The following is a 144,179-nucleotide window of genomic DNA, read 5'->3' as shown; positions in this document are numbered from 1 at the left end:
TTTGAAAATTTCGTTCTAGGACATTTGGTTTGAGCGCAATCATTAAACTTAATTAAAAAAGTCATTTAAGCCTTTTCACAGTGAGATCTATGCGATATGGCCGAGAAATGTAATTTTGATGTTAACTCCCAAACTGCTGCGCAGAAGTCAACCAAACTTCACCCAATAGTGTATTGTATCACAATCTAGTAGTTACATTTGAAAATTTTGTTCTAGGAGATTTTGTTTGAACGCAATCATCAAACTTAATTAAAAAAGTCATTTAAGCGATTTCACAGTGAGATCTATGCGATATGGCCGAGAAATGTAATTTTGATGTTAACTCCCAAACCGCTGCGCAGAAGTCAACCAAACTTCACCCAATAGTGTATTGTATCACAATCTAGTAGTTACATTTGAAAATTTTGTTCTAGGACATTTTGTTTGAACGCAATCATCAAACTTAATTAAAAAAGTCATTTAAGCCTTTTCACAGTGAGATCTATGCGATATGGCCGAGAAATGTAATTTTGATGTTAACTCCCAAACCGCTGCGCAGAAGTCAACCAAACTTCACCCATTAGTGTATTGTATCACAATCTAGTAGTTCCATGGGGAAATTTGGTTCTAGGACATTTGGTTTGAGCGCAATCCTCAAACTTAGGTCAAAAAAGCCATTTAAGCCTTTTCACAGTGAGATCTATGCGATATGGCCGAGAAATGTAATTTTGATGTTAACTCCCAAACCGCTGCGCAGAAGTCAACCAAACTTCACCCAATAGTGTATTGTATCACAATCTAGTAGTTACATTTGAAAATTTTGTTCTAGGACATTTTGTTTGAGCGCAATCATCAAACTTAATTAAAAAAGTCATTTAAGCCTTTTCACAGTGAGATCTATGCGATATGGCCGAGAAATGTAATTTTGATGTTAACTCCCAAACCGCTGCGCAGAAGTCAACCAAACTTCACCCATAAGTGTATTGTATCACAATCTAGTAGTTACATGTGGAAATTTGGTTCTAGGACATTTGATTTGAGCGCAATCCTCAAACTTAGGTCAAAAAAGCCATTTAAGCCTTTTCACAGTGAGATCTATGCGATATGGCCGAGAAATGTAATTTTGATGTTAACTCCCAAACCGCTGCGCAGAAGTCAACCAAACTTCACCCAATAGTGTATTGTATCACATTCTAGTAGTTACATTTGAAAATTTCGTTCTAGGACATTTGGTTTGAGCGCAATCATTAAACTTAGGTCAAAAAAGCCATTTAAGCCTTTTCACAGTGAGATCTATGCGATATGGCCGAGAAATGTAATTTTGATGTTAACTCCCAAACCGCTGCGCAGAAGTCAATTAAACTTCACCCAATAGTGTATTGTATCACATTCTAGTAGTTACATTTAAAAATTTCGTTCTAGGACATTTGGTTTGAGCGCAATTATTAAACTTAGGTCAAAAAAGCCATTTAAGCCTTTTCACAGTGAGATCTATGCGATATGGCCGAGAAATGTAATTTTGATGTTAACTCCCAAACCGCTGCGCAGAAGTAAACCAAACTTCACCCATTAGTGTATTGTATCACAATCTAGTAGTTACATGTGGAAATTTGGTTCTAGGACATTTGATTTGAGCGCAATCCTCAAACTTAGGTCAAAAAAGCCATTTAAGCCTTTTCACAGTGAGATCTATGCGATATGGCCGAGAAATGTAATTTTGATGTTAACTCCCAAACCGCTGCGCAGAAGTCAACCAAACTTCACCCAATAGTGTATTGTATCACAATCTAGTAGTTACATTTGAAAATTTTGTTCTAGGACATTTTGTTTGAACGCAATCATCAAACTTAATTAAAAAAGTCATTTAAGCCTTTTCACAGTGAGATCTATGCGATATGGCCGAGAAATGTAATTTTGATGTTAACTCCCAAACCGCTGCGCAGAAGTCAACCAAACTTCACCCAATAGTGTATTGTATCACAATCTAGTAGTTACATTTGAAAATTTTGTTCTAGGACATTTTGTTTGAACGCAATCATCAAACTTAATTAAAAAAGTCATTTAAGCCTTTTCACAGTGAGATCTATGCGATATGGCCGAGAAATGTAATTTTGATGTTAACTCCCAAACCGCTGCGCAGAAGTCAACCAAACTTCACCCATTAATGTATTGTATCACAATCTAGTAGTTACATGTGGAAATTTTGTTCTAGGACATTTTGTTTCAACGCAATCATCAAACTTAATTAAAAAAGTCATTTAAGCCTTTTCACAGTGAGATCTATGCGATATGGCCGAGAAATGTAATTTTGATGTTAACTCCCAAACCGCTGCGCAGAAGTCAACCAAACTTCACCCATTAGTGTATTGTATCACAATCTAGTAGTTACATGTGGAAATTTGGTTCTAGGACATTTGATTTGAGCGCAATCCTCAAACTTAGGTCAAAAAAGCCATTTAAGCCTTTTCACAGTGAGATCTATGCGATATGGCCGAGAAATGTAATTTTGATGTTAACTCCCAAACCGCTGCGCAGAAGTCAACCAAACTTCACCCAATAGTGTATTGTATCACAATCTAGTAGTTACATTTGAAAATTTTGTTCTAGGACATTTTGTTTGAGCGCAAACATCAAACTTAATTAAAAAAGTCATTTAAGCCTTTTCACAGTGAGATCTATGCGATATGGCCGAGAAATGTAATTTTGATGTTAACTCCCAAACCGCTGCGCAGAAGTCAACCAAACTTCACCCATTAGTGTATTGTATCACAATCTAGTAGTTACATGTAGAAATTTGGTTCTAGGACATTTGATTTGAGCGCAATCCTCAAACTTAGGTCAAAAAAGCCATTTAAGCCTTTTCACAGTGAGATCTATGCGATATGGCCGAGAAATGTAATTTTGATGTTAACTCCCAAACCGCTGCGCAGAAGTTAACCAAACTTCACCCAATAGTGTATTGTATCACATTCTAGTAGTTACATTTGAAAATTTCGTTCTAGGACATTTGGTTTGAGCGCAATCATTAAACTTAATTAAAAAAGTCATTTAAGCCTTTTCACAGTGAGATCTATGCGATATGGCCGAGAAATGTAATTTTGATGTTAACTCCCAAACCGCTGCGCAGAAGTCAACCAAACTTCACCCAATAGTGTATTTTATCACAATCTAGTAGTTACATTTGGAAATTTAGTACTAGGACATTTGATTTGAGCGCAATCTTCAAACTTAATTAAAAAAAGTCATTTAAGCCTTTTCACAGTGAGATCTATGCGATATGGCCGAGAAATGTAATTTTGATGTTCACTCCCAAACCGCTGCGCAGAAGTCAACCAAACTTCAACCATTAGTGTATTGTATCACAATCTAGTAGTTACATGTGGAAATTTGGTTTTAGGACATTTGATTTGAGCGCAATCCTCAAACTTAGGTCAAAAAAGCCATTTAAGCCTTTTCACAGTGAGATCTATGCGATATGGCCGAGAAATGTAATTTTGATGTTAACTCCCAAACCGCTGCGCAGAAGTCAACCAAACTTCACCCAATAGTGTATTGTATCACAATCTAGTAGTTACATTTGAAAATTTTGTTCTAGGACATTTTGTTTGAACGCAATCATCAAACTTAATTAAAAAAGTCATTTAAGCCTTTTCACAGTGAGATCTATGCGATATGGCCGAGAAATGTAATTTTGATGTTAACTCCCAAACCGCTGCGCAGAAGTCAACCAAACTTCACCCAATAGTGTATTGTATCACATTCTAGTAGTTACATTTGAAAATTTCGTTCTAGGACATTTGGTTTGAGCGCAATCATTAAACTTAGGTCAAAAAAGCCATTTAAGCCTTTTCACAGTGAGATCTATGCGATATGGCCGAGGAATGTAATTTTGATGTTAACTCCCAAACCGCTGCGCAGAAGTCAACCAAACTTCACCCAATAGTGTATTGTATCACATTCTAGTAGTTACATTTGAAAATTTTGTTCTAGGACATTTTGTTTGAACGCAATCATCAAACTTAATTAAAAAAGTCATTTAAGCCTTTTCACAGTGAGATCTATGCGATATGGCCGAGAAATGTAATTTTGATGTTAACTCCCAAACCGCTGCGCAGAAGTAAACCAAACTTCACCCATTAATGTATTGTATCACAATCTAGTAGTTACATGTGGAAATTTGGTTCTAGGACATTTGATTTGAGCGCAATCCTCAAACTTAGGTCAAAAAAGCCATTTAAGCCTTTTCACAGTGAGATCTATGCGATATGGCCGAGAAATGTAATTTTGATGTTAACTCCCAAACCGCTGCGCAGAAGTCAACCAAACTTCACCCAATAGTGTATTGTATCACAATCTAGTAGTTACATTTGAAAATTTTGTTCTAGGACATTTTGTTTGAACGCAATCATCAAACTTAATTAAAAAAGTCATTTAAGCCTTTTCACAGTGAGATCTATGCGATATGGCCGAGAAATGTAATTTTGATGTTAACTCCCAAACCGCTGCGCAGAAGTCAACCAAACTTCACCCAATAGTGTATTGTATCACAATCTAGTAGTTACATTTGAAAATTTTGTTCTAGGACATTTTGTTTGAGCGCAATCCTCAAACTTAGGTCAAAAAAGCCATTTAAGCCTTTTCACAGTGAGATCTATGCGATATGGCCGAGAAATGTAATTTTGATGTTAACTCCCAAACCGCTGCGCAGAAGTCAACCAAACTTCACCCAATAGTGTATTGTATCACAATCTAGTAGTTACATTTGAAAATTTCGTTCTAGGACATTTGGTTTGAGCGCAATCATTAAACTTAATTAAAAAAGTCATTTAAGCCTTTTCACAGTGAGATCTATGCGATATGGCCGAGAAATGTAATTTTGATGTTAACTCCCAAACCGCTGCGCAGAAGTCAACCAAACTTCACCCAATAGTGTATTGTATCACAATCTAGTAGTTACATTTGAAAATTTTGTTCTAGGAGATTTTGTTTGAACGCAATCATCAAACTTAATTAAAAAAGTCATTTAAGCGATTTCACAGTGAGATCTATGCGATATGGCCGAGAAATGTAATTTTGATGTTAACTCCCAAACCGCTGCGCAGAAGTCAACCAAACTTCACCCAATAGTGTATTGTATCACAATCTAGTAGTTACATTTGAAAATTTTGTTCTAGGACATTTTGTTTGAACGCAATCATCAAACTTAATTAAAAAAGTCATTTAAGCCTTTTCACAGTGAGATCTATGCGATATGGCCGAGAAATGTAATTTTGATGTTAACTCCCAAACCGCTGCGCAGAAGTCAACCAAACTTCACCCATTAGTGTATTGTATCACAATCTAGTAGTTCCATGGGGAAATTTGGTTCTAGGACATTTGGTTTGAGCGCAATCCTCAAACTTAGGTCAAAAAAGCCATTTAAGCCTTTTCACAGTGAGATCTATGCGATATGGCCGAGAAATGTAATTTTGATGTTAACTCCCAAACCGCTGCGCAGAAGTCAACCAAACTTCACCCAATAGTGTATTGTATCACAATCTAGTAGTTACATTTGAAAATTTTGTTCTAGGACATTTTGTTTGAGCGCAATCATCAAACTTAATTAAAAAAGTCATTTAAGCCTTTTCACAGTGAGATCTATGCGATATGGCCGAGAAATGTAATTTTGATGTTAACTCCCAAACCGCTGCGCAGAAGTAAACCAAACTTCACCCATTAATGTATTGTATCACAATCTAGTAGTTACATGTGGAAATTTGGTTCTAGGACATTTGATTTGAGCGCAATCCTCAAACTTAGGTCAAAAAAGCCATTTAAGCCTTTTCACAGTGAGATCTATGCGATATGGCCGAGAAATGTAATTTTGATGTTAACTCCCAAACCGCTGCGCAGAAGTCAACCAAACTTCACCCAATAGTGTATTGTATCACAATCTAGTAGTTACATTTGAAAATTTTGTTCTAGGACATTTTGTTTGAGCGCAATCCTCAAACTTAGGTCAAAAAAGCCATTTAAGCCTTTTCACAGTGAGATCTATGCGATATGGCCGAGAAATGTAATTTTGATGTTAACTCCCAAACCGCTGCGCAGAAGTCAACCAAACTTCACCCAATAGTGTATTGTATCACAATCTAGTAGTTACATTTGAAAATTTCGTTCTAGGACATTTGGTTTGAGCGCAATCATTAAACTTAATTAAAAAAGTCATTTAAGCCTTTTCACAGTGAGATCTATGCGATATGGCCGAGAAATGTAATTTTGATGTTAACTCCCAAACCGCTGCGCAGACGTCAACCAAACTTCACCCAATAGTGTATTGTATCACAATCTAGTAGTTACATTTGAAAATTTTGTTCTAGGAGATTTTGTTTGAACGCAATCATCAAACTTAATTAAAAAAGTCATTTAAGCGATTTCACAGTGAGATCTATGCGATATGGCCGAGAAATGTAATTTTGATGTTAACTCCCAAACCGCTGCGCAGAAGTCAACCAAACTTCACCCAATAGTGTATTGTATCACAATCTAGTAGTTACATTTGAAAATTTTGTTCTAGGACATTTTGTTTGAACGCAATCATCAAACTTAATTAAAAAAGTCATTTAAGCCTTTTCACAGTGAGATCTATGCGATATGGCCGAGAAATGTAATTTTGATGTTAACTCCCAAACCGCTGCGCAGAAGTCAACCAAACTTCACCCATTAGTGTATTGTATCACAATCTAGTAGTTCCATGGGGAAATTTGGTTCTAGGACATTTGGTTTGAGCGCAATCCTCAAACTTAGGTCAAAAAAGCCATTTAAGCCTTTTCACAGTGAGATCTATGCGATATGGCCGAGAAATGTAATTTTGATGTTAACTCCCAAACCGCTGCGCAGAAGTCAACCAAACTTCACCCAATAGTGTATTGTATCACAATCTAGTAGTTACATTTGAAAATTTTGTTCTAGGACATTTTGTTTGAGCGCAATCATCAAACTTAATTAAAAAAGTCATTTAAGCCTTTTCACAGTGAGATCTATGCGATATGGCCGAGAAATGTAATTTTGATGTTAACTCCCAAACCGCTGCGCAGAAGTCAACCAAACTTCACCCATAAGTGTATTGTATCACAATCTAGTAGTTACATGTGGAAATTTGGTTCTAGGACATTTGATTTGAGCGCAATCCTCAAACTTAGGTCAAAAAAGCCATTTAAGCCTTTTCACAGTGAGATCTATGCGATATGGCCGAGAAATGTAATTTTGATGTTAACTCCCAAACCGCTGCGCAGAAGTCAACCAAACTTCACCCAATAGTGTATTGTATCACATTCTAGTAGTTACATTTGAAAATTTCGTTCTAGGACATTTGGTTTGAGCGCAATCATTAAACTTAGGTCAAAAAAGCCATTTAAGCCTTTTCACAGTGAGATCTATGCGATATGGCCGAGAAATGTAATTTTGATGTTAACTCCCAAACCGCTGCGCAGAAGTCAATTAAACTTCACCCAATAGTGTATTGTATCACATTCTAGTAGTTACATTTAAAAATTTCGTTCTAGGACATTTGATTTGAGCGCAATCCTCAAACTTAGGTCAAAAAAGCCATTTAAGCCTTTTCACAGTGAGATCTATGCGATATGGCCGAGAAATGTAATTTTGATGTTAACTCCCAAACCGCTGCGCAGAAGTCAACCAAACTTCACCCAATAGTGTATTGTATCACAATCTAGTAGTTACATTTGAAAATTTTGTTCTAGGACATTTTGTTTGAGCGCAATCCTCAAACTTAGGTCAAAAAAGCCATTTAAGCCTTTTCACAGTGAGATCTATGCGATATGGCCGAGAAATGTAATTTTGATGTTAACTCCCAAACCGCTGCGCAGAAGTCAACCAAACTTCACCCAATAGTGTATTGTATCACAATCTAGTAGTTACATTTGAAAATTTCGTTCTAGGACATTTGGTTTGAGCGCAATCATTAAACTTAATTAAAAAAGTCATTTAAGCCTTTTCACAGTGAGATCTATGCGATATGGCCGAGAAATGTAATTTTGATGTTAACTCCCAAACCGCTGCGCAGACGTCAACCAAACTTCACCCAATAGTGTATTGTATCACAATCTAGTAGTTACATTTGAAAATTTTGTTCTAGGAGATTTTGTTTGAACGCAATCATCAAACTTAATTAAAAAAGTCATTTAAGCGATTTCACAGTGAGATCTATGCGATATGGCCGAGAAATGTAATTTTGATGTTAACTCCCAAACCGCTGCGCAGAAGTCAACCAAACTTCACCCAATAGTGTATTGTATCACAATCTAGTAGTTACATTTGAAAATTTTGTTCTAGGACATTTTGTTTGAACGCAATCATCAAACTTAATTAAAAAAGTCATTTAAGCCTTTTCACAGTGAGATCTATGCGATATGGCCGAGAAATGTAATTTTGATGTTAACTCCCAAACCGCTGCGCAGAAGTCAACCAAACTTCACCCATTAGTGTATTGTATCACAATCTAGTAGTTCCATGGGGAAATTTGGTTCTAGGACATTTGGTTTGAGCGCAATCCTCAAACTTAGGTCAAAAAAGCCATTTAAGCCTTTTCACAGTGAGATCTATGCGATATGGCCGAGAAATGTAATTTTGATGTTAACTCCCAAACCGCTGCGCAGAAGTCAACCAAACTTCACCCAATAGTGTATTGTATCACAATCTAGTAGTTACATTTGAAAATTTTGTTCTAGGACATTTTGTTTGAGCGCAATCATCAAACTTAATTAAAAAAGTCATTTAAGCCTTTTCACAGTGAGATCTATGCGATATGGCCGAGAAATGTAATTTTGATGTTAACTCCCAAACCGCTGCGCAGAAGTCAACCAAACTTCACCCATAAGTGTATTGTATCACAATCTAGTAGTTACATGTGGAAATTTGGTTCTAGGACATTTGATTTGAGCGCAATCCTCAAACTTAGGTCAAAAAAGCCATTTAAGCCTTTTCACAGTGAGATCTATGCGATATGGCCGAGAAATGTAATTTTGATGTTAACTCCCAAACCGCTGCGCAGAAGTCAACCAAACTTCACCCAATAGTGTATTGTATCACATTCTAGTAGTTACATTTGAAAATTTCGTTCTAGGACATTTGGTTTGAGCGCAATCATTAAACTTAGGTCAAAAAAGCCATTTAAGCCTTTTCACAGTGAGATCTATGCGATATGGCCGAGAAATGTAATTTTGATGTTAACTCCCAAACCGCTGCGCAGAAGTCAATTAAACTTCACCCAATAGTGTATTGTATCACATTCTAGTAGTTACATTTAAAAATTTCGTTCTAGGACATTTGGTTTGAGCGCAATTATTAAACTTAGGTCAAAAAAGCCATTTAAGCCTTTTCACAGTGAGATCTATGCGATATGGCCGAGAAATGTAATTTTGATGTTAACTCCCAAACCGCTGCGCAGAAGTAAACCAAACTTCACCCATTAGTGTATTGTATCACAATCTAGTAGTTACATGTGGAAATTTGGTTCTAGGACATTTGATTTGAGCGCAATCCTCAAACTTAGGTCAAAAAAGCCATTTAAGCCTTTTCACAGTGAGATCTATGCGATATGGCCGAGAAATGTAATTTTGATGTTAACTCCCAAACCGCTGCGCAGAAGTCAACCAAACTTCACCCAATAGTGTATTGTATCACAATCTAGTAGTTACATTTGAAAATTTTGTTCTAGGACATTTTGTTTGAACGCAATCATCAAACTTAATTAAAAAAGTCATTTAAGCCTTTTCACAGTGAGATCTATGCGATATGGCCGAGAAATGTAATTTTGATGTTAACTCCCAAACCGCTGCGCAGAAGTCAACCAAACTTCACCCAATAGTGTATTGTATCACAATCTAGTAGTTACATTTGAAAATTTTGTTCTAGGACATTTTGTTTGAACGCAATCATCAAACTTAATTAAAAAAGTCATTTAAGCCTTTTCACAGTGAGATCTATGCGATATGGCCGAGAAATGTAATTTTGATGTTAACTCCCAAACCGCTGCGCAGAAGTCAACCAAACTTCACCCATTAGTGTATTGTATCACAATCTAGTAGTTACATGTGGAAATTTGGTTCTAGGACATTTTGTTTGAACGCAATCATCAAACTTAATTAAAAAAGTCATTTAAGCCTTTTCACAGTGAGATCTATGCGATATGGCCGAGAAATGTAATTTTGATGTTAACTCCCAAACCGCTGCGCAGAAGTCAACCAAACTTCACCCATTAGTGTATTGTATCACAATCTAGTAGTTCCATGGGGAAATTTGGTTCTAGGACATTTGGTTTGAGCGCAATCCTCAAACTTAGGTCAAAAAAGCCATTTAAGCCTTTTCACAGTGAGATCTATGCGATATGGCCGAGAAATGTAATTTTGATGTTAACTCCCAAACCGCTGCGCAGAAGTCAACCAAACTTCACCCAATAGTGTATTGTATCACAATCTAGTAGTTACATTTGAAAATTTTGTTCTAGGACATTTTGTTTGAGCGCAATCATCAAACTTAATTAAAAAAGTCATTTAAGCCTTTTCACAGTGAGATCTATGCGATATGGCCGAGAAATGTAATTTTGATGTTAACTCCCAAACCGCTGCGCAGAAGTAAACCAAACTTCACCCATTAATGTATTGTATCACAATCTAGTAGTTACATGTGGAAATTTGGTTCTAGGACATTTGATTTGAGCGCAATCCTCAAACTTAGGTCAAAAAAGCCATTTAAGCCTTTTCACAGTGAGATCTATGCGATATGGCCGAGAAATGTAATTTTGATGTTAACTCCCAAACCGCTGCGCAGAAGTCAACCAAACTTCACCCAATAGTGTATTGTATCACAATCTAGTAGTTACATTTGAAAATTTTGTTCTAGGACATTTTGTTTGAGCGCAATCCTCAAACTTAGGTCAAAAAAGCCATTTAAGCCTTTTCACAGTGAGATCTATGCGATATGGCCGAGAAATGTAATTTTGATGTTAACTCCCAAACCGCTGCGCAGAAGTCAACCAAACTTCACCCAATAGTGTATTGTATCACAATCTAGTAGTTACATTTGAAAATTTCGTTCTAGGACATTTGGTTTGAGCGCAATCATTAAACTTAATTAAAAAAGTCATTTAAGCCTTTTCACAGTGAGATCTATGCGATATGGCCGAGAAATGTAATTTTGATGTTAACTCCCAAACCGCTGCGCAGACGTCAACCAAACTTCACCCAATAGTGTATTGTATCACAATCTAGTAGTTACATTTGAAAATTTTGTTCTAGGAGATTTTGTTTGAACGCAATCATCAAACTTAATTAAAAAAGTCATTTAAGCGATTTCACAGTGAGATCTATGCGATATGGCCGAGAAATGTAATTTTGATGTTAACTCCCAAACCGCTGCGCAGAAGTCAACCAAACTTCACCCAATAGTGTATTGTATCACAATCTAGTAGTTACATTTGAAAATTTTGTTCTAGGACATTTTGTTTGAACGCAATCATCAAACTTAATTAAAAAAGTCATTTAAGCCTTTTCACAGTGAGATCTATGCGATATGGCCGAGAAATGTAATTTTGATGTTAACTCCCAAACCGCTGCGCAGAAGTCAACCAAACTTCACCCATTAGTGTATTGTATCACAATCTAGTAGTTCCATGGGGAAATTTGGTTCTAGGACATTTGGTTTGAGCGCAATCCTCAAACTTAGGTCAAAAAAGCCATTTAAGCCTTTTCACAGTGAGATCTATGCGATATGGCCGAGAAATGTAATTTTGATGTTAACTCACAAACCGCTGCGCAGAAGTCAACCAAACTTCACCCAATAGTGTATTGTATCACAATCTAGTAGTTACATTTGAAAATTTTGTTCTAGGACATTTTGTTTGAGCGCAATCATCAAACTTAATTAAAAAAGTCATTTAAGCCTTTTCACAGTGAGATCTATGCGATATGGCCGAGAAATGTAATTTTGATGTTAACTCCCAAACCGCTGCGCAGAAGTCAACCAAACTTCACCCATAAGTGTATTGTATCACAATCTAGTAGTTACATGTGGAAATTTGGTTCTAGGACATTTGATTTGAGCGCAATCCTCAAACTTAGGTCAAAAAAGCCATTTAAGCCTTTTCACAGTGAGATCTATGCGATATGGCCGAGAAATGTAATTTTGATGTTAACTCCCAAACCGCTGCGCAGAAGTCAACCAAACTTCACCCAATAGTGTATTGTATCACATTCTAGTAGTTACATTTGAAAATTTCGTTCTAGGACATTTGGTTTGAGCGCAATCATTAAACTTAGGTCAAAAAAGCCATTTAAGCCTTTTCACAGTGAGATCTATGCGATATGGCCGAGAAATGTAATTTTGATGTTAACTCCCAAACCGCTGCGCAGAAGTCAATTAAACTTCACCCAATAGTGTATTGTATCACATTCTAGTAGTTACATTTAAAAATTTCGTTCTAGGACATTTGGTTTGAGCGCAATTATTAAACTTAGGTCAAAAAAGCCATTTAAGCCTTTTCACAGTGAGATCTATGCGATATGGCCGAGAAATGTAATTTTGATGTTAACTCCCAAACCGCTGCGCAGAAGTAAACCAAACTTCACCCATTAGTGTATTGTATCACAATCTAGTAGTTACATGTGGAAATTTGGTTCTAGGACATTTGATTTGAGCGCAATCCTCAAACTTAGGTCAAAAAAGCCATTTAAGCCTTTTCACAGTGAGATCTATGCGATATGGCCGAGAAATGTAATTTTGATGTTAACTCCCAAACCGCTGCGCAGAAGTCAACCAAACTTCACCCAATAGTGTATTGTATCACAATCTAGTAGTTACATTTGAAAATTTTGTTCTAGGACATTTTGTTTGAACGCAATCATCAAACTTAATTAAAAAAGTCATTTAAGCCTTTTCACAGTGAGATCTATGCGATATGGCCGAGAAATGTAATTTTGATGTTAACTCCCAAACCGCTGCGCAGAAGTCAACCAAACTTCACCCAATAGTGTATTGTATCACAATCTAGTAGTTACATTTGAAAATTTTGTTCTAGGACATTTTGTTTGAACGCAATCATCAAACTTAATTAAAAAAGTCATTTAAGCCTTTTCACAGTGAGATCTATGCGATATGGCCGAGAAATGTAATTTTGATGTTAACTCCCAAACCGCTGCGCAGAAGTCAACCAAACTTCACCCATTAGTGTATTGTATCACAATCTAGTAGTTACATGTGGAAATTTGGTTCTAGGACATTTGATTTGAGCGCAATCCTCAAACTTAGGTCAAAAAAGCCATTTAAGCCTTTTCACAGTGAGATCTATGCGATATGGCCGAGAAATGTAATTTTGATGTTAACTCCCAAACCGCTGCGCAGAAGTCAACCAAACTTCACCCAATAGTGTATTGTATCACAATCTAGTAGTTACATTTGAAAATTTTGTTCTAGGACATTTTGTTTGAGCGCAAACATCAAACTTAATTAAAAAAGTCATTTAAGCCTTTTCACAGTGAGATCTATGCGATATGGCCGAGAAATGTAATTTTGATGTTAACTCCCAAACCGCTGCGCAGAAGTCAACCAAACTTCACCCATTAGTGTATTGTATCACAATCTAGTAGTTACATGTGGAAATTTGGTTCTAGGACATTTGATTTGAGCGCAATCCTCAAACTTAGGTCAAAAAAGCCATTTAAGCCTTTTCACAGTGAGATCTATGCGATATGGCCGAGAAATGTAATTTTGATGTTAACTCCCAAACCGCTGCGCAGAAGTTAACCAAACTTCACCCAATAGTGTATTGTATCACATTCTAGTAGTTACATTTGAAAATTTCGTTCTAGGACATTTGGTTTGAGCGCAATCATTAAACTTATTTAAAAAAGTCATTTAAGCCTTTTCACAGTGAGATCTATGCGATATGGCCGAGAAATGTAATTTTGATGTTAACTCCCAAACCGCTGCGCAGAAGTCAACCAAACTTCACCCAATAGTGTATTTTATCACAATCTAGTAGTTACATTTGGAAATTTAGTTCTAGGACATTTGATTTGAGCGCAATCTTCAAACTTAATTAAAAAAAGTCATTTAAGCCTTTTCACAGTGAGATCTATGCGATATGGCCGAGGAATGTAATTTTGATGTTAACTCCCAAACCGCTGCGCAGAAGTCAACCAAACTTCACCCAATAGTGTATTGTATCACAATCTAGTAGTTACATTTGAAAATTTTGTTCTAGGACATTTTGTTTGAGCGCAATCCTCAAACTTAGGTCAAAAAAGCCATTTAAGCCTTTTCACAGTGAGATCTATGCGATATGGCCGATAAATGTAATTTTGATGTTAACTCCCAAACCGCTGCGCAGAAGTAAACCAAACTTCACCCAATAGTGTATTGTATCACATTCTAGTAGTTACATTTGAAAATTTTGTTCTAGGACATTTTGTTTGAACGCAATCATCAAACTTAATTAAAAAAGTCATTTAAGCCTTTTCACAGTGAGATCTATGCGATATGGCCGAGAAATGTAATTTTGATGTTAACTCCCAAACCGCTGCGCAGAAGTAAACCAAACTTCACCCATTAATGTATTGTATCACAATCTAGTAGTTACATGTGGAAATTTGGTTCTAGGACATTTGATTTGAGCGCAATCCTCAAACTTAGGTCAAAAAATCCATTTAAGCCTTTTCACAGTGAGATCTATGCGATATGGCCGAGAAATGTAATTTTGATGTTCACTCCCAAACCGCTGCGCAGAAGTCAACCAAACTTCAACCATTAGTGTATTGTATCACAATCTAGTAGTTACATGTGGAAATTTGGTTTTAGGACATTTGATTTGAGCGCAATCCTCAAACTTAGGTCAAAAAAGCCATTTAAGCCTTTTCACAGTGAGATCTATGCGATATGGCCGAGAAATGTAATTTTGATGTTAACTCCCAAACCGCTGCGCAGAAGTCAACCAAACTTCACCCAATAGTGTATTGTATCACAATCTAGTAGTTACATTTGAAAATTTTGTTCTAGGACATTTTGTTTGAACGCAATCATCAAACTTAATTAAAAAAGTCATTTAAGCCTTTTCACAGTGAGATCTATGCGATATGGCCGAGAAATGTAATTTTGATGTTAACTCCCAAACCGCTGCGCAGAAGTCAACCAAACTTCACCCAATAGTGTATTGTATCACATTCTAGTAGTTACATTTGAAAATTTCGTTCTAGGACATTTGGTTTGAGCGCAATCATTAAACTTAGGTCAAAAAAGCCATTTAAGCCTTTTCACAGTGAGATCTATGCGATATGGCCGAGGAATGTAATTTTGATGTTAACTCCCAAACCGCTGCGCAGAAGTCAACCAAACTTCACCCAATAGTGTATTGTATCACAATCTAGTAGTTACATTTGAAAATTTTGTTCTAGGACATTTTGTTTGAACGCAATCATCAAACTTAATTAAAAAAGTCATTTAAGCCTTTTCACAGTGAGATCTATGCGATATGGCCGAGAAATGTAATTTTGATGTTAACTCCCAAACCGCTGCGCAGAAGTCAACCAAACTTCACCCAATAGTGTATTGTATCACAATCTAGTAGTTACATTTGAAAATTTTGTTCTAGGACATTTTGTTTGAACGCAATCATCAAACTTAATTAAAAAAGTCATTTAAGCCTTTTCACAGTGAGATCTATGCGATATGGCCGAGAAATGTAATTTTGATGTTAACTCCCAAACCGCTGCGCAGAAGTCAACCAAACTTCACCCAATAGTGTATTGTATCACATTCTAGTAGTTACATTTGAAAATTTCGTTCTAGGACATTTGGTTTGAGCGCAATCATTAAACTTAGGTCAAAAAAGCCATTTAAGCCTTTTCACAGTGAGATCTATGCGATATGGCCGAGGAATGTAATTTTGATGTTAACTCCCAAACCGCTGCGCAGAAGTCAACCAAACTTCACCCAATAGTGTATTGTATCACAATCTAGTAGTTACATTTGAAAATTTTGTTCTAGGACATTTTGTTTGAGCGCAATCCTCAAACTTAGGTCAAAAAAGCCATTTAAGCCTTTTCACAGTGAGATCTATGCGATATGGCCGAGAAATGTAATTTTGATGTTAACTCCCAAACCGCTGCGCAGAAGTAAACCAAACTTCACCCAATAGTGTATTGTATCACATTCTAGTAGTTACATTTGAAAATTTTGTTCTAGGACATTTTGTTTGAACGCAATCATCAAACTTAATTAAAAAAGTCATTTAAGCCTTTTCACAGTGAGATCTATGCGATATCGCCGAGAAATGTAATTTTGATGTTAACTCCCAAACCGCTGCGCAGAAGTAAACCAAACTTCACCCATTAATGTATTGTATCACAATCTAGTAGTTACATGTGGAAATTTGGTTCTAGGACATTTGATTTGAGCGCAATCCTCAAACTTAGGTCAAAAAAGCCATTTAAGCCTTTTCACAGTGAGATCTATGCGATATGGCCGAGAAATGTAATTTTGATGTTAACTCCCAAACCGCTGCGCAGAAGTCAACCAAACTTCACCCAATAGTGTATTGTATCACAATCTAGTAGTTACATTTGAAAATTTTGTTCTAGGACATTTTGTTTGAACGCAATCATCAAACTTAATTAAAAAAGTCATTTAAGCCTTTTCACAGTGAGATCTATGCGATATGGCCGAGAAATGTAATTTTGATGTTAACTCCCAAACCGCTGCGCAGAAGTCAACCAAACTTCACCCAATAGTGTATTGTATCACAATCTAGTAGTTACATTTGAAAATTTTGTTCTAGGACATTTTGTTTCAACGCAATCATCAAACTTAATTAAAAAAGTCATTTAAGCCTTTTCACAGTGAGATCTATGCGATATGGCCGAGAAATGTAATTTTGATGTTAACTCCCAAACCGCTGCGCAGAAGTCAACCAAACTTCACCCATTAGTGTATTGTATCACAATCTAGTAGTTACATGTGGAAATTTGGTTCTAGGACATTTGATTTGAGCGCAATCCTCAAACTTAGGTCAAAAAAGCCATTTAAGCCTTTTCACAGTGAGATCTATGCGATATGGCCGAGAAATGTAATTTTGATGTTAACTCCCAAACCGCTGCGCAGAAGTCAACCAAACTTCACCCAATAGTGTATTGTATCACAATCTAGTAGTTACATTTGAAAATTTTGTTCTAGGACATTTTGTTTGAGCGCAAACATCAAACTTAATTAAAAAAGTCATTTAAGCCTTTTCACAGTGAGATCTATGCGATATGGCCGAGAAATGTAATTTTGATGTTAACTCCCAAACCGCTGCGCAGAAGTCAACCAAACTTCACCCATTAGTGTATTGTATCACAATCTAGTAGTTACATGTGGAAATTTGGTTCTAGGACATTTGATTTGAGCGCAATCCTCAAACTTAGGTCAAAAAAGCCATTTAAGCCTTTTCACAGTGAGATCTATGCGATATGGCCGAGAAATGTAATTTTGATGTTAACTCCCAAACCGCTGCGCAGAAGTTAACCAAACTTCACCCAATAGTGTATTGTATCACATTCTAGTAGTTACATTTGAAAATTTCGTTCTAGGACATTTGGTTTGAGCGCAATCATTAAACTTAATTAAAAAAGTCATTTAAGCCTTTTCACAGTGAGATCTATGCGATATGGCCGAGAAATGTAATTTTGATGTTAACTCCCAAACCGCTGCGCAGAAGTCAACCAAACTTCACCCAATAGTGTATTTTATCACAATCTAGTAGTTACATTTGGAAATTTAGTACTAGGACATTTGATTTGAGCGCAATCTTCAAACTTAATTAAAAAAAGTCATTTAAGCCTTTTCACAGTGAGATCTATGCGATATGGCCGAGAAATGTAATTTTGATGTTCACTCCCAAACCGCTGCGCAGAAGTCAACCAAACTTCAACCATTAGTGTATTGTATCACAATCTAGTAGTTACATGTGGAAATTTGGTTTTAGGACATTTGATTTGAGCGCAATCCTCAAACTTAGGTCAAAAAAGCCATTTAAGCCTTTTCACAGTGAGATCTATGCGATATGGCCGAGAAATGTAATTTTGATGTTAACTCCCAAACCGCTGCGCAGAAGTCAACCAAACTTCACCCAATAGTGTATTGTATCACAATCTAGTAGTTACATTTCAAAATTTTGTTCTAGGACATTTTGTTTGAACGCAATCATCAAACTTAATTAAAAAAGTCATTTAAGCCTTTTCACAGTGAGATCTATGCGATATGGCCGAGAAATGTAATTTTGATGTTAACTCCCAAACCGCTGCGCAGAAGTCAACCAAACTTCACCCAATAGTGTATTGTATCACATTCTAGTAGTTACATTTAAAAATTTCGTTCTAGGACATTTGGTTTGAGCGCAATCATTAAACTTAGGTCAAAAAAGCCATTTAAGCCTTTTCACAGTGAGATCTATGCGATATGGCCGAGGAATGTAATTTTGATGTTAACTCCCAAACCGCTGCGCAGAAGTCAACCAAACTTCACCCAATAGTGTATTGTATCACATTCTAGTAGTTACATTTGAAAATTTTGTTCTAGGACATTTTGTTTGAACGCAATCATCAAACTTAATTAAAAAAGTCATTTAAGCCTTTTCACAGTGAGATCTATGCGATATGGCCGAGAAATGTAATTTTGATGTTAACTCCCAAACCGCTGCGCAGAAGTAAACCAAACTTCACCCATTAATGTATTGTATCACAATCTAGTAGTTACATGTGGAAATTTGGTTCTAGGACATTTGATTTGAGCGCAATCCTCAAACTTAGGTCAAAAAAGCCATTTAAGCCTTTTCACAGTGAGATCTATGCGATATGGCCGAGAAATGTAATTTTGATGTTAACTCCCAAACCGCTGCGCAGAAGTCAACCAAACTTCACCCAATAGTGTATTGTATCACAATCTAGTAGTTACATTTGAAAATTTTGTTCTAGGACATTTTGTTTGAACGCAATCATCAAACTTAATTAAAAAAGTCATTTAAGCCTTTTCACAGTGAGATCTATGCGATATGGCCGAGAAATGTAATTTTGATGTTAACTCCCAAACCGCTGCGCAGAAGTCAACCAAACTTCACCCAATAGTGTATTGTATCACAATCTAGTAGTTACATTTGAAAATTTTGTTCTAGGACATTTTGTTTGAGCGAAATCCTCAAACTTAGGTCAAAAAAGCCATTTAAGCCTTTTCACAGTGAGATCTATGCGATATGGCCGAGAAATGTAATTTTGATGTTAACTCCCAAACCGCTGCGCAGAAGTCAACCAAACTTCACCCAATAGTGTATTGTATCACAATCTAGTAGTTACATTTGAAAATTTTGTTCTAGGAGATTTTGTTTGAACGCAATCATCAAACTTAATTAAAAAAGTCATTTAAGCGATTTCACAGTGAGATCTATGCGATATGGCCGAGAAATGTAATTTTGATGTTAACTCCCAAACCGCTGCGCAGAAGTCAACCAAACTTCACCCAATAGTGTATTGTATCACAATCTAGTAGTTACATTTGAAAATTTTGTTCTAGGACATTTTGTTTGAACGCAATCATCAAACTTAATTAAAAAAGTCATTTAAGCCTTTTCACAGTGAGATCTATGCGATATGGCCGAGAAATGTAATTTTGATGTTAACTCCCAAACCGCTGCGCAGAAGTCAACCAAACTTCACCCATTAGTGTATTGTATCACAATCTAGTAGTTCCATGGGGAAATTTGGTTCTAGGACATTTGGTTTGAGCGCAATCCTCAAACTTAGGTCAAAAAAGCCATTTAAGCCTTTTCACAGTGAGATCTATGCGATATGGCCGAGAAATGTAATTTTGATGTTAACTCCCAAACCGCTGCGCAGAAGTCAACCAAACTTCACCCAATAGTGTATTGTATCACAATCTAGTAGTTACATTTGAAAATTTTGTTCTAGGACATTTTGTTTGAGCGCAATCATCAAACTTAATTAAAAAAGTCATTTAAGCCTTTTCACAGTGAGATCTATGCGATATGGCCGAGAAATGTAATTTTGATGTTAACTCCCAAACCGCTGCGCAGAAGTCAACCAAACTTCACCCATAAGTGTATTGTATCACAATCTAGTAGTTACATGTGGAAATTTGGTTCTAGGACATTTGATTTGAGCGCAATCCTCAAACTTAGGTCAAAAAAGCCATTTAAGCCTTTTCACAGTGAGATCTATGCGATATGGCCGAGAAATGTAATTTTGATGTTAACTCCCAAACCGCTGCGCAGAAGTCAACCAAACTTCACCCAATAGTGTATTGTATCACATTCTAGTAATTACATTTGAAAATTTCGTTCTAGGACATTTGGTTTGAGCGCAATCATTAAACTTAGGTCAAAAAAGCCATTTAAGCCTTTTCACAGTGAGATCTATGCGATATGGCCGAGAAATGTAATTTTGATGTTAACTCCCAAACCGCTGCGCAGAAGTAAACCAAACTTCACCCATTAGTGTATTGTATCACAATCTAGTAGTTACATGTGGAAATTTGGTTCTAGGACATTTGATTTGAGCGCAATCCTCAAACTTAGGTCAAAAAAGCCATTTAAGCCTTTTCACAGTGAGATCTATGCGATATGGCCGAGAAATGTAATTTTGATGTTAACTCCCAAACCGCTGCGCAGAAGTCAACCAAACTTCACCCAATAGTGTATTGTATCACAATCTAGTAGTTACATTTGAAAATTTTGTTCTAGGACATTTTGTTTGAACGCAATCATCAAACTTAATTAAAAAAGTCATTTAAGCCTTTTCACAGTGAGATCTATGCGATATGGCCGAGAAATGTAATTTTGATGTTAACTCCCAAACCGCTGCGCAGAAGTCAACCAAACTTCACCCAATAGTGTATTGTATCACAATCTAGTAGTTACATTTGAAAATTTTGTTCTAGGACATTTTGTTTGAACGCAATCATCAAACTTAATTAAAAAAGTCATTTAAGCCTTTTCACAGTGAGATCTATGCGATATGGCCGAGAAATGTAATTTTGATGTTAACTCCCAAACCGCTGCGCAGAAGTCAACCAAACTTCACCCATTAGTGTATTGTATCACAATCTAGTAGTTACATGTGGAAATTTGGTTCTAGGACATTTGATTTGAGCGCAATCCTCAAACTTAGGTCAAAAAAGCCATTTAAGCCTTTTCACAGTGAGATCTATGCGATATGGCCGAGAAATGTAATTTTGATGTTAACTCCCAAACCGCTGCGCAGAAGTCAACCAAACTTCACCCAATAGTGTATTGTATCACAATCTAGTAGTTACATTTGAAAATTTTGTTCTAGGACATTTTGTTTGAGCGCAAACATCAAACTTAATTAAAAAAGTCATTTAAGCCTTTTCACAGTGAGATCTATGCGATATGGCCGAGAAATGTAATTTTGATGTTAACTCCCAAACCGCTGCGCAGAAGTCAACCAAACTTCACCCATTAGTGTATTGTATCACAATCTAGTAGTTACATGTGGAAATTTGGTTCTAGGACATTTGATTTGAGCGCAATCCTCAAACTTAGGTCAAAAAAGCCATTTAAGCCTTTTCACAGTGAGATCTATGCGATATGGCCGAGAAATGTAATTTTGATGTTAACTCCCAAACCGCTGCGCAGAAGTTAACCAAACTTCACCCAATAGTGTATTGTATCACATTCTAGTAGTTACATTTGAAAATTTCGTTCTAGGACATTTGGTTTGAGCGCAATCATTAAACTTATTTAAAAAAGTCATTTAAGCCTTTTCACAGTGAGATCTATGCGATATGGCCGAGAAATGTAATTTTGATGTTAACTCCCAAACCGCTGCGCAGAAGTCAACCAAACTTCACCCAATTTTATCACAATCTAGTAGTTACATTTGGAAATTTAGTTCTAGGACATTTGATTTGAGCGCAATCTTCAAACTTAATTAAAAAAAGTCATTTAAGCCTTTTCACAGTGAGATCTATGCGATATGGCCGAGGAATGTAATTTTGATGTTAACTCCCAAACCGCTGCGCAGAAGTCAACCAAACTTCACCCAATAGTGTATTGTATCACAATCTAGTAGTTACATTTGAAAATTTTGTTCTAGGACATTTTGTTTGAACGCAATCATCAAACTTAATTAAAAAAGTCATTTAAGCCTTTTCACAGTGAGATCTATGCGATATGGCCGAGAAATGTAATTTTGATGTTAACTCCCAAACCGCTGCGCAGAAGTCAACCAAACTTCACCCAATAGTGTATTGTATCACATTCTAGTAGTTACATTTGAAAATTTCGTTCTAGGACATTTGGTTTGAGCGCAATCATTAAACTTAGGTCAAAAAAGCCATTTAAGCCTTTTCACAGTGAGATCTATGCGATATGGCCGAGGAATGTAATTTTGATGTTAACTCCCAAACCGCTGCGCAGAAGTCAACCAAACTTCACCCAATAGTGTATTGTATCACAATCTAGTAGTTACATTTGAAAATTTTGTTCTAGGACATTTTGTTTGAACGCAATCATCAAACTTAATTAAAAAAGTCATTTAAGCCTTTTCACAGTGAGATCTATGCGATATGGCCGAGAAATGTAATTTTGATGTTAACTCCCAAACCGCTGCGCAGAAGTCAACCAAACTTCACCCAATAGTGTATTGTATCACAATCTAGTAGTTACATTTGAAAATTTTGTTCTAGGACATTTTGTTTGAACGCAATCATCAAACTTAATTAAAAAAGTCATTTAAGCCTTTTCACAGTGAGATCTATGCGATATGGCCGAGAAATGTAATTTTGATGTTAACTCCCAAACCGCTGCGCAGAAGTCAACCAAACTTCACCCAATAGTGTATTGTATCACATTCTAGTAGTTACATTTGAAAATTTCGTTCTAGGACATTTGGTTTGAGCGCAATCATTAAACTTAGGTCAAAAAAGCCATTTAAGCCTTTTCACAGTGAGATCTATGCGATATGGCCGAGGAATGTAATTTTGATGTTAACTCCCAAACCGCTGCGCAGAAGTCAACCAAACTTCACCCAATAGTGTATTGTATCACAATCTAGTAGTTACATTTGAAAATTTTGTTCTAGGACATTTTGTTTGAGCGCAATCCTCAAACTTAGGTCAAAAAAGCCATTTAAGCCTTTTCACAGTGAGATCTATGCGATATGGCCGAGAAATGTAATTTTGATGTTAACTCCCAAACCGCTGCGCAGAAGTAAACCAAACTTCACCCAATAGTGTATTGTATCACATTCTAGTAGTTACATTTGAAAATTTTGTTCTATGACATTTTGTTTGAACGCAATCATCAAACTTAATTAAAAAAGTCATTTAAGCCTTTTCACAGTGAGATCTATGCGATATGGCCGAGAAATGTAATTTTGATGTTAATTCCCAAACCGCTGCGCAGAAGTAAACCAAACTTCACCCATTAATGTATTGTATCACAATCTAGTAGTTACATGTGGAAATTTGGTTCTAGGACATTTGATTTGAGCGCAATCCTCAAACTTAGGTCAAAAAAGCCATTTAAGCCTTTTCACAGTGAGATCTATGCGATATGGCCGAGAAATGTAATTTTGATGTTAACTCCCAAACCGCTGCGCAGAAGTCAACCAAACTTCACCCAATAGTGTATTGTATCACAATCTAGTAGTTACTTTTGAAAATTTTGTTCTAGGACATTTTGTTTGAACGCAATCATCAAACTTAATTAAAAAAGTCATTTAAGCCTTTTCACAGTGAGATCTATGCGATATGGCCGAGAAATGTAATTTTGATGTTAACTCCCAAACCGCTGCGCAGAAGTCAACCAAACTTCACCCAATAGTGTATTGTATCACAATCTAGTAGTTACATTTGAAAATTTTGTTCTAGGACATTTTGTTTGAACGCAATCATCAAACTTAATTAAAAAAGTCATTTAAGCCTTTTCACAGTGAGATCTATGCGATATGGCCGAGAAATGTAATTTTGATGTTAACTCCCAAACCGCTGCGCAGAAGTCAACCAAACTTCACCCATAAGTGTATTGTATCACAATCTAGTAGTTACATGTGGAAATTTGGTTCTAGGACATTTGATTTGAGCGCAATCCTCAAACTTAGGTCAAAAAAGCCATTTAAGCCTTTTCACAGTGAGATCTATGCGATATGGCCGAGAAATGTAATTTTGATGTTAACTCCCAAACCGCTGCGCAGAAGTCAACCAAACCACCCAATAGTGTATTGTATCACATTCTAGTAGTTACATTTGAAAATTTCGTTCTAGGACATTTGGTTTGAGCGCAATCATTAAACTTAGGTCAAAAAAGCCATTTAAGCCTTTTCACAGTGAGATCTATGCGATATGGCCGAGAAATGTAATTTTGATGTTAACTCCCAAACCGCTGCGAAGAAGTCAATTAAACTTCACCCAATAGTGTATTGTATCACATTCTAGTAGTTACATTTAAAAATTTCGTTCTAGGACATTTGGTTTGAGCGCAATTATTAAACTTAGGTCAAAAAAGCCATTTAAGCCTTTTCACAGTGAGATCTATGCGATATGGCCGAGAAATGTAATTTTGATGTTAACTCCCAAACCGCTGCGCAGAAGTAAACCAAACTTCACCCATTAGTGTATTGTATCACAATCTAGTAGTTACATGTGGAAATTTGGTTCTAGGACATTTGATTTGAGCGCAATCCTCAAACTTAGGTCAAAAAAGCCATTTAAGCCTTTTCACAGTGAGATCTATGCGATATGGCCGAGAAATGTAATTTTGATGTTAACTCCCAAACCGCTGCGCAGAAGTCAACCAAACTTCACCCAATAGTGTATTGTATCACAATCTAGTAGTTACATTTGAAAATTTTGTTCTAGGACATTTTGTTTGAACGCAATCATCAAACTTAATTAAAAAAGTCATTTAAGCCTTTTCACAGTGAGATCTATGCGATATGGCCGAGAAATGTAATTTTGATGTTAACTCCCAAACCGCTGCGCAGAAGTCAACCAAACTTCACCCAATAGTGTATTGTATCACAATCTAGTAGTTACATTTGAAAATTTTGTTCTAGGACATTTTGTTTGAACGCAATCATCAAACTTAATTAAAAAAGTCATTTAAGCCTTTTCACAGTGAGATCTATGCGATATGGCCGAGAAATGTAATTTTGATGTTAACTCCCAAACCGCTGCGCAGAAGTCAACCAAACTTCACCCATTAGTGTATTGTATCACAATCTAGTAGTTACATGTGGAAATTTGGTTCTAGGACATTTGATTTGAGCGCAATCCTCAAACTTAGGTCAAAAAAGCCATTTAAGCCTTTTCACAGTGAGATCTATGCGATATGGCCGAGAAATGTAATTTTGATGTTAACTCCCAAACCGCTGCGCAGAAGTCAACCAAACTTTACCCAATAGTGTATTGTATCACAATCTAGTAGTTACATTTGAAAATTTTGTTCTAGGACATTTTGTTTGAGCGCAAACATCAAACTTAATTAAAAAAGTCATTTAAGCCTTTTCACAGTGAGATCTATGCGATATGGCCGAGAAATGTAATTTTGATGTTAACTCCCAAACCGCTGCGCAGAAGTCAACCAAACTTCACCCATTAGTGTATTGTATCACAATCTAGTAGTTACATTTGAAAATTTGGTTCTAGGACATTTTGTTTGAACGCAATCATCAAACTTAATTAAAAAAGCCATTTAAGCCTTTTCACAGTGAGATCTATGCGATATGGCCGAGAAATGTAATTTTGATGTTAACTCCCAAACCGCTGCGCAGAAGTCAACCAAACTTCACCCAATAGTGTATTGTATCACATTCTAGTAGTTACTTTTGAAAATTTCGTTCTAGGACATTTGGTTTGAGCGCAATCATTAAACTTAATTAAAAAAGTCATTTAAGCCTTTTCACAGTGAGATCTATGCGATATGGCCGAGGAATGTAATTTTGATGTTAACTCCCAAACCGCTGCGCAGAAGTCAACCAAACTTCACCCAATAGTGTATTGTATCACAATCTAGTAGTTACATTTGAAAATTTTGTTCTAGGACATTTTGTTTGAGCGCAATCCTCAAACTTAGGTCAAAAAAGCCATTTAAGCCTTTTCACAGTGAGATCTATGCGATATGGCCGAGAAATGTAATTTTGATGTTAACTCCCAAACCGCTGCGCAGAAGTAAACCAAACTTCACCCAATAGTGTATTGTATCACATTCTAGTAGTTACATTTGAAAATTTTGTTCTATGACATTTTGTTTGAACGCAATCATCAAACTTAATTAAAAAAGTCATTTAAGCCTTTTCACAGTGAGATCTATGCGATATGGCCGAGAAATGTAATTTTGATGTTAATTCCCAAACCGCTGCGCAGAAGTAAACCAAACTTCACCCATTAATGTATTGTATCACAATCTAGTAGTTACATGTGGAAATTTGGTTCTAGGACATTTGATTTGAGCGCAATCCTCAAACTTAGGTCAAAAAAGCCATTTAAGCCTTTTCACAGTGAGATCTATGCGATATGGCCGAGAAATGTAATTTTGATGTTAACTCCCAAACCGCTGCGCAGAAGTCAACCAAACTTCACCCAATAGTGTATTGTATCACAATCTAGTAGTTACTTTTGAAAATTTTGTTCTAGGACATTTTGTTTGAACGCAATCATCAAACTTAATTAAAAAAGTCATTTAAGCCTTTTCACAGTGAGATCTATGCGATATGGCCGAGAAATGTAATTTTGATGTTAACTCCCAAACCGCTGCGCAGAAGTCAACCAAACTTCACCCAATAGTGTATTGTATCACAATCTAGTAGTTACATTTGAAAATTTTGTTCTAGGACATTTTGTTTGAACGCAATCATCAAACTTAATTAAAAAAGTCATTTAAGCCTTTTCACAGTGAGATCTATGCGATATGGCCGAGAAATGTAATTTTGATGTTAACTCCCAAACCGCTGCGCAGAAGTCAACCAAACTTCACCCATAAGTGTATTGTATCACAATCTAGTAGTTACATGTGGAAATTTGGTTCTAGGACATTTGATTTGAGCGCAATCCTCAAACTTAGGTCAAAAAAGCCATTTAAGCCTTTTCACAGTGAGATCTATGCGATATGGCCGAGAAATGTAATTTTGATGTTAACTCCCAAACCGCTGCGCAGAAGTCAACCAAACCACCCAATAGTGTATTGTATCACATTCTAGTAGTTACATTTGAAAATTTCGTTCTAGGACATTTGGTTTGAGCGCAATCATTAAACTTAGGTCAAAAAAGCCATTTAAGCCTTTTCACAGTGAGATCTATGCGATATGGCCGAGAAATGTAATTTTGATGTTAACTCCCAAACCGCTGCGAAGAAGTCAATTAAACTTCACCCAATAGTGTATTGTATCACATTCTAGTAGTTACATTTAAAAATTTCGTTCTAGGACATTTGGTTTGAGCGCAATTATTAAACTTAGGTCAAAAAAGCCATTTAAGCCTTTTCACAGTGAGATCTATGCGATATGGCCGAGAAATGTAATTTTGATGTTAACTCCCAAACCGCTGCGCAGAAGTAAACCAAACTTCACCCATTAGTGTATTGTATCACAATCTAGTAGTTACATGTGGAAATTTGGTTCTAGGACATTTGATTTGAGCGCAATCCTCAAACTTAGGTCAAAAAAGCCATTTAAGCCTTTTCACAGTGAGATCTATGCGATATGGCCGAGAAATGTAATTTTGATGTTAACTCCCAAACCGCTGCGCAGAAGTCAACCAAACTTCACCCAATAGTGTATTGTATCACAATCTAGTAGTTACATTTGAAAATTTTGTTCTAGGACATTTTGTTTGAACGCAATCATCAAACTTAATTAAAAAAGTCATTTAAGCCTTTTCACAGTGAGATCTATGCGATATGGCCGAGAAATGTAATTTTGATGTTAACTCCCAAACCGCTGCGCAGAAGTCAACCAAACTTCACCCAATAGTGTATTGTATCACAATCTAGTAGTTACATTTGAAAATTTTGTTCTAGGACATTTTGTTTGAACGCAATCATCAAACTTAATTAAAAAAGTCATTTAAGCCTTTTCACAGTGAGATCTATGCGATATGGCCGAGAAATGTAATTTTGATGTTAACTCCCAAACCGCTGCGCAGAAGTCAACCAAACTTCACCCATTAGTGTATTGTATCACAATCTAGTAGTTACATGTGGAAATTTGGTTCTAGGACATTTGATTTGAGCGCAATCCTCAAACTTAGGTCAAAAAAGCCATTTAAGCCTTTTCACAGTGAGATCTATGCGATATGGCCGAGAAATGTAATTTTGATGTTAACTCCCAAACCGCTGCGCAGAAGTCAACCAAACTTTACCCAATAGTGTATTGTATCACAATCTAGTAGTTACATTTGAAAATTTTGTTCTAGGACATTTTGTTTGAGCGCAAACATCAAACTTAATTAAAAAAGTCATTTAAGCCTTTTCACAGTGAGATCTATGCGATATGGCCGAGAAATGTAATTTTGATGTTAACTCCCAAACCGCTGCGCAGAAGTCAACCAAACTTCACCCATTAGTGTATTGTATCACAATCTAGTAGTTACATGTGAAAATTTGGTTCTAGGACATTTGATTTGAGCGCAATCCTCAAACTTAGGTCAAAAAAGCCATTTAAGCCTTTTCACAGTGAGATCTATGCGATATGGCCGAGAAATGTAATTTTGATGTTAACTCCCAAACCGCTGCGCAGAAGTTAACCAAACTTCACCCAATAGTGTATTGTATCACATTCTAGTAGTTACTTTTGAAAATTTCGTTCTAGGACATTTGGTTTGAGCGCAATCATTAAACTTAATTAAAAAAGTCATTTAAGCCTTTTCACAGTGAGATCTATGCGATATGGCCGAGAAATGTAATTTTGATGTTAACTCCCAAACCGCTGCGCAGAAGTCAACCAAACTTCACCCAATAGTGTATTTTATCACAATCTAGTAGTTACATTTGGAAATTTAGTTCTAGGACATTTGATTTGAGCGCAATCTTCAAACTTAATTAAAAAAAGTCATTTAAGCCTTTTCACAGTGAGATCTATGCGATATGGCCGAGAAATGTAATTTTGATGTTCACTCCCAAACCGCTGCGCAGAAGTCAACCAAACTTCAACCAATAGTGTATTGTATCACAATCTAGTAGTTACATTTGAAAATTTTGTTCTAGGACATTTTGTTTGAACGCAATCATCAAACTTAATTAAAAAAGTCATTTAAGCCTTTTCACAGTGAGATCTATGCGATATGGCCGAGAAATGTAATTTTGATGTTAACTCCCAAACCGCTGCGCAGAAGTCAACCAAACTTCACCCATAAGTGTATTGTATCACAATCTAGTAGTTACATGTGGAAATTTGGTTCTAGGACATTTGATTTGAGCGCAATCCTCAAACTTAGGTCAAAAAAGCCATTTAAGCCTTTTCACAGTGAGATCTATGCGATATGGCCGAGAAATGTAATTTTGATGTTAACTCCCAAACCGCTGCGCAGAAGTCAACCAAACCACCCAATAGTGTATTGTATCACATTCTAGTAGTTACATTTGAAAATTTCGTTCTAGGACATTTGGTTTGAGCGCAATCATTAAACTTAGGTCAAAAAAGCCATTTAAGCCTTTTCACAGTGAGATCTATGCGATATGGCCGAGAAATGTAATTTTGATGTTAACTCCCAAACCGCTGCGAAGAAGTCAATTAAACTTCACCCAATAGTGTATTGTATCACATTCTAGTAGTTACATTTAAAAATTTCGTTCTAGGACATTTGGTTTGAGCGCAATTATTAAACTTAGGTCAAAAAAGCCATTTAAGCCTTTTCACAGTGAGATCTATGCGATATGGCCGAGAAATGTAATTTTGATGTTAACTCCCAAACCGCTGCGCAGAAGTAAACCAAACTTCACCCATTAGTGTATTGTATCACAATCTAGTAGTTACATGTGGAAATTTGGTTCTAGGACATTTGATTTGAGCGCAATCCTCAAACTTAGGTCAAAAAAGCCATTTAAGCCTTTTCACAGTGAGATCTATGCGATATGGCCGAGAAATGTAATTTTGATGTTAACTCCCAAACCGCTGCGCAGAAGTCAACCAAACTTCACCCAATAGTGTATTGTATCACAATCTAGTAGTTACATTTGAAAATTTTGTTCTAGGACATTTTGTTTGAACGCAATCATCAAACTTAATTAAAAAAGTCATTTAAGCCTTTTCACAGTGAGATCTATGCGATATGGCCGAGAAATGTAATTTTGATGTTAACTCCCAAACCGCTGCGCAGAAGTCAACCAAACTTCACCCAATAGTGTATTGTATCACAATCTAGTAGTTACATTTGAAAATTTTGTTCTAGGACATTTTGTTTGAACGCAATCATCAAACTTAATTAAAAAAGTCATTTAAGCCTTTTCACAGTGAGATCTATGCGATATGGCCGAGAAATGTAATTTTGATGTTAACTCCCAAACCGCTGCGCAGAAGTCAACCAAACTTCACCCATTAGTGTATTGTATCACAATCTAGTAGTTACATGTGGAAATTTGGTTCTAGGACATTTGATTTGAGCGCAATCCTCAAACTTAGGTCAAAAAAGCCATTTAAGCCTTTTCACAGTGAGATCTATGCGATATGGCCGAGAAATGTAATTTTGATGTTAACTCCCAAACCGCTGCGCAGAAGTCAACCAAACTTTACCCAATAGTGTATTGTATCACAATCTAGTAGTTACATTTGAAAATTTTGTTCTAGGACATTTTGTTTGAGCGCAAACATCAAACTTAATTAAAAAAGTCATTTAAGCCTTTTCACAGTGAGATCTATGCGATATGGCCGAGAAATGTAATTTTGATGTTAACTCCCAAACCGCTGCGCAGAAGTCAACCAAACTTCACCCATTAGTGTATTGTATCACAATCTAGTAGTTACATGTGAAAATTTGGTTCTAGGACATTTGATTTGAGCGCAATCCTCAAACTTAGGTCAAAAAAGCCATTTAAGCCTTTTCACAGTGAGATCTATGCGATATGGCCGAGAAATGTAATTTTGATGTTAACTCCCAAACCGCTGCGCAGAAGTTAACCAAACTTCACCCAATAGTGTATTGTATCACATTCTAGTAGTTACTTTTGAAAATTTCGTTCTAGGACATTTGGTTTGAGCGCAATCATTAAACTTAATTAAAAAAGTCATTTAAGCCTTTTCACAGTGAGATCTATGCGATATGGCCGAGAAATGTAATTTTGATGTTAACTCCCAAACCGCTGCGCAGAAGTCAACCAAACTTCACCCAATAGTGTATTTTATCACAATCTAGTAGTTACATTTGGAAATTTAGTTCTAGGACATTTGATTTGAGCGCAATCTTCAAACTTAATTAAAAAAAGTCATTTAAGCCTTTTCACAGTGAGATCTATGCGATATGGCCGAGAAATGTAATTTTGATGTTCACTCCCAAACCGCTGCGCAGAAGTCAACCAAACTTCAACCAATAGTGTATTGTATCACAATCTAGTAGTTACATTTGAAAATTTTGTTCTAGGACATTTTGTTTGAACGCAATCATCAAACTTAATTAAAAAAGTCATTTAAGCCTTTTCACAGTGAGATCTATGCGATATGGCCGAGAAATGTAATTTTGATGTTAACTCCCAAACCGCTGCGCAGAAGTCAACCAAACTTCACCCAATAGTGTATTGTATCACAATCTAGTAGTTACATTTGGAAATTTGGTTCTAGGACATTTGGTTTGAGCGCAATCATCAAACTTAGTTAAAAAAAGTCATTTAAGCCTTTTCACAGTGAGATCTATGCGATATGGCCGAGAAATGTAATTTTGATGTTAACTCCCAAACCGCTAGGCAGAAGTCAACCAAACTTCACCCAATAGTGTATTGTATCACAATCTAGTAGTTACATTTGGAAATTTGGTTCTAGGACATTTGGTTTGAGCGCAATCATCAAACTTAGTTAAAAAAAAGTCATTTAAGCCTTTTCACAGTGAGATCTACGCGATATGGCCGAGAAATGTAATTTTGATGACTCCAAAACCGCTGCGCAGAAGTCAACCAAACTTCACCTAATAGCGTATTGTATCACAATCTAGTAGTTACATTTGGAAATTTGGTTCTAGGACATTTGGTTTGAGCGCAATCATCAAACTTAGTTAAAAAAAAGTCATTTAAGCCTTTTCACAGTGAGATCTACGCGATATGGCCGAGAAATGTAATTTTGATATTAACTCCCAAACCGCTGCGCAGAAGTCAAACTTCACCCAATAATGTATTGTATCACAATCTAGTAGTTACATTTGGAAATTTGGTTCTAGGACATTTGGTTTGAGCGCAATCATCAAACTTAGTTAAAAAAAGTCATTTAAGCCTTTTCACAGTGAGATCTACGCGATATGGCCGAGAAATGTAATTTTGATAACTCCCAAACCGCTGCGCAGAAGTCAACCAAACTTCACCCAATAGTGTATTGTAACACAATCTAGTAGTTACATTTGGAAATTTGGTTCTAGGACATTTGGTTTGAGCGCAATCCTCAAACTTAGTTAAAAAAAGTCATTTAAGCCTTTTCGCAGTGAGATATACGCGATATGGCCGAGAAATGTAATTTTGATGTTAACTCCCAAACCGCTGCGCAGAAGTCAACCAAACTTCACCCAATAGTGTATTGTATCACAATCTAGTAGTTACATTTGGAAATTTGGTTCTAGGACATTTGGTTTGAGCGCAATCCTCAAACTTAGTTAAAAAAAAGTCATTTAAGCCTTTTCTCAGTGAGATCTACGCGATATGGCCGAGAAATGTAATTTTGATGACTCCAAAACCGCTGCGCAGAAGTCAACCAAACTTCACCCAATAGTGTATTGTATCACAATTTAGTAGTTACATTTGGAAATTTGGTTCTAGGACATTTGGTTTGAGCGCAATCATCAAACTTAGTTAAAAAAAGTCATTTACGCCTTTTCACAGTGAGATCTACGCGATATGGCCGAGAAATGTAATTTTGATAACTCCCAAACCGCTGCGCAGAAGTCAACCAAACTTCACCCAATAGTGTATTGTATCACAATCTAGTAGTTACATTTGGAAATTTGGTTCTAGGACATTTGGTTTGAGCGCAATCATCAAACTTAGTTACAAAAAGTCATTTAAGCCTTTTCACAGTGAGATCTACGCGATATGGCCGAGAAATGTAATTTTGATGTTAACTCCCAAACCGCTGCGCAGAAGTCAACCAAACTTCACCCAATAGTGTATTGTATCACAATCTAGTAGTTACATTTGGAAATTTGGTTCTAGGACATTTGGTTTGAGCGCAATCCTCAAACTTAGATAAAAAAAGTCATTTAAGCCTTTTCGCAGTGAGATCTACGCGATATGGCCGAGAAATGTAATTTTGATGTTAACTCCCAAACCGCTGCGCAGAAGTCAACCAAACTTCACCCAATAGTGTATTGTATCACAATCTAGTAGTTACATTTGAAAATTTTGTTCTAGGACATTTTGTTTGAACGCAATCATCAAACTTAATTAAAAAAGTCATTTAAGCCTTTTCACAGTGAGATCTATGCGATATGGCCGAGAAATGTAATTTTGATGTTAACTCCCAAACCGCTGCGCAGAAGTCAACCAAACTTCACCCAATAGTGTATTGTATCACAATCTAGTAGTTACATTTGAAAATTTTGTTCTAGGACATTTTGTTTGAACGCAATCATCAAACTTAATTAAAAAAGTCATTTAAGCCTTTTCACAGTGAGATCTATGCGATATGGCCGAGAAATGTAATTTTGATGTTAACTCCCAAACCGCTGCGCAGAAGTCAACCAAACTTCACCCATTAGTGTATTGTATCACAATCTAGTAGTTACATGTGGAAATTTGGTTCTAGGACATTTGATTTGAGCGCAATCCTCAAACTTAGGTCAAAAAAGCCATTTAAGCCTTTTCACAGTGAGATCTATGCGATATGGCCGAGAAATGTAATTTTGATGTTAACTCCCAAACCGCTGCGCAGAAGTCAACCAAACTTCACCCAATAGTGTATTGTATCACAATCTAGTAGTTACATTTGAAAATTTTGTTCTAGGACATTTTGTTTGAGCGCAAACATCAAACTTAATTAAAAAAGTCATTTAAGCCTTTTCACAGTGAGATCTATGCGATATGGCCGAGAAATGTAATTTTGATGTTAACTCCCAAACCGCTGCGCAGAAGTCAACCAAACTTCACCCATTAGTGTATTGTATCACAATCTAGTAGTTACATGTGAAAATTTGGTTCTAGGACATTTGATTTGAGCGCAATCCTCAAACTTAGGTCAAAAAAGCCATTTAAGCCTTTTCACAGTGAGATCTATGCGATATGGCCGAGAAATGTAATTTTGATGTTAACTCCCAAACCGCTGCGCAGAAGTCAACCAAACTTCACCCAATAGTGTATTGTATCACATTCTAGTAGTTACATTTGAAAATTTCGTTCTAGGACATTTGGTTTGAGCGCAATCATTAAACTTAGGTCAAAAAAGCCATTTAAGCCTTTTCACAGTGAGATCTATGCGATATGGCCGAGGAATGTAATTTTGATGTTAACTCCCAAACCGCTGCGCAGAAGTCAACCAAACTTCACCCAATAGTGTATTGTATCACAATCTAGTAGTTACATTTGAAAATTTTGTTCTAGGACATTTTGTTTGAGCGCAATCCTCAAACTTAGGTCAAAAAAGCCATTTAAGCCTTTTCACAGTGAGATCTATGCGATATGGCCGAGAAATGTAATTTTGATGTTAACTCCCAAACCGCTGCGCAGAAGTAAACCAAACTTCACCCAATAGTGTATTGTATCACATTCTAGTAGTTACATTTGACAATTTTGTTCTAGGACATTTTGTTTGAACGCAATCATCAAACTTAATTAAAAAAGTCATTTAAGCCTTTTCACAGTGAGATCTATGCGATATGGCCGAGAAATGTAATTTTGATGTTAACTCCCAAACCGCTGCGCAGAAGTAAACCAAACTTCACCCATTAATGTATTGTATATCAATCTAGTAGTTACATGTGGAAATTTGGTTCTAGGACATTTGATTTGAGCGCAATCCTCAAACTTAGGTCAAAAAAGCCATTTAAGCCTTTTCACAGTGAGATCTATGCGATATGGCCGAGAAATGTAATTTTGATGTTAACTCCCAAACCGCTGCGCAGAAGTCAACCAAACTTCACCCAATAGTGTATTGTATCACAATCTAGTAGTTACATTTGAAAATTTTGTTCTAGGACATTTTGTTTGAACGCAATCATCAAACTTAATTAAAAAAGTCATTTAAGCCTTTTCACAGTGAGATCTATGCGATATGGCCGAGAAATGTAATTTTGATGTTAACTCCCAAACCGCTGCGCAGAAGTCAATTAAACTTCAACCAATAGTGTATTGTATCACATTCTAGTAGTTACATTTAAAAATTTCGTTCTAGGACATTTGGTTTGAGCGCAATTATTAAACTTAGGTCAAAAAAGCCATTTAAGCCTTTTCACAGTGAGATCTATGCGATATGGCCGAGAAATGTAATTTTGATGTTAACTCCCAAACCGCTGCGCAGAAGTAAACCAAACTTCACCCATTAGTGTATTGTATCACAATCTAGTAGTTACATGTGGAAATTTGGTTCTAGGACATTTGATTTGAGCGCAATCCTCAAACTTAGGTCAAAAAAGCCATTTAAGCCTTTTCACAGTGAGATCTATGCGATATGGCCGAGAAATGTAATTTTGATGTTAACTCCCAAACCGCTGCGCAGAAGTCAACCAAACTTCACCCAATAGTGTATTGTATCACAATCTAGTAGTTACATTTGAAAATTTTGTTCTAGGACATTTTGTTTGAACGCAATCATCAAACTTAATTAAAAAAGTCATTTAAGCCTTTTCACAGTGAGATCTATGCGATATGGCCGAGAAATGTAATTTTGATGTTAACTCCCAAACCGCTGCGCAGAAGTCAACCAAACTTCACCCAATAGTGTATTGTATCACAATCTAGTAGTTACATTTGAAAATTTTGTTCTAGGACATTTTGTTTGAACGCAATCATCAAACTTAATTAAAAAAGTCATTTAAGCCTTTTCACAGTGAGATCTATGCGATATGGCCGAGAAATGTAATTTTGATGTTAACTCCCAAACCGCTGCGCAGAAGTCAACCAAACTTCACCCATTAGTGTATTGTATCACAATCTAGTAGTTACATGTGGAAATTTGGTTCTAGGACATTTGATTTGAGCGCAATCCTCAAACTTAGGTCAAAAAAGCCATTTAAGCCTTTTCACAGTGAGATCTATGCGATATGGCCGAGAAATGTAATTTTGATGTTAACTCCCAAACCGCTGCGCAGAAGTCAACCAAACTTCACCCAATAGTGTATTGTATCACAATCTAGTAGTTACATTTGAAAATTTTGTTCTAGGACATTTTGTTTGAGCGCAAACATCAAACTTAATTAAAAAAGTCATTTAAGCCTTTTCACAGTGAGATCTATGCGATATGGCCGAGAAATGTAATTTTGATGTTAACTCCCAAACCGCTGCGCAGAAGTCAACCAAACTTCACCCATTAGTGTATTGTATCACAATCTAGTAGTTACATGTGGAAATTTGGTTCTAGGACATTTGATTTGAGCGCAATCCTCAAACTTAGGTCAAAAAAGCCATTTAAGCCTTTTCACAGTGAGATCTATGCGATATGGCCGAGAAATGTAATTTTGATGTTAACTCCCAAACCGCTGCGCAGAAGTTAACCAAACTTCACCCAATAGTGTATTGTATCACATTCTAGTAGTTACATTTGAAAATTTTGTTCTAGGACATTTTGTTTGAGCGCAATCCTCAAACTTAGGTCAAAAAAGCCATTTAAGCCTTTTCACAGTGAGATCTATGCGATATGGCCGAGAAATGTAATTTTGATGTTAACTCCCAAACCGCTGCGCAGAAGTAAACCAAACTTCACCCAATAGTGTATTGTATCACATTCTAGTAGTTACATTTGAAAATTTTGTTCTAGGACATTTTGTTTGAACGCAATCATCAAACTTAATTAAAAAAGTCATTTAAGCCTTTTCACAGTGAGATCTATGCGATATGGCCGAGAAATGTAATTTTGATGTTAACTCCCAAACCGCTGCGCAGAAGTAAACCAAACTTCACCCATTAATGTATTGTATCACAATCTAGTAGTTACATTTGAAAATTTTGTTCTAGGACATTTTGTTTGAACGCAATCATCAAACTTAATTAAAAAAGTCATTTAAGCCTTTTCACAGTGAGATCTATGCGATATGGCCGAGAAATGTAATTTTGATGTTAACTCCCAAACCGCTGCGCAGAAGTCAACCAAACTTCACCCAATAGTGTATTGTATCACATTCTAGTAGTTACATTTGAAAATTTTGTTCTAGGACATTTTGTTTGAACGCAATCATCAAACTTAATTAAAAAAGTCATTTAAGCCTTTTCACAGTGAGATCTATGCGATATGGCCGAGAAATGTAATTTTGATGTTAACTCCCAAACCGCTGCGCAGAAGTAAACCAAACTTCACCCATTAATGTATTGTATCACAATCTAGTAGTTACATGTGGAAATTTGGTTCTAGGACATTTGATTTGAGCGCAATCCTCAAACTTAGGTCAAAAAAGCCATTTAAGCCTTTTCACAGTGAGATCTATGCGATATGGCCGAGAAATGTAATTTTGATGTTAACTCCCAAACCGCTGCGCAGAAGTAAACCAAACTTCACCCATTAGTGTATTGTATCACAATCTAGTAGTTACATGTGGAAATTTGGTTCTAGGACATTTGATTTGAGCGCAATCCTCAAACTTAGGTCAAAAAAGCCATTTAAGCCTTTTCACAGTGAGATCTATGCGATATGGCCGAGAAATGTAATTTTGATGTTAACTCCCAAACCGCTGCGCAGAAGTCAACCAAACTTCACCCAATAGTGTATTGTATCACAATCTAGTAGTTACATTTGAAAATTTTGTTCTAGGACATTTTGTTTGAACGCAATCATCAAACTTAATTAAAAAAGTCATTTAAGCCTTTTCACAGTGAGATCTATGCGATATGGCCGAGAAATGTAATTTTGATGTTAACTCCCAAACCGCTGCGCAGAAGTCAACCAAACTTCACCCAATAGTGTATTGTATCACAATCTAGTAGTTACATTTGAAAATTTTGTTCTAGGACATTTTGTTTGAGCGCAAACATCAAACTTAATTAAAAAAGTCATTTAAGCCTTTTCACAGTGAGATCTATGCGATATGGCCGAGAAATGTAATTTTGATGTTAACTCCCAAACCGCTGCGCAGAAGTCAACCAAACTTCACCCATTAGTGTATTGTATCACAATCTAGTAGTTACATTTGGAAATTTGGTTCTAGGACATTTGATTTGAGCGCAATCCTCAAACTTAGGTCAAAAAAGCCATTTAAGCCTTTTCACAGTGAGATCTATGCGATATGGCCGAGAAATGTAATTTTGATGTTAACTCCCAAACCGCTGCGCAGAAGTTAACCAAACTTCACCCAATAGTGTATTGTATCACATTCTAGTAGTTACATTTGAAAATTTCGTTCTAGGACATTTGGTTTGAGCGCAATCATTAAACTTAATTAAAAAAGTCATTTAAGCCTTTTCACAGTGAGATCTATGCGATATGGCCGAGAAATGTAATTTTGATGTTAACTCCCAAACCGCTGCGCAGAAGTCAACCAAACTTCACCCAATAGTGTATTTTATCACAATCTAGTAGTTACATTTGGAAATTTAGTTCTAGGACATTTGATTTGAGCGCAATCTTCAAACTTAATTAAAAAAAGTCATTTAAGCCTTTTCACAGTGAGATCTATGCGATATGGCCGAGAAATGTAATTTTGATGTTCACTCCCAAACCGCTGCGCAGAAGTCAACCAAACTTCAACCATTAGTGTATTGTATCACAATCTAGTAGTTACATTAGGAAATTTGGTTTTAGGACATTTGATTTGAGCGCAATCCTCAAACTTAGGTCAAAAAAGCCATTTAAGCCTTTTCACAGTGAGATCTATGCGATATGGCCGAGAAATGTAATTTTGATGTTAACTCCCAAACCGCTGCGCAGAAGTCAACCAAACTTCACCCAATAGTGTATTGTATCACAATCTAGTAGTTACATTTGAAAATTTTGTTCTAGGACATTTTGTTTGAACGCAATCATCAAACTTAATTAAAAAAGTCATTTAAGCCTTTTCACAGTGAGATCTATGCGATATGGCCGAGAAATGTAATTTTGATGTTAACTCCCAAACCGCTGCGCAGAAGTAAACCAAACTTCACCCATTAATGTATTGTATCACAATCTAGTAGTTACATGTGGAAATTTGGTTCTAGGACATTTGATTTGAGCGCAATCCTCAAACTTAGGTCAAAAAAGCCATTTAAGCCTTTTCACAGTGAGATCTATGCGATATGGCCGAGAAATGTAATTTTGATGTTAACTCCCAAACCGCTGCGCAGAAGTCAACCAAACTTCACCCAATAGTGTATTGTATCACAATCTAGTAGTTACATTTGAAAATTTTGTTCTAGGACATTTTGTTTGAACGCAATCATCAAACTTAATTAAAAAAGTCATTTAAGCCTTTTCACAGTGAGATCTATGCGATATGGCCGAGAAATGTAATTTTGATGTTAACTCCCAAACCGCTGCGCAGAAGTCAACCAAACTTCACCCAATAGTGTATTGTATCACATTCTAGTAGTTACATTTGAAAATTTCGTTCTAGGACATTTGGTTTGAGCGCAATCATTAAACTTAGGTCAAAAAAGCCATTTAAGCCTTTTCACAGTGAGATCTATGCGATATGGCCGAGGAATGTAATTTTGATGTTAACTCCCAAACCGCTGCGCAGAAGTCAACCAAACTTCACCCAATAGTGTATTGTATCACAATCTAGTAGTTACATTTGAAAATTTTGTTCTAGGACATTTTGTTTGAGCGCAATCCTCAAACTTAGGTCAAAAAAGCCATTTAAGCCTTTTCACAGTGAGATCTATGCGATATGGCCGAGAAATGTAATTTTGATGTTAACTCCCAAACCGCTGCGCAGAAGTAAACCAAACTTCACCCAATAGTGTATTGTATCACATTCTAGTAGTTACATTTGAAAATTTTGTTCTAGGACATTTTGTTTGAACGCAATCATCAAACTTAATTAAAAAAGTCATTTAAGCCTTTTCACAGTGAGATCTATGCGATATGGCCGAGAAATGTAATTTTGATGTTAACTCCCAAACCGCTGCGCAGAAGTAAACCAAACTTCACCCATTAATGTATTGTATCACAATCTAGTAGTTACATGTGGAAATTTGGTTCTAGGACATTTGATTTGAGCGCAATCCTCAAACTTAGGTCAAAAAAGCCATTTAAGCCTTTTCACAGTGAGATCTATGCGATATGGCCGAGAAATGTAATTTTGATGTTAACTCCCAAACCGCTGCGCAGAAGTCAACCAAACTTCACCCAATAGTGTATTGTATCACATTCTAGTAGTTACATTTGAAAATTTTGTTCTAGGACATTTTGTTTGAACGCAATCATCAAACTTAATTAAAAAAGTCATTTAAGCCTTTTCACAGTGAGATCTATGCGATATGGCCGAGAAATGTAATTTTGATGTTAACTCCCAAACCGCTGCGCAGAAGTCAACCAAACTTCACCCATTAGTGTATTGTATCACAATCTAGTAGTTACATGTGGAAATTTGGTTCTAGGACATTTGATTTGAGCGCAATCCTCAAACTTAGGTCAAAAAAGCCATTTAAGCCTTTTCACAGTGAGATCTATGCGATATGGCCGAGAAATGTAATTTTGATGTTAACTCCCAAACCGCTGCGCAGAAGTTAACCAAACTTCACCCAATAGTGTATTGTATCACATTCTAGTAGTTACATTTGAAAATTTCGTTCTAGGACATTTGGTTTGAGCGCAATCATTAAACTTAATTAAAAAAGTCATTTAAGCCTTTTCACAGTGAGATCTATGCGATATGGCCGAGAAATGTAATTTTGATGTTAACTCCCAAACCGCTGCGCAGAAGTCAACCAAACTTCACCCAATAGTGTATTTTATCACAATCTAGTAGTTACATTTGGAAATTTAGTTCTAGGACATTTGATTTGAGCGCAATCTTCAAACTTAATTAAAAAAAGTCATTTAAGCCTTTTCACAGTGAGATCTATGCGATATGGCCGAGAAATGTAATTTTGATGTTCACTCCCAAACCGCTGCGCAGAAGTCAACCAAACTTCAACCATTAGTGTATTGTATCACAATCTAGTAGTTACATTAGGAAATTTGGTTTTAGGACATTTGATTTGAGCGCAATCCTCAAACTTAGGTCAAAAAAGCCATTTAAGCCTTTTCACAGTGAGATCTATGCGATATGGCCGAGAAATGTAATTTTGATGTTAACTCCCAAACCGCTGCGCAGAAGTCAACCAAACTTCACCCAATAGTGTATTGTATCACAATCTAGTAGTTACATTTGAAAATTTTGTTCTAGGACATTTTGTTTGAACGCAATCATCAAACTTAATTAATAAAGTCATTTAAGCCTTTTCACAGTGAGATCTATGCGATGTGGCCGAGAAATGTAATTTTGATGTTAACTCCCAAACCGCTGCGCAGAAGTCAACCAAATTTCACCCAATAGTGTATTGTATCACATTCTAGTAGTTACATTTGAAAATTTCGTTCTAGGACATTTGGTTTGAGCGCAATCATTAAACTTAGGTCAAAAAAGCCATTTAAGCCTTTTCACAGTGAGATCTATGCGATATGGCCGAGGAATGTAATTTTGATGTTAACTCCCAAACCGCTGCGCAGAAGTCAACCAAACTTCACCCAATAGTGTATTGTATCACAATCTAGTAGTTACATTTGAAAATTTTGTTCTAGGACATTTTGTTTGAGCGCAATCCTCAAACGTAGGTCAAAAAAGCCATTTAAGCCTTTTCACAGTGAGATCTATGCGATATGGCCGAGAAATGTAATTTTGATGTTAACTCCCAAACCGCTGCGCAGAAGTAAACCAAACTTCACCCAATAGTGTATTGTATCACATTCTAGTAGTTACATTTGAAAATTTTGTTCTAGGACATTTTGTTTGAACGCAATCATCAAACTTAATTAAAAAAGTCATTTAAGCCTTTTCACAGTGAGATCTATGCGATATGGCCGAGAAATGTAATTTTGATGTTAACTCCCAAACCGCTGCGCAGAAGTAAACCAAACTTCACCCATTAATGTATTGTATCACAATCTAGTAGTTACATGTGGAAATTTGGTTCTAGGACATTTGATTTGAGCGCAATCCTCAAACTTAGGTCAAAAAAGCCATTTAAGCCTTTTCACAGTGAGATCTATGCGATATGGCCGAGAAATGTAATTTTGATGTTAACTCCCAAACCGCTGCGCAGAAGTCAACCAAACTTCACCCAATAGTGTATTGTATCACAATCTAGTAGTTACATTTGAAAATTTTGTTCTAGGACATTTTGTTTGAACGCAATCATCAAACTTAATTAAAAAAGTCATTTAAGCCTTTTCACAGTGAGATCTATGCGATATGGCCGAGAAATGTAATTTTGATGTTAACTCCCAAACTGCTGCGCAGAAGTCAACCAAACTTCACCCAATAGTGTATTGTATCACATTCTAGTAGTTACATTTGAAAATTTCGTTCTAGGACATTTGGTTTGAGCGCAATCATTAAACTTAGGTCAAAAAAGCCATTTAAGCCTTTTCACAGTGAGATCTATGCGATATGGCCGAGGAATGTAATTTTGATGTTAACTCCCAAACCGCTGCGCAGAAGTCAACCAAACTTCACCCAATAGTGTATTGTATCACAATCTAGTAGTTACATTTGAAAATTTTGTTCTAGGACATTTTGTTTGAGCGCAATCCTCAAACTTAGGTCAAAAAAGCCATTTAAGCCTTTTCACAGTGAGATCTATGCGATATGGCCGAGAAATGTAATTTTGATGTTAACTCCCAAACCGCTGCGCAGAAGTAAACCAAACTTCACCCAATAGTGTATTGTATCACATTCTAGTAGTTACATTTGAAAATTTTGTTCTAGGACATTTTGTTTGAACGCAATCATCAAACTTAATTAAAAAAGTCATTTAAGCCTTTTCACAGTGAGATCTATGCGATATGGCCGAGAAATGTAATTTTGATGTTAACTCCCAAACCGCTGCGCAGAAGTAAACCAAACTTCACCCATTAATGTATTGTATCACAATCTAGTAGTTACATGTGGAAATTTGGTTCTAGGACATTTGATTTGAGCGCAATCCTCAAACTTAGGTCAAAAAAGCCATTTAAGCCTTTTCACAGTGAGATCTATGCGATATGGCCGAGAAATGTAATTTTGATGTTAACTCCCAAACCGCTGCGCAGAAGTCAACCAAACTTCACCCAATAGTGTATTGTATCACATTCTAGTAGTTACATTTGAAAATTTTGTTCTAGGACATTTTGTTTGAACGCAATCATCAAACTTAATTAAAAAAGTCATTTAAGCCTTTTCACAGTGAGATCTATGCGATATGGCCGAGAAATGTAATTTTGATGTTAACTCCCAAACCGCTGCGCAGAAGTAAACCAAACTTCACCCATTAATGTATTGTATCACAATCTAGTAGTTACATGTGGAAATTTGGTTCTAGGACATTTGATTTGAGCGCAATCCTCAAACTTAGGTCAAAAAAGCCATTTAAGCCTTTTCACAGTGAGATCTATGCGATATGGCCGAGAAATGTAATTTTGCTGTTAACTCCCAAACCGCTGCGCAGAAGTCAACCAAACTTCACCCAATAGTGTATTGTATCACAATCTAGTAGTTACATTTGAAAATTTTGTTCTAGGACATTTTGTTTGAACGCAATCATCAAACTTAATTAAAAAAGTCATTTAAGCCTTTTCACAGTGAGATCTATGCGATATGGCCGAGAAATGTAATTTTGATGTTAACTCCCAAACCGCTGCGCAGAAGTAAACCAAACTTCACCCAATAGTGTATTGTATCACATTCTAGTAGTTACATTTGAAAATTTTGTTCTAGGACATTTTGTTTGAACGCAATCATCAAACTTAATTAAAAAAGTCATTTAAGCCTTTTCACAGTGAGATCTATGCGATATGGCCGAGAAATGTAATTTTGATGTTAACTCCCAAACCGCTGCGCAGAAGTAAACCAAACTTCACCCATTAATGTATTGTATCACAATCTAGTAGTTACATGTGGAAATTTGGTTCTAGGACATTTGATTTGAGCGCAATCCTCAAACTTAGGTCAAAAAAGCCATTTAAGCCTTTTCACAGTGAGATCTATGCGATATGGCCGAGAAATGTAATTTTGATGTTAACTCCCAAACCGCTGCGCAGAAGTAAACCAAACTTCACCCATTAGTGTATTGTATCACAATCTAGTAGTTACATGTGGAAATTTGGTTCTAGGACATTTGATTTGAGCGCAATCCTCAAACTTAGGTCAAAAAAGCCATTTAAGCCTTTTCACAGTGAGATCTATGCGATATGGCCGAGAAATGTAATTTTGATGTTAACTCCCAAACCGCTGCGCAGAAGTCAACCAAACTTCACCCAATAGTGTATTGTATCACAATCTAGTAGTTACATTTGAAAATTTTGTTCTAGGACATTTTGTTTGAACGCAATCATCAAACTTAATTAAAAAAGTCATTTAAGCCTTTTCACAGTGAGATCTATGCGATATGGCCGAGAAATGTAATTTTGATGTTAACTCCCAAACCGCTGCGCAGAAGTCAACCAAACTTCACCCAATAGTGTATTGTATCACAATCTAGTAGTTACATTTGAAAATTTTGTTCTAGGACATTTTGTTTGAACGCAATCATCAAACTTAATTAAAAAAGTCATTTAAGCCTTTTCACAGTGAGATCTATGCGATATGGCCGAGAAATGTAATTTTGATGTTAACTCCCAAACCGCTGCGCAGAAGTCAACCAAACTTCACCCATTAGTGTATTGTATCACAATCTAGTAGTTACATGTGGAAATTTGGTTCTAGGACATTTGATTTGAGCGCAATCCTCAAACTTAGGTCAAAAAAGCCATTTAAGCCTTTTCACAGTGAGATCTATGCGATATGGCCGAGAAATGTAATTTTGATGTTAACTCCCAAACCGCTGCGCAGAAGTCAACCAAACCACCCAATAGTGTATTGTATCACAATCTAGTAGTTACATTTGAAAATTTTGTTCTAGGACATTTTGTTTGAGCGCAAACATCAAACTTAATTAAAAAAGTCATTTAAGCCTTTTCACAGTGAGATCTATGCGATATGGCCGAGAAATGTAATTTTGATGTTAACTCCCAAACCGCTGCGCAGAAGTCAACCAAACTTCACCCATTAGTGTATTGTATCACAATCTAGTAGTTACATGTGGAAATTTGGTTCTAGGACATTTGATTTGAGCGCAATCCTCAAACTTAGGTCAAAAAAGCCATTTAAGCCTTTTCACAGTGAGATCTATGCGATATGGCCGAGAAATGTAATTTTGATGTTAACTCCCAAACCGCTGCGCAGAAGTTAACCAAACTTCACCCAATAGTGTATTGTATCACATTCTAGTAGTTACATTTGAAAATTTCGTTCTAGGACATTTGGTTTGAGCGCAATCATTAAACTTAATTAAAAAAGTCATTTAAGCCTTTTCACAGTGAGATCTATGCGATATGGCCGAGAAATGTAATTTTGATGTTAACTCCCAAACCGCTGCGCAGAAGTCAACCAAACTTCACCCAATAGTGTATTTTATCACAATCTAGTAGTTACATTTGGAAATTTAGTTCTAGGACATTTGATTTGAGCGCAATCTTCAAACTTAATTAAAAAAAGTCATTTAAGCCTTTTCACAGTGAGATCTATGCGATATGGCCGAGAAATGTAATTTTGATGTTCACTCCCAAACCGCTGCGCAGAAGTCAACCAAACTTCAACCATTAGTGTATTGTATCACAATCTAGTAGTTACATGTGGAAATTTGGTTTTAGGACATTTGATTTGAGCGCAATCCTCAAACTTAGGTCAAAAAAGCCATTTAAGCCTTTTCACAGTGAGATCTATGCGATATGGCCGAGAAATGTAATTTTGATGTTAACTCCCAAACCGCTGCGCAGAAGTCAACCAAACTTCACCCAATAGTGTATTGTATCACAATCTAGTAGTTACATTTGAAAATTTTGTTCTAGGACATTTTGTTTGAACGCAATCATCAAACTTAATTAAAAAAGTCATTTAAGCCTTTTCACAGTGAGATCTATGCGATATGGCCGAGAAATGTAATTTTGATGTTAACTCCCAAACCGCTGCGCAGAAGTCAACCAAACTTCACCCATTAGTGTATTGTATCACAATCTAGTAGTTACATGTGGAAATTTGGTTCTAGGACATTTGATTTGAGCGCAATCCTCAAACTTAGGTCAAAAAAGCCATTTAAGCCTTTTCACAGTGAGATCTATGCGATATGGCCGAGAAATGTAATTTTGATGTTAACTCCCAAACCGCTGCGCAGAAGTCAACCAAACCACCCAATAGTGTATTGTATCACAATCTAGTAGTTACATTTGAAAATTTTGTTCTAGGACATTTTGTTTGAGCGCAAACATCAAACTTAATTAAAAAAGTCATTTAAGCCTTTTCACAGTGAGATCTATGCGATATGGCCGAGAAATGTAATTTTGATGTTAACTCCCAAACCGCTGCGCAGAAGTCAACCAAACTTCACCCATTAGTGTATTGTATCACAATCTAGTAGTTACATGTGGAAATTTGGTTCTAGGACATTTGATTTGAGCGCAATCCTCAAACTTAGGTCAAAAAAGCCATTTAAGCCTTTTCACAGTGAGATCTATGCGATATGGCCGAGAAATGTAATTTTGATGTTAACTCCCAAACCGCTGCGCAGAAGTTAACCAAACTTCACCCAATAGTGTATTGTATCACATTCTAGTAGTTACATTTGAAAATTTCGTTCTAGGACATTTGGTTTGAGCGCAATCATTAAACTTAATTAAAAAAGTCATTTAAGCCTTTTCACAGTGAGATCTATGCGATATGGCCGAGAAATGTAATTTTGATGTTAACTCCCAAACCGCTGCGCAGAAGTCAACCAAACTTCACCCAATAGTGTATTTTATCACAATCTAGTAGTTACATTTGGAAATTTAGTTCTAGGACATTTGATTTGAGCGCAATCTTCAAACTTAATTAAAAAAAGTCATTTAAGCCTTTTCACAGTGAGATCTATGCGATATGGCCGAGAAATGTAATTTTGATGTTCACTCCCAAACCGCTGCGCAGAAGTCAACCAAACTTCAACCATTAGTGTATTGTATCACAATCTAGTAGTTACATGTGGAAATTTGGTTTTAGGACATTTGATTTGAGCGCAATCCTCAAACTTAGGTCAAAAAAGCCATTTAAGCCTTTTCACAGTGAGATCTATGCGATATGGCCGAGAAATGTAATTTTGATGTTAACTCCCAAACCGCTGCGCAGAAGTCAACCAAACTTCACCCAATAGTGTATTGTATCACAATCTAGTAGTTACATTTGAAAATTTTGTTCTAGGACATTTTGTTTGAACGCAATCATCAAACTTAATTAATAAAGTCATTTAAGCCTTTTCACAGTGAGATCTATGCGATATGGCCGAGAAATGTAATTTTGATGTTAACTCCCAAACCGCTGCGCAGAAGTCAACCAAACTTCACCCAATAGTGTATTGTATCACATTCTAGTAGTTACATTTGAAAATTTCGTTCTAGGACATTTGGTTTGAGCGCAATCATTAAACTTAGGTCAAAAAAGCCATTTAAGCCTTTTCACAGTGAGATCTATGCGATATGGCCGAGAAATGTAATTTTGATGTTAACTCCCAAACCGCTGCGCAGAAGTCAACCAAACTTCACCCAATAGTGTATTGTATCACATTCTAGTAGTTACATTTGAAAATTTCGTTCTAGGACATTTGGTTTGAGCGCAATCCTCAAACGTAGGTCAAAAAAGCCATTTAAGCCTTTTCACAGTGAGATCTATGCGATATGGCCGAGAAATGTAATTTTGATGTTAACTCCCAAACCGCTGCGCAGAAGTAAACCAAACTTCACCCAATAGTGTATTGTATCACATTCTAGTAGTTACATTTGAAAATTTTGTTCTAGGACATTTTGTTTGAACGCAATCATCAAACTTAATTAAAAAAGTCATTTAAGCCTTTTCACAGTGAGATCTATGCGATATGGCCGAGAAATGTAATTTTGATGTTAACTCCCAAACCGCTGCGCAGAAGTAAACCAAACTTCACCCATTAATGTATTGTATCACAATCTAGTAGTTACATGTGGAAATTTGGTTCTAGGACATTTGATTTGAGCGCAATCCTCAAACTTAGGTCAAAAAAGCCATTTAAGCCTTTTCACAGTGAGATCTATGCGATATGGCCGAGAAATGTAATTTTGATGTTAACTCCCAAACCGCTGCGCAGAAGTCAACCAAACTTCACCCAATAGTGTATTGTATCACAATCTAGTAGTTACATTTGAAAATTTTGTTCTAGGACATTTTGTTTGAACGCAATCATCAAACTTAATTAAAAAAGTCATTTAAGCCTTTTCACAGTGAGATTTATGCGATATGGCCGAGAAATGTAATTTTGATGTTAACTCCCAAACCGCTGCGCAGAAGTCAACCAAACTTCACCCAATAGTGTATTGTATCACATTCTAGTAGTTACATTTGAAAATTTTGTTCTAGGACATTTTGTTTGAACGCAATCATCAAACTTAATTAAAAAAGTCATTTAAGCCTTTTCACAGTGAGATCTATGAGATATGGCCGAGAAATGTAATTTTGATGTTAACTCCCAAACCGCTGCGCAGAAGTCAATTAAACTTCACCCAATAGTGTATTGTATCACATTCTAGTAGTTACATTTAAAAATTTCGTTCTAGGACATTTTGTTTGAGCGCAATCCTCAAACTTAGGTCAAAAAAGCCATTTAAGCCTTTTCACAGTGAGATCTATGCGATATGGCCGAGAAATGTAATTTTGATGTTAACTCCCAAACCGCTGCGCAGAAGTAAACCAAACTTCACCCATTAGTGTATTGTATCACAATCTAGTAGTTACATGTGGAAATTTGGTTCTAGGACATTTGATTTGAGCGCAATCCTCAAACTTAGGTCAAAAAAGCCATTTAAGCCTTTTCACAGTGAGATCTATGCGATATGGCCGAGAAATGTAATTTTGATGTTAACTCCCAAACCGCTGCGCAGAAGTCAACCAAACTTCACCCAATAGTGTATTGTATCACAATCTAGTAGTTACATTTGAAAATTTTGTTCTAGGACATTTTGTTTGAACGCAATCATCAAACTTAATTAAAAAAGTCATTTAAGCCTTTTCACAGTGAGATCTATGCGATATGGCCGAGAAATGTAATTTTGATGTTAACTCCCAAACCGCTGCGCAGAAGTCAACCAAACTTCACCCAATAGTGTATTGTATCACAATCTAGTAGTTACATTTGAAAATTTTGTTCTAGGACATTTTGTTTGAACGCAATCATCAAACTTAATTAAAAAAGTCATTTAAGCCTTTTCACAGTGAGATCTATGCGATATGGCCGAGAAATGTAATTTTGATGTTAACTCCCAAACCGCTGCGCAGAAGTCAACCAAACTTCACCCATTAGTGTATTGTATCACAATCTAGTAGTTACATGTGGAAATTTGGTTCTAGGACATTTGATTTGAGCGCAATCCTCAAACTTAGGTCAAAAAAGCCATTTAAGCCTTTTCACAGTGAGATCTATGCGATATGGCCGAGAAATGTAATTTTGATGTTAACTCCCAAACCGCTGCGCAGAAGTCAACCAAACTTCACCCAATAGTGTATTGTATCACAATCTAGTAGTTACATTTGAAAATTTTGTTCTAGGACATTTTGTTTGAGCGCAAACATCAAACTTAATTAAAAAAGTCATTTAAGCCTTTGCACAGTGAGATCTATGCGATATGGCCGAGAAATGTAATTTTGATGTTAACTCCCAAACCGCTGCGCAGAAGTTAACCAAACTTCACCCAATAGTGTATTGTATCACATTCTAGTAGTTACATTTGAAAATTTCGTTCTAGGACATTTGGTTTGAGCGCAATCATTAAACTTAATTAAAAAAGTCATTTAAGCCTTTTCACAGTGAGATCTATGCGATATGGCCGAGAAATGTAATTTTGATGTTAACTCCCAAACCGCTGCGCAGAAGTCAACCAAACTTCACCCAATAGTGTATTTTATCACAATCTAGTAGTTACATTTGGAAATTTAGTTCTAGGACATTTGATTTGAGCGCAATCTTCAAACTTAATTAAAAAAAGTCATTTAAGCCTTTTCACAGTGAGATCTATGCGATATGGCCGAGAAATGTAATTTTGATGTTCACTCCCAAACCGCTGCGCAGAAGTCAACCAAACTTCAACCATTAGTGTATTGTATCACAATCTAGTAGTTACATGTGGAAATTTGGTTTTAGGACATTTGATTTGAGCGCAATCCTCAAACTTAGGTCAAAAAAGCCATTTAAGCCTTTTCACAGTGAGATCTATGCGATATGGCCGAGAAATGTAATTTTGATGTTAACTCCCAAATTGCTGCGCAGAAGTCAACCAAACTTCACCCAATAGTGTATTGTATCACAATCTAGTAGTTACATTTGAAAATTTTGTTCTAGGACATTTTGTTTGAACGCAATCATCAAACTTAATTAAAAAAGTCATTTAAGCCTTTTCACAGTGAGATCTATGCGATATGGCCGAGAAATGTAATTTTGATGTTAACTCCCAAACCGCTGCGCAGAAGTCAACCAAACTTCACCCAATAGTGTATTGTATCACATTCTAGTAGTTACATTTGAAAATTTCGTTCTAGGACATTTGGTTTGAGCGCAATCATTAAACTTAGGTCAAAAAAGCCATTTAAGCCTTTTCACAGTGAGATCTATGCGATATGGCCGAGGAATGTAATTTCGATGTTAACTCCCAAACCGCTGCGCAGAAGTCAACCAAACTTCACCCAATAGTGTATTGTATCACAATCTAGTAGTTACATTTGAAAATTTTGTTCTAGGACATTTTGTTTGAGCGCAATCCTCAAACTTAGGTCAAAAAAGCCATTTAAGCCTTTTCACAGTGAGATCTATGCGATATGGCCGAGAAATGTAATTTTGATGTTAACTCCCAAACCGCTGCGCAGAAGTAAACCAAACTTCACCCAATAGTGTATTGTATCACATTCTAGTAGTTACATTTGAAAATTTTGTTCTAGGACATTTTGTTTGAACGCAATCATCAAACTTAATTAAAAAAGTCATTTAAGCCTTTTCACAGTGAGATCTATGCGATATGGCCGAGAAATGTAATTTTGATGTTAACTCCCAAACCGCTGCGCAGAAGTCAACCAAACTTCACCCATTAGTGTATTCTATCACAATCTAGTAGTTACATGTGGAAATTTGGTTCTAGGACATTTGATTTGAGCGCAATCCTCAAACTTAGGTCAAAAAAGCCATTTAAGCCTTTTCACAGTGAGATCTATGCGATATGGCCGAGAAATGTAATTTTGATGTTAACTCCCAAACCGCTGCGCAGAAGTCAACCAAACTTCACTCATTAGTGTATTGTATATCAATCTAGTAGTTACATGTGGAAATTTGGTTCTAGGACATTTGATTTGAGCGCAATCCTCAAACTTAGGTCAAAAAAGCCATTTAAGCCTTTTCACAGTGAGATCTATGCGATATGGCCGAGAAATGTAATTTTGATGTTAACTCCCAAACCGCTGCGCAGAAGTCAACCAAACTTCACCCAATAGTGTATTGTATCACAATCTAGTAGTTACATTTGAAAATTTTGTTCTAGGACATTTTGTTTGAACGCAATCATCAAACTTAATTAAAAAAGTCATTTAAGCCTTTTCACAGTGAGATCTATGCGATATGGCCGAGAAATGTAATTTTGATGTTAACTCCCAAACCGCTGCGCAGAAGTCAATTAAACTTCACCCAATAGTGTATTGTATCACATTCTAGTAGTTACATTTAAAAATTTCGTTCTAGGACATTTGGTTTGAGCGCAATTATTAAACTTAGGTCAAAAAAGCCATTTAAGCCTTTTCACAGTGAGATCTATGCGATATGGCCGAGAAATGTAATTTTGATGTTAACTCCCAAACCGCTGCGCAGAAGTAAACCAAACTTCACCCATTAGTGTATTGTATCACAATCTAGTAGTTACATGTGGAAATTTGGTTCTAGGACATTTGATTTGAGCGCAATCCTCAAACTTAGGTCAAAAAAGCCATTTAAGCCTTTTCACAGTGAGATCTATGCGATATGGCCGAGAAATGTAATTTTGATGTTAACTCCCAAACCGCTGCGCAGAAGTAAACCAAACTTCACCCATTAATGTATTGTATCACAATCTAGTAGTTACATGTGGAAATTTGGTTCTAGGACATTTGATTTGAGCGCAATCCTCAAACTTAGGTCAAAAAAGCCATTTAAGCCTTTTCACAGTGAGATCTATGCGATATGGCCGAGAAATGTAATTTTGATGTTAACTCCCAAACCGCTGCGCAGAAGTCAACCAAACTTCACCCAATAGTGTATTGTATCACAATCTAGTAGTTACATTTAAAAATTTCGTTCTAGGACATTTTGTTTGAGCGCAATCCTCAAACTTAGGTCAAAAAAGCCATTTAAGCCTTTTCACAGTGAGATCTATGCGATATGGCCGAGAAATGTAATTTTGATGTTAACTCCCAAACCGCTGCGCAGAAGTAAACCAAACTTCACCCATTAGTGTATTGTATCACAATCTAGTAGTTACATGTGGAAATTTGGTTCTAGGACATTTGATTTGAGCGCAATCCTCAAACTTAGGTCAAAAAAGCCATTTAAGCCTTTTCACAGTGAGATCTATGCGATATGGCCGAGAAATGTAATTTTGATGTTAACTCCCAAACCGCTGCGCAGAAGTCAACCAAACTTCACCCAATAGTGTATTGTATCACAATCTAGTAGTTACATTTGAAAATTTTGTTCTAGGACATTTTGTTTGAACGCAATCATCAAACTTAATTAAAAAAGTCATTTAAGCCTTTTCACAGTGAGATCTATGCGATATGGCCGAGAAATGTAATTTTGATGTTAACTCCCAAACCGCTGCGCAGAAGTCAACCAAACTTCACCCAATAGTGTATTGTATCACAATCTAGTAGTTACATGTGGAAATTTGGTTCTAGGACATTTGATTTGAGCGCAATCCTCAAACTTAGGTCAAAAAAGCCATTTAAGCCTTTTCACAGTGAGATCTATGCGATATGGCCGAGAAATGTAATTTTGATGTTAACTCCCAAACCGCTGCGCAGAAGTCAACCAAACTTCACCCAATAGTGTATTGTATCACAATCTAGTAGTTACATTTGAAAATTTTGTTCTAGGACATTTTGTTTGAACGCAATCATCAAACTTAATTAAAAAAGTCATTTAAGCCTTTTCACAGTGAGATCTATGCGATATGGCCGAGAAATGTAATTTTGATGTTAACTCCCAAACCGCTGCGCAGAAGTCAACCAAACTTCACCCAATAGTGTATTGTATCACAATCTAGTAGTTACATTTGAAAATTTTGTTCTAGGACATTTTGTTTGAACGCAATCATCAAACTTAATTAAAAAAGTCATTTAAGCCTTTTCACAGTGAGATCTATGCGATATGGCCGAGAAATGTAATTTTGATGTTAACTCCCAAACCGCTGCGCAGAAGTCAACCAAACTTCACCCATTAGTGTATTGTATCACAATCTAGTAGTTACATGTGGAAATTTGGTTCTAGGACATTTGATTTGAGCGCAATCCTCAAACTTAGGTCAAAAAAGCCATTTAAGCCTTTTCACAGTGAGATCTATGCGATATGGCCGAGAAATGTAATTTTGATGTTAACTCCCAAACCGCTGCGCAGAAGTCAACCAAACTTCACCCAATAGTGTATTGTATCACAATCTAGTAGTTACATTTGAAAATTTTGTTCTAGGACATTTTGTTTGAGCGCAAACATCAAACTTAATTAAAAAAGTCATTTAAGCCTTTGCACAGTGAGATCTATGCGATATGGCCGAGAAATGTAATTTTGATGTTAACTCCCAAACCGCTGCGCAGAAGTTAACCAAACTTCACCCAATAGTGTATTGTATCACATTCTAGTAGTTACATTTGAAAATTTCGTTCTAGGACATTTGGTTTGAGCGCAATCATTAAACTTAATTAAAAAAGTCATTTAAGCCTTTTCACAGTGAGATCTATGCGATATGGCCGAGAAATGTAATTTTGATGTTAACTCCCAAACCGCTGCGCAGAAGTCAACCAAACTTCACCCAATAGTGTATTTTATCACAATCTAGTAGTTACATTTGGAAATTTAGTTCTAGGACATTTGATTTGAGCGCAATCTTCAAACTTAATTAAAAAAAGTCATTTAAGCCTTTTCACAGTGAGATCTATGCGATATGGCCGAGAAATGTAATTTTGATGTTCACTCCCAAACCGCTGCGCAGAAGTCAACCAAACTTCAACCATTAGTGTATTGTATCACAATCTAGTAGTTACATGTGGAAATTTGGTTTTAGGACATTTGATTTGAGCGCAATCCTCAAACTTAGGTCAAAAAAGCCATTTAAGCCTTTTCACAGTGAGATCTATGCGATATGGCCGAGAAATGTAATTTTGATGTTAACTCCCAAACCGCTGCGCAGAAGTCAACCAAACTTCACCCAATAGTGTATTGTATCACAATCTAGTAGTTACATTTGAAAATTTTGTTCTAGGACATTTTGTTTGAACGCAATCATCAAACTTAATTAAAAAAGTCATTTAAGCCTTTTCACAGTGAGATCTATGCGATATGGCCGAGAAATGTAATTTTGATGTTAACTCCCAAACCGCTGCGCAGAAGTCAACCAAACTTCACCCAATAGTGTATTGTATCACATTCTAGTAGTTACATTTGAAAATTTCGTTCTAGGACATTTGGTTTGAGCGCAATCATTAAACTTAGGTCAAAAAAGCCATTTAAGCCTTTTCACAGTGAGATCTATGCGATATGGCCGAGGAATGTAATTTCGATGTTAACTCCCAAACCGCTGCGCAGAAGTCAACCAAACTTCACCCAATAGTGTATTGTATCACAATCTAGTAGTTACATTTGAAAATTTTGTTCTAGGACATTTTGTTTGAGCGCAATCCTCAAACTTAGGTCAAAAAAGCCATTTAAGCCTTTTCACAGTGAGATCTATGCGATATGGCCGAGAAATGTAATTTTGATGTTAACTCCCAAACCGCTGCGCAGAAGTAAACCAAACTTCACCCAATAGTGTATTGTATCACATTCTAGTAGTTACATTTGAAAATTTTGTTCTAGGACATTTTGTTTGAACGCAATCATCAAACTTAATTAAAAAAGTCATTTAAGCCTTTTCACAGTGAGATCTATGCGATATGGCCGAGAAATGTAATTTTGATGTTAACTCCCAAACCGCTGCGCAGAAGTCAACCAAACTTCACCCATTAGTGTATTCTATCACAATCTAGTAGTTACATGTGGAAATTTGGTTCTAGGACATTTGATTTGAGCGCAATCCTCAAACTTAGGTCAAAAAAGCCATTTAAGCCTTTTCACAGTGAGATCTATGCGATATGGCCGAGAAATGTAATTTTGATGTTAACTCCCAAACCGCTGCGCAGAAGTCAACCAAACTTCACTCATTAGTGTATTGTATCACAATCTAGTAGTTACATGTGGAAATTTGGTTCTAGGACATTTGATTTGAGCGCAATCCTCAAACTTAGGTCAAAAAAGCCATTTAAGCCTTTTCACAGTGAGATCTATGCGATATGGCCGAGAAATGTAATTTTGATGTTAACTCCCAAACCGCTGCGCAGAAGTTAACCAACCTTCACCCAATAGTGTATTGTATCACATTCTAGTAGTTACATTTGAAAATTTCGTTCTAGGACATTTGGTTTGAGCGCAATCATTAAACTTAATTAAAAAAGTCATTTAAGCCTTTTCACAGTGAGATCTATGCGATATGGCCGAGAAATGTAATTTTGATGTTAACTCCCAAACCGCTGCGCAGAAGTCAACCAAACTTCACCCAATAGTGTATTTTATCACAATCTAGTAGTTACATTTGGAAATTTAGTTCTAGGACATTTGATTTGAGCGCAATCTTCAAACTTAATTAAAAAAAGTCATTTAAGCCTTTTCACAGTGAGATCTATGCGATATGGCCGAGAAATGTAATTTTGATGTTCACTCCCAAACCGCTGCGCAGAAGTCAACCAAACTTCAACCATTAGTGTATTGTATCACAATCTAGTAGTTACATGTGGAAATTTGGTTTTAGGACATTTGATTTGAGCGCAATCCTCAAACTTAGGTCAAAAAAGCCATTTAAGCCTTTTCACAGTGAGATCTATGCGATATGGCCGAGAAATGTAATTTTGATGTTAACTCCCAAACCGCTGCGCAGAAGTCAACCAAACTTCACCCAATAGTGTATTGTATCACAATCTAGTAGTTACATGTGGAAATTTGGTTCTAGGACATTTGATTTGAGCGCAATCCTCAAACTTAGGTCAAAAAAGCCATTTAAGCCTTTTCACAGTGAGATCTATGCGATATGGCCGAGAAATGTAATTTTGATGTTAACTCCCAAACCGCTGCGCAGAAGTAAACCAAACTTCACCCATTAGTGTATTGTATCACAATCTAGTAGTTACATGTGGAAATTTGGTTCTAGGACATTTGATTTGAGCGCAATCCTCAAACTTAGGTCAAAAAAGCCATTTAAGCCTTTTCACAGTGAGATCTATGCGATATGGCCGAGAAATGTAATTTTGATGTTAACTCCCAAACCGCTGCGCAGAAGTCAACCAAACTTCACCCAATAGTGTATTGTATCACAATCTAGTAGTTACATTTGAAAATTTTGTTCTAGGACATTTTGTTTGAACGCAATCATCAAACTTAATTAAAAAAGTCATTTAAGCCTTTTCACAGTGAGATCTATGCGATATGGCCGAGAAATGTAATTTTGATGTTAACTCCCAAACCGCTGCGCAGAAGTCAACCAAACTTCACCCAATAGTGTATTGTATCACAATCTAGTAGTTACATTTGAAAATTTTGTTCTAGGACATTTTGTTTGAACGCAATCATCAAACTTAATTAAAAAAGTCATTTAAGCCTTTTCACAGTGAGATCTATGCGATATGGCCGAGAAATGTAATTTTGATGTTAACTCCCAAACCGCTGCGCAGAAGTAAACCAAACTTCACCCATTAATGTATTGTATCACAATCTAGTAGTTACATGTGGAAATTTGGTTCTAGGACATTTGATTTGAGCGCAATCCTCAAACTTAGGTCAAAAAAGCCATTTAAGCCTTTTCACAGTGAGATCTATGCGATATGGCCGAGAAATGTAATTTTGATGTTAACTCCCAAACCGCTGCGCAGAAGTCAACCAAACTTCACCCAATAGTGTATTTTATCACAATCTAGTAGTTACATTTGGAAATTTAGTTCTAGGACATTTGATTTGAGCGCAATCCTCAAACTTAGGTCAAAAAAGCCATTTAAGCCTTTTCACAGTGAGATCTATGCGATATGGCCGAGAAATGTAATTTTGATGTTAACTCCCAAACCGCTGCGCAGAAGTCAACCAAACTTCACCCAATAGTGTATTTTATCACAATCTAGTAGTTACATTTGGAAATTTAGTTCTAGGACATTTGATTTGAGCGCAATCTTCAAACTTAATTAAAAAAAGTCATTTAAGCCTTTTCACAGTGAGATCTATGCGATATGGCCGAGAAATGTAATTTTGATGTTCACTCCCAAACCGCTGCGCAGAAGTCAACCAAACTTCAACCATTAGTGTATTGTATCACAATCTAGTAGTTACATGTGGAAATTTGGTTTTAGGACATTTGATTTGAGCGCAATCCTCAAACTTAGGTCAAAAAAGCCATTTAAGCCTTTTCACAGTGAGATCTATGCGATATGGCCGAGAAATGTAATTTTGATGTTAACTCCCAAACCGCTGCGCAGAAGTCAACCAAACTTCACCCAATAGTGTATTGTATCACAATCTAGTAGTTACATTTGAAAATTTTGTTCTAGGACATTTTGTTTGAACGCAATCATCAAACTTAATTAAAAAAGTCATTTAAGCCTTTTCACAGTGAGATCTATGCGATATGGCCGAGAAATGTAATTTTGATGTTAACTCCCAAACCGCTGCGCAGAAGTCAACCAAACTTCACCCAATAGTGTATTGTATCACATTCTAGTAGTTACATTTGAAAATTTCGTTCTAGGACATTTGGTTTGAGCGCAATCATTAAACTTAGGTCAAAAAAGCCATTTAAGCCTTTTCACAGTGAGATCTATGCGATATGGCCGAGGAATGTAATTTTGATGTTAACTCCCAAACCGCTGCGCAGAAGTCAACCAAACTTCACCCAATAGTGTATTGTATCACAATCTAGTAGTTACATTTGAAAATTTTGTTCTAGGACATTTTGTTTGAGCGCAATCATCAAACTTAATTAAAAAAGTCATTTAAGCCTTTTCACAGTGAGATCTATGCGATATGGCCGAGAAATGTAATTTTGATGTTAACTCCCAAACCGCTGCGCAGAAGTCAACCAAACTTCACCCAATAGTGTATTGTATCACATTCTAGTAGTTACATTTGAAAATTTCGTTCTAGGACATTTGGTTTGAGCGCAATCATTAAACTTAGGTCAAAAAAGCCATTTAAGCCTTTTCACAGTGAGATCTATGCGATATGGCCGAGGAATGTAATTTTGATGTTAACTCCCAAACCGCTGCGCAGAAGTCAACCAAACTTCACCCAATAGTGTATTGTATCACAATCTAGTAGTTACATTTGAAAATTTTGTTCTAGGACATTTTGTTTGAGCGCAATCCTCAAACTTAGGTCAAAAAAGCCATTTAAGCCTTTTCACAATGAGATCTATGCGATATGGCCGAGAAATGTAATTTTGATGTTAACTCCCAAACCGCTGCGCAGAAGTAAACCAAACTTCACCCAATAGTGTATTGTATCACATTCTAGTAGTTACATTTGAAAATTTTGTTCTAGGACATTTTGTTTGAACGCAATCATCAAACTTAATTAAAAAAGTCATTTAAGCCTTTTCACAGTGAGATCTATGCGATATGGCCGAGAAATGTAATTTTGATGTTAACTCCCAAACCGCTGCGCAGAAGTAAACCAAACTTCACCCATTAATGTATTGTATCACAATCTAGTAGTTACATGTGGAAATTTAGTTCTAGGACATTTGATTTGAGCGCAATCCTCAAACTTAGGTCAAAAAAGCCATTTAAGCCTTTTCACAGTGAGATCTATGCGATATGGCCGAGAAATGTAATTTTGATGTTAACTCCCAAACCGCTGCGCAGAAGTCAACCAAACTTCACCCAATAGTGTATTTTATCACAATCTAGTAGTTACATTTGGAAATTTAGTTCTAGGACATTTGATTTGAGCGCAATCTTCAAACTTAATTAAAAAAAGTCATTTAAGCCTTTTCACAGTGAGATCTATGCGATATGGCCGAGAAATGTAATTTTGATGTTCACTCCCAAACCGCTGCGCAGAAGTCAACCAAACTTCAACCATTAGTGTATTGTATCACAATCTAGTAGTTACATGTGGAAATTTGGTTTTAGGACATTTGATTTGAGCGCAATCCTCAAACTTAGGTCAAAAAAGCCATTTAAGCCTTTTCACAGTGAGATCTATGCGATATGGCCGAGAAATGTAATTTTGATGTTAACTCCCAAACCGCTGCGCAGAAGTCAACCAAACTTCACCCAATAGTGTATTGTATCACAATCTAGTAGTTACATTTGAAAATTTTGTTCTAGGACATTTTGTTTGAACGCAATCATCAAACTTAATTAAAAAAGTCATTTAAGCCTTTTCACAGTGAGATCTATGCGATATGGCCGAGAAATGTAATTTTGATGTTAACTCCCAAACCGCTGCGCAGAAGTCAACCAAACTTCACCCAATAGTGTATTGTATCACATTCTAGTAGTTACATTTGAAAATTTCGTTCTAGGACATTTGGTTTGAGCGCAATCATTAAACTTAGGTCAAAAAAGCCATTTAAGCCTTTTCACAGTGAGATCTATGCGATATGGCCGAGGAATGTAATTTTGATGTTAACTCCCAAACCGCTGCGCAGAAGTCAACCAAACTTCACCCAATAGTGTATTGTATCACAATCTAGTAGTTACATTTGAAAATTTTGTTCTAGGACATTTTGTTTGAGCGCAATCCTCAAACTTAGGTCAAAAAAGCCATTTAAGCCTTTTCACAGTGAGATCTATGCGATATGGCCGAGAAATGTAATTTTGATGTTAACTCCCAAACCGCTGCGCAGAAGTAAACCAAACTTCACCCAATAGTGTATTGTATCACATTCTAGTAGTTACATTTGACAATTTTGTTCTAGGACATTTTGTTTGAACGCAATCATCAAACTTAATTAAAAAAGTCATTTAAGCCTTTTCACAGTGAGATCTATGCGATATGGCCGAGAAATGTAATTTTGATGTTAACTCCCAAACCGCTGCGCAGAAGTAAACCAAACTTCACCCATTAATGTATTGTATATCAATCTAGTAGTTACATGTGGAAATTTGGTTCTAGGACATTTGATTTGAGCGCAATCCTCAAACTTAGGTCAAAAAAGCCATTTAAGCCTTTTCACAGTGAGATCTATGCGATATGGCCGAGAAATGTAATTTTGATGTTAACTCCCAAACCGCTGCGCAGAAGTCAACCAAACTTCACCCAATAGTGTATTGTATCACAATCTAGTAGTTACATTTGAAAATTTTGTTCTAGGACATTTTGTTTGAACGCAATCATCAAACTTAATTAAAAAAGTCATTTAAGCCTTTTCACAGTGAGATCTATGCGATATGGCCGAGAAATGTAATTTTGATGTTAACTCCCAAACCGCTGCGCAGAAGTCAATTAAACTTCACCCAATAGTGTATTGTATCACATTCTAGTAGTTACATTTAAAAATTTCGTTCTAGGACATTTGGTTTGAGCGCAATTATTAAACTTAGGTCAAAAAAGCCATTTAAGCCTTTTCACAGTGAGATCTATGCGATATGGCCGAGAAATGTAATTTTGATGTTAACTCCCAAACCGCTGCGCAGAAGTAAACCAAACTTCACCCATTAGTGTATTGTATCACAATCTAGTAGTTACATGTGGAAATTTGGTTCTAGGACATTTGATTTGAGCGCAATCCTCAAACTTAGGTCAAAAAAGCCATTTAAGCCTTTTCACAGTGAGATCTATGCGATATGGCCGAGAAATGTAATTTTGATGTTAACTCCCAAACCGCTGCGCAGAAGTCAACCAAACTTCACCCAATAGTGTATTGTATCACAATCTAGTAGTTACATTTGAAAATTTTGTTCTAGGACATTTTGTTTGAACGCAATCATCAAACTTAATTAAAAAAGTCATTTAAGCCTTTTCACAGTGAGATCTATGCGATATGGCCGAGAAATGTAATTTTGATGTTAACTCCCAAACCGCTGCGCAGAAGTCAACCAAACTTCACCCAATAGTGTATTGTATCAGATTCTAGTAGTTACATTTGAAAATTTTGTTCTAGGACATTTTGTTTGAACGCAATCATCAAACTTAATTAAAAAAGTCATTTAAGCCTTTTCACAGTGAGATCTATGCGATATGGCCGAGAAATGTAATTTTGATGTTAACTCCCAAACCGCTGCGCAGAAGTAAACCAAACTTCACCCATTAATGTATTGTATCACAATCTAGTAGTTACATGTGGAAATTTGGTTCTAGGACATTTGATTTGAGCGCAATCCTCAAACTTAGGTCAAAAAAGCCATTTAAGCCTTTTCACAGTGAGATCTATGCGATATGGCCGAGAAATGTAATTTTGATGTTAACTCCCAAACCGCTGCGCAGAAGTAAACCAAACTTCACCCATTAGTGTATTGTATCACAATCTAGTAGTTACATGTGGAAATTTGGTTCTAGGACATTTGATTTGAGCGCAATCCTCAAACTTAGGTCAAAAAAGCCATTTAAGCCTTTTCACAGTGAGATCTATGCGATATGGCCGAGAAATGTAATTTTGATGTTAACTCCCAAACCGCTGCGCAGAAGTCAACCAAACTTCACCCAATAGTGTATTGTATCACAATCTAGTAGTTACATTTGAAAATTTTGTTCTAGGACATTTTGTTTGAACGCAATCATCAAACTTAATTAAAAAAGTCATTTAAGCCTTTTCACAGTGAGATCTATGCGATATGGCCGAGAAATGTAATTTTGATGTTAACTCCCAAACCGCTGCGCAGAAGTCAACCAAACTTCACCCAATAGTGTATTGTATCACAATCTAGTAGTTACATTTGAAAATTTTGTTCTAGGACATTTTGTTTGAACGCAATCATCAAACTTAATTAAAAAAGTCATTTAAGCCTTTTCACAGTGAGATCTATGCGATATGGCCGAGAAATGTAATTTTGATGTTAACTCCCAAACCGCTGCGCAGAAGTCAACCAAACTTCACCCATTAGTGTATTGTATCACAATCTAGTAGTTACATGTGGAAATTTGGTTCTAGGACATTTGATTTGAGCGCAATCCTCAAACTTAGGTCAAAAAAGCCATTTAAGCCTTTTCACAGTGAGATCTATGCGATATGGCCGAGAAATGTAATTTTGATGTTAACTCCCAAACCGCTGCGCAGAAGTCAACCAAACTTCACCCAATAGTGTATTGTATCACAATCTAGTAGTTACATTTGAAAATTTTGTTCTAGGACATTTTGTTTGAGCGCAAACATCAAACTTAATTAAAAAAGTCATTTAAGCCTTTTCACAGTGAGATCTATGCGATATGGCCGAGAAATGTAATTTTGATGTTAACTCCCAAACCGCTGCGCAGAAGTCAACCAAACTTCACCCATTAGTGTATTGTATCACAATCTAGTAGTTACATGTGGAAATTTGGTTCTAGGACATTTGATTTGAGCGCAATCCTCAAACTTAGGTCAAAAAAGCCATTTAAGCCTTTTCACAGTGAGATCTATGCGATATGGCCGAGAAATGTAATTTTGATGTTAACTCCCAAACCGCTGCGCAGAAGTTAACCAAACTTCACCCAATAGTGTATTGTATCACATTCTAGTAGTTACATTTGAAAATTTTGTTCTAGGACATTTTGTTTGAGCGCAATCCTCAAACTTAGGTCAAAAAAGCCATTTAAGCCTTTTCACAGTGAGATCTATGCGATATGGCCGAGAAATGTAATTTTGATGTTAACTCCCAAACCGCTGCGCAGAAGTAAACCAAACTTCACCCAATAGTGTATTGTATCACATTCTAGTAGTTACATTTGAAAATTTTGTTCTAGGACATTTTGTTTGAACGCAATCATCAAACTTAATTAAAAAAGTCATTTAAGCCTTTTCACAGTGAGATCTATGCGATATGGCCGAGAAATGTAATTTTGATGTTAACTCCCAAACCGCTGCGCAGAAGTAAACCAAACTTCACCCAATAGTGTATTGTATCACATTCTAGTAGTTACATTTGAAAATTTCGTTCTAGGACATTTGGTTTGAGCGCAATCATTAAACTTAGGTCAAAAAAGCCATTTAAGCCTTTTCACAGTGAGATCTATGCGATATGGCCGAGGAATGTAATTTTGATGTTAACTCCCAAACCGCTGCGCAGAAGTCAACCAAACTTCACCCAATAGTGTATTGTATCACAATCTAGTAGTTACATTTGAAAATTTTGTTCTAGGACATTTTGTTTGAGCGCAATCCTCAAACTTAGGTCAAAAAAGCCATTTAAGCCTTTTCACAGTGAGATCTATGCGATATGGCCGAGAAATGTAATTTTGATGTTAACTCCCAAACCGCTGCGCAGAAGTAAACCAAACTTCACCCAATAGTGTATTGTATCACATTCTAGTAGTTACATTTGACAATTTTGTTCTAGGACATTTTGTTTGAACGCAATCATCAAACTTAATTAAAAAAGTCATTTAAGCCTTTTCACAGTGAGATCTATGCGATATGGCCGAGAAATGTAATTTTGATGTTAACTCCCAAACCGCTGCGCAGAAGTAAACCAAACTTCACCCATTAATGTATTGTATATCAATCTAGTAGTTACATGTGGAAATTTGGTTCTAGGACATTTGATTTGAGCGCAATCCTCAAACTTAGGTCAAAAAAGCCATTTAAGCCTTTTCACAGTGAGATCTATGCGATATGGCCGAGAAATGTAATTTTGATGTTAACTCCAAAACCGCTGCGCAGAAGTCAACCAAACTTCACCCAATAGTGTATTGTATCACAATCTAGTAGTTACATTTGAAAATTTTGTTCTAGGACATTTTGTTTGAACGCAATCATCAAACTTAATTAAAAAAGTCATTTAAGCCTTTTCACAGTGAGATCTATGCGATATGGCCGAGAAATGTAATTTTGATGTTAACTCCCAAACCGCTGCGCAGAAGTCAATTAAACTTCACCCAATAGTGTATTGTATCACATTCTAGTAGTTACATTTAAAAATTTCGTTCTAGGACATTTGGTTTGAGCGCAATTATTAAACTTAGGTCAAAAAAGCCATTTAAGCCTTTTCACAGTGAGATCTATGCGATATGGCCGAGAAATGTAATTTTGATGTTAACTCCCAAACCGCTGCGCAGAAGTAAACCAAACTTCACCCATTAGTGTATTGTATCACAATCTAGTAGTTACATGTGGAAATTTGGTTCTAGGACATTTGATTTGAGCGCAATCCTCAAACTTAGGTCAAAAAAGCCATTTAAGCCTTTTCACAGTGAGATCTATGCGATATGGCCGAGAAATGTAATTTTGATGTTAACTCCCAAACCGCTGCGCAGAAGTCAACCAAACTTCACCCAATAGTGTATTGTATCACAATCTAGTAGTTACATTTGAAAATTTTGTTCTAGGACATTTTGTTTGAGCGCAATCCTCAAACTTAGGTCAAAAAAGCCATTTAAGCCTTTTCACAGTGAGATCTATGCGATATGGCCGAGAAATGTAATTTTGATGTTAACTCCCAAACCGCTGCGCAGAAGTCAACCAAACTTCACCCAATAGTGTATTGTATCACATTCTAGTAGTTACATTTGAAAATTTTGTTCTAGGACATTTTGTTTGAACGCAATCATCAAACTTAATTAAAAAAGTCATTTAAGCCTTTTCACAGTGAGATCTATGCGATATGGCCGAGAAATGTAATTTTGATGTTAACTCCCAAACCGCTGCGCAGAAGTCAACCAAACTTCACCCAATAGTGTATTGTATCACAATCTAGTAGTTACATTTGAAAATTTTGTTCTAGGACATTTTGTTTGAACGCAATCATCAAACTTAATTAAAAAAGTCATTTAAGCCTTTTCACAGTGAGATCTATGCGATATGGCCGAGAAATGTAATTTTGATGTTCACTCCCAAACCGCTGCGCAGAAGTCAACCAAACTTCAACCATTAGTGTATTGTATCACAATCTAGTAGTTACATGTGGAAATTTGGTTTTAGGACATTTGATTTGAGCGCAATCCTCAAACTTAGGTCAAAAAAGCCATTTAAGCCTTTTCACAGTGAGATCTATGCGATATGGCCGAGAAATGTAATTTTGATGTTAACTCCCAAACCGCTGCGCAGAAGTCAACCAAACTTCACCCAATAGTGTATTGTATCACAATCTAGTAGTTACATTTGAAAATTTTGTTCTAGGACATTTTGTTTGAACGCAATCATCAAACTTAATTAAAAAAGTCATTTAAGCCTTTTCACAGTGAGATCTATGCGATATGGCCGAGAAATGTAATTTTGATGTTAACTCCCAAACCGCTGCGCAGAAGTCAACCAAACTTCACCCAATAGTGTATTGTATCACATTCTAGTAGTTACATTTGAAAATTTCGTTCTAGGACATTTGGTTTGAGCGCAATCATTAAACTTAGGTCAAAAAAGCCATTTAAGCCTTTTCACAGTGAGATCTATGCGATATGGCCGAGGAATGTAATTTTGATGTTAACTCCCAAACCGCTGCGCAGAAGTCAACCAAACTTCACCCAATAGTGTATTGTATCACAATCTAGTAGTTACATTTGAAAATTTTGTTCTAGGACATTTTGTTTGAGCGCAATCATCAAACTTAATTAAAAAAGTCATTTAAGCCTTTTCACAGTGAGATCTATGCGATATGGCCGAGAAATGTAATTTTGATGTTAACTCCCAAACCGCTGCGCAGAAGTCAACCAAACTTCACCCAATAGTGTATTGTATCACATTCTAGTAGTTACATTTGAAAATTTCGTTCTAGGACATTTGGTTTGAGCGCAATCATTAAACTTAGGTCAAAAAAGCCATTTAAGCCTTTTCACAGTGAGATCTATGCGATATGGCCGAGGAATGTAATTTTGATGTTAACTCCCAAACCGCTGCGCAGAAGTCAACCAAACTTCACCCAATAGTGTATTGTATCACAATCTAGTAGTTACATTTGAAAATTTTGTTCTAGGACATTTTGTTTGAGCGCAATCCTCAAACTTAGGTCAAAAAAGCCATTTAAGCCTTTTCACAGTGAGATCTATGCGATATGGCCGAGAAATGTAATTTTGATGTTAACTCCCAAACCGCTGCGCAGAAGTAAACCAAACTTCACCCAGTAGTGTATTGTATCACATTCTAGTAGTTACATTTGACAATTTTGTTCTAGGACATTTTGTTTGAACGCAATCATCAAACTTAATTAAAAAAGTCATTTAAGCCTTTTCACAGTGAGATCTATGCGATATGGCCGAGAAATGTAATTTTGATGTTAACTCCCAAACCGCTGCGCAGAAGTAAACCAAACTTCACCCATTAATGTATTGTATATCAATCTAGTAGTTACATGTGGAAATTTGGTTCTAGGACATTTGATTTGAGCGCAATCCTCAAACTTAGGTCAAAAAAGCCATTTAAGCCTTTTCACAGTGAGATCTATGCGATATGGCCGAGAAATGTAATTTTGATGTTAACTCCCAAACCGCTGCGCAGAAGTCAACCAAACTTCACCCAATAGTGTATTGTATCACAATCTAGTAGTTACATTTGAAAATTTTGTTCTAGGACATTTTGTTTGAACGCAATCATCAAACTTAATTAAAAAAGTCATTTAAGCCTTTTCACAGTGAGATCTATGCGATATGGCCGAGAAATGTAATTTTGATGTTAACTCCCAAACCGCTGCGCAGAAGTCAATTAAACTTCACCCAATAGTGTATTGTATCACATTCTAGTAGTTACATTTAAAAATTTCGTTCTAGGACATTTGGTTTGAGCGCAATTATTAAACTTAGGTCAAAAAACCATTTAAGCCTTTTCACAGTGAGATCTATGCGATATGGCCGAGAAATGTAATTTTGATGTTAACTCCCAAACCGCTGCGCAGAAGTAAACCAAACTTCACCCATTAGTGTATTGTATCACAATCTAGTAGTTACATGTGGAAATTTGGTTCTAGGACATTTGATTTGAGCGCAATCCTCAAACTTAGGTCAAAAAAGCCATTTAAGCCTTTTCACAGTGAGATCTATGCGATATGGCCGAGAAATGTAATTTTGATGTTAACTCCCAAACCGCTGCGCAGAAGTCAACCAAACTTCACCCAATAGTGTATTGTATCACAATCTAGTAGTTACATTTGAAAATTTTGTTCTAGGACATTTTGTTTGAGCGCAATCCTCAAACTTAGGTCAAAAAAGCCATTTAAGCCTTTTCACAGTGAGATCTATGCGATATGGCCGAGAAATGTAATTTTGATGTTAACTCCCAAACCGCTGCGCAGAAGTAAACCAAACTTCACCCAATAGTGTATTGTATCACATTCTAGTAGTTACATTTGAAAATTTTGTTCTAGGACATTTTGTTTGAACGCAATCATCAAACTTAATTAAAAAAGTCATTTAAGCCTTTTCACAGTGAGATCTATGCGATATGGCCGAGAAATGTAATTTTGATGTTAACTCCCAAACCGCTGCGCAGAAGTAAACCAAACTTCACCCATTAATGTATTGTATCACAATCTAGTAGTTACATGTGGAAATTTGGTTCTAGGACATTTGATTTGAGCGCAATCCTCAAACTTAGGTCAAAAAAGCCATTTAAGCCTTTTCACAGTGAGATCTATGCGATATGGCCGAGAAATGTAATTTTGATGTTAACTCCCAAACCGCTGCGCAGAAGTCAACCAAACTTCACCCAATAGTGTATTGTATCACAATCTAGTAGTTACATTTGAAAATTTTGTTCTAGGACATTTTGTTTGAACGCAATCATCAAACTTAATTAAAAAAGTCATTTAAGCCTTTTCACAGTGAGATCTATGCGATATGGCCGAGAAATGTAATTTTGATGTTAACTCCCAAACCGCTGCGCAGAAGTCAACCAAACTTCACCCAATAGTGTATTGTATCACATTCTAGTAGTTACATTTGAAAATTTTGTTCTAGGACATTTTGTTTGAACGGAATCATCAAACTTAATTAAAAAAGTCATTTAAGCCTTTTCACAGTGAGATCTATGCGATATGGCCGAGAAATGTAATTTTGATGTTAACTCCCAAACCGCTGCGCAGAAGTAAACCAAACTTCACCCATTAATGTATTGTATCACAATCTAGTAGTTACATGTGGAAATTTGGTTCTAGGACATTTGATTTGAGCGCAATCCTCAAACTTAGGTCAAAAAAGCCATTTAAGCCTTTTCACAGTGAGATCTATGCGATATGGCCGAGAAATGTAATTTTGATGTTAACTCCCAAACCGCTGCGCAGAAGTAAACCAAACTTCACCCATTAGTGTATTGTATCACAATCTAGTAGTTACATGTGGAAATTTGGTTCTAGGACATTTGATTTGAGCGCAATCCTCAAACTTAGGTCAAAAAAGCCATTTAAGCCTTTTCACAGTGAGATCTATGCGATATGGCCGAGAAATGTAATTTTGATGTTAACTCCCAAACCGCTGCGCAGAAGTCAACCAAACTTCACCCAATAGTGTATTGTATCACAATCTAGTAGTTACATTTGAAAATTTTGTTCTAGGACATTTTGTTTGAACGCAATCATCAAACTTAATTAAAAAAGTCATTTAAGCCTTTTCACAGTGAGATCTATGCGATATGGCCGAGAAATGTAATTTTGATGTTAACTCCCAAACCGCTGCGCAGAAGTCAACCAAACTTCACCCAATAGTGTATTGTATCACAATCTAGTAGTTACATTTGAAAATTTTGTTCTAGGACATTTTGTTTGAACGCAATCATCAAACTTAATTAAAAAAGTCATTTAAGCCTTTTCACAGTGAGATCTATGCGATATGGCCGAGAAATGTAATTTTGATGTTAACTCCCAAACCGCTGCGCAGAAGTCAACCAAACTTCACCCATTAGTGTATTGTATCACAATCTAGTAGTTACATGTGGAAATTTGGTTCTAGGACATTTGATTTGAGCGCAATCCTCAAACTTAGGTCAAAAAAGCCATTTAAGCCTTTTCACAGTGAGATCTATGCGATATGGCCGAGAAATGTAATTTTGATGTTAACTCCCAAACCGCTGCGCAGAAGTCAACCAAACTTCACCCAATAGTGTATTGTATCACAATCTAGTAGTTACATTTGAAAATTTTGTTCTAGGACATTTTGTTTGAGCGCAAACATCAAACTTAATTAAAAAAGTCATTTAAGCCTTTTCACAGTGAGATCTATGCGATATGGCCGAGAAATGTAATTTTGATGTTAACTCCCAAACCGCTGCGCAGAAGTCAACCAAACTTCACCCATTAGTGTATTGTATCACAATCTAGTAGTTACATGTGGAAATTTGGTTCTAGGACATTTGATTTGAGCGCAATCCTCAAACTTAGGTCAAAAAAGCCATTTAAGCCTTTTCACAGTGAGATCTATGCGATATGGCCGAGAAATGTAATTTTGATGTTAACTCCCAAACCGCTGCGCAGAAGTTAACCAAACTTCACCCAATAGTGTATTGTATCACATTCTAGTAGTTACATTTGAAAATTTTGTTCTAGGACATTTTGTTTGAGCGCAATCCTCAAACTTAGGTCAAAAAAGCCATTTAAGCCTTTTCACAGTGAGATCTATGCGATATGGCCGAGAAATGTAATTTTGATGTTAACTCCCAAACCGCTGCGCAGAAGTAAACCAAACTTCACCCAATAGTGTATTGTATCACATTCTAGTAGTTACATTTGAAAATTTTGTTCTAGGACATTTTGTTTGAACGCAATCATCAAACTTAATTAAAAAAGTCATTTAAGCCTTTTCACAGTGAGATCTATGCGATATGGCCGAGAAATGTAATTTTGATGTTAACTCCCAAACCGCTGCGCAGAAGTAAACCAAACTTCACCCATTAATGTATTGTATCACAATCTAGTAGTTACATGTGGAAATTTGGTTCTAGGACATTTGATTTGAGCGCAATCCTCAAACTTAGGTCAAAAAAGCCATTTAAGCCTTTTCACAGTGAGATCTATGCGATATGGCCGAGAAATGTAATTTTGATGTTAACTCCCAAACCGCTGCGCAGAAGTCAACCAAACTTCACCCAATAGTGTATTTTATCACAATCTAGTAGTTACATTTGGAAATTTAGTTCTAGGACATTTGATTTGAGCGCAATCTTCAAACTTAATTAAAAAAAGTCATTTAAGCCTTTTCACAGTGAGATCTATGCGATATGGCCGAGAAATGTAATTTTGATGTTCACTCCCAAACCGCTGCGCAGAAGTCAACCAAACTTCAACCATTAGTGTATTGTATCACAATCTAGTAGTTACATGTGGAAATTTGGTTTTAGGACATTTGATTTGAGCGCAATCCTCAAACTTAGGTCAAAAAAGCCATTTAAGCCTTTTCACAGTGAGATCTATGCGATATGGCCGAGAAATGTAATTTTGATGTTAACTCCCAAACCGCTGCGCAGAAGTCAACCAAACTTCACCCAATAGTGTATTGTATCACAATCTAGTAGTTACATTTGAAAATTTTGTTCTAGGACATTTTGTTTGAACGCAATCATCAAACTTAATTAAAAAAGTCATTTAAGCCTTTTCACAGTGAGATCTATGCGATATGGCCGAGAAATGTAATTTTGATGTTAACTCCCAAACCGCTGCGCAGAAGTCAACCAAACTTCACCCAATAGTGTATTGTATCACATTCTAGTAGTTACATTTGAAAATTTCGTTCTAGGACATTTGGTTTGAGCGCAATCATTAAACTTAGGTCAAAAAAGCCATTTAAGCCTTTTCACAGTGAGATCTATGCGATATGGCCGAGGAATGTAATTTTGATGTTAACTCCCAAACCGCTGCGCAGAAGTCAACCAAACTTCACCCAATAGTGTATTGTATCACAATCTAGTAGTTACATTTGAAAATTTTGTTCTAGGACATTTTGTTTGAGCGCAATCATCAAACTTAATTAAAAAAGTCATTTAAGCCTTTTCACAGTGAGATCTATGCGATATGGCCGAGAAATGTAATTTTGATGTTAACTCCCAAACCGCTGCGCAGAAGTCAACCAAACTTCACCCAATAGTGTATTGTATCACATTCTAGTAGTTACATTTGAAAATTTCGTTCTAGGACATTTGGTTTGAGCGCAATCATTAAACTTAGGTCAAAAAAGCCATTTAAGCCTTTTCACAGTGAGATCTATGCGATATGGCCGAGGAATGTAATTTTGATGTTAACTCCCAAACCGCTGCGCAGAAGTCAACCAAACTTCACCCAATAGTGTATTGTATCACAATCTAGTAGTTACATTTGAAAATTTTGTTCTAGGACATTTTGTTTGAGCGCAATCCTCAAACTTAGGTCAAAAAAGCCATTTAAGCCTTTTCACAGTGAGATCTATGCGATATGGCCGAGAAATGTAATTTTGATGTTAACTCCCAAACCGCTGCGCAGAAGTAAACCAAACTTCACCCAATAGTGTATTGTATCACATTCTAGTAGTTACATTTGAAAATTTTGTTCTAGGACATTTTGTTTGAACGCAATCATCAAACTTAATTAAAAAAGTCATTTAAGCCTTTTCACAGTGAGATCTATGCGATATGGCCGAGAAATGTAATTTTGATGTTAACTCCCAAACCGCTGCGCAGAAGTAAACCAAACTTCACCCATTAATGTATTGTATCACAATCTAGTAGTTACATGTGGAAATTTGGTTCTAGGACATTTGATTTGAGCGCAATCCTCAAACTTAGGTCAAAAAAGCCATTTAAGCCTTTTCACAGTGAGATCTATGCGATATGGCCGAGAAATGTAATTTTGATGTTAACTCCCAAACCGCTGCGCAGAAGTCAACCAAACTTCACCCAATAGTGTATTTTATCACAATCTAGTAGTTACATTTGGAAATTTAGTTCTAGGACATTTGATTTGAGCGCAATCTTCAAACTTAATTAAAAAAAGTCATTTAAGCCTTTTCACAGTGAGATCTATGCGATATGGCCGAGAAATGTAATTTTGATGTTCACTCCCAAACCGCTGCGCAGAAGTCAACCAAACTTCAACCATTAGTGTATTGTATCACAATCTAGTAGTTACATGTGGAAATTTGGTTTTAGGACATTTGATTTGAGCGCAATCCTCAAACTTAGGTCAAAAAAGCCATTTAAGCCTTTTCACAGTGAGATCTATGCGATATGGCCGAGAAATGTAATTTTGATGTTAACTCCCAAACCGCTGCGCAGAAGTCAACCAAACTTCACCCAATAGTGTATTGTATCACAATCTAGTAGTTACATTTGAAAATTTTGTTCTAGGACATTTTGTTTGAACGCAATCATCAAACTTAATTAAAAAAGTCATTTAAGCCTTTTCACAGTGAGATCTATGCGATATGGCCGAGAAATGTAATTTTGATGTTAACTCCCAAACCGCTGCGCAGAAGTCAACCAAACTTCACCCAATAGTGTATTGTATCACATTCTAGTAGTTACATTTGAAAATTTCGTTCTAGGACATTTGGTTTGAGCGCAATCATTAAACTTAGGTCAAAAAAGCCATTTAAGCCTTTTCACAGTGAGATCTATGCGATATGGCCGAGGAATGTAATTTTGATGTTAACTCCCAAACCGCTGCGCAGAAGTCAACCAAACTTCACCCAATAGTGTATTGTATCACAATCTAGTAGTTACATTTGAAAATTTTGTTCTAGGACATTTTGTTTGAGCGCAATCCTCAAACTTAGGTCAAAAAAGCCATTTAAGCCTTTTCACAGTGAGATCTATGCGATATGGCCGAGAAATGTAATTTTGATGTTAACTCCCAAACCGCTGCGCAGAAGTAAACCAAACTTCACCCAATAGTGTATTGTATCACATTCTAGTAGTTACATTTGACAATTTTGTTCTAGGACATTTTGTTTGAACGCAATCATCAAACTTAATTAAAAAAGTCATTTAAGCCTTTTCACAGTGAGATCTATGCGATATGGCCGAGAAATGTAATTTTGATGTTAACTCCCAAACCGCTGCGCAGAAGTAAACCAAACTTCACCCATTAATGTATTGTATATCAATCTAGTAGTTACATGTGGAAATTTGGTTCTAGAACATTTGATTTGAGCGCAATCCTCAAACTTAGGTCAAAAAAGCCATTTAAGCCTTTTCACAGTGAGATCTATGCGATATGGCCGAGAAATGTAATTTTGATGTTAACTCCCAAACCGCTGCGCAGAAGTCAACCAAACTTCACCCAATAGTGTATTGTATCACAATCTAGTAGTTACATTTGAAAATTTTGTTCTAGGACATTTTGTTTGAACGCAATCATCAAACTTAATTAAAAAAGTCATTTAAGCCTTTTCACAGTGAGATCTATGCGATATGGCCGAGAAATGTAATTTTGATGTTAACTCCCAAACCGCTGCGCAGAAGTCAATTAAACTTCACCCAATAGTGTATTGTATCACATTCTAGTAGTTACATTTAAAAATTTCGTTCTAGGACATTTGGTTTGAGCGCAATTATTAAACTTAGGTCAAAAAAGCCATTTAAGCCTTTTCACAGTGAGATCTATGCGATATGGCCGAGAAATGTAATTTTGATGTTAACTCCCAAACCGCTGCGCAGAAGTAAACCAAACTTCACCCATTAGTGTATTGTATCACAATCTAGTAGTTACATGTGGAAATTTGGTTCTAGGACATTTGATTTGAGCGCAATCCTCAAACTTAGGTCAAAAAAGCCATTTAAGCCTTTTCACAGTGAGATCTATGCGATATGGCCGAGAAATGTAATTTTGATGTTAACTCCCAAACCGCTGCGCAGAAGTCAACCAAACTTCACCCAATAGTGTATTGTATCACAATCTAGTAGTTACATTTGAAAATTTTGTTCTAGGACATTTTGTTTGAGCGCAATCCTCAAACTTAGGTCAAAAAAGCCATTTAAGCCTTTTCACAGTGAGATCTATGCGATATGGCCGAGAAATGTAATTTTGATGTTAACTCCCAAACCGCTGCGCAGAAGTCAACCAAACTTCACCCAATAGTGTATTGTATCACATTCTAGTAGTTACATTTGAAAATTTCGTTCTAGGACATTTGGTTTGAGCGCAATCATTAAACTTAGGTCAAAAAAGCCATTTAAGCCTTTTCACAGTGAGATCTATGCGATATGGCCGAGGAATGTAATTTTGATGTTAACTCCCAAACCGCTGCGCAGAAGTCAACCAAACTTCACCCAATAGTGTATTGTATCACAATCTAGTAGTTACATTTGAAAATTTTGTTCTAGGACATTTTGTTTGAGCGCAATCCTCAAACTTAGGTCAAAAAAGCCATTTAAGCCTTTTCACAGTGAGATCTATGCGATATGGCCGAGAAATGTAATTTTGATGTTAACTCCCAAACCGCTGCGCAGAAGTAAACCAAACTTCACCCAATAGTGTATTGTATCACATTCTAGTAGTTACATTTGAAAATTTTGTTCTAGGACATTTTGTTTGAACGCAATCATCAAACTTAATTAAAAAAGTCATTTAAGCCTTTTCACAGTGAGATCTATGCGATATGGCCGAGAAATGTAATTTTGATGTTAACTCCCAAACCGCTGCGCAGAAGTAAACCAAACTTCACCCATTAATGTATTGTATCACAATCTAGTAGTTACATGTGGAAATTTGGTTCTAGGACATTTGATTTGAGCGCAATCCTCAAACTTAGGTCAAAAAAGCCATTTAAGCCTTTTCACAGTGAGATCTATGCGATATGGCCGAGAAATGTAATTTTGATGTTAACTCCCAAACCGCTGCGCAGAAGTCAACCAAACTTCACCCAATAGTGTATTTTATCACAATCTAGTAGTTACATTTGGAAATTTAGTTCTAGGACATTTGATTTGAGCGCAATCTTCAAACTTAATTAAAAAAAGTCATTTAAGCCTTTTCACAGTGAGATCTATGCGATATGGCCGAGAAATGTAATTTTGATGTTCACTCCCAAACCGCTGCGCAGAAGTCAACCAAACTTCAACCATTAGTGTATTGTATCACAATCTAGTAGTTACATGTGGAAATTTGGTTTTAGGACATTTGATTTGAGCGCAATCCTCAAACTTAGGTCAAAAAAGCCATTTAAGCCTTTTCACAGTGAGATCTATGCGATATGGCCGAGAAATGTAATTTTGATGTTAACTCCCAAACCGCTGCGCAGAAGTCAACCAAACTTCACCCAATAGTGTATTGTATCACAATCTAGTAGTTACATTTGAAAATTTTGTTCTAGGACATTTTGTTTGAACGCAATCATCAAACTTAATTAAAAAAGTCATTTAAGCCTTTTCACAGTGAGATCTATGCGATATGGCCGAGAAATGTAATTTTGATGTTAACTCCCAAACCGCTGCGCAGAAGTCAACCAAACTTCACCCAATAGTGTATTGTATCACATTCTAGTAGTTACATTTGAAAATTTCGTTCTAGGACATTTGGTTTGAGCGCAATCATTAAACTTAGGTCAAAAAAGCCATTTAAGCCTTTTCACAGTGAGATCTATGCGATATGGCCGAGGAATGTAATTTTGATGTTAACTCCCAAACCGCTGCGCAGAAGTCAACCAAACTTCACCCAATAGTGTATTGTATCACAATCTAGTAGTTACATTTGAAAATTTTGTTCTAGGACATTTTGTTTGAGCGCAATCATCAAACTTAATTAAAAAAGTCATTTAAGCCTTTTCACAGTGAGATCTATGCGATATGGCCGAGAAATGTAATTTTGATGTTAACTCCCAAACCGCTGCGCAGAAGTCAACCAAACTTCACCCAATAGTGTATTGTATCACATTCTAGTAGTTACATTTGAAAATTTCGTTCTAGGACATTTGGTTTGAGCGCAATCATTAAACTTAGGTCAAAAAAGCCATTTAAGCCTTTTCACAGTGAGATCTATGCGATATGGCCGAGGAATGTAATTTTGATGTTAACTCCCAAACCGCTGCGCAGAAGTCAACCAAACTTCACCCAATAGTGTATTGTATCACAATCTAGTAGTTACATTTGAAAATTTTGTTCTAGGACATTTTGTTTGAGCGCAATCCTCAAACTTAGGTCAAAAAAGCCATTTAAGCCTTTTCACAGTGAGATCTATGCGATATGGCCGAGAAATGTAATTTTGATGTTAACTCCCAAACCGCTGCGCAGAAGTAAACCAAACTTCACCCAATAGTGTATTGTATCACATTCTAGTAGTTACATTTGAAAATTTTGTTCTAGGACATTTTGTTTGAACGCAATCATCAAACTTAATTAAAAAAGTCATTTAAGCCTTTTCACAGTGAGATCTATGCGATATGGCCGAGAAATGTAATTTTGATGTTAACTCCCAAACCGCTGCGCAGAAGTAAACCAAACTTCACCCATTAATGTATTGTATCACAATCTAGTAGTTACATGTGGAAATTTGGTTCTAGGACATTTGATTTGAGCGCAATCCTCAAACTTAGGTCAAAAAAGCCATTTAAGCCTTTTCACAGTGAGATCTATGCGATATGGCCGAGAAATGTAATTTTGATGTTAACTCCCAAACCGCTGCGCAGAAGTCAACCAAACTTCACCCAATAGTGTATTTTATCACAATCTAGTAGTTACATTTGGAAATTTAGTTCTAGGACATTTGATTTGAGCGCAATCTTCAAACTTAATTAAAAAAAGTCATTTAAGCCTTTTCACAGTGAGATCTATGCGATATGGCCGAGAAATGTAATTTTGATGTTCACTCCCAAACCGCTGCGCAGAAGTCAACCAAACTTCAACCATTAGTGTATTGTATCACAATCTAGTAGTTACATGTGGAAATTTGGTTTTAGGACATTTGATTTGAGCGCAATCCTCAAACTTAGGTCAAAAAAGCCATTTAAGCCTTTTCACAGTGAGATCTATGCGATATGGCCGAGAAATGTAATTTTGATGTTAACTCCCAAACCGCTGCGCAGAAGTCAACCAAACTTCACCCAATAGTGTATTGTATCACAATCTAGTAGTTACATTTGAAAATTTTGTTCTAGGACATTTTGTTTGAACGCAATCATCAAACTTAATTAAAAAAGTCATTTAAGCCTTTTCACAGTGAGATCTATGCGATATGGCCGAGAAATGTAATTTTGATGTTAACTCCCAAACCGCTGCGCAGAAGTCAACCAAACTTCACCCAATAGTGTATTGTATCACATTCTAGTAGTTACATTTGAAAATTTCGTTCTAGGACATTTGGTTTGAGCGCAATCATTAAACTTAGGTCAAAAAAGCCATTTAAGCCTTTTCACAGTGAGATCTATGCGATATGGCCGAGGAATGTAATTTTGATGTTAACTCCCAAACCGCTGCGCAGAAGTCAACCAAACTTCACCCAATAGTGTATTGTATCACAATCTAGTAGTTACATTTGAAAATTTTGTTCTAGGACATTTTGTTTGAGCGCAATCCTCAAACTTAGGTCAAAAAAGCCATTTAAGCCTTTTCACAGTGAGATCTATGCGATATGGCCGAGAAATGTAATTTTGATGTTAACTCCCAAACCGCTGCGCAGAAGTAAACCAAACTTCACCCAATAGTGTATTGTATCACATTCTAGTAGTTACATTTGACAATTTTGTTCTAGGACATTTTGTTTGAACGCAATCATCAAACTTAATTAAAAAAGTCATTTAAGCCTTTTCACAGTGAGATCTATGCGATATGGCCGAGAAATGTAATTTTGATGTTAACTCCCAAACCGCTGCGCAGAAGTAAACCAAACTTCACCCATTAATGTATTGTATATCAATCTAGTAGTTACATGTGGAAATTTGGTTCTAGAACATTTGATTTGAGCGCAATCCTCAAACTTAGGTCAAAAAAGCCATTTAAGCCTTTTCACAGTGAGATCTATGCGATATGGCCGAGAAATGTAATTTTGATGTTAACTCCCAAACCGCTGCGCAGAAGTCAACCAAACTTCACCCAATAGTGTATTGTATCACAATCTAGTAGTTACATTTGAAAATTTTGTTCTAGGACATTTTGTTTGAACGCAATCATCAAACTTAATTAAAAAAGTCATTTAAGCCTTTTCACAGTGAGATCTATGCGATATGGCCGAGAAATGTAATTTTGATGTTAACTCCCAAACCGCTGCGCAGAAGTCAATTAAACTTCACCCAATAGTGTATTGTATCACATTCTAGTAGTTACATTTAAAAATTTCGTTCTAGGACATTTGGTTTGAGCGCAATTATTAAACTTAGGTCAAAAAAGCCATTTAAGCCTTTTCACAGTGAGATCTATGCGATATGGCCGAGAAATGTAATTTTGATGTTAACTCCCAAACCGCTGCGCAGAAGTAAACCAAACTTCACCCATTAGTGTATTGTATCACAATCTAGTAGTTACATGTGGAAATTTGGTTCTAGGACATTTGATTTGAGCGCAATCCTCAAACTTAGGTCAAAAAAGCCATTTAAGCCTTTTCACAGTGAGATCTATGCGATATGGCCGAGAAATGTAATTTTGATGTTAACTCCCAAACCGCTGCGCAGAAGTCAACCAAACTTCACCCAATAGTGTATTGTATCACAATCTAGTAGTTACATTTGAAAATTTTGTTCTAGGACATTTTGTTTGAGCGCAATCCTCAAACTTAGGTCAAAAAAGCCATTTAAGCCTTTTCACAGTGAGATCTATGCGATATGGCCGAGAAATGTAATTTTGATGTTAACTCCCAAACCGCTGCGCAGAAGTCAACCAAACTTCACCCAATAGTGTATTGTATCACATTCTAGTAGTTACATTTGAAAATTTCGTTCTAGGACATTTGGTTTGAGCGCAATCATTAAACTTAGGTCAAAAAAGCCATTTAAGCCTTTTCACAGTGAGATCTATGCGATATGGCCGAGGAATGTAATTTTGATGTTAACTCCCAAACCGCTGCGCAGAAGTCAACCAAACTTCACCCAATAGTGTATTGTATCACAATCTAGTAGTTACATTTGAAAATTTTGTTCTAGGACATTTTGTTTGAGCGCAATCCTCAAACTTAGGTCAAAAAAGCCATTTAAGCCTTTTCACAGTGAGATCTATGCGATATGGCCGAGAAATGTAATTTTGATGTTAACTCCCAAACCGCTGCGCAGAAGTAAACCAAACTTCACCCAATAGTGTATTGTATCACATTCTAGTAGTTACATTTGAAAATTTTGTTCTAGGACATTTTGTTTGAACGCAATCATCAAACTTAATTAAAAAAGTCATTTAAGCCTTTTCACAGTGAGATCTATGCGATATGGCCGAGAAATGTAATTTTGATGTTAACTCCCAAACCGCTGCGCAGAAGTAAACCAAACTTCACCCATTAATGTATTGTATCACAATCTAGTAGTTACATGTGGAAATTTGGTTCTAGGACATTTGATTTGAGCGCAATCCTCAAACTTAGGTCAAAAAAGCCATTTAAGCCTTTTCACAGTGAGATCTATGCGATATGGCCGAGAAATGTAATTTTGATGTTAACTCCCAAACCGCTGCGCAGAAGTCAACCAAACTTCACCCAATAGTGTATTTTATCACAATCTAGTAGTTACATTTGGAAATTTAGTTCTAGGACATTTGATTTGAGCGCAATCTTCAAACTTAATTAAAAAAAGTCATTTAAGCCTTTTCACAGTGAGATCTATGCGATATGGCCGAGAAATGTAATTTTGATGTTCACTCCCAAACCGCTGCGCAGAAGTCAACCAAACTTCAACCATTAGTGTATTGTATCACAATCTAGTAGTTACATGTGGAAATTTGGTTTTAGGACATTTGATTTGAGCGCAATCCTCAAACTTAGGTCAAAAAAGCCATTTAAGCCTTTTCACAGTGAGATCTATGCGATATGGCCGAGAAATGTAATTTTGATGTTAACTCCCAAACCGCTGCGCAGAAGTCAACCAAACTTCACCCAATAGTGTATTGTATCACAATCTAGTAGTTACATTTGAAAATTTTGTTCTAGGACATTTTGTTTGAACGCAATCATCAAACTTAATTAAAAAAGTCATTTAAGCCTTTTCACAGTGAGATCTATGCGATATGGCCGAGAAATGTAATTTTGATGTTAACTCCCAAACCGCTGCGCAGAAGTCAACCAAACTTCACCCAATAGTGTATTGTATCACATTCTAGTAGTTACATTTGAAAATTTCGTTCTAGGACATTTGGTTTGAGCGCAATCATTAAACTTAGGTCAAAAAAGCCATTTAAGCCTTTTCACAGTGAGATCTATGCGATATGGCCGAGGAATGTAATTTTGATGTTAACTCCCAAACCGCTGCGCAGAAGTCAACCAAACTTCACCCAATAGTGTATTGTATCACAATCTAGTAGTTACATTTGAAAATTTTGTTCTAGGACATTTTGTTTGAGCGCAATCCTCAAACTTAGGTCAAAAAAGCCATTTAAGCCTTTTCACAGTGAGATCTATGCGATATGGCCGAGAAATGTAATTTTGATGTTAACTCCCAAACCGCTGCGCAGAAGTAAACCAAACTTCACCCAATAGTGTATTGTATCACATTCTAGTAGTTACATTTGACAATTTTGTTCTAGGACATTTTGTTTGAACGCAATCATCAAACTTAATTAAAAAAGTCATTTAAGCCTTTTCACAGTGAGATCTATGCGATATGGCCGAGAAATGTAATTTTGATGTTAACTCCCAAACCGCTGCGCAGAAGTAAACCAAACTTCACCCATTAATGTATTGTATATCAATCTAGTAGTTACATGTGGAAATTTGGTTCTAGGACATTTGATTTGAGCGCAATCCTCAAACTTAGGTCAAAAAAGCCATTTAAGCCTTTTCACAGTGAGATCTATGCGATATGGCCGAGAAATGTAATTTTGATGTTAACTCCCAAACCGCTGCGCAGAAGTCAACCAAACTTCACCCAATAGTGTATTGTATCACAATCTAGTAGTTACATTTGAAAATTTTGTTCTAGGACATTTTGTTTGAACGCAATCATCAAACTTAATTAAAAAAGTCATTTAAGCCTTTTCACAGTGAGATCTATGCGATATGGCCGAGAAATGTAATTTTGATGTTAACTCCCAAACCGCTGCGCAGAAGTCAATTAAACTTCACCCAATAGTGTATTGTATCACATTCTAGTAGTTACATTTAAAAATTTCGTTCTAGGACATTTGGTTTGAGCGCAATTATTAAACTTAGGTCAAAAAAGCCATTTAAGCCTTTTCACAGTGAGATCTATGCGATATGGCCGAGAAATGTAATTTTGATGTTAACTCCCAAACCGCTGCGCAGAAGTAAACCAAACTTCACCCATTAGTGTATTGTATCACAATCTAGTAGTTACATGTGGAAATTTGGTTCTAGGACATTTGATTTGAGCGCAATCCTCAAACTTAGGTCAAAAAAGCCATTTAAGCCTTTTCACAGTGAGATCTATGCGATATGGCCGAGAAATGTAATTTTGATGTTAACTCCCAAACCGCTGCGCAGAAGTCAACCAAACTTCACCCAATAGTGTACTGTATCACAATCTAGTAGTTACATTTGAAAATTTTGTTCTAGGACATTTTGTTTGAGCGCAATCCTCAAACTTAGGTCAAAAAAGCCATTTAAGCCTTTTCACAGTGAGATCTATGCGATATGGCCGAGAAATGTAATTTTGATGTTAACTCCCAAACCGCTGCGCAGAAGTAAACCAAACTTCACCCAATAGTGTATTGTATCACATTCTAGTAGTTACATTTGAAAATTTTGTTCTAGGACATTTTGTTTGAACGCAATCATCAAACTTAATTAAAAAAGTCATTTAAGCCTTTTCACAGTGAGATCTATGCGATATGGCCGAGAAATGTAATTTTGATGTTAACTCCCAAACCGCTGCGCAGAAGTAAACCAAACTTCACCCATTAATGTATTGTATCACAATCTAGTAGTTACATGTGGAAATTTGGTTCTAGGACATTTGATTTGAGCGCAATCCTCAAACTTAGGTCAAAAAAGCCATTTAAGCCTTTTCACAGTGAGATCTATGCGATATGGCCGAGAAATGTAATTTTGATGTTAACTCCCAAACCGCTGCGCAGAAGTCAACCAAACTTCACCCAATAGTGTATTGTATCACAATCTAGTAGTTACATTTGAAAATTTTGTTCTAGGACATTTTGTTTGAACGCAATCATCAAACTTAATTAAAAAAGTCATTTAAGCCTTTTCACAGTGAGATCTATGCGATATGGCCGAGAAATGTAATTTTGATGTTAACTCCCAAACCGCTGCGCAGAAGTCAACCAAACTTCACCCAATAGTGTATTGTATCAGATTCTAGTAGTTACATTTGAAAATTTTGTTCTAGGACATTTTGTTTGAACGCAATCATCAAACTTAATTAAAAAAGTCATTTAAGCCTTTTCACAGTGAGATCTATGCGATATGGCCGAGAAATGTAATTTTGATGTTAACTCCCAAACCGCTGCGCAGAAGTAAACCAAACTTCACCCATTAATGTATTGTATCACAATCTAGTAGTTACATGTGGAAATTTGGTTCTAGGACATTTGATTTGAGCGCAATCCTCAAACTTAGGTCAAAAAAGCCATTTAAGCCTTTTCACAGTGAGATCTATGCGATATGGCCGAGAAATGTAATTTTGATGTTAACTCCCAAACCGCTGCGCAGAAGTAAACCAAACTTCACCCATTAGTGTATTGTATCACAATCTAGTAGTTACATGTGGAAATTTGGTTCTAGGACATTTGATTTGAGCGCAATCCTCAAACTTAGGTCAAAAAAGCCATTTAAGCCTTTTCACAGTGAGATCTATGCGATATGGCCGAGAAATGTAATTTTGATGTTAACTCCCAAACCGCTGCGCAGAAGTCAACCAAACTTCACCCAATAGTGTATTGTATCACAATCTAGTAGTTACATTTGAAAATTTTGTTCTAGGACATTTTGTTTGAACGCAATCATCAAACTTAATTAAAAAAGTCATTTAAGCCTTTTCACAGTGAGATCTATGCGATATGGCCGAGAAATGTAATTTTGATGTTAACTCCCAAACCGCTGCGCAGAAGTCAACCAAACTTCACCCAATAGTGTATTGTATCACAATCTAGTAGTTACATTTGAAAATTTTGTTCTAGGACATTTTGTTTGAACGCAATCATCAAACTTAATTAAAAAAGTCATTTAAGCCTTTTCACAGTGAGATCTATGCGATATGGCCGAGAAATGTAATTTTGATGTTAACTCCCAAACCGCTGCGCAGAAGTCAACCAAACTTCACCCATTAGTGTATTGTATCACAATCTAGTAGTTACATGTGGAAATTTGGTTCTAGGACATTTGATTTGAGCGCAATCCTCAAACTTAGGTCAAAAAAGCCATTTAAGCCTTTTCACAGTGAGATCTATGCGATATGGCCGAGAAATGTAATTTTGATGTTAACTCCCAAACCGCTGCGCAGAAGTCAACCAAACTTCACCCAATAGTGTATTGTATCACAATCTAGTAGTTACATTTGAAAATTTTGTTCTAGGACATTTTGTTTGAGCGCAAACATCAAACTTAATTAAAAAAGTCATTTAAGCCTTTTCACAGTGAGATCTATGCGATATGGCCGAGAAATGTAATTTTGATGTTAACTCCCAAACCGCTGCGCAGAAGTCAACCAAACTTCACCCATTAGTGTATTGTATCACAATCTAGTAGTTACATGTGGAAATTTGGTTCTAGGACATTTGATTTGAGCGCAATCCTCAAACTTAGGTCAAAAAAGCCATTTAAGCCTTTTCACAGTGAGATCTATGCGATATGGCCGAGAAATGTAATTTTGATGTTAACTCCCAAACCGCTGCGCAGAAGTTAACCAAACTTCACCCAATAGTGTATTGTATCACATTCTAGTAGTTACATTTGAAAATTTTGTTCTAGGACATTTTGTTTGAGCGCAATCCTCAAACTTAGGTCAAAAAAGCCATTTAAGCCTTTTCACAGTGAGATCTATGCGATATGGCCGAGAAATGTAATTTTGATGTTAACTCCCAAACCGCTGCGCAGAAGTAAACCAAACTTCACCCAATAGTGTATTGTATCACATTCTAGTAGTTACATTTGAAAATTTTGTTCTAGGACATTTTGTTTGAACGCAATCATCAAACTTAATTAAAAAAGTCATTTAAGCCTTTTCACAGTGAGATCTATGCGATATGGCCGAGAAATGTAATTTTGATGTTAACTCCCAAACCGCTGCGCAGAAGTAAACCAAACTTCACCCAATAGTGTATTGTATCACATTCTAGTAGTTACATTTGAAAATTTCGTTCTAGGACATTTGGTTTGAGCGCAATCATTAAACTTAGGTCAAAAAAGCCATTTAAGCCTTTTCACAGTGAGATCTATGCGATATGGCCGAGGAATGTAATTTTGATGTTAACTCCCAAACCGCTGCGCAGAAGTCAACCAAACTTCACCCAATAGTGTATTGTATCACAATCTAGTAGTTACATTTGAAAATTTTGTTCTAGGACATTTTGTTTGAGCGCAATCCTCAAACTTAGGTCAAAAAAGCCATTTAAGCCTTTTCACAGTGAGATCTATGCGATATGGCCGAGAAATGTAATTTTGATGTTAACTCCCAAACCGCTGCGCAGAAGTAAACCAAACTTCACCCAATAGTGTATTGTATCACATTCTAGTAGTTACATTTGACAATTTTGTTCTAGGACATTTTGTTTGAACGCAATCATCAAACTTAATTAAAAAAGTCATTTAAGCCTTTTCACAGTGAGATCTATGCGATATGGCCGAGAAATGTAATTTTGATGTTAACTCCCAAACCGCTGCGCAGAAGTAAACCAAACTTCACCCATTAATGTATTGTATATCAATCTAGTAGTTACATGTGGAAATTTGGTTCTAGGACATTTGATTTGAGCGCAATCCTCAAACTTAGGTCAAAAAAGCCATTTAAGCCTTTTCACAGTGAGATCTATGCGATATGGCCGAGAAATGTAATTTTGATGTTAACTCCCAAACCGCTGCGCAGAAGTCAACCAAACTTCACCCAATAGTGTATTGTATCACAATCTAGTAGTTACATTTGAAAATTTTGTTCTAGGACATTTTGTTTGAACGCAATCATCAAACTTAATTAAAAAAGTCATTTAAGCCTTTTCACAGTGAGATCTATGCGATATGGCCGAGAAATGTAATTTTGATGTTAACTCCCAAACCGCTGCGCAGAAGTCAATTAAACTTCACCCAATAGTGTATTGTATCACATTCTAGTAGTTACATTTAAAAATTTCGTTCTAGGACATTTGGTTTGAGCGCAATTATTAAACTTAGGTCAAAAAAGCCATTTAAGCCTTTTCACAGTGAGATCTATGCGATATGGCCGAGAAATGTAATTTTGATGTTAACTCCCAAACCGCTGCGCAGAAGTAAACCAAACTTCACCCATTAGTGTATTGTATCACAATCTAGTAGTTACATGTGGAAATTTGGTTCTAGGACATTTGATTTGAGCGCAATCCTCAAACTTAGGTCAAAAAAGCCATTTAAGCCTTTTCACAGTGAGATCTATGCGATATGGCCGAGAAATGTAATTTTGATGTTAACTCCCAAACCGCTGCGCAGAAGTCAACCAAACTTCACCCAATAGTGTATTGTATCACAATCTAGTAGTTACATTTGAAAATTTTGTTCTAGGACATTTTGTTTGAGCGCAATCCTCAAACTTAGGTCAAAAAAGCCATTTAAGCCTTTTCACAGTGAGATCTATGCGATATGGCCGAGAAATGTAATTTTGATGTTAACTCCCAAACCGCTGCGCAGAAGTAAACCAAACTTCACCCAATAGTGTATTGTATCACATTCTAGTAGTTACATTTGAAAATTTTGTTCTAGGACATTTTGTTTGAACGCAATCATCAAACTTAATTAAAAAAGTCATTTAAGCCTTTTCACAGTGAGATCTATGCGATATGGCCGAGAAATGTAATTTTGATGTTAACTCCCAAACCGCTGCGCAGAAGTAAACCAAACTTCACCCATTAATGTATTGTATCACAATCTAGTAGTTACATGTGGAAATTTGGTTTTAGGACATTTGATTTGAGCGCAATCCTCAAACTTAGGTCAAAAAAGCCATTTAAGCCTTTTCACAGTGAGATCTATGCGATATGGCCGAGAAATGTAATTTTGATGTTAACTCCCAAACCGCTGCGCAGAAGTCAACCAAACTTCACCCAATAGTGTATTGTATCACAATCTAGTAGTTACATTTGAAAATTTTGTTCTAGGACATTTTGTTTGAACGCAATCATCAAACTTAATTAAAAAAGTCATTTAAGCCTTTTCACAGTGAGATCTATGCGATATGGCCGAGAAATGTAATTTTGATGTTAACTCCCAAACCGCTGCGCAGAAGTCAACCAAACTTCACCCAATAGTGTATTGTATCACATTCTAGTAGTTACATTTGAAAATTTTGTTCTAGGACATTTTGTTTGAACGCAATCATCAAACTTAATTAAAAAAGTCATTTAAGCCTTTTCACAGTGAGATCTATGCGATATGGCCGAGAAATGTAATTTTGATGTTAACTCCCAAACCGCTGCGCAGAAGTAAACCAAACTTCACCCATTAATGTATTGTATCACAATCTAGTAGTTACATGTGGAAATTTGGTTCTAGGACATTTGATTTGAGCGCAATCCTCAAACTTAGGTCAAAAAAGCCATTTAAGCCTTTTCACAGTGAGATCTATGCGATATGGCCGAGAAATGTAATTTTGATGTTAACTCCCAAACCGCTGCGCAGAAGTAAACCAAACTTCACCCATTAGTGTATTGTATCACAATCTAGTAGTTACATGTGGAAATTTGGTTCTAGGACATTTGATTTGAGCGCAATCCTCAAACTTAGGTCAAAAAAGCCATTTAAGCCTTTTCACAGTGAGATCTATGCGATATGGCCGAGAAATGTAATTTTGATGTTAACTCCCAAACCGCTGCGCAGAAGTAAACCAAACTTCACCCAATAGTGTATTGTATCACATTCTAGTAGTTACATTTGAAAATTTTGTTCTAGGACATTTTGTTTGAACGCAATCATCAAACTTAATTAAAAAAGTCATTTAAGCCTTTTCACAGTGAGATCTATGCGATATGGCCGAGAAATGTAATTTTGATGTTAACTCCCAAACCGCTGCGCAGAAGTAAACCAAACTTCACCCATTAATGTATTGTATCACAATCTAGTAGTTACATGTGGAAATTTGGTTCTAGGACATTTGATTTGAGCGCAATCCTCAAACTTAGGTCAAAAAAGCCATTTAAGCCTTTTCACAGTGAGATCTATGCGATATGGCCGAGAAATGTAATTTTGATGTTAACTCCCAAACCGCTGCGCAGAAGTCAACCAAACTTCACCCAATAGTGTATTTTATCACAATCTAGTAGTTACATTTGGAAATTTAGTTCTAGGACATTTGATTTGAGCGCAATCTTCAAACTTAATTAAAAAAAGTCATTTAAGCCTTTTCACAGTGAGATCTATGCGATATGGCCGAGAAATGTAATTTTGATGTTCACTCCCAAACCGCTGCGCAGAAGTCAACCAAACTTCAACCATTAGTGTATTGTATCACAATCTAGTAGTTACATGTGGAAATTTGGTTTTAGGACATTTGATTTGAGCGCAATCCTCAAACTTAGGTCAAAAAAGCCATTTAAGCCTTTTCACAGTGAGATCTATGCGATATGGCCGAGAAATGTAATTTTGATGTTAACTCCCAAACCGCTGCGCAGAAGTCAACCAAACTTCACCCAATAGTGTATTGTATCACAATCTAGTAGTTACATTTGAAAATTTTGTTCTAGGACATTTTGTTTGAACGCAATCATCAAACTTAATTAAAAAAGTCATTTAAGCCTTTTCACAGTGAGATCTATGCGATATGGCCGAGAAATGTAATTTTGATGTTAACTCCCAAACCGCTGCGCAGAAGTCAACCAAACTTCACCCAATAGTGTATTGTATCACATTCTAGTAGTTACATTTGAAAATTTCGTTCTAGGACATTTGGTTTGAGCGCAATCATTAAACTTAGGTCAAAAAAGCCATTTAAGCCTTTTCACAGTGAGATCTATGCGATATGGCCGAGGAATGTAATTTTGATGTTAACTCCCAAACCGCTGCGCAGAAGTCAACCAAACTTCACCCAATAGTGTATTGTATCACAATCTAGTAGTTACATTTGAAAATTTTGTTCTAGGACATTTTGTTTGAGCGCAATCCTCAAACTTAGGTCAAAAAAGCCATTTAAGCCTTTTCACAGTGAGATCTATGCGATATGGCCGAGAAATGTAATTTTGATGTTAACTCCCAAACCGCTGCGCAGAAGTAAACCAAACTTCACCCAATAGTGTATTGTATCACATTCTAGTAGTTACATTTGACAATTTTGTTCTAGGACATTTTGTTTGAACGCAATCATCAAACTTAATTAAAAAAGTCATTTAAGCCTTTTCACAGTGAGATCTATGCGATATGGCCGAGAAATGTAATTTTGATGTTAACTCCCAAACCGCTGCGCAGAAGTAAACCAAACTTCACCCATTAATGTATTGTATATCAATCTAGTAGTTACATGTGGAAATTTGGTTCTAGGACATTTGATTTGAGCGCAATCCTCAAACTTAGGTCAAAAAAGCCATTTAAGCCTTTTCACAGTGAGATCTATGCGATATGGCCGAGAAATGTAATTTTGATGTTAACTCCCAAACCGCTGCGCAGAAGTCAACCAAACTTCACCCAATAGTGTATTGTATCACAATCTAGTAGTTACATTTGAAAATTTTGTTCTAGGACATTTTGTTTGAACGCAATCATCAAACTTAATTAAAAAAGTCATTTAAGCCTTTTCACAGTGAGATCTATGCGATATGGCCGAGAAATGTAATTTTGATGTTAACTCCCAAACCGCTGCGCAGAAGTCAATTAAACTTCACCCAATAGTGTATTGTATCACATTCTAGTAGTTACATTTAAAAATTTCGTTCTAGGACATTTGGTTTGAGCGCAATTATTAAACTTAGGTCAAAAAAGCCATTTAAGCCTTTTCACAGTGAGATCTATGCGATATGGCCGAGAAATGTAATTTTGATGTTAACTCCCAAACCGCTGCGCAGAAGTAAACCAAACTTCACCCATTAGTGTATTGTATCACAATCTAGTAGTTACATGTGGAAATTTGGTTCTAGGACATTTGATTTGAGCGCAATCCTCAAACTTAGGTCAAAAAAGCCATTTAAGCCTTTTCACAGTGAGATCTATGCGATATGGCCGAGAAATGTAATTTTGATGTTAACTCCCAAACCGCTGCGCAGAAGTCAACCAAACTTCACCCAATAGTGTATTGTATCACAATCTAGTAGTTACATTTGAAAATTTTGTTCTAGGACATTTTGTTTGAGCGCAATCCTCAAACTTAGGTCAAAAAAGCCATTTAAGCCTTTTCACAGTGAGATCTATGCGATATGGCCGAGAAATGTAATTTTGATGTTAACTCCCAAACCGCTGCGCAGAAGTAAACCAAACTTCACCCAATAGTGTATTGTATCACATTCTAGTAGTTACATTTGAAAATTTTGTTCTAGGACATTTTGTTTGAACGCAATCATCAAACTTAATTAAAAAAGTCATTTAAGCCTTTTCACAGTGAGATCTATGCGATATGGCCGAGAAATGTAATTTTGATGTTAACTCCCAAACCGCTGCGCAGAAGTAAACCAAACTTCACCCATTAATGTATTGTATCACAATCTAGTAGTTACATGTGGAAATTTGGTTCTAGGACATTTGATTTGAGCGCAATCCTCAAACTTAGGTCAAAAAAGCCATTTAAGCCTTTTCACAGTGAGATCTATGCGATATGGCCGAGAAATGTAATTTTGATGTTAACTCCCAAACCGCTGCGCAGAAGTCAACCAAACTTCACCCAATAGTGTATTGTATCACAATCTAGTAGTTACATTTGAAAATTTTGTTCTAGGACATTTTGTTTGAACGCAATCATCAAACTTAATTAAAAAAGTCATTTAAGCCTTTTCACAGTGAGATCTATGCGATATGGCCGAGAAATGTAATTTTGATGTTAACTCCCAAACCGCTGCGCAGAAGTCAACCAAACTTCACCCAATAGTGTATTGTATCAGATTCTAGTAGTTACATTTGAAAATTTTGTTCTAGGACATTTTGTTTGAACGCAATCATCAAACTTAATTAAAAAAGTCATTTAAGCCTTTTCACAGTGAGATCTATGCGATATGGCCGAGAAATGTAATTTTGATGTTAACTCCCAAACCGCTGCGCAGAAGTAAACCAAACTTCACCCATTAATGTATTGTATCACAATCTAGTAGTTACATGTGGAAATTTGGTTCTAGGACATTTGATTTGAGCGCAATCCTCAAACTTAGGTCAAAAAAGCCATTTAAGCCTTTTCACAGTGAGATCTATGCGATATGGCCGAGAAATGTAATTTTGATGTTAACTCCCAAACCGCTGCGCAGAAGTCAACCAAACTTCACCCAATAGTGTATTGTATCACAATCTAGTAGTTACATTTGAAAATTTTGTTCTAGGACATTTTGTTTGAACGCAATCATCAAACTTAATTAAAAAAGTCATTTAAGCCTTTTCACAGTGAGATCTATGCGATATGGCCGAGAAATGTAATTTTGATGTTAACTCCCAAACCGCTGCGCAGAAGTCAACCAAACTTCACCCAATAGTGTATTGTATCACAATCTAGTAGTTACATTTGAAAATTTTGTTCTAGGACATTTTGTTTGAACGCAATCATCAAACTTAATTAAAAAAGTCATTTAAGCCTTTTCACAGTGAGATCTATGCGATATGGCCGAGAAATGTAATTTTGATGTTAACTCCCAAACCGCTGCGCAGAAGTCAACCAAACTTCACCCATTAGTGTATTGTATCACAATCTAGTAGTTACATGTGGAAATTTGGTTCTAGGACATTTGATTTGAGCGCAATCCTCAAACTTAGGTCAAAAAAGCCATTTAAGCCTTTTCACAGTGAGATCTATGCGATATGGCCGAGAAATGTAATTTTGATGTTAACTCCCAAACCGCTGCGCAGAAGTCAACCAAACTTCACCCAATAGTGTATTGTATCACAATCTAGTAGTTACATTTGAAAATTTTGTTCTAGGACATTTTGTTTGAGCGCAAACATCAAACTTAATTAAAAAAGTCATTTAAGCCTTTTCACAGTGAGATCTATGCGATATGGCCGAGAAATGTAATTTTGATGTTAACTCCCAAACCGCTGCGCAGAAGTCAACCAAACTTCACCCATTAGTGTATTGTATCACAATCTAGTAGTTACATGTGGAAATTTGGTTCTAGGACATTTGATTTGAGCGCAATCCTCAAACTTAGGTCAAAAAAGCCATTTAAGCCTTTTCACAGTGAGATCTATGCGATATGGCCGAGAAATGTAATTTTGATGTTAACTCCCAAACCGCTGCGCAGAAGTTAACCAAACTTCACCCAATAGTGTATTGTATCACATTCTAGTAGTTACATTTGAAAATTTTGTTCTAGGACATTTTGTTTGAGCGCAATCCTCAAACTTAGGTCAAAAAAGCCATTTAAGCCTTTTCACAGTGAGATCTATGCGATATGGCCGAGAAATGTAATTTTGATGTTAACTCCCAAACCGCTGCGCAGAAGTAAACCAAACTTCACCCAATAGTGTATTGTATCACATTCTAGTAGTTACATTTGAAAATTTTGTTCTAGGACATTTTGTTTGAACGCAATCATCAAACTTAATTAAAAAAGTCATTTAAGCCTTTTCACAGTGAGATCTATGCGATATGGCCGAGAAATGTAATTTTGATGTTAACTCCCAAACCGCTGCGCAGAAGTAAACCAAACTTCACCCAATAGTGTATTGTATCACATTCTAGTAGTTACATTTGAAAATTTCGTTCTAGGACATTTGGTTTGAGCGCAATCATTAAACTTAGGTCAAAAAAGCCATTTAAGCCTTTTCACAGTGAGATCTATGCGATATGGCCGAGGAATGTAATTTTGATGTTAACTCCCAAACCGCTGCGCAGAAGTCAACCAAACTTCACCCAATAGTGTATTGTATCACAATCTAGTAGTTACATTTGAAAATTTTGTTCTAGGACATTTTGTTTGAGCGCAATCCTCAAACTTAGGTCAAAAAAGCCATTTAAGCCTTTTCACAGTGAGATCTATGCGATATGGCCGAGAAATGTAATTTTGATGTTAACTCCCAAACCGCTGCGCAGAAGTAAACCAAACTTCACCCAATAGTGTATTGTATCACATTCTAGTAGTTACATTTGACAATTTTGTTCTAGGACATTTTGTTTGAACGCAATCATCAAACTTAATTAAAAAAGTCATTTAAGCCTTTTCACAGTGAGATCTATGCGATATGGCCGAGAAATGTAATTTTGATGTTAACTCCCAAACCGCTGCGCAGAAGTAAACCAAACTTCACCCATTAATGTATTGTATATCAATCTAGTAGTTACATGTGGAAATTTGGTTCTAGGACATTTGATTTGAGCGCAATCCTCAAACTTAGGTCAAAAAAGCCATTTAAGCCTTTTCACAGTGAGATCTATGCGATATGGCCGAGAAATGTAATTTTGATGTTAACTCCCAAACCGCTGCGCAGAAGTCAACCAAACTTCACCCAATAGTGTATTGTATCACAATCTAGTAGTTACATTTGAAAATTTTGTTCTAGGACATTTTGTTTGAACGCAATCATCAAACTTAATTAAAAAAGTCATTTAAGCCTTTTCACAGTGAGATCTATGCGATATGGCCGAGAAATGTAATTTTGATGTTAACTCCCAAACCGCTGCGCAGAAGTCAATTAAACTTCACCCAATAGTGTATTGTATCACATTCTAGTAGTTACATTTAAAAATTTCGTTCTAGGACATTTGGTTTGAGCGCAATTATTAAACTTAGGTCAAAAAAGCCATTTAAGCCTTTTCACAGTGAGATCTATGCGATATGGCCGAGAAATGTAATTTTGATGTTAACTCCCAAACCGCTGCGCAGAAGTAAACCAAACTTCACCCATTAGTGTATTGTATCACAATCTAGTAGTTACATGTGGAAATTTGGTTCTAGGACATTTGATTTGAGCGCAATCCTCAAACTTAGGTCAAAAAAGCCATTTAAGCCTTTTCACAGTGAGATCTATGCGATATGGCCGAGAAATGTAATTTTGATGTTAACTCCCAAACCGCTGCGCAGAAGTCAACCAAACTTCACCCAATAGTGTATTGTATCACAATCTAGTAGTTACATTTGAAAATTTTGTTCTAGGACATTTTGTTTGAGCGCAATCCTCAAACTTAGGTCAAAAAAGCCATTTAAGCCTTTTCACAGTGAGATCTATGCGATATGGCCGAGAAATGTAATTTTGATGTTAACTCCCAAACCGCTGCGCAGAAGTAAACCAAACTTCACCCAATAGTGTATTGTATCACATTCTAGTAGTTACATTTGAAAATTTTGTTCTAGGACATTTTGTTTGAACGCAATCATCAAACTTAATTAAAAAAGTCATTTAAGCCTTTTCACAGTGAGATCTATGCGATATGGCCGAGAAATGTAATTTTGATGTTAACTCCCAAACCGCTGCGCAGAAGTAAACCAAACTTCACCCATTAATGTATTGTATCACAATCTAGTAGTTACATGTGGAAATTTGGTTTTAGGACATTTGATTTGAGCGCAATCCTCAAACTTAGGTCAAAAAAGCCATTTAAGCCTTTTCACAGTGAGATCTATGCGATATGGCCGAGAAATGTAATTTTGATGTTAACTCCCAAACCGCTGCGCAGAAGTCAACCAAACTTCACCCAATAGTGTATTGTATCACAATCTAGTAGTTACATTTGAAAATTTTGTTCTAGGACATTTTGTTTGAACGCAATCATCAAACTTAATTAAAAAAGTCATTTAAGCCTTTTCACAGTGAGATCTATGCGATATGGCCGAGAAATGTAATTTTGATGTTAACTCCCAAACCGCTGCGCAGAAGTCAACCAAACTTCACCCAATAGTGTATTGTATCACATTCTAGTAGTTACATTTGAAAATTTTGTTCTAGGACATTTTGTTTGAACGCAATCATCAAACTTAATTAAAAAAGTCATTTAAGCCTTTTCACAGTGAGATCTATGCGATATGGCCGAGAAATGTAATTTTGATGTTAACTCCCAAACCGCTGCGCAGAAGTAAACCAAACTTCACCCATTAATGTATTGTATCACAATCTAGTAGTTACATGTGGAAATTTGGTTCTAGGACATTTGATTTGAGCGCAATCCTCAAACTTAGGTCAAAAAAGCCATTTAAGCCTTTTCACAGTGAGATCTATGCGATATGGCCGAGAAATGTAATTTTGATGTTAACTCCCAAACCGCTGCGCAGAAGTAAACCAAACTTCACCCATTAGTGTATTGTATCACAATCTAGTAGTTACATGTGGAAATTTGGTTCTAGGACATTTGATTTGAGCGCAATCCTCAAACTTAGGTCAAAAAAGCCATTTAAGCCTTTTCACAGTGAGATCTATGCGATATGGCCGAGAAATGTAATTTTGATGTTAACTCCCAAACCGCTGCGCAGAAGTCAACCAAACTTCACCCAATAGTGTATTGTATCACAATCTAGTAGTTACATTTGAAAATTTTGTTCTAGGACATTTTGTTTGAACGCAATCATCAAACTTAATTAAAAAAGTCATTTAAGCCTTTTCACAGTGAGATCTATGCGATATGGCCGAGAAATGTAATTTTGATGTTAACTCCCAAACCGCTGCGCAGAAGTCAACCAAACTTCACCCAATAGTGTATTGTATCACAATCTAGTAGTTACATTTGAAAATTTTGTTCTAGGACATTTTGTTTGAACGCAATCATCAAACTTAATTAAAAAAGTCATTTAAGCCTTTTCACAGTGAGATCTATGCGATATGGCCGAGAAATGTAATTTTGATGTTAACTCCCAAACCGCTGCGCAGAAGTCAACCAAACTTCACCCATTAGTGTATTGTATCACAATCTAGTAGTTACATGTGGAAATTTGGTTCTAGGACATTTGATTTGAGCGCAATCCTCAAACTTAGGTCAAAAAAGCCATTTAAGCCTTTTCACAGTGAGATCTATGCGATATGGCCGAGAAATGTAATTTTGATGTTAACTCCCAAACCGCTGCGCAGAAGTTAACCAAACTTCACCCAATAGTGTATTGTATCACATTCTAGTAGTTACATTTGAAAATTTTGTTCTAGGACATTTTGTTTGAGCGCAATCCTCAAACTTAGGTCAAAAAAGCCATTTAAGCCTTTTCACAGTGAGATCTATGCGATATGGCCGAGAAATGTAATTTTGATGTTAACTCCCAAACCGCTGCGCAGAAGTAAACCAAACTTCACCCAATAGTGTATTGTATCACATTCTAGTAGTTACATTTGAAAATTTTGTTCTAGGACATTTTGTTTGAACGCAATCATCAAACTTAATTAAAAAAGTCATTTAAGCCTTTTCACAGTGAGATCTATGCGATATGGCCGAGAAATGTAATTTTGATGTTAACTCCCAAACCGCTGCGCAGAAGTAAACCAAACTTCACCCATTAATGTATTGTATCACAATCTAGTAGTTACATGTGGAAATTTGGTTCTAGGACATTTGATTTGAGCGCAATCCTCAAACTTAGGTCAAAAAAGCCATTTAAGCCTTTTCACAGTGAGATCTATGCGATATGGCCGAGAAATGTAATTTTGATGTTAACTCCCAAACCGCTGCGCAGAAGTCAACCAAACTTCACCCAATAGTGTATTGTATCACAATCTAGTAGTTACATTTGAAAATTTTGTTCTAGGACATTTTGTTTGAACGCAATCATCAAACTTAATTAAAAAAGTCATTTAAGCCTTTTCACAGTGAGATCTATGCGATATGGCCGAGAAATGTAATTTTGATGTTAACTCCCAAACCGCTGCGCAGAAGTCAACCAAACTTCACCCAATAGTGTATTGTATCACATTCTAGTAGTTACATTTGAAAATTTTGTTCTAGGACATTTTGTTTGAACGCAATCATCAAACTTAATTAAAAAAGTCATTTAAGCCTTTTCACAGTGAGATCTATGCGATATGGCCGAGAAATGTAATTTTGATGTTAACTCCCAAACCGCTGCGCAGAAGTAAACCAAACTTCACCCATTAATGTATTGTATCACAATCTAGTAGTTACATGTGGAAATTTGGTTCTAGGACATTTGATTTGAGCGCAATCCTCAAACTTAGGTCAAAAAAGCCATTTAAGCCTTTTCACAGTGAGATCTATGCGATATGGCCGAGAAATGTAATTTTGATGTTAACTCCCAAACCGCTGCGCAGAAGTAAACCAAACTTCACCCATTAGTGTATTGTATCACAATCTAGTAGATACATGTGGAAATTTGGTTCTAGGACATTTGATTTGAGCGCAATCCTCAAACTTAGGTCAAAAAAGCCATTTAAGCCTTTTCACAGTGAGATCTATGCGATATGGCCGAGAAATGTAATTTTGATGTTAACTCCCAAACCGCTGCGCAGAAGTCAACCAAACTTCACCCAATAGTGTATTGTATCACAATCTAGTAGTTACATTTGAAAATTTTGTTCTAGGACATTTTGTTTGAACGCAATCATCAAACTTAATTAAAAAAGTCATTTAAGCCTTTTCACAGTGAGATCTATGCGATATGGCCGAGAAATGTAATTTTGATGTTAACTCCCAAACCGCTGCGCAGAAGTCAACCAAACTTCACCCAATAGTGTATTGTATCACAATCTAGTAGTTACATTTGAAAATTTTGTTCTAGGACATTTTGTTTGAGCGCAAACAAACTTAATTAAAAAAGTCATTTAAGCCTTTTCACAGTGAGATCTATGCGATATGGCCGAGAAATGTAATTTTGATGTTAACTCCCAAACCGCTGCGCAGAAGTCAACCAAACTTCACCCATTAGTGTATTGTATCACAATCTAGTAGTTACATGTGGAAATTTGGTTCTAGGACATTTGATTTGAGCGCAATCCTCAAACTTAGGTCAAAAAAGCCATTTAAGCCTTTTCACAGTGAGATCTATGCGATATGGCCGAGAAATGTAATTTTGATGTTAACTCCCAAACCGCTGCGCAGAAGTAAACCAAACTTCACCCATTAGTGTATTGTATCACAATCTAGTAGTTACATTTGAAAATTTTGTTCTAGGACATTTTGTTTGAACGCAATCATCAAACTTAATTAAAAAAGTCATTTAAGCCTTTTCACAGTGAGATCTATGCGATATGGCCGAGAAATGTAATTTTGATGTTAACTCCCAAACCGCTGCGCAGAAGTCAACCAAACTTCACCCAATAGTGTATTGTATCACATTCTAGTAGTTACATTTGAAAATTTTGTTCTAGGACATTTTGTTTGAACGCAATCATCAAACTTAATTAAAAAAGTCATTTAAGCCTTTTCACAGTGAGATCTATGCGATATGGCCGAGAAATGTAATTTTGATGTTAACTCCCAAACCGCTGCGCAGAAGTAAACCAAACTTCACCCATTAATGTATTGTATCACAATCTAGTAGTTACATGTGGAAATTTGGTTCTAGGACATTTGATTTGAGCGCAATCCTCAAACTTAGGTCAAAAAAGCCATTTAAGCCTTTTCACAGTGAGATCTATGCGATATGGCCGAGAAATGTAATTTTGATGTTAACTCCCAAACCGCTGCGCAGAAGTAAACCAAACTTCACCCATTAGTGTATTGTATCACAATCTAGTAGTTACATGTGGAAATTTGGTTCTAGGACATTTGATTTGAGCGCAATCCTCAAACTTAGGTCAAAAAAGCCATTTAAGCCTTTTCACAGTGAGATCTATGCGATATGGCCGAGAAATGTAATTTTGATGTTAACTCCCAAACCGCTGCGCAGAAGTCAACCAAACTTCACCCAATAGTGTATTGTATCACATTCTAGTAGTTACATTTGAAAATTTTGTTCTAGGACATTTTGTTTGAGCGCAATCCTCAAACTTAGGTCAAAAAAGCCATTTAAGCCTTTTCACAGTGAGATCTATGCGATATGGCCGAGAAATGTAATTTTGATGTTAACTCCCAAACCGCTGCGCAGAAGTAAACCAAACTTCACCCAATAGTGTATTGTATCACATTCTAGTAGTTACATTTGAAAATTTTGTTCTAGGACATTTTGTTTGAACGCAATCATCAAACTTAATTAAAAAAAGTCATTTAAGCCTTTTCACAGTGAGATCTATGCGATATGGCCGAGAAATGTAATTTTGATGTTAACTCCCAAACCGCTGCGCAGAAGTAAACCAAACTTCACCCATTAATGTATTGTATCACAATCTAGTAGTTACATGTGGAAATTTGGTTCTAGGACATTTGATTTGAGCGCAATCCTCAAAATTAGGTCAAAAAAGCCATTTAAGCCTTTTCACAGTGAGATCTATGCGATATGGCCGAGAAATGTAATTTTGATGTTAACTCCCAAACCGCTGCGCAGAAGTCAACCAAACTTCACCCAATAGTGTATTGTATCACAATCTAGTAGTTACATTTGAAAATTTTGTTCTAGGACATTTTGTTTGAACGCAATCATCAAACTTAATTAAAAAAGTCATTTAAGCCTTTTCACAGTGAGATCTATGCGATATGGCCGAGAAATGTAATTTTGATGTTAACTCCCAAACCGCTGCGCAGAAGTCAACCAAACTTCACCCAATAGTGTATTGTATCACATTCTAGTAGTTACATTTGAAAATTTTGTTCTAGGACATTTTGTTTGAACGCAATCATCAAACTTAATTAAAAAAGTCATTTAAGCCTTTTCACAGTGAGATCTATGCGATATGGCCGAGAAATGTAATTTTGATGTTAACTCCCAAACCGCTGCGCAGAAGTAAACCAAACTTCACCCATTAATGTATTGTATCACAATCTAGTAGTTACATGTGGAAATTTGGTTCTAGGACATTTGATTTGAGCGCAATCCTCAAACTTAGGTCAAAAAAGCCATTTAAGCCTTTTCACAGTGAGATCTATGCGATATGGCCGAGAAATGTAATTTTGATGTTAACTCCCAAACCGCTGCGCAGAAGTAAACCAAACTTCACCCATTAGTGTATTGTATCACAATCTAGTAGATACATGTGGAAATTTGGTTCTAGGACATTTGATTTGAGCGCAATCCTCAAACTTAGGTCAAAAAAGCCATTTAAGCCTTTTCACAGTGAGATCTATGCGATATGGCCGAGAAATGTAATTTTGATGTTAACTCCCAAACCGCTGCGCAGAAGTCAACCAAACTTCACCCAATAGTGTATTGTATCACAATCTAGTAGTTACATTTGAAAATTTTGTTCTAGGACATTTTGTTTGAACGCAATCATCAAACTTAATTAAAAAAGTCATTTAAGCCTTTTCACAGTGAGATCTATGCGATATGGCCGAGAAATGTAATTTTGATGTTAACTCCCAAACCGCTGCGCAGAAGTCAACCAAACTTCACCCAATAGTGTATTGTATCACAATCTAGTAGTTACATTTGAAAATTTTGTTCTAGGACATTTTGTTTGAGCGCAAACATCAAACTTAATTAAAAAAGTCATTTAAGCCTTTTCACAGTGAGATCTATGCGATATGGCCGAGAAATGTAATTTTGATGTTAACTCCCAAACCGCTGCGCAGAAGTCAACCAAACTTCACCCATTAGTGTATTGTATCACAATCTAGTAGTTACATGTGGAAATTTGGTTCTAGGACATTTGATTTGAGCGCAATCCTCAAACTTAGGTCAAAAAAGCCATTTAAGCCTTTTCACAGTGAGATCTATGCGATATGGCCGAGAAATGTAATTTTGATGTTAACTCCCAAACCGCTGCGCAGAAGTTAACCAAACTTCACCCAATAGTGTATTTTATCACAATCTAGTAGTTACATTTGGAAATTTAGTTCTAGGACATTTGATTTGAGCGCAATCTTCAAACTTAATTAAAAAAAGTCATTTAAGCCTTTTCACAGTGAGATCTATGCGATATGGCCGAGAAATGTAATTTTGATGTTCACTCCCAAACCGCTGCGCAGAAGTCAACCAAACTTCAACCATTAGTGTATTGTATCACAATCTAGTAGTTACATTAGGAAATTTGGTTTTAGGACATTTGATTTGAGCGCAATCCTCAAACTTAGGTCAAAAAAGCCATTTAAGCCTTTTCACAGTGAGATCTATGCGATATGGCCGAGAAATGTAATTTTGATGTTAACTCCCAAACCGCTGCGCAGAAGTCAACCAAACTTCACCCAATAGTGTATTGTATCACAATCTAGTAGTTACATTTGAAAATTTTGTTCTAGGACATTTTGTTTGAACGCAATCATCAAACTTAATTAATAAAGTCATTTAAGCCTTTTCACAGTGAGATCTATGCGATATGGCCGAGAAATGTAATTTTGATGTTAACTCCCAAACCGCTGCGCAGAAGTCAACCAAATTTCACCCAATAGTGTATTGTATCACATTCTAGTAGTTACATTTGAAAATTTCGTTCTAGGACATTTGGTTTGAGCGCAATCATTAAACTTAGGTCAAAAAAGCCATTTAAGCCTTTTCACAGTGAGATCTATGCGATATGGCCGAGGAATGTAATTTTGATGTTAACTCCCAAACCGCTGCGCAGAAGTCAACCAAACTTCACCCAATAGTGTATTGTATCACAATCTAGTAGTTACATTTGAAAATTTTGTTCTAGGACATTTTGTTTGAGCGCAATCCTCAAACGTAGGTCAAAAAAGCCATTTAAGCCTTTTCACAGTGAGATCTATGCGATATGGCCGAGAAATGTAATTTTGATGTTAACTCCCAAACCGCTGCGCAGAAGTAAACCAAACTTCACCCAATAGTGTATTGTATCACATTCTAGTAGTTACATTTGAAAATTTTGTTCTAGGACATTTTGTTTGAACGCAATCATCAAACTTAATTAAAAAAGTCATTTAAGCCTTTTCACAGTGAGATCTATGCGATATGGCCGAGAAATGTAATTTTGATGTTAACTCCCAAACCGCTGCGCAGAAGTAAACCAAACTTCACCCATTAATGTATTGTATCACAATCTAGTAGTTACATGTGGAAATTTGGTTCTAGGACATTTGATTTGAGCGCAATCCTCAAACTTAGGTCAAAAAAGCCATTTAAGCCTTTTCACAGTGAGATCTATGCGATATGGCCGAGAAATGTAATTTTGATGTTAACTCCCAAACCGCTGCGCAGAAGTCAACCAAACTTCACCCAATAGTGTATTGTATCACAATCTAGTAGTTACATTTGAAAATTTTGTTCTAGGACATTTTGTTTGAACGCAATCATCAAACTTAATTAAAAAAGTCATTTAAGCCTTTTCACAGTGAGATCTATGCGATATGGCCGAGAAATGTAATTTTGATGTTAACTCCCAAACCGCTGCGCAGAAGTCAACCAAACTTCACCCAATAGTGTATTGTATCACATTCTAGTAGTTACATTTGAAAATTTCGTTCTAGGACATTTGGTTTGAGCGCAATCATTAAACTTAGGTCAAAAAAGCCATTTAAGCCTTTTCACAGTGAGATCTATGCGATATGGCCGAGGAATGTAATTTTGATGTTAACTCCCAAACCGCTGCGCAGAAGTCAACCAAACTTCACCCAATAGTGTATTGTATCACAATCTAGTAGTTACATTTGAAAATTTTGTTCTAGGACATTTTGTTTGAGCGCAATCCTCAAACTTAGGTCAAAAAAGCCATTTAAGCCTTTTCACAGTGAGATCTATGCGATATGGCCGAGAAATGTAATTTTGATGTTAACTCCCAAACCGCTGCGCAGAAGTAAACCAAACTTCACCCAATAGTGTATTGTATCACATTCTAGTAGTTACATTTGAAAATTTTGTTCTAGGACATTTTGTTTGAACGCAATCATCAAACTTAATTAAAAAAGTCATTTAAGCCTTTTCACAGTGAGATCTATGCGATATGGCCGAGAAATGTAATTTTGATGTTAACTCCCAAACCGCTGCGCAGAAGTAAACCAAACTTCACCCATTAATGTATTGTATCACAATCTAGTAGTTACATGTGGAAATTTGGTTCTAGGACATTTGATTTGAGCGCAATCCTCAAACTTAGGTCAAAAAAGCCATTTAAGCCTTTTCACAGTGAGATCTATGCGATATGGCCGAGAAATGTAATTTTGATGTTAACTCCCAAACCGCTGCGCAGAAGTCAACCAAACTTCACCCAATAGTGTATTGTATCACATTCTAGTAGTTACATTTGAAAATTTTGTTCTAGGACATTTTGTTTGAACGCAATCATCAAACTTAATTAAAAAAGTCATTTAAGCCTTTTCACAGTGAGATCTATGCGATATGGCCGAGAAATGTAATTTTGATGTTAACTCCCAAACCGCTGCGCAGAAGTCAACCAAACTTCACCCATTAGTGTATTGTATCACAATCTAGTAGTTACATGTGGAAATTTGGTTCTAGGACATTTGATTTGAGCGCAATCCTCAAACTTAGGTCAAAAAAGCCATTTAAGCCTTTTCACAGTGAGATCTATGCGATATGGCCGAGAAATGTAATTTTGATGTTAACTCCCAAACCGCTGCGCAGAAGTTAACCAAACTTCACCCAATAGTGTATTGTATCACATTCTAGTAGTTACATTTGAAAATTTCGTTCTAGGACATTTGGTTTGAGCGCAATCATTAAACTTAATTAAAAAAGTCATTTAAGCCTTTTCACAGTGAGATCTATGCGATATGGCCGAGAAATGTAATTTTGATGTTAACTCCCAAACCGCTGCGCAGAAGTCAACCAAACTTCACCCAATAGTGTATTTTATCACAATCTAGTAGTTACATTTGGAAATTTAGTTCTAGGACATTTGATTTGAGCGCAATCTTCAAACTTAATTAAAAAAAGTCATTTAAGCCTTTTCACAGTGAGATCTATGCGATATGGCCGAGAAATGTAATTTTGATGTTCACTCCCAAACCGCTGCGCAGAAGTCAACCAAACTTCAACCATTAGTGTATTGTATCACAATCTAGTAGTTACATTAGGAAATTTGGTTTTAGGACATTTGATTTGAGCGCAATCCTCAAACTTAGGTCAAAAAAGCCATTTAAGCCTTTTCACAGTGAGATCTATGCGATATGGCCGAGAAATGTAATTTTGATGTTAACTCCCAAACCGCTGCGCAGAAGTCAACCAAACTTCACCCAATAGTGTATTGTATCACAATCTAGTAGTTACATTTGAAAATTTTGTTCTAGGACATTTTGTTTGAACGCAATCATCAAACTTAATTAATAAAGTCATTTAAGCCTTTTCACAGTGAGATCTATGCGATATGGCCGAGAAATGTAATTTTGATGTTAACTCCCAAACCGCTGCGCAGAAGTCAACCAAATTTCACCCAATAGTGTATTGTATCACATTCTAGTAGTTACATTTGAAAATTTCGTTCTAGGACATTTGGTTTGAGCGCAATCATTAAACTTAGGTCAAAAAAGCCATTTAAGCCTTTTCACAGTGAGATCTATGCGATATGGCCGAGGAATGTAATTTTGATGTTAACTCCCAAACCGCTGCGCAGAAGTCAACCAAACTTCACCCAATAGTGTATTGTATCACAATCTAGTAGTTACATTTGAAAATTTTGTTCTAGGACATTTTGTTTGAGCGCAATCCTCAAACGTAGGTCAAAAAAGCCATTTAAGCCTTTTCACAGTGAGATCTATGCGATATGGCCGAGAAATGTAATTTTGATGTTAACTCCCAAACCGCTGCGCAGAAGTAAACCAAACTTCACCCAATAGTGTATTGTATCACATTCTAGTAGTTACATTTGAAAATTTTGTTCTAGGACATTTTGTTTGAACGCAATCATCAAACTTAATTAAAAAAGTCATTTAAGCCTTTTCACAGTGAGATCTATGCGATATGGCCGAGAAATGTAATTTTGATGTTAACTCCCAAACCGCTGCGCAGAAGTAAACCAAACTTCACCCATTAATGTATTGTATCACAATCTAGTAGTTACATGTGGAAATTTGGTTCTAGGACATTTGATTTGAGCGCAATCCTCAAACTTAGGTCAAAAAAGCCATTTAAGCCTTTTCACAGTGAGATCTATGCGATATGGCCGAGAAATGTAATTTTGATGTTAACTCCCAAACCGCTGCGCAGAAGTCAACCAAACTTCACCCAATAGTGTATTGTATCACATTCTAGTAGTTACATTTGAAAATTTTGTTCTAGGACATTTTGTTTGAACGCAATCATCAAACTTAATTAAAAAAGTCATTTAAGCCTTTTCACAGTGAGATCTATGCGATATGGCCGAGAAATGTAATTTTGATGTTAACTCCCAAACCGCTGCGCAGAAGTCAACCAAACTTCACCCATTAGTGTATTGTATCACAATCTAGTAGTTACATGTGGAAATTTGGTTCTAGGACATTTGATTTGAGCGCAATCCTCAAACTTAGGTCAAAAAAGCCATTTAAGCCTTTTCACAGTGAGATCTATGCGATATGGCCGAGAAATGTAATTTTGATGTTAACTCCCAAACCGCTGCGCAGAAGTTAACCAAACTTCACCCAATAGTGTATTGTATCACATTCTAGTAGTTACATTTGAAAATTTCGTTCTAGGACATTTGGTTTGAGCGCAATCATTAAACTTAATTAAAAAAGTCATTTAAGCCTTTTCACAGTGAGATCTATGCGATATGGCCGAGAAATGTAATTTTGATGTTAACTCCCAAACCGCTGCGCAGAAGTCAACCAAACTTCACCCAATAGTGTATTTTATCACAATCTAGTAGTTACATTTGGAAATTTAGTTCTAGGACATTTGATTTGAGCGCAATCTTCAAACTTAATTAAAAAAAGTCATTTAAGCCTTTTCACAGTGAGATCTATGCGATATGGCCGAGAAATGTAATTTTGATGTTCACTCCCAAACCGCTGCGCAGAAGTCAACCAAACTTCAACCATTAGTGTATTGTATCACAATCTAGTAGTTACATTAGGAAATTTGGTTTTAGGACATTTGATTTGAGCGCAATCCTCAAACTTAGGTCAAAAAAGCCATTTAAGCCTTTTCACAGTGAGATCTATGCGATATGGCCGAGAAATGTAATTTTGATGTTAACTCCCAAACCGCTGCGCAGAAGTCAACCAAACTTCACCCAATAGTGTATTGTATCACAATCTAGTAGTTACATTTGAAAATTTTGTTCTAGGACATTTTGTTTGAACGCAATCATCAAACTTAATTAATAAAGTCATTTAAGCCTTTTCACAGTGAGATCTATGCGATATGGCCGAGAAATGTAATTTTGATGTTAACTCCCAAACCGCTGCGCAGAAGTCAACCAAATTTCACCCAATAGTGTATTGTATCACATTCTAGTAGTTACATTTGAAAATTTCGTTCTAGGACATTTGGTTTGAGCGCAATCATTAAACTTAGGTCAAAAAAGCCATTTAAGCCTTTTCACAGTGAGATCTATGCGATATGGCCGAGGAATGTAATTTTGATGTTAACTCCCAAACCGCTGCGCAGAAGTCAACCAAACTTCACCCAATAGTGTATTGTATCACAATCTAGTAGTTACATTTGAAAATTTTGTTCTAGGACATTTTGTTTGAGCGCAATCCTCAAACGTAGGTCAAAAAAGCCATTTAAGCCTTTTCACAGTGAGATCTATGCGATATGGCCGAGAAATGTAATTTTGATGTTAACTCCCAAACCGCTGCGCAGAAGTAAACCAAACTTCACCCAATAGTGTATTGTATCACATTCTAGTAGTTACATTTGAAAATTTTGTTCTAGGACATTTTGTTTGAACGCAATCATCAAACTTAATTAAAAAAGTCATTTAAGCCTTTTCACAGTGAGATCTATGCGATATGGCCGAGAAATGTAATTTTGATGTTAACTCCCAAACCGCTGCGCAGAAGTAAACCAAACTTCACCCATTAATGTATTGTATCACAATCTAGTAGTTACATGTGGAAATTTGGTTCTAGGACATTTGATTTGAGCGCAATCCCCAAACTTAGGTCAAAAAAGCCATTTAAGCCTTTTCACAGTGAGATCTATGCGATATGGCCGAGAAATGTAATTTTGATGTTAACTCCCAAACCGCTGCGCAGAAGTCAACCAAACTTCACCCAATAGTGTATTGTATCACAATCTAGTAGTTACATTTGAAAATTTTGTTCTAGGACATTTTGTTTGAACGCAATCATCAAACTTAATTAAAAAAGTCATTTAAGCCTTTTCACAGTGAGATCTATGCGATATGGCCGAGAAATGTAATTTTGATGTTAACTCCCAAACCGCTGCGCAGAAGTCAACCAAACTTCACCCAATAGTGTATTGTATCACATTCTAGTAGTTACATTTGAAAATTTCGTTCTAGGACATTTGGTTTGAGCGCAATCATTAAACTTAGGTCAAAAAAGCCATTTAAGCCTTTTCACAGTGAGATCTATGCGATATGGCCGAGGAATGTAATTTTGATGTTAACTCCCAAACCGCTGCGCAGAAGTCAACCAAACTTCACCCAATAGTGTATTGTATCACAATCTAGTAGTTACATTTGAAAATTTTGTTCTAGGACATTTTGTTTGAGCGCAATCCTCAAACTTAGGTCAAAAAAGCCATTTAAGCCTTTTCACAGTGAGATCTATGCGATATGGCCGAGAAATGTAATTTTGATGTTAACTCCCAAACCGCTGCGCAGAAGTAAACCAAACTTCACCCAATAGTGTATTGTATCACATTCTAGTAGTTACATTTGAAAATTTTGTTCTAGGACATTTTGTTTGAACGCAATCATCAAACTTAATTAAAAAAGTCATTTAAGCCTTTTCACAGTGAGATCTATGCGATATGGCCGAGAAATGTAATTTTGATGTTAACTCCCAAACCGCTGCGCAGAAGTAAACCAAACTTCACCCATTAATGTATTGTATCACAATCTAGTAGTTACATGTGGAAATTTGGTTCTAGGACATTTGATTTGAGCGCAATCCTCAAACTTAGGTCAAAAAAGCCATTTAAGCCTTTTCACAGTGAGATCTATGCGATATGGCCGAGAAATGTAATTTTGATGTTAACTCCCAAACCGCTGCGCAGAAGTCAACCAAACTTCACCCAATAGTGTATTGTATCACATTCTAGTAGTTACATTTGAAAATTTTGTTCTAGGACATTTTGTTTGAACGCAATCATCAAACTTAATTAAAAAAGTCATTTAAGCCTTTTCACAGTGAGATCTATGCGATATGGCCGAGAAATGTAATTTTGATGTTAACTCCCAAACCGCTGCGCAGAAGTCAACCAAACTTCACCCATTAGTGTATTGTATCACAATCTAGTAGTTACATGTGGAAATTTGGTTCTAGGACATTTGATTTGAGCGCAATCCTCAAACTTAGGTCAAAAAAGCCATTTAAGCCTTTTCACAGTGAGATCTATGCGATATGGCCGAGAAATGTAATTTTGATGTTAACTCCCAAACCGCTGCGCAGAAGTTAACCAAACTTCACCCAATAGTGTATTGTATCACATTCTAGTAGTTACATTTGAAAATTTCGTTCTAGGACATTTGGTTTGAGCGCAATCATTAAACTTAATTAAAAAAGTCATTTAAGCCTTTTCACAGTGAGATCTATGCGATATGGCCGAGAAATGTAATTTTGATGTTAACTCCCAAACCGCTGCGCAGAAGTCAACCAAACTTCACCCAATAGTGTATTTTATCACAATCTAGTAGTTACATTTGGAAATTTAGTTCTAGGACATTTGATTTGAGCGCAATCTTCAAACTTAATTAAAAAAAGTCATTTAAGCCTTTTCACAGTGAGATCTATGCGATATGGCCGAGAAATGTAATTTTGATGTTCACTCCCAAACCGCTGCGCAGAAGTCAACCAAACTTCAACCATTAGTGTATTGTATCACAATCTAGTAGTTACATTAGGAAATTTGGTTTTAGGACATTTGATTTGAGCGCAATCCTCAAACTTAGGTCAAAAAAGCCATTTAAGCCTTTTCACAGTGAGATCTATGCGATATGGCCGAGAAATGTAATTTTGATGTTAACTCCCAAACCGCTGCGCAGAAGTCAACCAAACTTCACCCAATAGTGTATTGTATCACAATCTAGTAGTTACATTTGAAAATTTTGTTCTAGGACATTTTGTTTGAACGCAATCATCAAACTTAATTAATAAAGTCATTTAAGCCTTTTCACAGTGAGATCTATGCGATATGGCCGAGAAATGTAATTTTGATGTTAACTCCCAAACCGCTGCGCAGAAGTCAACCAAATTTCACCCAATAGTGTATTGTATCACATTCTAGTAGTTACATTTGAAAATTTCGTTCTAGGACATTTGGTTTGAGCGCAATCATTAAACTTAGGTCAAAAAAGCCATTTAAGCCTTTTCACAGTGAGATCTATGCGATATGGCCGAGGAATGTAATTTTGATGTTAACTCCCAAACCGCTGCGCAGAAGTCAACCAAACTTCACCCAATAGTGTATTGTATCACAATCTAGTAGTTACATTTGAAAATTTTGTTCTAGGACATTTTGTTTGAGCGCAATCCTCAAACGTAGGTCAAAAAAGCCATTTAAGCCTTTTCACAGTGAGATCTATGCGATATGGCCGAGAAATGTAATTTTGATGTTAACTCCCAAACCGCTGCGCAGAAGTAAACCAAACTTCACCCAATAGTGTATTGTATCACATTCTAGTAGTTACATTTGAAAATTTTGTTCTAGGACATTTTGTTTGAACGCAATCATCAAACTTAATTAAAAAAGTCATTTAAGCCTTTTCACAGTGAGATCTATGCGATATGGCCGAGAAATGTAATTTTGATGTTAACTCCCAAACCGCTGCGCAGAAGTAAACCAAACTTCACCCATTAATGTATTGTATCACAATCTAGTAGTTACATGTGGAAATTTGGTTCTAGGACATTTGATTTGAGCGCAATCCTCAAACTTAGGTCATAAAAGCCATTTAAGCCTTTTCACAGTGAGATCTATGCGATATGGCCGAGAAATGTAATTTTGATGTTAACTCCCAAACCGCTGCGCAGAAGTCAACCAAACTTCACCCAATAGTGTATTGTATCACAATCTAGTAGTTACATTTGAAAATTTTGTTCTAGGACATTTTGTTTGAACGCAATCATCAAACTTAATTAAAAAAGTCATTTAAGCCTTTTCACAGTGAGATCTATGCGATATGGCCGAGAAATGTAATTTTGATGTTAACTCCCAAACCGCTGCGCAGAAGTCAACCAAACTTCACCCAATAGTGTATTGTATCACATTCTAGTAGTTACATTTGAAAATTTCGTTCTAGGACATTTGGTTTGAGCGCAATCATTAAACTTAGGTCAAAAAAGCCATTTAAGCCTTTTCACAGTGAGATCTATGCGATATGGCCGAGGAATGTAATTTTGATGTTAACTCCCAAACCGCTGCGCAGAAGTCAACCAAACTTCACCCAATAGTGTATTGTATCACAATCTAGTAGTTACATTTGAAAATTTTGTTCTAGGACATTTTGTTTGAGCGCAATCCTCAAACTTAGGTCAAAAAAGCCATTTAAGCCTTTTCACAGTGAGATCTATGCGATATGGCCGAGAAATGTAATTTTGATGTTAACTCCCAAACCGCTGCGCAGAAGTAAACCAAACTTCACCCAATAGTGTATTGTATCACATTCTAGTAGTTACATTTGAAAATTTTGTTCTAGGACATTTTGTTTGAACGCAATCATCAAACTTAATTAAAAAAGTCATTTAAGCCTTTTCACAGTGAGATCTATGCGATATGGCCGAGAAATGTAATTTTGATGTTAACTCCCAAACCGCTGCGCAGAAGTAAACCAAACTTCACCCATTAATGTATTGTATCACAATCTAGTAGTTACATGTGGAAATTTGGTTCTAGGACATTTGATTTGAGCGCAATCCTCAAACTTAGGTCAAAAAAGCCATTTAAGCCTTTTCACAGTGAGATCTATGCGATATGGCCGAGAAATGTAATTTTGATGTTAACTCCCAAACCGCTGCGCAGAAGTCAACCAAACTTCACCCAATAGTGTATTGTATCACATTCTAGTAGTTACATTTGAAAATTTTGTTCTAGGACATTTTGTTTGAACGCAATCATCAAACTTAATTAAAAAAGTCATTTAAGCCTTTTCACAGTGAGATCTATGCGATATGGCCGAGAAATGTAATTTTGATGTTAACTCCCAAACCGCTGCGCAGAAGTAAACCAAACTTCACCCATTAATGTATTGTATCACAATCTAGTAGTTACATGTGGAAATTTGGTTCTAGGACATTTGATTTGAGCGCAATCCTCAAACTTAGGTCAAAAAAGCCATTTAAGCCTTTTCACAGTGAGATCTATGCGATATGGCCGAGAAATGTAATTTTGATGTTAACTCCCAAACCGCTGCGCAGAAGTCAACCAAACTTCACCCAATAGTGTATTGTATCACAATCTAGTAGTTACATTTGAAAATTTTGTTCTAGGACATTTTGTTTGAACGCAATCATCAAACTTAATTAAAAAAGTCATTTAAGCCTTTTCACAGTGAGATCTATGCGATATGGCCGAGAAATGTAATTTTGATGTTAACTCCCAAACCGCTGCGCAGAAGTAAACCAAACTTCACCCAATAGTGTATTGTATCACATTCTAGTAGTTACATTTGAAAATTTTGTTCTAGGACATTTTGTTTGAACGCAATCATCAAACTTAATTAAAAAAGTCATTTAAGCCTTTTCACAGTGAGATCTATGCGATATGGCCGAGAAATGTAATTTTGATGTTAACTCCCAAACCGCTGCGCAGAAGTAAACCAAACTTCACCCATTAATGTATTGTATCACAATCTAGTAGTTACATGTGGAAATTTGGTTCTAGGACATTTGATTTGAGCGCAATCCTCAAACTTAGGTCAAAAAAGCCATTTAAGCCTTTTCACAGTGAGATCTATGCGATATGGCCGAGAAATGTAATTTTGATGTTAACTCCCAAACCGCTGCGCAGAAGTAAACCAAACTTCACCCATTAGTGTATTGTATCACAATCTAGTAGTTACATGTGGAAATTTGGTTCTAGGACATTTGATTTGAGCGCAATCCTCAAACTTAGGTCAAAAAAGCCATTTAAGCCTTTTCACAGTGAGATCTATGCGATATGGCCGAGAAATGTAATTTTGATGTTAACTCCCAAACCGCTGCGCAGAAGTCAACCAAACTTCACCCAATAGTGTATTGTATCACAATCTAGTAGTTACATTTGAAAATTTTGTTCTAGGACATTTTGTTTGAACGCAATCATCAAACTTAATTAAAAAAGTCATTTAAGCCTTTTCACAGTGAGATCTATGCGATATGGCCGAGAAATGTAATTTTGATGTTAACTCCCAAACCGCTGCGCAGAAGTCAACCAAACTTCACCCAATAGTGTATTGTATCACAATCTAGTAGTTACATTTGAAAATTTTGTTCTAGGACATTTTGTTTGAACGCAATCATCAAACTTAATTAAAAAAGTCATTTAAGCCTTTTCACAGTGAGATCTATGCGATATGGCCGAGAAATGTAATTTTGATGTTAACTCCCAAACCGCTGCGCAGAAGTCAACCAAACTTCACCCATTAGTGTATTGTATCACAATCTAGTAGTTACATGTGGAAATTTGGTTCTAGGACATTTGATTTGAGCGCAATCCTCAAACTTAGGTCAAAAAAGCCATTTAAGCCTTTTCACAGTGAGATCTATGCGATATGGCCGAGAAATGTAATTTTGATGTTAACTCCCAAACCGCTGCGCAGAAGTCAACCAAACTTCACCCAATAGTGTATTGTATCACAATCTAGTAGTTACATTTGAAAATTTTGTTCTAGGACATTTTGTTTGAGCGCAAACATCAAACTTAATTAAAAAAGTCATTTAAGCCTTTTCACAGTGAGATCTATGCGATATGGCCGAGAAATGTAATTTTGATGTTAACTCCCAAACCGCTGCGCAGAAGTCAACCAAACTTCACCCATTAGTGTATTGTATCACAATCTAGTAGTTACATGTGGAAATTTGGTTCTAGGACATTTGATTTGAGCGCAATCCTCAAACTTAGGTCAAAAAAGCCATTTAAGCCTTTTCACAGTGAGATCTATGCGATATGGCCGAGAAATGTAATTTTGATGTTAACTCCCAAACCGCTGCGCAGAAGTTAACCAAACTTCACCCAATAGTGTATTGTATCACATTCTAGTAGTTACATTTGAAAATTTCGTTCTAGGACATTTGGTTTGAGCGCAATCATTAAACTTAATTAAAAAAGTCATTTAAGCCTTTTCACAGTGAGATCTATGCGATATGGCCGAGAAATGTAATTTTGATGTTAACTCCCAAACCGCTGCGCAGAAGTCAACCAAACTTCACCCAATAGTGTATTTTATCACAATCTAGTAGTTACATTTGGAAATTTAGTTCTAGGACATTTGATTTGAGCGCAATCTTCAAACTTAATTAAAAAAAGTCATTTAAGCCTTTTCACAGTGAGATCTATGCGATATGGCCGAGAAATGTAATTTTGATGTTCACTCCCAAACCGCTGCGCAGAAGTCAACCAAACTTCAACCATTAGTGTATTGTATCACAATCTAGTAGTTACATGTGGAAATTTGGTTTTAGGACATTTGATTTGAGCGCAATCCTCAAACTTAGGTCAAAAAAGCAATTTAAGCCTTTTCACAGTGAGATCTATGCGATATGGCCGAGAAATGTAATTTTGATGTTAACTCCCAAACCGCTGCGCAGAAGTCAACCAAACTTCACCCAATAGTGTATTGTATCACAATCTAGTAGTTACATTTGAAAATTTTGTTCTAGGACATTTTGTTTGAACGCAATCATCAAACTTAATTAATAAAGTCATTTAAGCCTTTTCACAGTGAGATCTATGCGATATGGCCGAGAAATGTAATTTTGATGTTAACTCCCAAACCGCTGCGCAGAAGTCAACCAAACTTCACCCAATAGTGTATTGTATCACATTCTAGTAGTTACATTTGAAAATTTCGTTCTAGGACATTTGGTTTGAGCGCAATCATTAAACTTAGGTCAAAAAAGCCATTTAAGCCTTTTCACAGTGAGATCTATGCGATATGGCCGAGAAATGTAATTTTGATGTTAACTCCCAAACCGCTGCGCAGAAGTCAACCAAACTTCACCCAATAGTGTATTGTATCACATTCTAGTAGTTACATTTGAAAATTTCGTTCTAGGACATTTGGTTTGAGCGCAATCCTCAAACGTAGGTCAAAAAAGCCATTTAAGCCTTTTCACAGTGAGATCTATGCGATATGGCCGAGAAATGTAATTTTGATGTTAACTCCCAAACCGCTGCGCAGAAGTCAATTAAACTTCACCCAATAGTGTATTGTATCACAATCTAGTAGTTACATGTGGAAATTTGGTTCTAGGACATTTGATTTGAGCGCAATCCTCAAACTTAGGTCAAAAAAGCCATTTAAGCCTTTTCACAGTGAGATCTATGCGATATGGCCGAGAAATGTAATTTTGATGTTAACTCCCAAACCGCTGCGCAGAAGTTAACCAAACTTCACCCAATAGTGTATTGTATCACATTCTAGTAGTTACATTTGAAAATTTCGTTCTAGGACATTTGGTTTGAGCGCAATCATTAAACTTAATTAAAAAAGTCATTTAAGCCTTTTCACAGTGAGATCTATGCGATATGGCCGAGAAATGTAATTTTGATGTTAACTCCCAAACCGCTGCGCAGAAGTCAACCAAACTTCACCCAATAGTGTATTTTATCACAATCTAGTAGTTACATTTGGAAATTTAGTTCTAGGACATTTGATTTGAGCGCAATCTTCAAACTTAATTAAAAAAAGTCATTTAAGCCTTTTCACAGTGAGATCTATGCGATATGGCCGAGAAATGTAATTTTGATGTTCACTCCCAAACCGCTGCGCAGAAGTCAACCAAACTTCAACCATTAGTGTATTGTATCACAATCTAGTAGTTACATGTGGAAATTTGGTTTTAGGACATTTGATTTGAGCGCAATCCTCAAACTTAGGTCAAAAAAGCAATTTAAGCCTTTTCACAGTGAGATCTATGCGATATGGCCGAGAAATGTAATTTTGATGTTAACTCCCAAACCGCTGCGCAGAAGTCAACCAAACTTCACCCAATAGTGTATTGTATCACAATCTAGTAGTTACATTTGAAAATTTTGTTCTAGGACATTTTGTTTGAACGCAATCATCAAACTTAATTAATAAAGTCATTTAAGCCTTTTCACAGTGAGATCTATGCGATATGGCCGAGAAATGTAATTTTGATGTTAACTCCCAAACCGCTGCGCAGAAGTCAACCAAACTTCACCCAATAGTGTATTGTATCACATTCTAGTAGTTACATTTGAAAATTTCGTTCTAGGACATTTGGTTTGAGCGCAATCATTAAACTTAGGTCAAAAAAGCCATTTAAGCCTTTTCACAGTGAGATCTATGCGATATGGCCGAGAAATGTAATTTTGATGTTAACTCCCAAACCGCTGCGCAGAAGTCAACCAAACTTCACCCAATAGTGTATTGTATCACATTCTAGTAGTTACATTTGAAAATTTCGTTCTAGGACATTTGGTTTGAGCGCAATCCTCAAACGTAGGTCAAAAAAGCCATTTAAGCCTTTTCACAGTGAGATCTATGCGATATGGCCGAGAAATGTAATTTTGATGTTAACTCCCAAACCGCTGCGCAGAAGTCAACCAAACTTCAACCAATAGTGTATTGTATCACATTCTAGTAGTTACATTTGAAAATTTTGTTCTAGGACATTTTGTTTGAACGCAATCATCAAACTTAATTAAAAAAGTCATTTAAGCCTTTTCACAGTGAGATCTATGCGATATGGCCGAGAAATGTAATTTTGATGTTAACTCCCAAACCGCTGCGCAGAAGTAAACCAAACTTCACCCATTAATGTATTGTATCACAATCTAGTAGTTACATGTGGAAATTTGGTTCTAGGACATTTGATTTGAGCGCAATCCTCAAACTTAGGTCAAAAAAGCCATTTAAGCCTTTTCACAGTGAGATCTATGCGATATGGCCGAGAAATGTAATTTTGATGTTAACTCCCAAACCGCTGCGCAGAAGTCAACCAAACTTCACCCAATAGTGTATTGTATCACAATCTAGTAGTTACATTTGAAAATTTTGTTCTAGGACATTTTGTTTGAACGCAATCATCAAACTTAATTAAAAAAGTCATTTAAGCCTTTTCACAGTGAGATTTATGCGATATGGCCGAGAAATGTAATTTTGATGTTAACTCCCAAACCGCTGCGCAGAAGTCAACCAAACTTCACCCAATAGTGTATTGTATCACATTCTAGTAGTTACATTTGAAAATTTCGTTCTAGGACATTTGGTTTGAGCGCAATCATTAAACTTAGGTCAAAAAAGCCATTTAAGCCTTTTCACAGTGAGATCTATGCGATATGGCCGAGGAATGTAATTTTGATGTTAACTCCCAAACCGCTGCGCAGAAGTCAACCAAACTTCACCCAATAGTGTATTGTATCACAATCTAGTAGTTACATTTGAAAATTTTGTTCTAGGACATTTTGTTTGAGCGCAATCCTCAAACTTAGGTCAAAAAAGCCATTTAAGCCTTTTCACAGTGAGATCTATGCGATATGGCCGAGAAATGTAATTTTGATGTTAACTCCCAAACCGCTGCGCAGAAGTAAACCAAACTTCACCCAATAGTGTATTGTATCACATTCTAGTAGTTACATTTGAAAATTTTGTTCTAGGACATTTTGTTTGAACGCAATCATCAAACTTAATTAAAAAAGTCATTTAAGCCTTTTCACAGTGAGATCTATGCGATATGGCCGAGAAATGTAATTTTGATGTTAACTCCCAAACCGCTGCGCAGAAGTAAACCAAACTTCACCCATTAATGTATTGTATCACAATCTAGTAGTTACATGTGGAAATTTGGTTCTAGGACATTTGATTTGAGCGCAATCCTCAAACTTAGGTCAAAAAAGCCATTTAAGCCTTTTCACAGTGAGATCTATGCGATATGGCCGAGAAATGTAATTTTGATGTTAACTCCCAAACCGCTGCGCAGAAGTCAACCAAACTTCACCCAATAGTGTATTCTATCACAATCTAGTAGTTACATTTGAAAATTTTGTTCTAGGACATTTTGTTTGAACGCAATCATCAAACTTAATTAAAAAAGTCATTTAAGCATTTTCACAGTGAGATCTATGCGATATGGCCGAGAAATGTAATTTTGATGTTAACTCCCAAACCGCTGCGCAGAAGTCAATTAAACTTCACCCAATAGTGTATTGTATCACATTCTAGTAGTTACATTTAAAAATTTCGTTCTAGGACATTTGGTTTGAGCGCAATCCTCAAACTTAGGTCAAAAAAGCCATTTAAGCCTTTTCACAGTGAGATCTATGCGATATGGCCGAGAAATGTAATTTTGATGTTAACTCCCAAACCGCTGCGCAGAAGTAAACCAAACTTCACCCAATAGTGTATTGTATCACATTCTAGTAGTTACATTTGAAAATTTTGTTCTAGGACATTTTGTTTGAACGCAATCATCAAACTTAATTAAAAAAGTCATTTAAGCCTTTTCACAGTGAGATCTATGCGATATGGCCGAGAAATGTAATTTTGATGTTAACTCCCAAACCGCTGCGCAGAAGTAAACCAAACTTCACCCATTAATGTATTGTATCACAATCTAGTAGTTACATGTGGAAATTTGGTTCTAGGACATTTGATTTGAGCGCAATCCTCAAACTTAGGTCAAAAAAGCCATTTAAGCCTTTTCACAGTGAGATCTATGCGATATGGCCGAGAAATGTAATTTTGATGTTAACTCCCAAACCGCTGCGCAGAAGTCAACCAAACTTCACCCAATAGTGTATTGTATCACATTCTAGTAGTTACATTTGAAAATTTTGTTCTAGGACATTTTGTTTGAACGCAATCATCAAACTTAATTAAAAAAGTCATTTAAGCCTTTTCACAGTGAGATCTATGCGATATGGCCGAGAAATGTAATTTTGATGTTAACTCCCAAACCGCTGCGCAGAAGTCAACCAAACTTCACCCATTAGTGTATTGTATCACAATCTAGTAGTTACATGTGGAAATTTGGTTCTAGGACATTTGATTTGAGCGCAATCCTCAAACTTAGGTCAAAAAAGCCATTTAAGCCTTTTCACAGTGAGATCTATGCGATATGGCCGAGAAATGTAATTTTGATGTTAACTCCCAAACCGCTGCGCAGAAGTTAACCAAACTTCACCCAATAGTGTATTGTATCACATTCTAGTAGTTACATTTGAAAATTTCGTTCTAGGACATTTGGTTTGAGCGCAATCATTAAACTTAATTAAAAAAGTCATTTAAGCCTTTTCACAGTGAGATCTATGCGATATGGCCGAGAAATGTAATTTTGATGTTAACTCCCAAACCGCTGCGCAGAAGTCAACCAAACTTCACCCAATAGTGTATTGTATCACAATCTAGTAGTTACATTTGGAAATTTAGTTCTAGGACATTTGATTTGAGCGCAATCTTCAAACTTAATTAAAAAAAGTCATTTAAGCCTTTTCACAGTGAGATCTATGCGATATGGCCGAGAAATGTAATTTTGATGTTCACTCCCAAACCGCTGCGCAGAAGTCAACCAAACTTCAACCATTAGTGTATTGTATCACAATCTAGTAGTTACATTAGGAAATTTGGTTTTAGGACATTTGATTTGAGCGCAATCCTCAAACTTAGGTCAAAAAAGCCATTTAAGCCTTTTCACAGTGAGATCTATGCGATATGGCCGAGAAATGTAATTTTGATGTTAACTCCCAAACCGCTGCGCAGAAGTCAACCAAACTTCACCCAATAGTGTATTGTATCACAATCTAGTAGTTACATTTGAAAATTTTGTTCTAGGACATTTTGTTTGAACGCAATCATCAAACTTAATTAATAAAGTCATTTAAGCCTTTTCACAGTGAGATCTATGCGATATGGCCGAGAAATGTAATTTTGATGTTAACTCCCAAACCGCTGCGCAGAAGTCAACCAAATTTCACCCAATAGTGTATTGTATCACATTCTAGTAGTTACATTTGAAAATTTCGTTCTAGGACATTTGGTTTGAGCGCAATCATTAAACTTAGGTCAAAAAAGCCATTTAAGCCTTTTCACAGTGAGATCTATGCGATATGGCCGAGGAATGTAATTTTGATGTTAACTCCCAAACCGCTGCGCAGAAGTCAACCAAACTTCACCCAATAGTGTATTGTATCACAATCTAGTAGTTACATTTGAAAATTTTGTTCTAGGACATTTTGTTTGAGCGCAATCCTCAAACGTAGGTCAAAAAAGCCATTTAAGCCTTTTCACAGTGAGATCTATGCGATATGGCCGAGAAATGTAATTTTGATGTTAACTCCCAAACCGCTGCGCAGAAGTAAACCAAACTTCACCCAATAGTGTATTGTATCACATTCTAGTAGTTACATTTGAAAATTTTGTTCTAGGACATTTTGTTTGAACGCAATCATCAAACTTAATTAAAAAAGTCATTTAAGCCTTTTCACAGTGAGATCTATGCGATATGGCCGAGAAATGTAATTTTGATGTTAACTCCCAAACCGCTGCGCAGAAGTAAACCAAACTTCACCCATTAATGTATTGTATCACAATCTAGTAGTTACATGTGGAAATTTGGTTCTAGGACATTTGATTTGAGCGCAATCCTCAAACTTAGGTCATAAAAGCCATTTAAGCCTTTTCACAGTGAGATCTATGCGATATGGCCGAGAAATGTAATTTTGATGTTAACTCCCAAACCGCTGCGCAGAAGTCAACCAAACTTCACCCAATAGTGTATTGTATCACAATCTAGTAGTTACATTTGAAAATTTTGTTCTAGGACATTTTGTTTGAACGCAATCATCAAACTTAATTAAAAAAGTCATTTAAGCCTTTTCACAGTGAGATCTATGCGATATGGCCGAGAAATGTAATTTTGATGTTAACTCCCAAACCGCTGCGCAGAAGTCAACCAAACTTCACCCAATAGTGTATTGTATCACATTCTAGTAGTTACATTTGAAAATTTCGTTCTAGGACATTTGGTTTGAGCGCAATCATTAAACTTAGGTCAAAAAAGCCATTTAAGCCTTTTCACAGTGAGATCTATGCGATATGGCCGAGGAATGTAATTTTGATGTTAACTCCCAAACCGCTGCGCAGAAGTCAACCAAACTTCACCCAATAGTGTATTGTATCACAATCTAGTAGTTACATTTGAAAATTTTGTTCTAGGACATTTTGTTTGAGCGCAATCCTCAAACTTAGGTCAAAAAAGCCATTTAAGCCTTTTCACAGTGAGATCTATGCGATATGGCCGAGAAATGTAATTTTGATGTTAACTCCCAAACCGCTGCGCAGAAGTAAACCAAACTTCACCCAATAGTGTATTGTATCACATTCTAGTAGTTACATTTGAAAATTTTGTTCTAGGACATTTTGTTTGAACGCAATCATCAAACTTAATTAAAAAAGTCATTTAAGCCTTTTCACAGTGAGATCTATGCGATATGGCCGAGAAATGTAATTTTGATGTTAACTCCCAAACCGCTGCGCAGAAGTAAACCAAACTTCACCCATTAATGTATTGTATCACAATCTAGTAGTTACATGTGGAAATTTGGTTCTAGGACATTTGATTTGAGCGCAATCCTCAAACTTAGGTCAAAAAAGCCATTTAAGCCTTTTCACAGTGAGATCTATGCGATATGGCCGAGAAATGTAATTTTGATGTTAACTCCCAAACCGCTGCGCAGAAGTCAACCAAACTTCACCCAATAGTGTATTGTATCACATTCTAGTAGTTACATTTGAAAATTTTGTTCTAGGACATTTTGTTTGAACGCAATCATCAAACTTAATTAAAAAAGTCATTTAAGCCTTTTCACAGTGAGATCTATGCGATATGGCCGAGAAATGTAATTTTGATGTTAACTCCCAAACCGCTGCGCAGAAGTAAACCAAACTTCACCCATTAATGTATTGTATCACAATCTAGTAGTTACATGTGGAAATTTGGTTCTAGGACATTTGATTTGAGCGCAATCCTCAAACTTAGGTCAAAAAAGCCATTTAAGCCTTTTCACAGTGAGATCTATGCGATATGGCCGAGAAATGTAATTTTGATGTTAACTCCCAAACCGCTGCGCAGAAGTCAACCAAACTTCACCCAATAGTGTATTGTATCACAATCTAGTAGTTACATTTGAAAATTTTGTTCTAGGACATTTTGTTTGAACGCAATCATCAAACTTAATTAAAAAAGTCATTTAAGCCTTTTCACAGTGAGATCTATGCGATATGGCCGAGAAATGTAATTTTGATGTTAACTCCCAAACCGCTGCGCAGAAGTAAACCAAACTTCACCCAATAGTGTATTGTATCACATTCTAGTAGTTACATTTGAAAATTTTGTTCTAGGACATTTTGTTTGAACGCAATCATCAAACTTAATTAAAAAAGTCATTTAAGCCTTTTCACAGTGAGATCTATGCGATATGGCCGAGAAATGTAATTTTGATGTTAACTCCCAAACCGCTGCGCAGAAGTAAACCAAACTTCACCCATTAATGTATTGTATCACAATCTAGTAGTTACATGTGGAAATTTGGTTCTAGGACATTTGATTTGAGCGCAATCCTCAAACTTAGGTCAAAAAAGCCATTTAAGCCTTTTCACAGTGAGATCTATGCGATATGGCCGAGAAATGTAATTTTGATGTTAACTCCCAAACCGCTGCGCAGAAGTAAACCAAACTTCACCCATTAGTGTATTGTATCACAATCTAGTAGTTACATGTGGAAATTTGGTTCTAGGACATTTGATTTGAGCGCAATCCTCAAACTTAGGTCAAAAAAGCCATTTAAGCCTTTTCACAGTGAGATCTATGCGATATGGCCGAGAAATGTAATTTTGATGTTAACTCCCAAACCGCTGCGCAGAAGTCAACCAAACTTCACCCAATAGTGTATTGTATCACAATCTAGTAGTTACATTTGAAAATTTTGTTCTAGGACATTTTGTTTGAACGCAATCATCAAACTTAATTAAAAAAGTCATTTAAGCCTTTTCACAGTGAGATCTATGCGATATGGCCGAGAAATGTAATTTTGATGTTAACTCCCAAACCGCTGCGCAGAAGTCAACCAAACTTCACCCAATAGTGTATTGTATCACAATCTAGTAGTTACATTTGAAAATTTTGTTCTAGGACATTTTGTTTGAACGCAATCATCAAACTTAATTAAAAAAGTCATTTAAGCCTTTTCACAGTGAGATCTATGCGATATGGCCGAGAAATGTAATTTTGATGTTAACTCCCAAACCGCTGCGCAGAAGTCAACCAAACTTCACCCATTAGTGTATTGTATCACAATCTAGTAGTTACATGTGGAAATTTGGTTCTAGGACATTTGATTTGAGCGCAATCCTCAAACTTAGGTCAAAAAAGCCATTTAAGCCTTTTCACAGTGAGATCTATGCGATATGGCCGAGAAATGTAATTTTGATGTTAACTCCCAAACCGCTGCGCAGAAGTCAACCAAACTTCACCCAATAGTGTATTGTATCACAATCTAGTAGTTACATTTGAAAATTTTGTTCTAGGACATTTTGTTTGAGCGCAAACATCAAACTTAATTAAAAAAGTCATTTAAGCCTTTTCACAGTGAGATCTATGCGATATGGCCGAGAAATGTAATTTTGATGTTAACTCCCAAACCGCTGCGCAGAAGTCAACCAAACTTCACCCATTAGTGTATTGTATCACAATCTAGTAGTTACATGTGGAAATTTGGTTCTAGGACATTTGATTTGAGCGCAATCCTCAAACTTAGGTCAAAAAAGCCATTTAAGCATTTTCACAGTGAGATCTATGCGATATGGCCGAGAAATGTAATTTTGATGTTAACTCCCAAACCGCTGCGCAGAAGTTAACCAAACTTCACCCAATAGTGTATTGTATCACATTCTAGTAGTTACATTTGAAAATTTCGTTCTAGGACATTTGGTTTGAGCGCAATCATTAAACTTAATTAAAAAAGTCATTTAAGCCTTTTCACAGTGAGATCTATGCGATATGGCCGAGAAATGTAATTTTGATGTTAACTCCCAAACCGCTGCGCAGAAGTCAACCAAACTTCACCCAATAGTGTATTTTATCACAATCTAGTAGTTACATTTGGAAATTTAGTTCTAGGACATTTGATTTGAGCGCAATCTTCAAACTTAATTAAAAAAAGTCATTTAAGCCTTTTCACAGTGAGATCTATGCGATATGGCCGAGAAATGTAATTTTGATGTTCACTCCCAAACCGCTGCGCAGAAGTCAACCAAACTTCAACCATTAGTGTATTGTATCACAATCTAGTAGTTACATGTGGAAATTTGGTTTTAGGACATTTGATTTGAGCGCAATCCTCAAACTTAGGTCAAAAAAGCAATTTAAGCCTTTTCACAGTGAGATCTATGCGATATGGCCGAGAAATGTAATTTTGATGTTAACTCCCAAACCGCTGCGCAGAAGTCAACCAAACTTCACCCAATAGTGTATTGTATCACAATCTAGTAGTTACATTTGAAAATTTTGTTCTAGGACATTTTGTTTGAACGCAATCATCAAACTTAATTAATAAAGTCATTTAAGCCTTTTCACAGTGAGATCTATGCGATATGGCCGAGAAATGTAATTTTGATGTTAACTCCCAAACCGCTGCGCAGAAGTCAACCAAACTTCACCCAATAGTGTATTGTATCACATTCTAGTAGTTACATTTGAAAATTTCGTTCTAGGACATTTGGTTTGAGCGCAATCATTAAACTTAGGTCAAAAAAGCCATTTAAGCCTTTTCACAGTGAGATCTATGCGATATGGCCGAGAAATGTAATTTTGATGTTAACTCCCAAACCGCTGCGCAGAAGTCAACCAAACTTCACCCAATAGTGTATTGTATCACATTCTAGTAGTTACATTTGAAAATTTCGTTCTAGGACATTTGGTTTGAGCGCAATCCTCAAACGTAGGTCAAAAAAGCCATTTAAGCCTTTTCACAGTGAGATCTATGCGATATGGCCGAGAAATGTAATTTTGATGTTAACTCCCAAACCGCTGCGCAGAAGTCAACCAAACTTCACCCAATAGTGTATTGTATCACATTCTAGTAGTTACATTTGAAAATTTTGTTCTAGGACATTTTGTTTGAACGCAATCATCAAACTTAATTAAAAAAGTCATTTAAGCCTTTTCACAGTGAGATCTATGCGATATGGCCGAGAAATGTAATTTTGATGTTAACTCCCAAACCGCTGCGCAGAAGTAAACCAAACTTCACCCATTAATGTATTGTATCACAATCTAGTAGTTACATGTGGAAATTTGGTTCTAGGACATTTGATTTGAGCGCAATCCTCAAACTTAGGTCAAAAAAGCCATTTAAGCCTTTTCACAGTGAGATCTATGCGATATGGCCGAGAAATGTAATTTTGATGTTAACTCCCAAACCGCTGCGCAGAAGTCAACCAAACTTCACCCAATAGTGTATTGTATCACAATCTAGTAGTTACATTTGAAAATTTTGTTCTAGGACATTTTGTTTGAACGCAATCATCAAACTTAATTAAAAAAGTCATTTAAGCCTTTTCACAGTGAGATTTATGCGATATGGCCGAGAAATGTAATTTTGATGTTAACTCCCAAACCGCTGCGCAGAAGTCAACCAAACTTCACCCAATAGTGTATTGTATCACATTCTAGTAGTTACATTTGAAAATTTCGTTCTAGGACATTTGGTTTGAGCGCAATCATTAAACTTAGGTCAAAAAAGCCATTTAAGCCTTTTCACAGTGAGATCTATGCGATATGGCCGAGGAATGTAATTTTGATGTTAACTCCCAAACCGCTGCGCAGAAGTCAACCAAACTTCACCCAATAGTGTATTGTATCACAATCTAGTAGTTACATTTGAAAATTTTGTTCTAGGACATTTTGTTTGAGCGCAATCCTCAAACTTAGGTCAAAAAAGCCATTTAAGCCTTTTCACAGTGAGATCTATGCGATATGGCCGAGAAATGTAATTTTGATGTTAACTCCCAAACCGCTGCGCAGAAGTAAACCAAACTTCACCCAATAGTGTATTGTATCACATTCTAGTAGTTACATTTGAAAATTTTGTTCTAGGACATTTTGTTTGAACGCAATCATCAAACTTAATTAAAAAAGTCATTTAAGCCTTTTCACAGTGAGATCTATGCGATATGGCCGAGAAATGTAATTTTGATGTTAACTCCCAAACCGCTGCGCAGAAGTAAACCAAACTTCACCCATTAATGTATTGTATCACAATCTAGTAGTTACATGTGGAAATTTGGTTCTAGGACATTTGATTTGAGCGCAATCCTCAAACTTAGGTCAAAAAAGCCATTTAAGCCTTTTCACAGTGAGATCTATGCGATATGGCCGAGAAATGTAATTTTGATGTTAACTCCCAAACCGCTGCGCAGAAGTCAACCAAACTTCACCCAATAGTGTATTCTATCACAATCTAGTAGTTACATTTGAAAATTTTGTTCTAGGACATTTTGTTTGAACGCAATCATCAAACTTAATTAAAAAAGTCATTTAAGCATTTTCACAGTGAGATCTATGCGATATGGCCGAGAAATGTAATTTTGATGTTAACTCCCAAACCGCTGCGCAGAAGTCAATTAAACTTCACCCAATAGTGTATTGTATCACATTCTAGTAGTTACATTTAAAAATTTCGTTCTAGGACATTTGGTTTGAGCGCAATTATTAAACTTAGGTCAAAAAAGCCATTTAAGCCTTTTCACAGTGAGATCTATGCGATATGGCCGAGAAATGTAATTTTGATGTTAACTCCCAAACCGCTGCGCAGAAGTAAACCAAACTTCACCCATTAGTGTATTGTATCACAATCTAGTAGTTACATGTGGAAATTTGGTTCTAGGACATTTGATTTGAGCGCAATCCTCAAACTTAGGTCAAAAAAGCCATTTAAGCCTTTTCACAGTGAGATCTATGCGATATGGCCGAGAAATGTAATTTTGATGTTAACTCCCAAACCGCTGCGCAGAAGTCAACCAAACTTCACCCAATAGTGTATTGTATCACAATCTAGTAGTTACATTTGAAAATTTTGTTCTAGGACATTTTGTTTGAACGCAATCATCAAACTTAATTAAAAAAGTCATTTAAGCCTTTTCACAGTGAGATCTATGCGATATGGCCGAGAAATGTAATTTTGATGTTAACTCCCAAACCGCTGCGCAGAAGTCAACCAAACTTCACCCAATAGTGTATTGTATCACAATCTAGTAGTTACATTTGAAAATTTTGTTCTAGGACATTTTGTTTGAACGCAATCATCAAACTTAATTAAAAAAGTCATTTAAGCCTTTTCACAATGAGATCTATGCGATATGGCCGAGAAATGTAATTTTGATGTTAACTCCCAAACCGCTGCGCAGAAGTCAACCAAACTTCACCCATTAGTGTATTGTATCACAATCTAGTAGTTACATGTGGAAATTTGGTTCTAGGACATTTGATTTGAGCGCAATCCTCAAACTTAGGTCAAAAAAGCCATTTAAGCCTTTTCACAGTGAGATCTATGCGATATGGCCGAGAAATGTAATTTTGATGTTAACTCCCAAACCGCTGCGCAGAAGTCAACCAAACTTCACCCAATAGTGTATTGTATCACAATCTAGTAGTTACATTTGAAAATTTTGTTCTAGGACATTTTGTTTGAGCGCAAACATCAAACTTAATTAAAAAAGTCATTTAAGCCTTTTCACAGTGAGATCTATGCGATATGGCCGAGAAATGTAATTTTGATGTTAACTCCCAAACCGCTGCGCAGAAGTTAACCAAACTTCACCCAATAGTGTATTGTATCACATTCTAGTAGTTACATTTGAAAATTTCGTTCTAGGACATTTGGTTTGAGCGCAATCATTAAACTTAATTAAAAAAGTCATTTAAGCCTTTTCACAGTGAGATCTATGCGATATGGCCGAGAAATGTAATTTTGATGTTAACTCCCAAACCGCTGCGCAGAAGTCAACCAAACTTCACCCAATAGTGTATTTTATCACAATCTAGTAGTTACATTTGGAAATTTAGTTCTAGGACATTTGATTTGAGCGCAATCTTCAAACTTAAATAAAAAAAGTCATTTAAGCCTTTTCACAGTGAGATCTATGCGATATGGCCGAGAAATGTAATTTTGATGTTCACTCCCAAACCGCTGCGCAGAAGTCAACCAAACTTCACCCAATAGTGTATTGTATCACAATCTAGTAGTTACATTTGAAAATTTTGTTCTAGGACATTTTGTTTGAGCGCAATCCTGAAACTTAGGTCAAAAAAGCCATTTAAGCCTTTTCACAGTGAGATCTATGCGATATGGCCGAGAAATGTAATTTTGATGTTAACTCCCAAACCGCTGCGCAGAAGTAAACCAAACTTCACCCAATAGTGTATTGTATCACATTCTAGTAGTTACATTTGAAAATTTTGTTCTAGGACATTTTGTTTGAACGCAATCATCAAACTTAATTAAAAAAGTCATTTAAGCCTTTTCACAGTGAGATCTATGCGATATGGCCGAGAAATGTAATTTTGATGTTAACTCCCAAACCGCTGCGCAGAAGTCAACCAAACTTCACCCATTAGTGTATTGTATCACAATCTAGTAGTTACATGTGGAAATTTGGTTCTAGGACATTTGATTTGAACGCAATCCTCAAACTTAGGTCAAAAAAGCCATTTAAGCCTTTTCACAGTGAGATCTATGCGATATGGCCGAGAAATGTAATTTTGATGTTAACTCCCAAACCGCTGCGCAGAAGTCAACCAAACTTCACCCATTAGTGTATTGTATCACAATCTAGTAGTTACATGTGGAAATTTGGTTCTAGGACATTTGATTTGAGCGCAATCCTCAAACTTAGGTCAAAAAAGCCATTTAAGCCTTTTCACAGTGAGATCTATGCGATATGGCCGAGAAATGTAATTTTGATGTTAACTCCCAAACCGCTGCGCAGAAGTTAACCAAACTTCACCCAATAGTGTATTGTATCACATTCTAGTAGTTACATTTGAAAATTTCGTTCTAGGACATTTGGTTTGAGCGCAATCATTAAACTTAATTAAAAAAGTCATTTAAGCCTTTTCACAGTGAGATCTATGCGATATGGCCGAGAAATTTAATTTTGATGTTAACTCCCAAACCGCTGCGCAGAAGTCAACCAAACTTCACCCAATAGTGTATTTTATCACAATCTAGTAGTTACATTTGGAAATTTAGTTCTAGGACATTTGATTTGAGCGCAATCTTCAAACTTAATTAAAAAAAGTCATTTAAGCCTTTTCACAGTGAGATCTATGCGATATGGCCGAGAAATGTAATTTTGATGTTCACTCCCAAACCGCTGCGCAGAAGTCAACCAAACTTCAACCATTAGTGTATTGTATCACAATCTAGTAGTTACATGTGGAAATTTGGTTTTAGGACATTTGATTTGAGCGCAATCCTCAAACTTAGGTCAAAAAAGCAATTTAAGCCTTTTCACAGTGAGATCTATGCGATATGGCCGAGAAATGTAATTTTGATGTTAACTCCCAAACCGCTGCGCAGAAGTCAACCAAACTTCACCCAATAGTGTATTGTATCACAATCTAGTAGTTACATTTGAAAATTTTGTTCTAGGACATTTTGTTTGAACGCAATCATCAAACTTAATTAATAAAGTCATTTAAGCCTTTTCACAGTGAGATCTATGCGATATGGCCGAGAAATGTAATTTTGATGTTAACTCCCAAACCGCTGCGCAGAAGTCAACCAAACTTCACCCAATAGTGTATTGTATCACATTCTAGTAGTTACATTTGAAAATTTCGTTCTAGGACATTTGGTTTGAGCGCAATCATTAAACTTAGGTCAAAAAAGCCATTTAAGCCTTTTCACAGTGAGATCTATGCGATATGGCCGAGAAATGTAATTTTGATGTTAACTCCCAAACCGCTGCGCAGAAGTCAACCAAACTTCACCCAATAGTGTATTGTATCACATTCTAGTAGTTACATTTGAAAATTTCGTTCTAGGACATTTGGTTTGAGCGCAATCCTCAAACGTAGGTCAAAAAAGCCATTTAAGCCTTTTCACAGTGAGATCTATGCGATATGGCCGAGAAATGTAATTTTGATGTTAACTCCCAAACCGCTGCGCAGAAGTAAACCAAACTTCACCCAATAGTGTATTGTATCACATTCTAGTAGTTACATTTGAAAATTTTGTTCTAGGACATTTTGTTTGAACGCAATCATCAAACTTAATTAAAAAAGTCATTTAAGCCTTTTCACAGTGAGATCTATGCGATATGGCCGAGAAATGTAATTTTGATGTTAACTCCCAAACCGCTGCGCAGAAGTAAACCAAACTTCACCCATTAATGTATTGTATCACAATCTAGTAGTTACATGTGGAAATTTGGTTCTAGGACATTTGATTTGAGCGCAATCCTCAAACTTAGGTCAAAAAAGCCATTTAAGCCTTTTCACAGTGAGATCTATGCGATATGGCCGAGAAATGTAATTTTGATGTTAACTCCCAAACCGCTGCGCAGAAGTCAACCAAACTTCACCCAATAGTGTATTGTATCACAATCTAGTAGTTACATTTGAAAATTTTGTTCTAGGACATTTTGTTTGAACGCAATCATCAAACTTAATTAAAAAAGTCATTTAAGCCTTTTCACAGTGAGATTTATGCGATATGGCCGAGAAATGTAATTTTGATGTTAACTCCCAAACCGCTGCGCAGAAGTCAACCAAACTTCACCCAATAGTGTATTGTATCACATTCTAGTAGTTACATTTGAAAATTTCGTTCTAGGACATTTGGTTTGAGCGCAATCATTAAACTTAGGTCAAAAAAGCCATTTAAGCCTTTTCACAGTGAGATCTATGCGATATGGCCGAGGAATGTAATTTTGATGTTAACTCCCAAACCGCTGCGCAGAAGTCAACCAAACTTCACCCAATAGTGTATTGTATCACAATCTAGTAGTTACATTTGAAAATTTTGTTCTAGGACATTTTGTTTGAGCGCAATCCTCAAACTTAGGTCAAAAAAGCCATTTAAGCCTTTTCACAGTGAGATCTATGCGATATGGCCGAGAAATGTAATTTTGATGTTAACTCCCAAACCGCTGCGCAGAAGTAAACCAAACTTCACCCAATAGTGTATTGTATCACATTCTAGTAGTTACATTTGAAAATTTTGTTCTAGGACATTTTGTTTGAACGCAATCATCAAACTTAATTAAAAAAGTCATTTAAGCCTTTTCACAGTGAGATCTATGCGATATGGCCGAGAAATGTAATTTTGATGTTAACTCCCAAACCGCTGCGCAGAAGTAAACCAAACTTCACCCATTAATGTATTGTATCACAATCTAGTAGTTACATGTGGAAATTTGGTTCTAGGACATTTGATTTGAGCGCAATCCTCAAACTTAGGTCAAAAAAGCCATTTAAGCCTTTTCACAGTGAGATCTATGCGATATGGCCGAGAAATGTAATTTTGATGTTAACTCCCAAACCGCTGCGCAGAAGTCAACCAAACTTCACCCAATAGTGTATTCTATCACAATCTAGTAGTTACATTTGAAAATTTTGTTCTAGGACATTTTGTTTGAACGCAATCATCAAACTTAATTAAAAAAGTCATTTAAGCCTTTTCACAGTGAGATCTATGCGATATGGCCGAGAAATGTAATTTTGATGTTAACTCCCAAACCGCTGCGCAGAAGTCAATTAAACTTCACCCAATAGTGTATTGTATCACATTCTAGTAGTTACATTTAAAAATTTCGTTCTAGGACATTTGGTTTGAGCGCAATTATTAAACTTAGGTCAAAAAAGCCATTTAAGCCTTTTCACAGTGAGATCTATGCGATATGGCCGAGAAATGTAATTTTGATGTTAACTCCCAAACCGCTGCGCAGAAGTAAACCAAACTTCACCCATTAGTGTATTGTATCACAATCTAGTAGTTACATGTGGAAATTTGGTTCTAGGACATTTGATTTGAGCGCAATCCTCAAACTTAGGTCAAAAAAGCCATTTAAGCCTTTTCACAGTGAGATCTATGCGATATGGCCGAGAAATGTAATTTTGATGTTAACTCCCAAACCGCTGCGCAGAAGTCAACCAAACTTCACCCAATAGTGTATTGTATCACAATCTAGTAGTTACATTTGAAAATTTTGTTCTAGGACATTTTGTTTGAACGCAATCATCAAACTTAATTAAAAAAGTCATTTAAGCCTTTTCACAGTGAGATCTATGCGATATGGCCGAGAAATGTAATTTTGATGTTAACTCCCAAACCGCTGCGCAGAAGTCAACCAAACTTCACCCAATAGTGTATTGTATCACAATCTAGTAGTTACATTTGAAAATTTTGTTCTAGGACATTTTGTTTGAACGCAATCATCAAACTTAATTAAAAAAGTCATTTAAGCCTTTTCACAATGAGATCTATGCGATATGGCCGAGAAATGTAATTTTGATGTTAACTCCCAAACCGCTGCGCAGAAGTCAACCAAACTTCACCCATTAGTGTATTGTATCACAATCTAGTAGTTACATGTGGAAATTTGGTTTTAGGACATTTGATTTGAGCGCAATCCTCAAACTTAGGTCAAAAAAGCCATTTAAGCCTTTTCACAGTGAGATCTATGCGATATGGCCGAGAAATGTAATTTTGATGTTAACTCCCAAACCGCTGCGCAGAAGTCAACCAAACTTCACCCAATAGTGTATTGTATCACAATCTAGTAGTTACATTTGAAAATTTTGTTCTAGGACATTTTGTTTGAACGCAATCATCAAACTTAATTAAAAAAGTCATTTAAGCCTTTTCACAGTGAGATCTATGCGATATGGCCGAGAAATGTAATTTTGATGTTAACTCCCAAACCGCTGCGCAGAAGTCAACCAAACTTCACCCAATAGTGTATTGTATCACATTCTAGTAGTTACATTTGAAAATTTCGTTCTAGGACATTTGGTTTGAGCGCAATCATTAAACTTAGGTCAAAAAAGCCATTTAAGCCTTTTCACAGTGAGATCTATGCGATATGGCCGAGGAATGTAATTTCGATGTTAACTCCCAAACCGCTGCGCAGAAGTCAACCAAACTTCACCCAATAGTGTATTGTATCACAATCTAGTAGTTACATTTGAAAATTTTGTTCTAGGACATTTTGTTTGAGCGCAATCCTGAAACTTAGGTCAAAAAAGCCATTTAAGCCTTTTCACAGTGAGATCTATGCGATATGGCCGAGAAATGTAATTTTGATGTTAACTCCCAAACCGCTGCGCAGAAGTAAACCAAACTTCACCCAATAGTGTATTGTATCACATTCTAGTAGTTACATTTGAAAATTTTGTTCTAGGACATTTTGTTTGAACGCAATCATCAAACTTAATTAAAAAAGTCATTTAAGCCTTTTCACAGTGAGATCTATGCGATATGGCCGAGAAATGTAATTTTGATGTTAACTCCCAAACCGCTGCGCAGAAGTCAACCAAACTTCACCCATTAGTGTATTGTATCACAATCTAGTAGTTACATGTGGAAATTTGGTTCTAGGACATTTGATTTGAGCGCAATCCTCAAACTTAGGTCAAAAAAGCCATTTAAGCCTTTTCACAGTGAGATCTATGCGATATGGCCGAGAAATGTAATTTTGATGTTAACTCCCAAACCGCTGCGCAGAAGTCAACCAAACTTCACCCATTAGTGTATTGTATCACAATCTAGTAGTTACATGTGGAAATTTGGTTCTAGGACATTTGATTTGAGCGCAATCCTCAAACTTAGGTCAAAAAAGCCATTTAAGCCTTTTCACAGTGAGATCTATGCGATATGGCCGAGAAATGTAATTTTGATGTTAACTCCCAAACCGCTGCGCAGAAGTTAACCAAACTTCACCCAATAGTGTATTGTATCACATTCTAGTAGTTACATTTGAAAATTTCGTTCTAGGACATTTGGTTTGAGCGCAATCATTAAACTTAATTAAAAAAGTCATTTAAGCCTTTTCACAGTGAGATCTATGCGATATGGCCGAGAAATGTAATTTTGATGTTAACTCCCAAACCGCTGCGCAGAAGTCAACCAAACTTCACCCAATAGTGTATTTTATCACAATCTAGTAGTTACATTTGGAAATTTAGTTCTAGGACATTTGATTTGAGCGCAATCTTCAAACTTAATTAAAAAAAGTCATTTAAGCGTTTTCACAGTGAGATCTATGCGATATGGCCGAGAAATGTAATTTTGATGTTCACTCCCAAACCGCTGCGCAGAAGTCAACCAAACTTCAACCATTAGTGTATTGTATCACAATCTAGTAGTTACATGTGGAAATTTGGTTTTAGGACATTTGATTTGAGCGCAATCCTCAAACTTAGGTCAAAAAAGCCATTTAAGCCTTTTCACAGTGAGATCTATGCGATATGGCCGAGAAATGTAATTTTGATGTTAACTCCCAAACCGCTGCGCAGAAGTCAACCAAACTTCACCCAATAGTGTATTGTATCACATTCTAGTAGTTACATTTGAAAATTTCGTTCTAGGACATTTGGTTTGAGCGCAATCATTAAACTTAGGTCAAAAAAGCCATTTAAGCCTTTTCACAGTGAGATCTATGCGATATAGCCGAGGAATGTAATTTTGATGTTAACTCCCAAACCGCTGCGCAGAAGTCAACCAAACTTCACCCAATAGTGTATTGTATCACAATCTAGTAGTTACATTTGAAAATTTTGTTCTAGGACATTTTGTTTGAGCGCAATCATCAAACTTAATTAAAAAAGTCATTTAAGCCTTTTCACAGTGAGATCTATGCGATATGGCCGAGAAATGTAATTTTGATGTTAACTCCCAAACCGCTGCGCAGAAGTCAACCAAACTTCACCCAATAGTGTATTGTATCACATTCTAGTAGTTACATTTGAAAATTTCGTTCTAGGACATTTGGTTTGAGCGCAATCATTAAACTTAGGTCAAAAAAGCCATTTAAGCCTTTTCACAGTGAGATCTATGCGATATGGCCGAGGAATGTAATTTTGATGTTAACTCCCAAACCGCTGCGCAGAAGTCAACCAAACTTCACCCAATAGTGTATTGTATCACAATCTAGTAGTTACATTTGAAAATTTTGTTCTAGGACATTTTGTTTGAGCGCAATCCTCAAACTTAGGTCAAAAAAGCCATTTAAGCCTTTTCACAGTGAGATCTATGCGATATGGCCGAGAAATGTAATTTTGATGTTAACTTCCAAACCGCTGCGCAGAAGTAAACCAAACTTCACCCAATAGTGTATTGTATCACATTCTAGTAGTTACATTTGAAAATTTTGTTCTAGGACATTTTGTTTGAACGCAATCATCAAACTTAATTAAAAAAGTCATTTAAGCCTTTTCACAGTGAGATCTATGCGATATGGCCGAGAAATGTAATTTTGATGTTAACTCCCAAACCGCTGCGCAGAAGTAAACCAAACTTCACCCATTAATGTATTGTATCACAATCTAGTAGTTACATGTGGAAATTTGGTTCTAGGACATTTGATTTGAGCGCAATCCTCAAACTTAGGTCAAAAAAGCCATTTAAGCCTTTTCACAGTGAGATCTATGCGATATGGCCGAGAAATGTAATTTTGATGTTAACTCCCAAACCGCTGCGCAGAAGTCAACCAAACTTCACCCAATAGTGTATTGTATCACAATCTAGTAGTTACATTTGAAAATTTTGTTCTAGGACATTTTGTTTGAACGCAATCATCAAACTTAATTAAAAAAGTCATTTAAGCCTTTTCACAGTGAGATCTATGCGATATGGCCGAGAAATGTAATTTTGATGTTAACTCCCAAACCGCTGCGCAGAAGTCAATTAAACTTCACCCAATAGTGTATTGTATCACATTCTAGTAGTTACATTTAAAAATTTCGTTCTAGGACATTTGGTTTGAGCGCAATTATTAAACTTAGGTCAAAAAAGCCATTTAAGCCTTTTCACAGTGAGATCTATGCGATATGGCCGAGAAATGTAATTTTGATGTTAACTCCCAAACCGCTGCGCAGAAGTAAACCAAACTTCACCCATTAGTGTATTGTATCACAATCTAGTAGTTACATGTGGAAATTTGGTTCTAGGACATTTGATTTGAGCGCAATCCTCAAACTTAGGTCAAAAAAGCCATTTAAGCCTTTTCACAGTGAGATCTATGCGATATGGCCGAGAAATGTAATTTTGATGTTAACTCCCAAACCGCTGCGCAGAAGTCAATTAAACTTCACCCAATAGTGTATTGTATCACATTCTAGTAGTTACATTTAAAAATTTCGTTCTAGGACATTTGGTTTGAGCGCAATTATTAAACTTAGGTCAAAAAAGCCATTTAAGCCTTTTCACAGTGAGATCTATGCGATATGGCCGAGAAATGTAATTTTGATGTTAACTCCCAAACCGCTGCGCAGAAGTAAACCAAACTTCACCCATTAGTGTATTGTATCACAATCTAGTAGTTACATGTGGAAATTTGGTTCTAGGACATTTGATTTGAGCGCAATCCTCAAACTTAGGTCAAAAAAGCCATTTAAGCCTTTTCACAGTGAGATCTATGCGATATGGCCGAGAAATGTAATTTTGATGTTAACTCCCAAACCGCTGCGCAGAAGTCAACCAAACTTCACCCAATAGTGTATTGTATCAGAATCTAGTAGTTACATTTGAAAATTTTGTTCTAGGACATTTTGTTTGAACGCAATCATCAAACTTAATTAAAAAAGTCATTTAAGCCTTTTCACAGTGAGATCTATGCGATATGGCCGAGAAATGTAATTTTGATGTTAACTCCCAAACCGCTGCGCAGAAGTCAACCAAACTTCACCCATTAGTGTATTGTATCACAATCTAGTAGTTACATGTGGAAATTTGGTTCTAGGACATTTGATTTGAGCGCAATCCTCAAACTTAGGTCAAAAAAGCCATTTAAGCCTTTTCACAGTGAGATCTATGCGATATGGCCGAGAAATGTAATTTTGATGTTAACTCCCAAACCGCTGCGCAGAAGTTAACCAAACTTCACCCAATAGTGTATTGTATCACATTCTAGTAGTTACATTTGAAAATTTCGTTCTAGGACATTTGGTTTGAGCGCAATCATTAAACTTAATTAAAAAAGTCATTTAAGCCTTTTCACAGTGAGATCTATGCGATATGGCCGAGAAATGTAATTTTGATGTTAACTCCCAAACCGCTGCGCAGAAGTCAACCAAACTTCACCCAATAGTGTATTTTATCACAATCTAGTAGTTACATTTGGAAATTTAGTTCTAGGACATTTGATTTGAGCGCAATCTTCAAACTTAATTAAAAAAAGTCATTTAAGCCTTTTCACAGTGAGATCTATGCGATATGGCCGAGAAATGTAATTTTGATGTTCACTCCCAAACCGCTGCGCAGAAGTCAACCAAACTTCACCCAATAGTGTATTGTATCACATTCTAGTAGTTACATTTGAAAATTTTGTTCTAGGACATTTTGTTTGAACGCAATCATCAAACTTAATTAAAAAAGTCATTTAAGCCTTTTCACAGTGAGATCTATGCGATATGGCCGAGAAATGTAATTTTGATGTTAACTCCCAAACCGCTGCGCAGAAGTCAACCAAACTTCACCCAATAGTGTATTGTATCACATTCTAGTAGTTACATTTGAAAATTTCGTTCTAGGACATTTGGTTTGAGCGCAATCATTAAACTTAGGTCAAAAAAGCCATTTAAGCCTTTTCACAGTGAGATCTATGCGATATGGCCGAGGAATGTAATTTTGATGTTAACTCCCAAACCGCTGCGCAGAAGTCAACCAAACTTCACCCAATAGTGTATTGTATCACAATCTAGTAGTTACATGTGGAAATTTGGTTCTAGGACATTTGATTTGAGCGCAATCCTCAAACTTAGGTCAAAAAAGCCATTTAAGCCTTTTCACAGTGAGATCTATGCGATATGGCCGAGAAATGTAATTTTGATGTTAACTCCCAAACCGCTGCGCAGAAGTCAACCAAACTTCACCCAATAGTGTATTGTATCACAATCTAGTAGTTACATTTGAAAATTTTGTTCTAGGACATTTTGTTTGAACGCAATCATCAAACTTAATTAAAAAAGTCATTTAAGCCTTTTCACAGTGAGATCTATGCGATATGGCCGAGAAATGTAATTTTGATGTTAACTCCCAAACCGCTGCGCAGAAGTCAACCAAACTTCACCCATTAGTGTATTGTATCACAATCTAGTAGTTACATGTAGAAATTTGGTTCTAGGACATTTGATTTGAGCGCAATCCTCAAACTTAGGTCAAAAAAGCCATTTAAGCCTTTTCACAGTGAGATCTATGCGATATGGCCGAGAAATGTAATTTTGATGTTAACTCCCAAACCGCTGCGCAGAAGTCAACCAAACTTCACCCATTAGTGTATTGTATCACAATCTAGTAGTTACATGTGGAAATTTGGTTCTAGGACATTTGATTTGAGCGCAATCCTCAAACTTAGGTCAAAAAAGCCATTTAAGCCTTTTCACAGTGAGATCTATGCGATATGGCCGAGAAATGTAATTTTGATGTTAACTCCCAAACCGCTGCGCAGAAGTTAACCAAACTTCACCCAATAGTGTATTGTATCACATTCTAGTAGTTACATTTGAAAATTTCGTTCTAGGACATTTGGTTTGAGCGCAATCATTAAACTTAATTAAAAAAGTCATTTAAGCCTTTTCACAGTGAGATCTATGCGATATGGCCGAGAAATGTAATTTTGATGTTAACTCCCAAACCGCTGCGCAGAAGTCAACCAAACTTCACCCAATAGTGTATTTTATCACAATCTAGTAGTTACAAATGGAAATTTAGTTCTAGGACATTTGATTTGAGCGCAATCTTCAAACTTAATTAAAAAAAGTCATTTAAGCCTTTTCACAGTGAGATCTATGCGATATGGCCGAGAAATGTAATTTTGATGTTCACTCCCAAACCGCTGCGCAGAAGTCAACCAAACTTCAACCATTAGTGTATTGTATCACAATCTAGTAGTTACATGTGGAAATTTGGTTTTAGGACATTTGATTTGAGCGCAATCCTCAAACTTAGGTCAAAAAAGCCATTTAAGCCTTTTCACAGTGAGATCTATGCGATATGGCCGAGAAATGTAATTTTGATGTTAACTCCCAAACCGCTGCGCAGAAGTCAACCAAACTTCACCCAATAGTGTATTGTATCACAATCTAGTAGTTACATTTGAAAATTTTGTTCTAGGACATTTTGTTTGAACGCAATCATCAAACTTAATTAAAAAAGTCATTTAAGCCTTTTCACAGTGAGATCTATGCGATATGGCCGAGAAATGTAATTTTGATGTTAACTCCCAAACCGCTGCGCAGAAGTCAACCAAACTTCACCCAATAGTGTATTGTATCACATTCTAGTAGTTACATTTGAAAATTTCGTTCTAGGACATTTGGTTTGAGCGCAATCATTAAACTTAGGTCAAAAAAGCCATTTAAGCCTTTTCACAGTGAGATCTATGCGATATGGCCGAGGAATGTAATTTTGATGTTAACTCCCAAACCGCTGCGCAGAAGTCAACCAAACTTCACCCAATAGTGTATTGTATCACAATCTAGTAGTTACATTTGAAAATTTTGTTCTAGGACATTTTGTTTGAGCGCAATCATCAAACTTAATTAAAAAAGTCATTTAAGCCTTTTCACAGTGAGATCTATGCGATATGGCCGAGAAATGTAATTTTGATGTTAACTCCCAAACCGCTGCGCAGAAGTCAACCAAACTTCACCCAATAGTGTATTGTATCACATTCTAGTAGTTACATTTGAAAATTTCGTTCTAGGACATTTGGTTTGAGCGCAATCATTAAACTTAGGTCAAAAAAGCCATTTAAGCCTTTTCACAGTGAGATCTATGCGATATGGCCGAGGAATGTAATTTTGATGTTAACTCCCAAACCGCTGCGCAGAAGTCAACCAAACTTCACCCAATAGTGTATTGTATCACAATCTAGTAGGTACATTTGAAAATTTTGTTCTAGGACATTTTGTTTGAGCGCAATCCTCAAACTTAGGTCAAAAAAGCCATTTAAGCCTTTTCACAGTGAGATCTATGCGATATGGCCGAGAAATGTAATTTTGATGTTAACTTCCAAACCGCTGCGCAGAAGTAAACCAAACTTCACCCAATAGTGTATTGTATCACATTCTAGTAGTTACATTTGAAAATTTTGTTCTAGGACATTTTGTTTGAACGCAATCATCAAACTTAATTAAAAAAGTCATTTAAGCCTTTTCACAGTGAGATCCATGCGATATGGCCGAGAAATGTAATTTTGATGTTAACTCCCAAACCGCTGCGCAGAAGTAAACCAAACTTCACCCATTAATGTATTGTATCACATTCTAGTAGTTACATTTGAAAATTTCGTTCTAGGACATTTGGTTTGAGCGCAATCATTAAACTTAGGTCAAAAAAGCCATTTAAGCCTTTTCACAGTGAGATCTATGCGATATGGCCGAGGAATGTAATTTTGATGTTAACTCCCAAACCGCTGCGCAGAAGTCAACCAAACTTCACCCAATAGTGTATTGTATCACAATCTAGTAGTTACATTTGAAAATTTTGTTCTAGGACATTTTGTTTGAGCGCAATCATCAAACTTAATTAAAAAAGTCATTTAAGCCTTTTCACAGTGAGATCTATGCGATATGGCCGAGAAATGTAATTTTGATGTTAACTCCCAAACCGCTGCGCAGAAGTCAACCAAACTTCACCCAATAGTGTATTGTATCACATTCTAGTAGTTACATTTGAAAATTTCGTTCTAGGACATTTGGTTTGAGCGCAATCATTAAACTTAGGTCAAAAAAGCCATTTAAGCCTTTTCACAGTGAGATCTATGCGATATGGCCGAGGAATGTAATTTTGATGTTAACTCCCAAACCGCTGCGCAGAAGTCAACCAAACTTCACCCAATAGTGTATTGTATCACAATCTAGTAGTTACATTTGAAAATTTTGTTCTAGGACATTTTGTTTGAGCGCAATCCTCAAACTTAGGTCAAAAAAGCCATTTAAGCCTTTTCACAGTGAGATCTATGCGATATGGCCGAGAAATGTAATTTTGATGTTAACTTCCAAACCGCTGCGCAGAAGTAAACCAAACTTCACCCAATAGTGTATTGTATCACATTCTAGTAGTTACATTTGAAAATTTTGTTCTAGGACATTTTGTTTGAACGCAATCATCAAACTTAATTAAAAAAGTCATTTAAGCCTTTTCACAGTGAGATCTATGCGATATGGCCGAGAAATGTAATTTTGATGTTAACTCCCAAACCGCTGCGCAGAAGTAAACCAAACTTCACCCATTAATGTATTGTATCACAATCTAGTAGTTACATGTGGAAATTTGGTTCTAGGACATTTGATTTGAGCGCAATCCTCAAACTTAGGTCAAAAAAGCCATTTAAGCCTTTTCACAGTGAGATCTATGCGATATGGCCGAGAAATGTAATTTTGATGTTAACTCCCAAACCGCTGCGCAGAAGTCAACCAAACTTCACCCAATAGTGTATTGTATCACAATCTAGTAGTTACATTTGAAAATTTTGTTCTAGGACATTTTGTTTGAACGCAATCATCAAACTTAATTAAAAAAGTCATTTAAGCCTTTTCACAGTGAGATCTATGCGATATGGCCGAGAAATGTAATTTTGATGTTAACTCCCAAACCGCTGCGCAGAAGTCAATTAAACTTCACCCAATAGTGTATTGTATCACATTCTAGTAGTTACATTTAAAAATTTCGTTCTAGGACATTTGGTTTGAGCGCAATTATTAAACTTAGGTCAAAAAAGCCATTTAAGCCTTTTCACAGTGAGATCTATGCGATATGGCCGAGAAATGTAATTTTGATGTTAACTCCCAAACCGCTGCGCAGAAGTAAACCAAACTTCACCCATTAGTGTATTGTATCACAATCTAGTAGTTACATGTGGAAATTTGGTTCTAGGACATTTGATTTGAGCGCAATCCTCAAACTTAGGTCAAAAAAGCCATTTAAGCCTTTTCACAGTGAGATCTATGCGATATGGCCGAGAAATGTAATTTTGATGTTAACTCCCAAACCGCTGCGCAGAAGTCAATTAAACTTCACCCAATAGTGTATTGTATCACATTCTAGTAGTTACATTTAAAAATTTCGTTCTAGGACATTTGGTTTGAGCGCAATTATTAAACTTAGGTCAAAAAAGCCATTTAAGCCTTTTCACAGTGAGATCTATGCGATATGGCCGAGAAATGTAATTTTGATGTTAACTCCCAAACCGCTGCGCAGAAGTAAACCAAACTTCACCCATTAGTGTATTGTATCACAATCTAGTAGTTACATGTGGAAATTTGGTTCTAGGACATTTGATTTGAGCGCAATCCTCAAACTTAGGTCAAAAAAGCCATTTAAGCCTTTTCACAGTGAGATCTATGCGATATGGCCGAGAAATGTAATTTTGATGTTAACTCCCAAACCGCTGCGCAGAAGTCAACCAAACTTCACCCAATAGTGTATTGTATCAGAATCTAGTAGTTACATTTGAAAATTTTGTTCTAGGACATTTTGTTTGAACGCAATCATCAAACTTAATTAAAAAAGTCATTTAAGCCTTTTCACAGTGAGATCTATGCGATATGGCCGAGAAATGTAATTTTGATGTTAACTCCCAAACCGCTGCGCAGAAGTCAACCAAACTTCACCCATTAGTGTATTGTATCACAATCTAGTAGTTACATGTGGAAATTTGGTTCTAGGACATTTGATTTGAGCGCAATCCTCAAACTTAGGTCAAAAAAGCCATTTAAGCCTTTTCACAGTGAGATCTATGCGATATGGCCGAGAAATGTAATTTTGATGTTAACTCCCAAACCGCTGCGCAGAAGTTAACCAAACTTCACCCAATAGTGTATTGTATCACATTCTAGTAGTTACATTTGAAAATTTCGTTCTAGGACATTTGGTTTGAGCGCAATCATTAAACTTAATTAAAAAAGTCATTTAAGCCTTTTCACAGTGAGATCTATGCGATATGGCCGAGAAATGTAATTTTGATGTTAACTCCCAAACCGCTGCGCAGAAGTCAACCAAACTTCACCCAATAGTGTATTTTATCACAATCTAGTAGTTACATTTGGAAATTTAGTTCTAGGACATTTGATTTGAGCGCAATCTTCAAACTTAATTAAAAAAAGTCATTTAAGCCTTTTCACAGTGAGATCTATGCGATATGGCCGAGAAATGTAATTTTGATGTTCACTCCCAAACCGCTGCGCAGAAGTCAACCAAACTTCAACCATTAGTGTATTGTATCACAATCTAGTAGTTACATGTGGAAATTTGGTTTTAGGACATTTGATTTGAGCGCAATCCTCAAACTTAGGTCAAAAAAGCCATTTAAGCCTTTTCACAGTGAGATCTATGCGATATGGCCGAGAAATGTAATTTTGATGTTAACTCCCAAACCGCTGCGCAGAAGTCAACCAAACTTCACCCAATAGTGTATTGTATCACATTCTAGTAGTTACATTTGAAAATTTTGTTCTAGGACATTTTGTTTGAACGCAATCATCAAACTTAATTAAAAAAGTCATTTAAGCCTTTTCACAGTGAGATCTATGCGATATGGCCGAGAAATGTAATTTTGATGTTAACTCCCAAACCGCTGCGCAGAAGTCAACCAAACTTCACCCAATAGTGTATTGTATCACATTCTAGTAGTTACATTTGAAAATTTCGTTCTAGGACATTTGGTTTGAGCGCAATCATTAAACTTAGGTCAAAAAAGCCATTTAAGCCTTTTCACAGTGAGATCTATGCGATATGGCCGAGGAATGTAATTTTGATGTTAACTCCCAAACCGCTGCGCAGAAGTCAACCAAACTTCACCCAATAGTGTATTGTATCACAATCTAGTAGTTACATGTGGAAATTTGGTTCTAGGACATTTGATTTGAGCGCAATCCTCAAACTTAGGTCAAAAAAGCCATTTAAGCCTTTTCACAGTGAGATCTATGCGATATGGCCGAGAAATGTAATTTTGATGTTAACTCCCAAACCGCTGCGCAGAAGTCAACCAAACTTCACCCAATAGTGTATTGTATCACAATCTAGTAGTTACATTTGAAAATTTTGTTCTAGGACATTTTGTTTGAACGCAATCATCAAACTTAATTAAAAAAGTCATTTAAGCCTTTTCATAGTGAGATCTATGCGATATGGCCGAGAAATGTAATTTTGATGTTAACTCCCAAACCGCTGCGCAGAAGTCAACCAAACTTCACCCATTAGTGTATTGTATCACAATCTAGTAGTTACATGTAGAAATTTGGTTCTAGGACATTTGATTTGAGCGCAATCCTCAAACTTAGGTCAAAAAAGCCATTTAAGCCTTTTCACAGTGAGATCTATGCGATATGGCCGAGAAATGTAATTTTGATGTTAACTCCCAAACCGCTGCGCAGAAGTCAACCAAACTTCACCCATTAGTGTATT

Source organism: Corythoichthys intestinalis, chromosome 20 (genome assembly GCF_030265065.1).
Source record: "Corythoichthys intestinalis isolate RoL2023-P3 chromosome 20, ASM3026506v1, whole genome shotgun sequence".
Classification (NCBI taxonomy): Eukaryota; Metazoa; Chordata; class Actinopteri; order Syngnathiformes; family Syngnathidae; genus Corythoichthys; species Corythoichthys intestinalis.
This window is presented reverse-complemented; position numbering follows the sequence as displayed.